The sequence below is a fragment of the Orbicella faveolata genome, unplaced genomic scaffold, assembly GCF_042242905.1.
Source record: "Orbicella faveolata isolate gen_17 unplaced genomic scaffold, um_ofav_v1 contig_2, whole genome shotgun sequence".
NCBI lineage: Eukaryota > Metazoa > Cnidaria > Anthozoa > Scleractinia > Merulinidae > Orbicella > Orbicella faveolata.
In genome coordinates, this window is record NW_028301547.1 from 20,989,155 (window position 1) to 21,128,884 (window position 139,730).

The window sequence follows — 139,730 nt, forward strand, 5'->3', positions numbered from 1 at the left end:
ACTCCAACTTTCACTGCAGCAGGCTTTGCCCTGAGATACAAAGCAAACTTACATAACTGTTATGAACTTCGCCACTTGCTTTCGAGAGCAAATGCAATTTGCTTCAAACAAGAAACTGGAACATTGAGGGTTACAACAATGTGCACAGTCCCAATCACAGGGTCATCCAGGCTGTTTGGTTGTACATATAACTGTACAACTGTATATGAGTTCAGCTTCCAGAAGAAAATCAGAGTTTGTCAGGATAAATACTGATGTTCTTGCTTACTCAATGAATGAATGTGCAGTTCCAGAAGATATTCACACCCAACACCCATTCACGGCCAGTCTTTAGAAATTCCAAATTAAAGTATCAGGAATCAAGAGCTCTAATAGAGAAAAAACCTCCATGTGGGGTATGAATCTTTTCTTGAAGAAAACAATGTCTGAGAAATCATTAATTACAAAATAATGCTTAAGAAACATCAGAATTTTGTAATCTACACTGTCTGGCCAGTTCATATACATGTATTTGACAAGTTGACACTGGGCATGTTTGTAAATTTGTTCACTTCAACATCACATTACCATGTAGTAGCACTGGCCAACTAAAAACAAACAGCATAATTTGGTTAATTAATATACACTGTACATTATTAGCTTGAAATATTGGTGTAGATTGTTGCACATCAACAGATACAGAAACTATTTGCACCTGAATCATAACGAGTGAAAAATTGTGCATGAGACATTTACATGTACATGTAACAGCCCTCCACCTCAGAACCATCACAGATATGATATGCTATTTTTAAACTCTCTGAAATTTCAGATTATTCAAGATTAACATATGCACATACATCATCTGGGGCAACCCTAAAACACTGAATTTGGAAACCGAAATCCGGAATCCAGAATCTGGAATCCAGAATCCGGAACCAAAAACTGGAATCTGGAATCCAGATATTATGAATGATGATAGAAATAATTCACTTCAGCAATGTCTAATAAATAAATATGAGCAAAAATCATTTTGTTGTTATTTATTTTCTTGGCTTTACTTCAGCCACAGACTGTAATTGCTAAAAAATTATTGACTAGTTCTGAACAACCCTTAGCTATATATCTGGCCTCGTTGTTCAAAAGCTGCATAAAGCTATTCATTGGGTACATCACTATCCAGTCAGGATTACTGATTTTTTGGGTGGATAGAGTTACTCATAGCCTGCGAGCAGGCTCTAGTATCTGTCTCTATTGTCTGAGCAGGCTAAATAGGTGTCTAGTGTTTTCCTGCACTGGCATGTCACCAAGAGCCTTCATGCGGCTTTGCCACTCACACCCCCAGCCCAAACACGAGAGCCTGCTCATAGGCTAAGTTACCCATCTTTTGTTCAAGCTGGCCCTGGTGAGAGGCCGGTTCTTGTCTAGATCAAATTGCTCTGAGAAGACTGGTGAGCAGCACATTAACAACCAGCTATTATAGGCTATTGCAGTGAGTTTCTGGCAGTCTTTTAGCATCTTTGAACAGCATGTGGTCTGATCTGTCAGCAAGTGAGAAGCAGACGGAAGTAAGTGTGCAATATTTCTACAAATTGTTTTAATATGATGGCTGCCAAGAATATGAAATGCTGATTTGTCACAGTATCAGTGTGGAAATTGTGTTAATCTGGAATTGGTCTCGTATCTGTTGGAAAAATCAAATTTCATATTTAGACCAGACGGGTTAGCCCTTGGACTTCGAAATTGGGGGGCGTGACCGTCAATGTACAGGGGGCTGCCACTGATGGATATCCTGTTCTCTATGACATTTTCTATCTTGTTCAGTAAGTACTGGACATGAAGGATAAATTTATACTTCTGGTAAATTGAAGATCACTTATTAAACAAAATGGCAATTACCAGCAAGCTTATTTTAGACACTCTCGAGGTGCTTGGAATAAAATTAAGATGCACTTTACTGAGATTCTCATAATCATAGCCCTCACTAAAAATAACGGTTACACAATTTCAACAGACGGGGAATTTTTGTTTCAAAAAAGGTTAAGTTTGAGGTCCTTTTTACTTGGCAGCTTACTTTTTACAGTCGAAAAGCTAAGCAAAACAATTTTCGCGTATTTGAAGAACTTATTTTCTTTGATTTGCGGATTCCGGTTTCCAGTTTCTGGATTCCGGTTTCTGGGTTTTAGGGTTGCCCCATATTTAACATATTGTTTGCTTCACATTCAGTTTACACATGGCTGTTATCCAGCATAGGCAGACTTATAAGTTTTCCTTCAAAAATATATTGCAACAACTATTGCATCTTTCGTTACCTATTCTTGTGATGAAATGACACAAAATTCAAGAACAAGAAGTCATAAGCATAAAACTAACTTACATGGTAGTACTTACAGTTCCTCTTACTGTCTGCATATGCCGTCCATAAACTGATGCTGCCTGGACAATGTACTCATTATTTTTCTGATCACACCTTTTAAAATTCACTGTTATATAATTTGTCCTGAAAAAGCAATACATGAAATGTTATGCCTTTGGCACTCACCAAATACCTTTACATGATGTATAATGTACACCATATCAACATTCACAATTCTCTTTACTTTCATTGTAACTCTTTTGTCATTTTCCCTCACTTGAAGACAGGACTTCCACATTAGGTTATAATTTGCCTCTGGAATCTCTATGAATTCACAGGGAGTGATAACAATTAAATCATGATTAATTTTAGCAAAGGAGGCGTTCAAATGTCAGATTTTAATGCTAAGTTTATACAGTAACTTTACATTACTCTTCGTACATATATATAACCTCTCAATTATTGCACCTATAGACAGAAGGTGTGCTGGGGGAAGAAATGTTCTAAACTCTCTGAACTTTTCCTCCTTACCTGTAATAGGATGACTATTATGAACTACGGTTTGTAACCAACACCAACATCGGGTTATGTATACACATGTACATTTTGTTGTCGTCTGTAATCACAAAAAAATAAAAATTTAAAATCCTCCATAAAGTTCATACTCAATAACACTGCTACATGTAGCACTGTGACTGGAAATCAATTTAAGTGAAACTGTTGAAACAGCTCTGCCAAAATTTTTCCTAGCAGTTAAGGCAGGATAACAGAATTTACATGTAGCACACAGCAAAGCTGGCTAGAGATACACACATGTTAGTTATCAGTTAGGATTTGCTGAGCTTCTGTGCTGTAGGTATGGTGGAAAATAATAGATTATCAGAAATGAAGGTTCCTGAGACATTTTGACAGCACTGAGAGGAATTAATATATAAATTCACAAAAGAAGGAGAAGTTCTTGCCCTGTCCAGTTCTCCGTAATAAAAATATCATTTACATATGAGTCATTTATAATATGTGGTTTGTGTTTAAAGCCGATATAATGCACACTCTGATTGGCCAATTCCAGTGCATTATTTACATTTACATGGTATACCTCAGTAAAATCATAAAACATTGTGTGCGACTAAAGTAAAAAATATATATAAAAAAAAAAAAAAAATGCCTAATTCATAACAATTTAAAATACTCAACACTAAAATGAATGTAATTCTTTACTTGAAAATTATTCTCCCGTAATGCCCATGGGCCAATTACAGGCATGCTAAAAAGTCCTAACACAAAGTAAAAGGAAATTAAGAAAACTATTGCTTTTTTCCGGAAAATTGTAGCGACTGAAGACAATGATGGAACACTCTGAGAATGCATTCTATCAACCTGATGAGATAAAATTTAAGGAGAATAGAGAATTCACGAGGTTATATCACAAACAAATTTGTACAGGACAGGAGAAAGGAAACTGCACAGCCAGGAAGAAACTGAAACTTTCTTCGACCACCAAAAAAGTATGCATGCACAACAAAGAAAACAGTCAGTGACATTCATTTAATAAGTTAGTAAATAAAAAATTAGTGTGAAGAAGAGAGCAAAGAGAGAGAGAGTGGAGATAGGAGAGCACTCTCTCCAACTAAATTGTGTATATATGTATGTAAAAGTTATTCTTATTACTGAGAAATGGTCAGGGCAAGAACTTCTATTACACTGTTCAATTTACCGAGTTAATTAGTACTATCTCACTTTTTTGGAACATTTCCATATTAAGTGTAAATACTGCATTGGGGAATAACCTCTTATTAACAAAATACGGTCCATGTACCTCCAACCAAAAGCAATGGCACAAATAACATGAAATAGCCAATCAAAATCAAAGCAGAGCTTTATTTGCAGACAGGATTGCCATGCATAATCGTCTACTCGACATTTTGGACTATATAAGCATTTCACCAAACCGAACTAATTGGACAGACAACAAAATAAAACGAGGAAATCTACGTTATAAACACAAGATGCATATCACTACATCTGAGCTCGAGTATAAACAGCAAATTCCTTTTCAATGAACGGTGACCGAATAAAAGAGAGGATAAAGAAAATTCGTTTAAGCTTGCGGTGTTAAAGTTTAAAAATTATTCACGCTTAAATTTGAACATTACTGAGAGTCTGTATTTTTGCCGACGGCTTAATTTAGCTATGCAATCATTTTATTGGCAGTAGCTTCACCGGTCTTCAACCAATTTAACCACGGAATTCACAAAAGCATTTCGCCAAACCGAATAAATTGAACTAACAAAATGAGGAAATCTCCATACTTTGTAATCACAATATGCAAATATTCACATAGGAACAAAAGTAAATTTAGCAAATCCTGTTCGCTTCGGCTTAAAATGGTTTGTAGACCTTTCTTGGTTCAGTTTTCAACAACAGAAGAACAAATTCTAGCAGTCTACGAAGCGGCAGTGCTAACTAAATCAGAGAAAACTTCAAAACTCGCCCGGCCGTGTTTACAAGTACGATTTTGGTTAAGCTTATTTTTAGATGTGAGGTTATAAGCTTAAATTGACGACGAAAATCGATAGAAAATATAATTTGTTTACAACTTACAGCAACCTCCAAAGCGACCCACGTGTTATTGTTTAGAGACGAGCGAAATTAAAACGATGCAATTTTTAAAATCTCTTACAGCATGGCTTCAAATAAGGAAGACTTTTAATGGATTCCAATTGAAAATAAGCTTATATCGCCGAGGAAACTTGTTAATTTTCATACCAAACGCAACAACAAAAGTCACTTACCGCAAGTTGGCAATTCCGTTCGGCCAGTGCAAATCTTCCAGGCAGAAACTTGCAGCAAAAGTTGTGAAGACTAAACTGAAGTTGTATTTTCGATAGATCAACGAATCAACCACTTCTTTCCGCTACGTTTACTGTTTTGCAATTTCTCTAAAACACTCGGGTACGTTTGATTTCTCTTGTTCATCACCTGACCAAATCAGGTGACTTTTGAATTTTCTTGCACGGCTGCACAGCATCACGTTCGCGCGAATTTTGAACTTGGCCATGGGGAGTTCGGCAGTCTTCTGAATCAATTTCTCGGGTACTTTCGCCTCCTTTCTATAGCCCTCGTTAGCTTTGGTTCACGGCATTGTTCGGTATTATTTCACCTCCTTTCTCCAGCCCTTGACTAGCTATAATTCACGGCATTGTTCAGTACTGTTTCGCCTCCTTCCCCAGCGCTGGCCCGCTCAGTCTTTTTCGCGATCTTCTTCGCTACTTCTTTGCCTGTTAATTCTTGCTTTCTGTCTTTTGCTTCAGCGCAACCCTGTCTTAAAAATATTAAATCAACCTCCGCTATCGTTTTTCTTTAAAAATCCCGCCAAGAAAAATGGCATTCACCCGCTACCAACTGAGGGTGCATGTCTCTGTCAACCTATTAGCTGGAGTATGGCCGCCATCTTGCGCGACTCCGTCGTCGTCGTCGTCGTCGCCGTCGTCGTCGCCGTCGTCGTCGCCGTCGTCGTCGTCGTCGTCGTCGTCGTCGCCGTCGTCGTCGCTGTCGTGCGTACGCGCCCACGAGCAATACCGCTAGCCATGATAACCATAATTCATGGGTTTCCTTTTCTTCCCTATATGGGTATGGGGCTCCGCCGGAGCTCCGCTAATAAATAATTAATAAAACAAAAGCGAACAAGAAGATCTGTTAGATCTTATAACCGCGCTTTTAAAATTTAAGTGTTTTCTTAGTACTACAGTCGCAACGCAGTGCATATTCCAAAGCAATCTTTGATGATTCATTGATTACTGTAGACATCACAGCACTTGATCAACACAAACCCTATTATCGCACCATCAGTCGTAGCCGTTGTGACATCTCCGATGACGTAATAGTCTTAATCTGGAACTTTCTTCGGGATATGTATGGGCATGAAGATACGAACACTATTACAAACCGCTTTCTTTCTTTAAAGTCACGATTAAATTTAATTGTTTTTTTCCCTTGAGTTAAGGGTTAGCAAAGAAGTCACACGAGTCACATAATTCAAGAATTGCGTTATCTACGGCTATCTTTAGTACGGTGGTTATTTCCCTATCAATGACGTAATCTTTGCACGTTCTGACACGTTCTTTGCTTGGCTTGCAAATACTTAATTTTCTTTCCGATCTATGAACTCGCTGCGATGAAACAGTCAAAGGATTTACTTCATTTGGCTAAAACCGCAAGAAATACTCGCAAAATTACAAATAAATTAATGACCGTCGCTTCTGCCGAAATAAACTTGCAAAGTAAACACGATCTTATTTGTCACGTAGTGAAAGTGAAAGCTGCAACGTCAGCGCATTCCATGGCTGACGTAATACCTTTTTTCAGCGTATTTATTATTCCCTTTAAATCCAACGCTTTGATAAAGCGAAAAGAAAATATATTTTACCCACAAAAAAGAAAACAATATCCGTAAAATTGTCCGTGTATTTATGTTTTAACAGCTTCTGGCGGAAAAACATCACACGTTGCGTGACTCAAAGTTTGGCCGAGCGGAGGTCTGCGTCTGGTCACCGACAAAAAAAAAATAAATAAATAAACCACGGGTAAACCTAGAACCGCGCTCGGCCCATGGCCGCGCGGTTAATAAATTTATGCTTTAAGTAGGTGAGTAATTCAACACTTAGCCACAACAATTTTTGAGCAGAATAACAGCTAGATTAAACAAATTAGATTTAGGAAGAAGAAGAAGTTTGCCACTGGAACGACGGTTAATTACTATAGAAAATCGTATGATTGCCAATGCAAGTAAGGATTTGCACGACTCGTGATATTTGAAAATTCTCTCAAAATTGTACGATCATAAAGGTGAGTGCAATTTGAAAGAATTTTCAGACATCACTAGTAGTGCAAATGTGTAATTACCCGAGCTTTCATATGATTACATAATTGTATGAAGTGCAACTAGGATTACGAATGATATTACACAAGTGACATATGAAACTTTTCTCCAAATTACACCAGCCTTTAGTCGAGTGTTTTTGGTTTCCAATTGCAAATATTACGGGTAGTGTTAATGCTCCCAACCCATGAAATCAAAGAAGAAAACAACAACTTTTGATGGGAGAAAAGGGGTAGGGCATGGAGTACTGGAGTTGCCAGTAGGAATCTTACAGGATGACACGGTTCGGGTGGTTGGCAACGAGAGGACCTAAAGAATAAGAACATTATTAAGCAACAACAACCAGTTTGCAGAGAGGTCCTAATCCTCTCTTTGGGGTCCTAATCCCCAGGCCCTGAGAGGTCATAATCCTCTCCCTCCTTTCTAGGGGTCCCTGTAGTCTCCAGTCCCTAATTCCTAGCGCCCCCCCCCCCCCCCCCTTGGGAAGAATGAAAGGAACAAACAGCAGCACAGGGCTATCTGGGGGACCCTTTCTGCCACGATAGCTGGCCATGTGAGGTCTATGGAGCAGGGGGGCGACCTATATGGAGCACTTCATCCCCTCCCATAGTTTATTTATTCTAAGAAATCAAACAATCAGAAAGTTCTAAGCCTGTTAAGCTAAAAAATCAGTGGTGATAATCTGCTGTGACCAGAAGCAAAGAACAAAATACGTGAGGCAGCTGATGTCAGCTTCAAATTAATGTTATAACATTCGTAATAAAGCTCAATGAGCAAGCATGGTCCATATGTCCAAAACAGCACTTGGCGTGACACTAACAGTAACAGTTATAACATTGTCTCAACGAGCAAGTATGCTGCTCAAGTGCATAGCAGTATAATTATGTGTGGCAAAACAGTTGATAAAACTATACTTAATTGTTAACACTATGCTCAAAGAGAGCCAAATGGGTTCGGGTGGGCGGGAATTGTTCGCAACACTCTGAGAGGTCAGAGAACTTGAAGAACTACAGATGTGAAGATAAGACCGCATGGTCTTGATTGACATAATGGAAAAGCATAAATATGACTGGCCCGGGAACAACGCGCCATAATGACGCGAAAGGTGAATTTGACCATTCGACACAATGAGAAAGTGTTTGTTTTACCGGGATATTGCGTCACAGAAATGTATATTATGGTAGTATACATGGGTCATATAACTTCTTTGACCTCCCTTTCATGGTTGTTCCCATTAACTTAAATTTATATTACTTATAAATTGGCTTTAATTTGAGACCAATATTGTCAAAATCTATTCTCTTTTCAGACCAAAAGAGCTCAGAATGCCATCCCTTTGGGACTGCACATACCTATATAGTCCGAACATATCTATAGTTAGGGATTACCCTTCTTGGCATGTCTGCATACGAGTGCGTGGCTGATCAGGCCGGAGCTTATCCCGGTTTCAGTAGCATAAAGCGACCAGGAGTATCTCCATTCCCCACTAGATGAGATGCTAGTCCATCGCAGGGTTAGTCCCAGCATTAAATTCGCCGGTACCCATTTATACACCAGCTGGCTGAAGAGAGACCCTATGAGAGTAAAGTGTCTTGGCCAAGAACACAACACAATCTCCTCGACCAGGGCTCGAACCCGGACCGATCTCTCCGGAGTCGAGCGAACTAATCACGGGGCCACCGCGCCACCCACCCTCCTTGGCATAGCCCTAGTAATTTTATTTAGAAAGGCTACCTGGTTATCGAAAAATTGCTGAGAAGAGCGATGTTAAAAAGAAGCGGCTCGCGATTTCGTTCTTCATGTTCTTACAACGACTGTGGCAACAGCTCAACTGAAAATAGTTTTAATTGTTTTTAACAGATTCTGCACCTGACATGGCGGGCAACTCGATCAAGCTTTTAGCTAAATAAACTATTTCAAGGATAATGCAAATATCTGATACAGTGTAATGTGCTAATGATCATAGTTTGCATAAAAAAGCAACGTTAAAATGATCCAGCGTATTTGATCAAAATCATCCCGATAATGCGTTAATTGAATGGCCACAGAGTAATCAATACTGTAAACTGAATCAGCTTAGTAATCTGCACATAATAAATATTAGTTGTTAAAATACGAAATATAATTCTGATTCAAAAGATATATTTGTTATGGCAAAGTGTACATTATCGAAGTTTGACTGTTTGGTTTTTGACATGCTTTTCTTTAAGGAATCGAGCCCTGTGTTAAATATACAGAAACACTCAATTCGTGCCAAACTTTTTACGTGACTCTTTGCGTGCAAATATTTTTATCATATATATCTTAGTACTTTTTAGAATTTCTCATCAATTTTTTTACGATCATTGTTTTCTTTACATTCGTCTCTCTTAGGAATTATTAGTATATATTTAAATTTGGACCCGTTTTATTGACTCAGTTGATCGAAGTTTGACTGTTTGGTTTTTGAAATGCTTTTCATCGAGGAGTTGACCCCTGTGTTAAAAACACAGAAGGACTCAATTCGTGCCAAACTTTTTACGTGACTCTTTGCGTGCAAATATTTTTTTATCATATATATTTTAGCACATTTTAGAAGTTTTCATCAATTTTTTATCATTATTTTCTTTGCATTCGTGTCTCTTAGGAAATCTTAGTTTATATTTAAATTTGTACCCATTTTATTCACTCAGTTGATCGAAGTTTGACTGTTTGGGTTTTGAAATGTTTTTCATCAAGGAATTGAGCCCCGTATTAAAAACACAGCAAGACTCAATTCGTGCCAAACTTTTTACGTGACTCTTTGCGTGCAAATAATTGTTATCATATATATATTTTAGCGCTTTTTAGATTTTTTTCTCAATTTTTCATCATTGTTTTCTTTGTATTCGTGTCTCTTAGGAATTCTTAGTTTATATTTAAATTTGTACCCACTTTATTCACTCAGTTGACTTGATAATGACGTTAAGCGAACGTCGAAACGTTGTCGTTGTTTTTAAACCAAAATGGTTCTAACTTTTTCCGTATTATCGCAATGTTGTATAGTTAAACTAAATTGTACATTAGTTAATGAAAATATGATAGAACTGTCGCACTCGTGTACTCTGTTGGTACACTCACTACTCAAAAAATTTTCTACTTTGACATTTTGCTGTAATATGCATTAGCAAGTGCCTCTAGGGACCTGTTCCCACGGTGCTTTAGTCTATTTAGTATTCTGTTATAGCTTGAAGTTCAGTTGTAATCGTGCCGAGTTCAAGTAAAGTGTATTTCGTTTTATTCCGTGTGTGTCCTTCATAATATTAGACATTTACCATAATTAAGCTTTCTTTTTCACAATAAATCGGCGTCTTCTTTGGTGGTTGATTAAAATTGTGTATCATTTTCATTCATTAATTATGCCGCTCATTGTCTGGCGTGGTTAAGTTGTGGGAAGAGTTTGTGGCCGAAGGCAATGAGCGGCTGGATGCCAAAGCACTGGATCTGTATCACGACGTCGCCGAAGGGGAAGGGGAGTGGGTAAAAAATCCCTCCAGACTTACCGGCTTGCGTATCTCTTTCGAATGCCCCGAATCTAAGAAGACGGATCTTTAAATAAGGAGATATTGCACGTGGTAATTCATCACTTTATTACGTAATTAACATTCAACAAACAGGGTTACATAACCCAGACATTCTGGAATTCCGCGGCATAAATATGAATGAGAATCGTTCCAAAACCCACACGTTGCGCAGCTGAATCAGTGCTATTCTCTAATATAAGCTCAGAGATAAACAAAGGCTGTTTAGACCACCAGCCGGAGAATCAAGCCACTCTCAAACGTGTTTGTGTTCCAAATAGTTTTAAGTATTAAAATTGAAAAAGGTTCTTTTAAAAGTACCGATTCTTGACAGTTACAAATAACTGTCTGCTAAAATATATCGTGCAGTTTTCTGCCATTACAACGCAACTCATGGTCTGATAAGTTCTTTACAGATGCCCCCTTCAAATAAGTAAAGTTTGTCAATTCAAAGGTGTGTTTATTTATTGCGGCCAATTATACTGCACACTTTCTTCCTACAACGGACAGTTTTCAGTGACGGGAAAAATATATTGATGGTTTAATGGTTGATTAAAACGGTTCCAAAGCCACACGTTGCGCAACTGAATAAATACCGTACTCTATGCCCAGTGGCAAACAAAGTTTGTTTAGACCAACAACCGGAGAATCAAACGTGTTTTGAGTTGTTTTAAGAATTAAAATTGAAAAAGGTTCTTCCAAAAGTGCCGATTCTTGAAAATTACAAATAAGTGTCTGCTAAAATATATCGTGCACTTTTCTGCCATTACAACGCAACTCATGTCCTTGATAAGTCCTTTACAGATGCCCCCTTCGAATAAGGACAGTTTTCAGTGTCGGGAAAAAATATATTGATGGTTTAATGGTTGATTAAAACGGTTCCAAAGCGACACGTTGCGCAACTGAATAAATACCGTACTCTATGTTCACTAGCAAACAAAGGCTGTTCAGACCACCAACCGGAGAATTACGTGTTTTGAATTCCGAATGGTTTTCAGTTGAAATTGAAGAAGTTTCTTAAGTGATTCTTGGAAGTAGCAAAAAAGTGTCGCCTGCGCAACCTCCTACCATTACAACGCAACTCGACGTGGTAACAACTTCTTTACAGATGCCCACTCCAAATACTGAAGTAAAGTCTTCAATTCAGAAGGTGAGTTGAATTTGCTCTCATTTTTTTTTTCATTTTCTTTAGACATCTTAATCACAGGACACAACAAAAAGTCTAATTTCCCCTACTGGTCGTTTTTTGCGTTCACAACGCGCAATGACTCTCAAATGCAAGACATTTATTATGGACAACTATACCGTTTACTTTTCGCCAAAAACTGTCAGTTTTCAGTGTCGGGAGAATTATACCCAAAAGGAGAAAAGATATCCAAAACAGGTGAAACTTTTAATTAATTTACCCCGGTCAATAACGACAGACCGGAGTAAAGTTTTGGGTAAAAGCTTTTGAAAGCTCTAGACTCATATTCAAATGGCTTTCATTTTACCTTCAATATTTTACCTAGTTGCAGAGAACAACGCGGTTATATGGAGGAATTACATTTTATTCAAAAGGTTTTCTTCAATCGTATCCATAATTCTAGTCAGGATTAGCAATAGTAATTTTTCCTGCATCTATTTAAGTGATATATACTTTTTTGCCTGGGAATTTCCGTGTAAGGTACAGCCGATCCGAATCACTAACTTCGATTATTCTAAGAAAAAATGCTATCTTTACTGACAGGTGAAAGTTAGAGCTTGATGGTTTTTAAGTTACCACGGTTACACAGGTGAAACCGTCGAACAACAATTTTGTCGAAAACTGGGAGGAAAAATCAGAGCCAGGCATGTCTCCTAAACCAACTAAATGGAAAGAGTTTGCCTCCAACACTACCCTTCACGGACTTAGATACGCCGCCGATAAGAGTCATTCCATTTTAAGACGAGGTATTTGGTTCATATTTCTTGGGGCGGCTGCTACGACCTATTTGTATCTTGTATCCCTAAGTTTAAATAAGTTCTTCTCAAGGCCAATAAAAACAGTAATCTCACAAGAAACTCCCTCGGAAGGCTTAAAGTTCCCTGCGGTGACAATCTGTAACTTAAACAGGTTCATGAGATCTAAGATAGATACGGCGGACGAGGACGAAAACTATGTAAAAATGGGATTGAACATCAGTGGATGCAGTGAAATACGTAAAGTTCGTGGAAATCTCACTTGTGGCCAAGCATTCTTATGTGCTTATTCGCCGTATGGAACAGCCCTGGTTAAAGGCTGTAATGGAACAATGCGGCAAAAAATAATTAATGTTATAAACCGTTCTTCACATCGTCTGTTTAACGAGGAAGAATTTCTCACAAAATATGGCTCTGATAGAGATTTCGTTCCAAAACTTACAGAATATGGCATTTGTTTCACCTTTAACTCTGGTCAGAATGGTTTCTCTCGCAGTGCAAAATATGAAGGTCCTGACTTTGGGCTCAGCATTTTTTTCGATGTTCAAACGAACGAGAGTACACTTAGCCGACACAAAATATCTACCTAAGTATTTTCCTATCAATTTCCAGTATAAAATCGGGGAAAAGAAGCACTTGAGACATTTCTTTCATATATCTTCAGAGCTACATTTTGTGGCACGATATCCATAAAACGCGGCAGAGGAAGATTCAACGCATAAGTTCCCTGAACTTTTGTTTTCAGGCGTAAAATAGAATGGAAACAAGAAATAACTGGTACATACATGTCACTTAGACGCAATTTTTCGCTCTCGTTGATTCTTGGATTGCGAAATGTCTAGTTTTGTGTCATAGCGCGTTTTATCGATAGCGTGCCACAAAATGTAGCTCTGAAAATATATGAAAGAAATATCTCAAGTGCTTCTTTTCACCGATTTTATACTGGAAATTGATAGGAAAGTACTTAGGTAGGTAGTTTGTGTTGATTTCGAGTTAGATTAAGACAGAAAAGTGGCTTTTGTGTTTTAGTGGATGTTCATGAAATGGCCAAAAATCCTAATGTCCTATGTAAACAGTGTGCCAGCACAGAAAAAATGTTGAAGTCCCCAAACATTTTATGGCTGTTTTGAGAACTTTAGTGATTGCTCTCACTATTCATGTTAGAATAATATGTATTTGCTGTTGCCCAGTGCAGATATTTGCCATCAATTAAAGGCTATTCACAACACTACGTAATATGCACGTTACTTAAGATGGAGCCCCGGAGAGAAATCAAATTGTCTAGTTCAAATGAATAGCTTTGCTTTGAGACTGATAATAGTAGAACATGATCCAGTGGATTTCATTTTCACATGGCCTTTCTTGTTGTAGAAATACTAAATCAAAGACAGCTAATTAAATATGCATAAATTAGTGACAAGCGGCCATTTTTGGAGGGGGTCCCTCTAACTTGAAGGGAATAAAATATTTTGACCTAATTTTTGGCCATGTTCATTTACTCACAAAAGTTTAAGCGAAGTCGGTGATTTGAGTTGTATCACTTCCTGCCTGGTTCTGCCTGGTTTTCTCATGGGCACACTCTTAAGGCAGTAAAATATACCTCTGCCGGGCAAGTCAGTTTTTATTATTGCGTTAAGTACGTAAACATTTCAATCACACAAGCACGCGCGTCATTTTTTATCTTGATTTCAATACAGGACAATCTAATAATCCACTTACTATTGTTTATAGTACTTCACTTTATTTATTTATTTATTTATTTATTTATTTAGGTAGTTAGTTAGTTAGTTAGTTAGTTAGTTATTTGAACATTTTGGCCTTATTTTCTTTGCTCTCTTCTGCTTTTTTGATTCTCTTTGCACGTGATGCGGACCTGGTGTACGAGAGCGAATTTATAGTGGTTCACCGTGGCGATCTTGGCTCAAGCCCTAGCCGGGGACATCGTGCTGTGTTCTTGAGCAAGACACGTTACTCTTACAGTGCCTCTCCCCACCCAATTTTATAAATGGGTACCGGCGAAGTTGCTGGGGGGTAACCAGCATCCCATCCGGGAGGGAGTAGAACTACTCCTAGTCGCTTCATGCTCCTCAAACCGCGTTAAGCACCGGTCTGATGGGTCACTTAATTCGTATACAGACTTTGCCTCCATCATCACATTCATTTCTCCATGTGGAGTTTGGGGCCAGACTTTGCCTTGCCTGCCTGGAAACAATTACATCATATTATTCCTCTCAACTCATTTCTAGCGCAATAGACTTCCGGCACCTTTCAAAACGAACTGCCGACAGGATACACTAACGGGAATTGGTTCCTACACCAAAGACGGCTGCATTTATCAATGCATCACAAATGTGACCCTAAGTCAATGTGGCTGCCGTACTACTGCATCACCAGGTTAGTTCTGATTAAGCAATTGAGCATTTCCGCGTTCGATATAGCCTTCTCTAAACACGAAGGGGATTCGGAGAGTTCGAGACATAGAATTCTCCCAGTCCCCAAGTGCTTTGGATGAAGCTGTATAAACACGGAAAAGTACTCTATTGCTTTTATAAAATATTTCTCAAGAATTCGGGGGAATCTAAAACATCACAACCGTATTTACATAATCTCATCTAAACAGACCTATCGACCAATGAGAGCACGCCTAGTATCTCAGCTATTTTATACAATAATGAATACCGACAGGTCCAAACAAGATGATGTTCGAGTGTCATATATGTAAAAACTTGAGGTATAATAATGCTTAGACCGTTAGTGATTGACCGCTCTTCAGCCCTGGTGTAATGTTATTGGCGACTAAAGGTGTAAATTTTTCACCAAAAAGAAAACTCATTGTTACTAGTGGGCTTTCTTTTACCCTAACCTAATGCAAATATTGTTTCTAGAGCGGTTTTCAATTGAATGTCCCAAAACCAAAGCCAAAGTAATCACTTTAGGCAATCATAAAGGACATAGACAATACAATGAACCAACCAAAACTCGAAGTATTGACATGTAGCTGACGCGAAGCACGGGAAAACGAGTGCGAGTGAGTCACGAGTGGTTCTGGTTTTATTTAATTCTCATTGGATGAAAAAGTGGCGCCAGTTTTTTAAGCCAATCGTCCAGTAAATGTAGCAAATGCCAAACCAATTACTTTTCGCCTCAATTAAAAACCGCTCTATTATCGAATTGCCACCCGTTAAACAGTATAAACTTTAAACGCCTGCAGTCGGTAGTAGGCAAAAGACTTCCTAGGGACCTGTTCTGGTCACCAGGCCATCGTTGGCCTCAAACTAGGCCTCCTAAATCGTTAACGGAGAGCTTTCGAGTGCATTGAGCACCGCAGTAATAGCCCAGTTCCGAGTTACCCTGGGCCTCTGTTTCATAACGAGGCTTCGTTCAAAACCTTTCATATGAAAATGAGTTTGATTTGCATGAAAATGAACCTGTAGGCTGAACTCATTTTCATATGAATAGTTTCGCAAAAAGACTCGTTTTGACAGAGGCAAAAGACAACTCGGAAATGGCCTATTGATTACATTGACCTCGTTCCAGTCTTTTGTAAGTGAAAGGCTATGATTTTGCATTTCCTATCATTTAAAATTAATATCGTTAACGGGAAAGGGGGATTTAGAAATCAAATTTTATCACAATATGTTAAAAATCAAACCTACTCTTTATTATTATTTTTTTTTTTCAGGTCCAGAGAGGGTCCCTGTGTGTTCTATGCGAGACAACGAATGTGTTCAGAATTCCCGAAGTACGTAAGATAAATTAAAATTAGTAGTGATACTGGCAACGCAAAGTCACATGTACATCCACAGTCGGACAAGTTAAAAACTGTCAAAAAAAATCACTCCTTATCTGTTCTCGTTTAATCTTGTCAGTTTTATTTGGGCTCTGACTTAGGGGCAAAATGAAGTGGCATTATGTTCCAAAACAGACAGACTTAAAAAAAGTTTTAAAAAAGCTGCTACAGAGGAAACAAAGGTTAGAATTTAGTCCGAGAACATGTTCATGTATGCTACATGTTAACATTCTTAATCTGCACCGACATCAGCACGACGTCAAAACATATTGCCTAAATACGGTACCCAAAGAGGTACCCAAAGGGTCACGTGTGGGATACGTGGATCCAGAATGCAACGTAATCTTTGCAACTCATTTCTATTAACGGACGCGAGCCGATGACAATAGTGTGGGATACCACAAGTATCCCACACAAAAATAATTGAAAATTAAAAGAGCTCAGCCATGTACAAAATTACATTTAAACATGAAGGAATTGGCTTGTAAATAGTAGTTTACTAAGAAAGGAAATCATTAACGGGATAATTAATAATAAACCGTAAAGAAACAAGGATAGGCAAGGATGGACAAGATTAACACGGATTACAAACAACGAACTTAAAAAATCCTAGTTAATCTTTCAAAATGCGCAATACAAATCGTGACGTGGCTCATTTAAAGAAGTAAACTCTTTCAGTCCAAACATACCTTTCCTTTATTTCATTACGAGTGGTTATTTATTTTCAAATGTGCTTTAATGGAGACGATTCTTTTATTTTTAACTTTTTAGGTCAAGTCAACCTAACAGAGTGTTCCTGCAGCAACGCGTGCTCAGAACTGGAATATGAGTCACGTGTTTCCTATTCCAAATTCCCGGATGACTCAATAATTAAGATTGTGCATCATTTGTTTAAGAATAAACATAGTTCTGATTACATGAGGTACATTATTTCCAGGAAAAGAAAAAACCTTTAAGGGCTCTCTTAATGTTAATACAAACAATATCGTACATGTAAATACTCTTTTTCTTTGGCCATTGTCGCTCAACAAGAAATAACACACAAACTGCGGCGATAAACATGACAATAAAACGCATTGTTGGAAAAGATAAATAGATTTGTATCATTTAACTTGACGTTTCGTATGTTTTGACATAAACCCTCAGACGTGACCGTTTAGAATAGAAGTAACAACTAAATTTTAAATTTAAGACAGTAGCGGATCCAGACCTTTAGCTAAGGGGGGGGGGGGGGGGAGAGGGGGAGTTGTTTTGCTTGCACTGCCGGCTTTTCTTCCTTATGCGATTTTTTTTTTAATCCAGAATAATGGGGCGCAGGCGCCAGGGGCCCCGGACCCTTGCCCTAGATTCGCCACTGTAAGATAAGTAACTAATTAACGGCAACAATGACCGAAGCTGAGAAAAATTGCGTATTAAAAGATACAAACTGATAAAGATAAAGCTTTTCCCTGCTAACATTATCATTTAGGGTAGGTTTCAATTCCCTAATTAGTAGAGTCGCCTTTATCTTGCAATGTGTTTCTGATTGACCTCTTGCTAATATCTCAAAATGGTCCCACTTTAAGTTGTGACCAGTTGACGTGACGTGATCTGCGATAGTAGATGCATGACAGCTACTCGTTATCGCTTTAAAATTTTCAGTTTTTCTGTCATGCAGTCTACATAGATTAGATAAACAAGGATGCAAACACGTTAGCCGAATCCGTCTATTCATTGTTCACTCGTTCATTCGCTCGTTCCTTCAAGTTCGTTCGTTCAAGCTGGAACAGCTGCGAAGCCCGACCACGAGCAAAACAGACGCAAACAGAGAGGAAGTTAGGGGAGAAGTTTCTCCTTCATAAAGCATTTGTTTCCCGCGTTATCGCGCTTTCGTGCTTTGTCAACGCATGACCTATTGGTTGAGTGACTAACTGTTTCTTGTTTATATATTTTTGCTATACTCCTCACAGAGCGAACTACGTCTTTCTCCAATTGGGGTTTCAACACTTAGCCTATGAAAGGCGTGAGGATGTTCCTAGTTATGGTTTAGAGAGCCTCTTTGGTAAGTCAGAAAGAGACTTAAATAACAGATAGCCACGAGAACAGTTAAACACGGTTTAGGCCCGTCCATACTAATGCGTTTCCAGATCGACGCGTTATCGATGGTAGCTGATGGTTTTTTTTTCAAACCGAAAGCGCTAAAACGGTCGAAAACGTTAAGACGCTTTGGGAATTAAAACACTGCAAATGTCCTTTGCACGTGCAGCATGACGCCAGTTTTATCGAAATCCTCCAGTTTTGCCGACAAAACTAACACGACAGGACTTCAATGATGTACACGTTTTGGATGAAAACGATGAGCGAGTTTTATGGTATTAACGTGGACGGTAGGTGAATCCGCCTCAAGAAGTATAGTAAGAGAACTGAATGACACGTACATAGCTATGTCAGTATTTGGGGTAAAATAACTACGCAGCAATCACGATTTAAGAAATTCATTCAACAGGTGAGTTCGGTGGCAACATGGGCTTGTTTCTTGGATGCAGTATACTGACGCTCTGCGAGTTCATGGACTTTCTGTGGGAAGTTCTGATTTCCCAGATCAGGAAAAACTCCGTAGAAGTAAACGCGAGCCCTGAAAGTAACTCTTAAACAAAAAAACAACAACAACAACAACAACAAAAAACATTTGAACATCTTAAACATTTCAAACCAAGGGGCCACACTCCTCAAGAAGTAGAAGCCTGTGACATTATGTTCTGCTACAGCTACAAGCAAAGAAAACGTCAAGAAATGAGACTTGTTTGTGAGCTGGGTACTAGTCAGCCATGCGGACTGAATTTCGATTACAGACATCTTTACTAGGTCGTCGCACGTTCTTTGCGGGCGCACCTTTTTCCAACGTAAATCCACTTGACTTTTCTATAGAAGAAGGGCTAAGCTCGAAGCGTTTGGAACTATTTAAAAATTATGACACTTAGTACCCGGACGTGAGAGCTTTAGATTTCTTTTCTTGCTTGTAAGTACAACTGCCACGCAGTACACGGCAGTTTTTTCTGTTAATCAAATACTGTTAAACATTAATCAGTCGTGTTGGCAACAAAAAACTCAGTATTGGCGATTGTTTGCATCATCCCACTTAAAAGTTCCAGTGGGGAGAATTTTTCTAGTGTTCAAGAAAGTTCCGTTTGATGATTTAGTGGGTTCCTTAGAACGTGAGCTGCGCGTTCCGGGCTTGGTTCTTCTTCAAATACTGAAGACAGGCTAAGCCTCAAATCGTGTAGTTTACCCTAACTATTCGACACTTTCAAGAGCTTTTTCAGACTTATATTTAGTTCATCGCCATTGTGCCAGACATTATATAACTATTTAACTCATTTCTACTGTTTCTTGGCATGCTCCTGTTAATTTTTTGTGTGTATCCTTACTGTGCAAACGATGTCACGCGTCGAGCGTACACACTAACTAAATAATATTTAGGACCTTACGCAGGTACGACGGCTACGGCAAGGACCACGCCTACTAGAAAATCTATTTATATTTAAGTTCAGAATTTTGCAGTTATCTAGATCTATTCAGTGTGTTTGTCAATGTAAAAACTTGCCATTGTTGAATATGCTAAGAATGCATTCAGTTCTAATTAGAAATACAAACAGTATTTTGGACCCCGTCTTTGGAACAAATTAGACAAAACTGATAGAGAGAAGCCTAATGTTAAGAGTTTTAAAAACAATATTACGAGTAAAGACCTATCACACTTAATAGATAATTGTAAGGACTGTGATAGATGCTGCTAGGCCGTTTTAAATTTTACATTTTATATATAAGTTCATATATTTCATTTATTTATTTATTTACTTTATATATTATTCATTAAATTGTAAATAATATTAACTTAAGCTAAGGTATATGTTATAGTGTAAATAGTGTGCCCAATTAGTTTTTTTTTTCTGTTTAAAGCTAAATACTTATGACACTTAAATAAAGTCTTTCATTCACTCATTCATACAAAAAAAAAAAAAAAAGATAGCCGTAGTGGTTTACATTACGTTCTCCAGAAAACACTGAAGTTGGTCATTTCACGTTGTTGATTTGCAAAAGATGGCTACGAAATCTACAAAGGTGCATACTGATCTGCTCATTACGCCTTTCTTTTGGCGACGTTCCCGTCACCTTTGTCATCGTGTTTCGCGTAAGATCCCCAATATAATTGGATCACAACTTTTGGAATTATAAACACAACAAACATAATTTTACAAAATCTGACAAGATAGTCTGTCTCCGTTGGCTTATCTTAATGTTTTTACTAAAATTCCTGAAGAACATGCTAGGTTTCTTGTGGCCTTTTTCTCAGAACCAGGCTCAGCCCTCAATCGCCTTTTAGCCAGGCTAGCGTGAGTGTAATATAATGTTTAATAAATAAGTAGTATAAATAAACCGAGTAAGTTTATGCTTTAAGTAGGTGAGTAATTCAACACTTAGCCAAACAAGTTTTAAGCAGAATAACAGCTAGATTAAACGAGTTAGATTTGGGAAAATGTTTGCTACGCGAACGCCGCCTAATTATTATAGAAAATCGTACTGATTGCAAGTGCTACTAAGGATTTACACTACTCGTGATATTTGAAAATTCTTTCAAAATTGTACGATCATGTAGGCGAGCGCAATTTGAAAGAATTTTCAAATATGCAAATGTTTAATTAGCCGACCTTTCATATGATTACATAATTGTATGAAGTGCAACTAGCGATTTCGTTCTTCGATTTCGTTCTTCATCATCATACAACGACTGTGGCAACAGCTCAACTGAAAACAGTTTTAATTGTTTTGAACAGATTCTGCACCTGACATGGCGGGCAACTCGATCAAGCTTTTAGCTAAATAAACTATTTCAAGGATAATGCAAATACCTGATACAGTGTAATTTGCTAATGATCATAGTTTCCAGAAAAAAGCAACGTTAAAATGATCCAGCGTATTTGATCAAAATCATCCCGATAATGCGTTAATTGAATGGCCACAGAGTAATCAATACTGTAAATTGGATCAGCTTAGTAATCTGCACATAATAAATAACATTTGCTAAAATACGAAATATAATTCTTATTCAAAAATTGCATTTGTTACGGCAAAGTGAACTTTATCGAAGTTTGACTGTTTGGTTTTTGAAATGCTTTTCATTAAGGAATTGAGTCCTGTGTTAAATACGCAGAAAGACTCAATTCGTGCCAAACCTTTTACGTGACTCTGCGTGTAAATATTTTTATATATTTTAGTACTTTTTAGAATTTTTATCAATTTTTCATCATTGTTTTCTTTTCATTCGTGTCTCTTAGGAATTCTTAGTTCATATTTAAATTTGTACCCGTTTTATTGACTCAGTTGATCGAAGTTTGACTGCTTGGTTTTTAAAATACTTTTCATCAAGGAATTGAGTCCCTTAAAAAACACAGCAAGACTCAATTCGTGCCAAACTTTTTACGTGACTCTTTGCGGGCAAATATTTTTTATCATATATATTTTAGCACTTTTTAGATTTTTTTATCAATTTTTATCATTGTTTTCTTTGTATTCGTGTCTCTTAGGAATTCTCAGTTTATATTTAAATTTGTTCCCACTTTATTCACTCAGTTGACTTTATAATGATGTTAAGCGAATGTCGAAACATCGTCGTTTTTTTAACCAAAATGCTTCTAAGTTTTTCCTTATTATCGCAATGTTTTATAGTTAAACTAAATTGTACTTTAGTTAATGAAAATATTATAGAACTGTCGCACTCGTGTACTCGGTTGGTACATTCACTACTCGAAAATTTTCTACTTTGAAATTTTCCATGATTGAGCTTTCTTTTTCATAATTGATCGGTGTCTTGTTTGGTGGTTGATTGAAATTATGTACTATTCTCATTCATGTTTATGCCACGGAATTCCAGAATGTCTGGGTTATGTAATCCTGTTTGTTGAATGTTTCTTACGTAATAAAGTGATGAAGTACCACGCTCAATATCTCCTTATTTTTTGATCCGTCTTCTAAGATTCGAAACATTTCGAAAGAGATGCGCAAGCTGGTAAGTATGGAGGGATTTTCTATCCATCCCCCTCCCCTTCGGTGACGTCGTGATACACATTCAGTGCTGTCGCATCCAGCTGCTCACTGCCTTAGGCCACAATCTTTTCCCATAACTTAACCACGCCAGACAATGAGCGGCACAATTAATGAATGAAAATAGTTCCAAAAGCCACACGTTGCGCAGCCGGAGAATCAAACCACTCTCAAACGTGTTTGTGTTCCAAATGGTTTTAAGTATTAAAATTGAAAAAGTTTCTTTTAAAAGTACCGCTTCTTGACAGTTACAACTCAATGCCTGCTAAAATATATCGTGCAGTTTTCTGCCATTACAACGCAACTCATGGTCTTGATAAGTTCTTTACAGATGCCCCCTTCAAATAAGTAAAGTTTGTCAATTCAAAGGTGTGTTTATTTATTGCGGACAATGATACCGCACACTTTCTTCCTACAACGGACAGTTCTCAGTAAAACGGTTCCAAAGCCACACGTTGCGCAACTGAATAAATAGCGTATTCTATACTCAGTGGCAAGCAAAGGTTGTTTAGACCACCAACCGTAGAATCAAATGTGTTTTGATTTGTTTTAAGAATGAAAATTGAAAAAGGTTCTTCCAAAAGTGCCGATTCTTGAAAATTACAAATAAGTGTCTGCTAAAATATATCGTGCACTTTTCTGCCATTACAATGCAACTCATGGTCTTGATAAGTCCTTTACAGATGCCCCCTTCAAATAAGGACAGTTTTCAGTGGCGGGAAAAAATATATTGATGATTTGATGGTTGAATAAAACGGTTCCAAAGCCACACGTTGCGCAACTGAATAAATACCGTACTCTATGCTCAGTGGCAAACAAAGGTTATTTAGACCACCAACCGGAGAATCAAACGTGTTTTGAGTTGTTTTAAGAATTAAAATTGAAAAAGGTTCTTCCAGAAGTGCCGATTCTCAAATTACAAATAAGTGTCTGCTAAAATATATCGTGCACTTTTCTGCCATTTCAACGCAACTCATGGTCTTGATAAGTCCTTTACAGATGCCCCCTTCAAATAAGGACAATTCCCAGTGACGGGAAAAAATATATTGATGGTTTAATGGTTGATTAAAACGGTTCCAAAGCGACACGTTACGCAACTGAATTAATACCCTACTCTATGCTCAGTGGTAAACAAAGGCTGCTTGGACCACCAACCGGAGAATTAAACGTGTTTTGAATTCCGAATGGTTTTCAGTTGAAATTGAAGAAGTTTCTTAAGTGATTTTTGGAAGTAGCAAAAAAGTGTCGCCTGCGCAACCTTCTACCATTACAACGCAACTCGACGTGGTAACAACTTCTTTACAGATGCCCACTCCAAATACTGAAGTAAAGTTGTCAATTCAGAAGGTGAGTTGAATTTGTTCTCATTTTTTTTTTCATCATCTTTAGACATCTTAATCACAGGACACAACAAAAAGTCTAATCTGCCCTACTGGTGCTTTTTTGCGTTCACAACGCGCAATGACTCTCAAATGGAAGGCATTTATTATGGACATCTATACCGTTAACTTTACTTTTCGCCAAAAACTGTCAGTTTTCAGTGTCGGGAGAATTATACCCCAAAAAAGAAAAGATACCCAAAACAGGTGAAACTTTTTATTTATTTACCCCGTTCAATAACGACGGACCGGAATAAAATTTTGGGCAAAAGCTTTTGAAAGCTCTAGACTCATATTCGAATGGATTTCATTTTACCTTCAATATTTTACCTAGTTGCAGAGAACAACGCGGTTATATGGAGGAATTACATTTTATTCAAAAGCCGGTTTTCTTCAATCGTATCCATAATTCTAGTCAGGATTAGCAATAGTAATTTTTCCTGCATGTATTTAAGTGAGATATACTTTTTTGCCTGGGAATTTCCGTGTAAGGTACAGCCGATCCCGAATCACCAACTTCGATTATTCTAAGAAAAAATGCTATCTTTACTGACAGGTGAAAGTTAGAGCTTGATGGTTTTTAAGTTACCATGGTTACACAGGTGAAACCGTTCAACAACAATTTTGTCGAAAACTGGGAGGAAAAATCAGAGCCAGGCATGTCTCCTAAACCAACTAAATGGAAAGAGTTTGCCTCCAACACTACCCTTCACGGACTTAGATACGCCGCCGATAAGAGTCATTCCATTTTAAGACGAGGTATTTGGTTCATATTTCTTGGGGCGGCTGCTACGACCTATGTGTATCTTGTGTCCCTAAGCTTAAATAAGTTCTTCTCAAGGCCAATAAAAACAGTAATCTCACAAGAAACTCCCTCGGAAGGCTTAAAGTTCCCTGCGGTGACAATCTGTAACTTAAACAGGTTCATGAGATCTAAGATAGATACGGCGGACGAGGACGAAAACTTTGTAAAAATGGGATTGAACATCAGTGGATGCAGTGAAATACGTAAAGTTCGTGGAAATCTCACTTGCGGCCAAGCGTTCTTATGTGTTTATACGCCATATGGAACAGCCCTTGTTAAAGGCTGTAATAGAACAATGCGGCAAAACGTAATAAATGTTTTAAGCCGTTCTTCACATCGTCTGTTTAACAAAGAAGAATTTCATACAAAATATGGCCATGACATAACGAGCCTGACCTCTTCTTTTCTTTATTGTCGTTTCGCGCAAAACGCACGGTGCTCTAAAGGAGACTTCGTTCCAAAACTTACAGAATATGGCATTTGTTTCACCTTTAATTCTGGTAAGGATAGTGTCCTTCGACGTGCAGTACATGAAGGCTCTGACAATGGGCTCAGCATTTTTCTGGATGTTCAAACGCATGAGAGTACTTTCAGCCAGTTTTCGAGTGGATTGAAAGTGATTGTGCACGATCAGAACACCTTTGTCAACCGACATAATGGGTTCAACATCGTTCCTGGCACTCACGCTTCGGTTGGAGTCAAATTAACGAAGGTAAGTTGTTGCCAGCGTAATTGTCTTCAAGGCAATAAACCACCCATTGCTGCCGAATTTTATTTTTAATATTGTGTTTTAAACATTTCAATCACATATACGTGCGCGTCATGATATTTTGAGATCTATACAGGACAGTCTGTTACTCCACTTCCTATTATTTATAGCCCTATTTATCACTACCTCTTTGCTTCTTTTATTCCTTTTCACGTGACGCGGACCTTGTGTACGAGAGCGCCGCGTTCTTGAGCAAGACACTTTACTACTCTAGAAATGCTTCTCTCCACCCAGGTGTATAAACCTAACGCTGGACTACCATCCCATCCAGGGGGGAGTAGAAATTTTCCTGGTCGCTTCATGCTACGGAAACTGGGAAAAGGCACCGGCCTGATGGGCCACTTGGCTCGTATACAGACTTTGCTTTGCTTGACGGAAAATAATTACATCATATCATTGCTGTTTAATCTTCTCTAGCATACTAGACTTCCAGCACCCTTCAGAACAAACTGCCGACAGGACAAGCTGCCGGGAATTGGTTCCTACAACAAAGACGGCTGCATTCATCAATGCACCGCAAATTTGACCCTAAGACAATGTGGCTGCCGTGGTATCGGATTGCAAGGTTATATGACACCATAAGTTCTGATTATGCAATAGAACACCGTTTCCGTGTTTATCCCATCTTAACACGAGGGGGGAGGGGAGGGGCTCGGAGAATTCTAGACTGTAATGGCAAGGGTTTGAATGTCTTTCGAGAATTCTCTCAACTGCCAGCCCCCTCAGGTGTTTGGATGAGGCTATGTAAACACGGAAAAAGTATCCTGTTGCTTTTACAAAATATTTCTCAACAATATACGCGAATCTGAAACGTCACAACCGTGTTTACATACTCTCATCTTAACACACCTATCGACCAATGAGAGCGCATGTAGTATCTCGGTTATTTTATAACAATGAATACAAGCAGGTCTAAACAAGATGATGTTTTGGTGCCATAAATGTAAACACATCTGGCATTAAAAAGGCGATGACCGATTGTGATTCTCTCTCTTCAGCCCCGGCCAGTTGTATTATTAGGGACTAAAAGTGTGATTTTCCCACCGACGAGAAAATTCATTGTTGTAGTCAGCTTCGTTTTACCCTAATCTAATGCAAAGATTGTTTTAACAATCCAATTAAATCGCCTGCAGCCACAACTCGGCAAAAAATTTGGCCACTTGACAGTCTTCTGTAACTTAAAGGCATTAATTTTGCATTTCTTAACATTTATGCTTAAGATTGGTAATGGGAAACGGGGATTTAGAGGTCAAGTTTTATCACAATATTTTAAAAATCGAACCTTGTACTATTTTATTATTATTCTTTTAGACGCAGAGGGGACACCTGTGTGTTCTATGCAAGACAAAGAATGTGTTGAGAATTCCCAAAGTACGTAAGATAAAATTATTAGTGACACTGGCCACGCAACGTCACAACCACAGTCGGGCAAGTTAAAAATTAATTGATAATCACATCCTATCTCTTCTCATTTAAACTCGTCAGCCTTTTTTGGGCTCTGATTTACGGGCAAAATGAGCTGACATCAGGTTCCAACGGACTTTTTTTTTAGTAAAAATAGATGTTACGAAGGAAAGAAAGGTTAGAATGTAGTCCGAGAACATGTACATGTATGTTACGTGTTTACATTTTTAATCAGCGTGGACGTTAGCACGACGTCAAAGAATATTGCCTGGATACGCTAAAAAAATAATAAAAAATTAAAGGAGCTCAGTCAGGGTATGCAGGCCATGAACACAATAACCTTTGAGCTGAAGAAAACCTGTAAATAGTAGTTTACTAAGGAAAAAAAATCACTAAAGAGATAGTGAAAAACCATAAAGGAACAAGGATGGTCAAGGATGGTCAAGGACGGAGAAGATTAACACGGATTACAAACAACGAACTTGAAAAATTTTAGCTAATCTTTCAAGGTGCGCAAGCCGCGACGTAGCACCTTTGCAGAAGTAGACTTTTTCAAACCAAATAAACCTCTCCTGTAATTCATTAGGTATAATTATTTGGTTTCAAATGTACTTTAATTGAGACAACTGATTTATTTTTAACTTTTTAGGTCAAGTCAACTTAACAGAATGTGCCTGCAACAATGCGTGCTCAGAACTGGTGTATGAGTCACGTGTTTCTTATTCCAAATTTCCGGATGACTCATTAATTGAGATTGTGCATAATCTCCTTAACTTTAACCATAGTCCAGATTACATGAGGTAAGTTATTTCCAGAAAAAAAAAACCGTTAAGGGCTCTCTTAATGTTAATAGAAACAATATCGTAAATATCATTTTCCTTTAGCCATCGTTGCTGAACAAGAAATAACACACAAGCTTGGGTGATGATCAAGACAATTCAATAAAACGCATTGTTGCATTTAACTCGACGTTTCATATGTTTCGACATACACCTTTAGAAGTGACCGTTTAGAATAGAAATAGGAAGTAAATTTTAAACATAAGTTAAGATAGATAAGATAGATAAGATAAGATAAGATGAGATGAGATGAGATGAGATTAGAAGAGAAGAGATGAGTTGAGATGAGATGAGAGAAGATAAGATAAGATAGATAACATAGATGAGATGAGATGAGAAGAGATGAGAAGATTAACGAAAAGATAAGATAAGATAGATAAAATGAGATGAGATGAGAAAAGAAAAGTAAAAAAGAAAAGAAAAGAAAAGATAAGATGAGATGAGATGAGATAGATGAGATGAGATGACAAGAGAAGAGAAGTGATAAGATAAAATAAGATAAAATGAGATAAGATAAGATAAGATAAAGTAAGGTAAGATAAGATAAGATAAGACAAGACAAGACAAGACAAGACAAGACAAGACAAGACAAGACAAGACAAGACGAGACAAGACGAGATGAGATGAGATGAGATGAGATGAGATGAGATGAGATAAGATAAAGCCTTTATTTATCGAGGGTTATAATAGTGGACATTCACTGACAAACGTGTGGCCTTCACTTAGATAAACAAGGATGCAAACACATTAGCCGAATCCGTTTTTCGTTGATGACTTGTTCGTTCTTTCGCTCGTTCAAGTTCATTCGTTCAAGCTGAAACAGCGGCGAAGTCCGACCACGAACAAAAAAGATAAAAATAGAGAGGAAGCAAGTGGAGAGGTTTCTCCTTCATGCAGCTTGTTTTCTTTTTTTTCGCGCGTCACTACGCCCGCGTGCTTTGTTAAAATGACTTGTTGGTTAAGTGACTAACTGTTTCTTATTTATATATTTTGTTACGCCCTCACAGAACGAACTACGTCTTTCTCCAATTGGGGTTTCAACACTTAGCCTATGAAAAGCGTGAAGATGTTCCTAGTTATGGTTTGGAGAGCCTCTTAGGTAAGTCAAAAAGAGACATAAATAACGGAAAGCAACGACGACAACACGATTTAGGTCCGTCCACACTAATGCGTTTCCAGATCGACACGTTATCGATGGTAGCTGATGGTGTTTTTTCAAACCGAAAACGCTAAAACGGTCGAAAACGTTGATACGCTTTGAGGATTAAAACACCATAAAACGATGAACGTTTTCCGTAGTGTTAGTGAGGACGGTAGGCGAATTCGCATCAAGAAGTATAGTATTAAGTGTAAATTCTGGGAGAAACTTATACTCGGAAAAAAATCCTAGTCCCAGGTGAGATTTGAACCCACGACACTCCGTGATCTAGTCGGATGCTCTAACCACTGAGCTACTGGAGACTCCATGGTGAGCAAGGCTGAAATGTGGGTCTTTGACTGGAACCGCATCGCGCGGCTACACAGCCACGTACTGACCCATATGAACTCACTAACAGCATCGCGCTGTCACATTAAGGCATCTAGCACGTATAAACCCACTAACAGTATCACGCTGTCACAAAAAGGCATATCGAGATGCGTCCAACCAGCCTCATAAGTGAGTATATGTATACTTACGGACACACAACAACAACAGAATTTACACTCAATATCATGCTGTTGTTATTTCCTCGTTAGAAGTATAGTAGGGGAACTAAATGACAAGTGAAAGGCAAGTATGCTGGGGGTAAAATAACTACGTAGCAATCATGATTTAAGAAATTCATTCAACAGGTGAGTTCGGTGGCAACATGGGCTTGTTCCTTGGGTGCAGTATACTAACGCTCTGCGAGTTCATGGACTTTCTGTTGGAAGCTGTGATTTCCCGGATGAGGAAAAACTCCGTGGAAGTAAACGCGAACCCGGGCAGCAACTCTTAAACAACAACAACAACAACAACAAAAATCAGGAGGAAGAGAAAACAAACCGCGGTTACGAACATAACAAATAGGTCCTCGCATGGCATATTAAACTTGACGTTTTGTATCCTACAAAATATATCTTCAGAAGTGAAGGTTACAAAATACGACAAGATGTAAAAAGACTAAAACAAAGCGAGGTATTGGTAACTAGCTAGACAACAACGAACAAAAGAAACTACATCCGGTGTGAATTAATAAAGAAAGAGTTTTTCACTACCGACGTTTTCATTTAGGGCGGGTTTTAAGTTCCGTATTAAGGATGTTTCCTTGATTTTACACCGTAAATCACATTGCCCACTTGCTAGGATTTCGAAATGGTTCCGGAAATGTTGTGTCCGGTAGAAGTTGAATGATCAGCAACAGCGGAGGCGTGACCAACGTGAGTGAGAGCTTTGAAGAGCTCCGTCTCCGTCTCCGTGAAACATTAATCTTGTCACATTTTGTAACCGTCACTTCTGAAGATGAATGTCGTAGCATACGAAACGTCAAGTTTAATATACCATGCGAAACCTATTTGTTATGTTTGTAACCGCCGTTTGTTTTCTCTTTCTCTTCAGTGAAATTGAAATGGCCGAAAAACAAGAATTTTTTAAAAAACATCATTTGAACATCTTAAACATTTCAAACCAAATGGACACACTCTGCAAGAAGCAGAATTCCGTGGCATCATGTTCTGCTACAGTTACAAACAAAGAAAACGTCAGATAATGAGACTTGGTTGTAAACTGGATACTAGTCAGCCATGCGGACTAAATTTCGATTACAAAGACGATTACAGACATCTTTAGGTCGCCGCGCGTTCAACGTAAATCAACTAGAATTTTCCACAGAAGAAGGGCTAAGCTCGAAGCGTTTGGAACTATTTAAACATTATGACACTTAGTACCCGGATGCGAGAAGTTTATTTTATATTTCCTTTTTTGTTTATACGTACAACCGCCACGCAGCACATAGCCCCTCGCAGGCGTTCAGTTAACGCCTGGAAGAGGCTATGCAGTACACGGTAGTTTTTCTGTTAATCGATTACTGTTAAACATTAATCAGTCGTGATGTCAACAAAAAACTCAGTATTGGCGATTGTTTGCATCATCCTACTTAAAAGTTCCAGAGAGGAGAATATCCCAATGCTCAAGAAAGTTTCCCTTTGATAATTTAGTGGGTTCTTTAGAACGTGAGCTCGGCGTTTCGGGCTTAGCTCTTCTTCAAATACTGAAGACAGACTAACATGGGAGAAGTGAAGGCAGCATGGCCGAGTGGTTTAGGGCGCTGGTGTTGTAATTCGGAGGTCCCAGGTTCAAGTCCTCCACCCTACGACTAGCGGGACTTGTTTCTCGGTAGTCCCGAGCTCAAATCCTCGATCACGCTTTGTAAATAGCCAACTGGTCTGCCTCCTGCCAGTTGACATTTTTAACTATGCTACGTTTATTTGAAATATTTGTTTCCTTTGGCATGCCTGTAAACTAGCTACGCTCAGTTAGTGCTTGAGCACTAAGATTTACATTTTTACAAGCCCCAAAACGTCTAGTTTACCCTAACTATGCGACATTTTCAATAGCTTTTTCAGCCTTATATTTAGGCCGCGTTCACACTTATCCGGATATTTTTAAATCCGCGATTTTTTCTTTCCGGATTTGAAAATCTCCCCGTCCACACGTGGCGTATTCAAATCTAGTTCGTCTGTCCACAAGCATCCGATAGTATCCGGATTCACTCTAGTACCCAGGGCTCCTCTGCAATAAAATGTCTTCAGAACATGCGCCATAAAAACTAGGCCTGCACATTGTGCCGCCATGTTGGTTTCTTGTTCGGTAAGAGACTGGACACAATTTTGCTGTGTCATCGGATTCGAAAATATCCGGATTCACCCGTCCACACGTTATCGGATTCGTTGCGGATTTATTTTTTTCCACTCTGGCGAGCGGATTCAAAAATATCCGGATACGTGTGGATTGAGCCTTAGTTTATCGCCATTGAGTCAGATGTTATATAACTATTAAACTCATTTCTACTGATTTTTAGCATGGAGAGAGCGCGCTTAGTAATATTAGAGACTAAGTAATGTCAGAGGGGACCTTACCCAGATACGACGGCGGGGACCACGCCTATTAGACAACAAATTTATATAGTACTTCAGAATTTCGAAGTTAGGGAGTTTAAGAAAACCAAGACGGCAACGGCAACGGCAACGCAACTGAACAAAAGATTTAATGAGCAAAACAATAGCTGTGCACGTGCGTTACAATTCTTGGTACATTTTTTTGCCGTCCTCTGCAAAACAACGACGTGAAATGGCCAAATTCTGCGTTCTCCGGAGAACGTGAACCAGAACGACTAATTTTTTAAATTTCTATTTCAAAGTTATCGCTGTATTCCAGATTTAGTTTCGTGATAGTTTTGACAGTAATAAACAAAGTGAATGAGTATTGCGAGATTCGTAGGTAAAATATGAATTCATTTTTAAATTGACATTGTCCTCGGCCTGGCCGTTGTGGTTTCTTAAACTCTCTATTATCTAGATCCACTCCGTATAAAACCTTGCTGAATACAAAACAAATGCGTTCAGTTTCAATAATTATTAACAATACAAAAAAAAAAAAAAAAAAATAGCCTTAATGGTTCGCATCCTACAAAAAAAACTGAAATTGATCATTTCACGTTGTTGATTTGCAAAAGATGGCTACGAAGTCCTACGATGCACAATGTTCTGCTCATTAAGCCTTTTGTTTTGGCGACGATCCAGTTGCCTCTGGCGTCGTGTTTCGCGTAAGGTCCCCAGTATAATTGGATGACAGCTTTTGGAATTATAACTGGAGATTTATTCACCCCACCCGGGGAATAAATGATTTTATGCTGCTTATTAGTGCCAGTCTCCCAGCAATTGGCTGGGGGGTCATCCGGGTCTTGGAGAATCCAACGTTTAGCAGACGTGGCCAGGTTACTGCCCTCTTTTCCAAAACTCTAGCTCCCCACTCAGTTCGCAGTTTCCCATCTACCCACCCACCCACCCTTTCGATAGACAAGGGGGGATTTCAAATATTTGGTGATTGCGCCGGGCACTCCCTCACCTTTGCTGGGAATGATTTTGGTTGCTTAATGTTTTTCGGAGTAAAAAGTTAATTGTTATAAAAATAAACGGCCACCTCAGTGACAAAAAATGGCATACTATGCTTTGTTATTTCTTCCCAGCAAACATCGCGTAGCCACTGCACTGTGTAGTGAATGAATCTCAAGTTTGAGCAATAACATAGAGCATAAACGCACTAAGCACTCTTAAAAAATCCGACAAGATAGTTTGTCTCCGTTGGCTCATCTTTAATGTTTTTACCAAAAACCCCCGAAGAGCATGCTGAGTTTCTTGGGGCGTTTTTCTCAAATTCAGGCTCTGTCTTCAATCGTCTTTTAGCCAGGCTAGCGTGAGTGCAATATAGTGTTTAATAAATAATTAATAAAAACAAAACCGAGTAAATTTACCCTTTAAGTAGGTGATTAATTCAACACAGCCAAAACAATTCTAAAAATAATAACAGCTAGATTAAACAAATTAGATTTGGAAAGAAGAAGAAGTTTGCCACTGGAACGGCGGCTAATTACTATAGAAAATCGTATGAATGCCAATGCAGGTAAGGATTTCCACGACTCGTGATATTTGAAAATTCTCTCAAAATTGTACGATCATAAAGGCGAGTGCAATTTGAAAGAATTTTCAAATATGACGAGTAGTGTAAATGTTTAATTACGCGAGCTTTCATATGATTACGTAATCGAATGAATGAGAGTGCAACTAGGATTACGGGTGATGTTACACTACGAGTGACATTTGTAAATTTTCTCAAAATTACACCAGCCTTTATTCAAGTGTTTTTTGTTTTCAAATTGCAAATATTGCGAGTAGTGTAAATCCTAAATTGCTCGAGCTTTCATGCTACTACTTATTTATTACATGAAAATTACGAACGCTGCGCGTTAATACTGCAGAGCAAATTACAAAAGAACGTTAAATCCGCCGGCCGTCAGCCAATCACAACGAAGTTATTTCCTCAGTAATATAATAAAAAGTTATATTTGTTGACAAGGATATGAATCTGGGTAAATGGAACCAGAAAACCACTTAGAGGTTGGTTGTCAACTTGAAATTAAAGTAGAAAATTTTATTTATATTTGGACGCCGTAATGTTTTATTTTGTTTGTGAGGAGGTTCTTAATAACGGCATTGCAAGGCCATTTTTGTTATGATAGTCGTTTTTCATAGGGAAATTAACAAACAAAGGCCGCCTATAGGTTGTCGGTTTGGAGCACTTGCTGGAACACTTGCTGGCTTTAGTTCTTGCGCCCAGCTGCTCTCTACGGAACCGTTCCATCTTTATGCTCGGTAACAAAAGAATAGCAACGTGTGGTGTTCTAAATAAATTATCGCGTGCTTGGAGCGCAGGGCACATAACTCCCTTTTGCCGACGCCAAGTGGAAATATACGTTGTGTGTATCATCATTTCCAGTGAATTTGCAGAAATACCTTACTTCACTTTCGATATAAAGCCAAAGGTTATCTTCTGTGATTTGACTTGCAAGTTGTGTAGGGCCATCAAAGACTGTCTAATTGTAAGGTAGGTACACATAAAGTTAAAAATAACAAAAATAATAATAAAAAAACACCTAATGTACATCGGCCAGTTTAGAATTGTGTTGTAAGACAACACTTAGCTTGCAAATGTATATTGAAAAGAAAAAGTCGAGGAAACGATGAATAGAACAATTATTGAAATAGCGATGTGATAACAGTACAGTTAGCAGAACCCTGAAATCATTTTCATTACAAGATACAATCCCACCCAAAAATCAGTGCCACAGGACCTTTGAGTCATACGTACCAAACTGGCATTGTGCAGATTCGTTTTCACACACATATGAAATTTTTCCCTCAGCAAAGTCCCATCTAGTGTACTTCAATTTAGCGTGATTCACGGGAGACGTAAAATCAAGAGTCTAACTTAGGAAACGTAATAATGGTAGTTTGAAGAGGAATACTCGACAAATGAAAAAGAGTAATGATCTATACATTATATGAAGTGATGTGAACTTATGGCATATGGTGAGAAAAGAAACTGAGAATGCGGGATACTGCAATTGACCAAATTGAAAACCGAGGCTTGCCTTTGCTGTTTTGGATCGAATTATCTCGAATTCCCTGAAAAAATATTATTGATTGAGGCATAAAATAATTCTAAGGAATTTCCTCCTTTTAGGTATCAATTTTTATTTCCATACATCAAGGGAACCATCTTCTACTTTAGTTTTAACCAAAACGTTGTTGATTTGCAAAAGATGGCTACGAAATCTACAGACTAAAGGTGCATAATGACCCGCTCATTAAGCCTTTGTTTTGGCGACGTTCCCGTTGACTTTGTCACTGTGTTTCGCGTAAGGTCCCAAATATAATTGGATCACAACTTTTGGAATTATAAACACAACAAACATACTCTTACAAAATCTGACAAGATAGTCTGTCTCCGTACGCGTTGGCTGATCTTTAGTGCTTTCACTAAAAACCCTGAAGAACATGCTAGGTTTCTTGTGGCCTTTTCCTCAGAACCAGGCTCAGTCTTCAATCGCCTTTTAGCCAGGCTAGCGTGAGTGTAATATAATGTTTAATAAATAATTAATAAAAACAAAAGCGAATAAATTTATGCTTTAAGTAGGTGAGTAATTCAACACTTAGCCACAACAATTTTTGAGCAGAATAACAGCTAGATTAAACAAATTAGATTTAGGAAGAAGAAGAAGTTTGCCACTGGAACGACGGTTAATTACTATAGAAAATCGTATGAATGCCAATGGAAGTAAGGATTTCCACGACTCGTGATATTTGAAAATTCTATCAAAATTGTACGATCATAAAGGCGAGTGCAATTTGAAAGAATTTTCAGACATCACTAGTAGTGCAAATGTGTAATTACCCGAGCTTTCATATGATTACATAATCGTATGAAGTGCAACTAAGATTACGAGTGATATTACACAAGTGACATATGAAAATTTTCTCAAAATTACACCAGCCTTTAGTCGAGTGTTTTTTGTTTCCAAATGCAAATATTACGGGTAGTGTTAATGCTCCCAACCCATGAAATCAAAGAAGAAAACAACAACTTTTGATGGGAGAAAAGGGGTAGGGGATGAAGTACTGGAGTTGCCAGTAGGAATCTTACAGGATGACACGGTTCGGGTGGTTGGCAACGAGAGGACCTAAACAATAAGAACATTATTAAGCAACAACAACCAGGTTGCAGAGAGGTCCTAATCCTCTCTTTGGGGTCCTAATCCCCAGGCCCTGAGAGGTCATAATCCTCTCCCTCCTTTCTAGGGGTCCCTGTAGTCTCCAGTCCCTAATTCCTAGCGCCCCCCCCCCCCCCGCCCCCTTGGGAAGATTGAAAACAACAAACAGCAGAGGTTTGGTTCCTTGGTAACAAGGCTATCTGGGGGACCCTTTCTGCCACGATAGCTGGCCATGTGAGGTCTATGGGGCAGAGGGGCGACCTATATGGAGCACTTCATCCCCTCCCATAGTTTATTTATTCTAACAAATCAAACGATCAGAAAGTTCTAAGCCTGTTAAGCTAACAAATCAGTGGTGATAATCTGCTGTGACCAGAAGCAAAGAACAAAATACGTGAGGCAGCTGATGTCAGCTTCAAATTAATGTTATAACATTTTTAATAAAGCTCAATGAACAAGCATGGTCCATATGTCCAAAACAGCACTTGGCGTGACACTAACAGTAACAATTATAACATTGTCTCAACGAGCAAGTATGCTGCTCAAGTGCATAGCAGTATAATTATGTGTGGCAAAACAGTTGATAAAACTATACTTAATTGTTAACACTATGCTCAAAGAGAGCCAAATGGGTTCGGGTGGGCGGGAATTGTTCACAACACTCTGAGAGGTCAGAGAACTTGAAGAACTACAGATGTGAAGATAAGACCGCATGGTCTTGATTGACATGGAAAAGCATAAATATGACTGGCCCGGGAACAACGCGCCATAATGACGCGAAAGGTGAATTTGACCATTCGACACAATGAGAAAGTGTTTGTTTTACCGGGATATTGCGTCACAGAAATGTATATTATGGTAGTATACATGGGTCATATAACTTCTTTGACCTCCCTTTCATGGTTGTTCCCATTAACTTAAATTTATATTACTTATAAATTGACTTTAATTTGAGACCAATATTGTCAAAATCTATTCTCTTTTCAGACCAAAAGAGCTCAGAATGCCATCCCTTTGGGACTGCACATACCTATATAGTCCGAACATATCTATAGTTAGGGATTACCCTTCTTGGCATGTCTGCATACGAGTGCGTGGCTGATGAGGCCGGAGCTTATCCCGGTTTCAGTAGCATAAAGCGACCAGGAATATCTCCACTCCCCACTAAATGAGATGCTAGTCCATCGCAGGGTTAGCCCAGCATTAAATTCGCCGGTACCCATTTATACACCAGCTGGCTGAAGAGAGACCCTATGAGAGTAAAGTGTCTTGGCCAAGAACACAACACAATCTCCTCGACCAGGGCTCGAACCCGGACCGATCTCTCCGGAGTCGAGCGAACTAATCACGGGGCCACCGCGCCACCCACCCTCCTTGGCATAGCCCTAGTAATTTTATTTAGAAAGGCTACCTGGTTATCGAAAAATTGCTGAGAAGAGCGATGTTAAAAAGAAGCGGCTCGCGATTTCGTTCTTCATGTTCTTACAACGACTGTGGCAACAGCTCAACTGAAAATAGTTTTAATTGTTTCGAACAGATTCTGCACCTGACATGGCGGGCAACTCGATCAAGCTTTTAGCTAAATAAACTGTTTCAAGGATAATGCAAATATCTGATACAGCATATCTGATAAAGCAACGTTAAAATGATCCAGCGTATTTGATCAAAATCATCCCGATAATGCGTTAATTGAATGGCCACAGAGTAATCAATACTGTAAACTGAATCAGCTTAGTAATCTGCACATAATAAATATCAGTTGTTAAAATACGAAATATAATTCTGATTCAAAAGATATATTTGTTATGGCAAAGTGTACATTATCGAAGTTTGACTGTTTGGTTTTTGACATGCTTTTCTTTAAGGAATTGAGCCCTGTGTTAAATATACAGAAACACTCAATTCGTGCCAAACTTTTTACGTGACTCTTTGCGTGCAAATATTTTTATCATATATATCTTAGTACTTTTTAGAATTTCTCATCAATTTTTTTACGATCATTGTTTTCTTTACATTCGTCTCTCTTAGGAATTATTAGTATATATTTAAATTTGGACCCGTTTTATTGACTCAGTTGATCGAAGTTTGACTGTTTGGTTTTTGAAATGCTTTTCATCGAGGAGTTGACCCCTGTGTTAAAAACACAGAAGGACTCAATTCGTGCCAAACTTTTTACGTGACTCTTTGCGTGCAAATATTTTTTTATCATATATATTTTAGCACATTTTAGAAGTTTTCATCAATTTTTTATCATTATTTTCTTTGCATTCGTGTCTCTTAGGAAATCTTAGTTTATATTTAAATTTGTACCCATTTTATTCACTCAGTTGATCGAAGTTTGACTGTTTGGGTTTTGAAATGTTTTTCATCAAGGAATTGAGCCCCGTATTAAAAACACAGCAAGACTCAATTCGTGCCAAACTTTTTACGTGACTCTTTGCGTGCAAATAATTGTTATCATATATATATTTTAGCGCTTTTTAGATTTTTTTCTCAATTTTTCATCATTGTTTTCTTTGTATTCGTGTCTCTTAGAAATTCTTAGTTTATATTTAAATTTGTACCCACTTTATTCACTCAGTTGACTTGATAATGACGTTAAGCGAACGTCGAAACGTTGTCGTTGTTTTTAAACCAAAATGGTTCTAACTTTTTCCGTATTATCGCAATGTTTTATAGTTAAACTAAATTGTACATTAGTTAATGAAAACATGATAGAACTGTCGCACTCGTGTACTCTGTTGGTACACTCATTACTCGAAAATTTTCTACTTTGACATTTTGCTGTAATATGCATTAGCAAAAGCCTCTAGGGACCTGTTCCCACGGTGCTTTAGTCTATTTAGTATTCTGTTATAGCTTGAAGTTCAGTTGTAATCGTGCCGAGTTCAAGTAAAGTGTATTTCGTTTTACTCCGTGTGTGTCCTTCATAATATTAGACATTTACCATAATTAAGCTTTCTTTTTCATAATAAATCGGTGTCTTCTTTGGTGGTTGATTAAAATTGTGTATCATTTTCATTCATTAATTATGCCGCTCATTGTCTGGCGTGGTTAAGTTATGGGAAGAGTTTGTGGCCGAAGGCAATGAGCGGCTGGATGCCAAAGCACTGGATCTGTATCACGACGTCGCCGAAGGGGAAGGGGGGTGGGTAGAAAATCCCCCCAGACTTACCGGTTTGCGTATCTCTTTCGAATGCCCCGAATCTAAGAAGACGGATCTTTAAATAAGGAGATATTGCACGTGGTAATTCATCACTTTATTACGTAATTAACATTCAACAAACAGGGTTACATAACCCAGACATTCTGGAATTCCGCGGCATAAATATGAATGAGAATCATTCCAAAACCCACACGTTGCGCAGCTGAATCAGTGCTATTCTCTAATATAAGCTCAGAGATAAACAAAGGCTGTTTAGACCACCAGCCGGAGAATCAAGCCACTCTCAAACGTGTTTGTGTTCCAAATAGTTTTAAGTATTAAAATTGAAAAAGGTTCTTTTAAAAGTACCGATTCTTGACAGTTACAAATAACTGTCTGCTAAAATATATCGTGCAGTTTTCTGCCATTACAACGCAACTCATGGTCTGATAAGTTCTTTACAGATGCCCCCTTCAAATAAGTAAAGTTTGTCAATTCAAAGGTGTGTTTATTTATTGCGGCCAATTATACTGCACACTTTCTTCCTACAACGGACAGTTTTCAGTGACGGGAAAAATATATTGATGGTTTAATGGTTGATTAAAACGGTTCCAAAGCCACACGTTGCGCAACTGAATAAATACCGTACTCTATGCCCAGTGGCAAACAAAGTTTGTTTAGACCAACAACCGGAGAATCAAACGTGTTTTGAGTTGTTTTAAGAATTAAAATTGAAAAAGGTTCTTCCAAAAGTGCCGATTCTTGAAAATTACAAATAAGTGTCTGCTAAAATATTTCATGCACTTTTCTGCCATTACAACGCAACTCATGTCCTTGATAAGTCCTTTACAGATGTCCCCTTCGAATAAGGACAGTTTTCAGTGTCGGGAAAAAATATATTGATGGTTTAATGGTTGATTAAAACGGTTCCAAAGCGACACGTTGCGCAACTGAATAAATACCGTACTCTATGCTCAATAGCAAACAAAGGCTGTTCAGACCACCAACCGGAGAATTACATGTTTTGAATTCCGAATGGTTTACAGTTGAAATTGAAAAAGTTTCTTAAGTGATTCTTGGAAGTAGCAAAAAAGTGTCGCCTGCGCAACCTCCTATCATTACAACGCAACTCGACGTCTTAACAAGTTCTTTACAGATGCCCACTCCAAATACTGAAGTAAAGTCTTCAATTCAGAAGGTGAGTTGAATTTGCTCTCATTTTTTTTTTTCATTTTCTTTAGACATCTTAATCACAGGACACAACAAAAAGTCTAATTTCCCATACTGGTCGTTTTTTGCGTTCACAACGCGCAATGACTCTCAAATGCAAGGCATTTATTATGGACATCTATACCGTTTACTTTTCGCCAAAAACTGTCAGTTTTCAGTGTCGGGAGAATTATACCCAAAAGGAGAAAAGATATCCAAAACAGGTGAAACTTTTAATTAATTTACCCCGGTCAATAACGACGAACCGGAATAAAGTTTTGGGTAAAAGCTTTTGAAAGCTCTAGACTCATATTCAAATGGCTTTCATTTTACCTTCAATATTTTACCTAGTTGCAGAGAACAACGCGGTTATATGGAGGAATTACATTTTATTCAAAAGCCGGTTTTCTTCAATCGTATCCATAATTCTAGTCAGGATTAGCAATAGTAATTTTTCCTGCATGTATTTAAGTGAGATATACTTTTTTGCCTGGGAATTTCCGTGTAAGGTACAGCCGATCCCGAATCACTAACTTCGATTATTCTAAGAAAAAATGTTATCTTTACTGACAGGTGAAAGTTAGAGCTTGATGGTTTTTAAGTTACCATGGTTACACCGGTGAAACCGTCGAACAACAATTTTGTCGAAAACTGGGAGGAAAAATCAGAGCCAGGCATGTCTCCTAAACCAAATAAATGGAAAGAGTTTGCCTCCAACACTACCCTTCACGGACTTAGATACGCCGCCGATAAGAGTCATTCCATTTTAAGACGAGGTATTTGGTTCATATTTCTTGGGGCGGCTGCTACGACCTATTTGTATCTTGTATCCCTAAGTTTAAATAAGTTCTTCTCAAGGCCAATAAAAACAGTAATCTCACAAGAAACTCCCTCGGAAGGCTTAAAGTTCCCTGCGGTGACAATCTGTAACTTAAACAGGTTCATGAGATCCAAGATAGATACGGCGGACGAGGACGAAAACTTTGTAAAAATGGGATTGAACATCAGTGGATGCAGTGAAATACGTAAAGTTCGTGGAAATCTCACTTGTGGCCAAGCATTCTTATGTGCTTATTCGCCGTATGGAACAGCCCTGGTTAAAGGCTGTAATGGAACAATGCGGCAAAAAATAATTAATGTTATAAACTGTTCTTCACATCGTCTGTTTAACGAGGAAGAATTTCTCACAAAATATGGCCATGACATAGCAAGCATGAGCTCGTCTTTTCTTTTTTGCTTTTTCATGCAAACCAAAAGATGCTCTGATAGAGATTTCGTTCCAAAACTTACAGAATATGGCATTTGTTTCACCTTTAACTCTGGTCAGAATGGTTTCTCTCGCAGTGCAAAATATGAAGGTCCTGACTTTGGGCTCAGCATTTTTTTCGATGTTCAAACGAACGAGAGTACACTTAGCCAGTTTTCGAGTGGACTGAAAGTGATTGTGCACGATCAAGACACCTTTGTCAACCAATATAATGGATTTAACATCGTTCCTGGTACTCACGCGTCGGTCGGAGTCAAATTAAGAAAGGTAAGTTGTTTTAAGAGTGTGTCCATGAGAAAACCAGGCAGGAGGTGATACATTTCAAATCACCGATTTCGCTCAAACTTGACGCAAAGTTTGGGTTTGGTGAGTAAATGAACATGGCAAAAAATTAGGTCAAAATATTTTATTCCCTTCAAGTTAGAGGGACCCCCTCCAAAAATGGCCACTTGTCACTAATTTATGCATATTTAATCAGCTGTCTTTGATTTAGTAATTCTACAACAAGAAAGGCCATGTGAAAATGAAATCCACTGGATCATGTTCTACTATTATCAGTCTCAAAGCAAAGCTATTCATTTGAACTAGACAATTTGATTTCTCTCCGGGACTCCATCTTAAGTAACGTGCATATTACGTAGTGTTGTGAATAGCCTTTAATTGATGGCAAATATCTGCACTGGGCAACAGCAAATACATATTATTCTAACATGAATAGTGAGAGCAATCACTAAAGTTCTCAAAACAGCCATAAAATGTTTGGGGACTTCAACATTTTTTCTGTGCTGGCACACTGTTTACAAAGGACATTAGGATTTTTGGCCATTTCATGAACATTCACTACAACACAAAAGCCACTTTTCTGTCTTAACCTAACCCGAAATCAACCCAAAATATCTACCTAAGTATTTTCCTATCAATTTCCAGTATAAAATCGGTGAAAAGAAGCACTTGAGACATTTCTTTCATATATTTTCAGAGCTACATTTTGTGGCACGATATCGATAAAACGTGGCAGAGGAAGATTCAACGCATAAGTTCCCTGAACTTATGTTTTCAGGCGTAAAATAGAATGGAAACAAGAAATAACTAGTACATACATGTCACTTAGACGCAATTTTTCGCTCTCGTTGATTCTTGGATTGCGAAATGTCCAGTTTTGTGTCATAGCGCGTTTTATCGATAGCGTGCCACAAAATGTAGCTCTGAAAATATATGAAAGAAATGTCTCAAGTGCTTCTTTTCACCGATTTTATACTGGAAATTGATAGGAAAGTACTTAGGTAGGTAGTTTGTGTTGATTTCGAATTAGGTTAAGACAGAAAAGTGGCTTTTGTGTTTTAGTGGATGTTCATGAAATGGCCAAAAATCCTAATGTCCTTTGTAAACAGTGTGTAGCTGTTTTGAGAACTTTAGTGATTGCTCTCACTATCCATGTTAGAATAATATGTATTTGCTGTTGCCCAGTGCAGATATTTGCCATCAATTAAAGGCTTTTCACAACACTACGTAATATGCACGTTACTTAAGATGGAGTCCCGGAGAGAAATCAAATTGTCTAGTTCAAATGAATAGCTTTGCTTTGAGACTGATAATAGTAGAACATGATCCAGTGGATTTCATTTTCACATGGCCTTTCTTGTTGTAGAAATACTAAATCAAAGACAGCTAATTAAATATGCATAAATTAGTGACAAGCGGCCATTTTTGGAGGGGGTCCCTCTAACTTGAAGGGAATAAAATATTTTGACCTAATTTTTTGCCATGATCATTTACTCACAAAATTTTGAGCGAAATCGGTGGTTTGAGTTGTATCACCTCCTGCCTGGTTGTGCCTGGTTTTCTCATGGATACACTCTCTTAAGGCAGTAAAATATACCTCTGCCGGGAAAGTCAGTTTTTATTATTGCGTTCAGTACGTAAACATTTCAATCACACAAGCACGCGCGTCATTTTTTATCTTGATTTCAATACAGAACAATCTAATAATCCACTTACTATTGTTTATAGTACTTCTCTTTATTTATTCATTTGTTTATTTATTTATTTATTTAGTTAGTTATTTAGTTATTTATTTATTTAGTTATTTAGTTAGTTAGTTAGTTAGTTAGTTAGTTAGTTATTTGAACATTTTAGCCATATTTTGTTTGCTCTCTTCTGCTTTTTTGATTCTCTTTCCACGTGATGCGGACCTGGTGTACGAAAGCGAATTTATAGTGGGTCACAGTGGCGATCTTGGCTCAAGCCCTAGCCAGGGACATTGTGCTGTGTTCTTGAGCAAGACACGTTACTCTTACAGTGCCTCTCTCCACCCAATTTTATAAATGGGTACCGGCGAAGTTGCTGGGGGGTAACCAGCATCCCATCCGGGAAGGAGTAGAAATACTCCTAGTCGCTTCATGCTTCTGAAACCGGGGTAAGCACCGGTCTGATGGGTCACTTGATTCGTATACAGACTTTGCCTCCATCATCACATTCATTTCTCCATGTGGAGTTTGGGGCCAGACTTTGCCTTGCCTGCCTGGAAACAATTACATCATATTATTCCTCTCAACTCATTTCTAGCACAATAGACTCCCAGCACCTTTCAAAACGAACTGCCGACAGGATACACTAACGGGAATTGGTTCCTACACCAAAGACGGCTGCATTTATCAATGCATCACAAATGTGACCCTAAGTCAATGTGGCTGCCGTACTACTGCATCACCAGGTTAGTTCTGATTAAGCAGTAGAGCATTTTTCCGTGTTCGATATAGCCTTTTCTAAACACGAAGGGGATTCGGAGAGTTCGAGACAGAGAATTCTCCCAGTCCCCAAGTGCTTTGGATGAAGCTGTATAAACACGGAAAAGTACTCTATTGCTTTTATAAAACATTTCTCAAGAATTCGGGGGAATCTAAAACGTCACAACCGTATTTACATAATCTCATCTAAACACACCTATCGACCAATGAGAGCACCCCTAGTATCTCAGCTATTTTATACAGGTCCAAACAAGATGATGTTGGAGTGTCATATATGTAAAAACATGAGGTATAATAATGCTTAGACCGTTAGTGATTGACCGCTCTTCAGCCCTGCTGTAATGTTATCGGCGACTAAAGGTGTAAATTTTTCACCAAAAAGAAAAGTCATTATTAGTAGTGGGCTTTCTTTTACCCTAACCTAATGCAAATATTGTTTCTAGAGCGGTTTTCAATTGAGTGTCGCAAAACCAAAGCCAAAGTAATCACTCTAGCCAATCATAAAGGACATAGACAATACAATGAACCAATCAAAACTCGAAGTAATGACATGTAGCTGACGCGAAGCGTGGGAAAACGAGTGCGAGTGAGTCACGAGTGGTTCTGGTTTTATTTAATTCTGATTGGATGAAAAAGTGGCGCCAGTTTTTTAAGCCAATCGTCCAGTAAATGTAGCAAATGCCAAACCAATTACTTTTCGCCTCAATTAAAAACCGCTCTATTATCGAATTGCGACCCGTTAAACAGTATAAACTTTAAACGCCTGCAGTCGGTAGTAGGCAAAAAACTTCCTGGGGACCTCTTCTGGTCACCAAGCCATCATTGGCCTCAAACTAGGCCTCCTGAATCGTTAACGGAGAGCTTTCGAGTGCATTGAGCACCGCAGTAATAGACCAGTTCCGAGTTACCTTGGGCCTCTGTTTCAAAACCAGGCTTCGTCCAAAACCTTTCATATGAAAATGAGTTTGATTTGCATGAAAATGAACCTGTAGGCTGAACTCATTTTCATATGAATAGTTTCGCACGAAGACTCGTTTTGACAGAGGCAAAAGACAACTCGGAAATGGCCTATTGATTACATTGACCTCGTTCCAGTCTTTTGTAAGTGATAGGCTATGATTTTGCATTTCCTATCATTTAAAACTAATATCGTTAACGGGAAAGGGGGATTTAGATATCAAATTTTATCACAATATGTTTAAAATCAAACCTACTCTTTATTGTTTTTTTTTTCAGGTCCAGAGGGGGTACCTGTGTGTTCTATGCGAGACAACGAATGTGTTCAGAATTCCCGAAGTACGTAAGATAAATTAAAATTAGTAGTGATACTGGCAACGCAAAGTCACATGTACATCCACAGTCGGACAAGTTAAAAACTGTCAAAAAAAATCACTCCTTATCTGTTCTCGTTTAATCTTGTCAGTTTTATTTGGGCTCTGATTTAGGGGCAAAATGAGCTGACATTATGTTCCAAAACAGACAGACTTACAAAAAGTTTTAAAAAAGCTGCTACAGAGGAAACAAAGGTTAGAATTTAGTCCGAGAACATGTTCATGTATGCTACATGTTAACATTCTTAATCTGCACCGACATCAGCACGACGTCAAAACATATTGCCTAAATACGGTACCCAAAGAGGTACCCAAAGGGTCATGTGTGGGATACGTGGATCCAGAATGCAACGCAATCTTTGCAACTCATCTGCATTAACGGACACGAGCCGATGACAATAGTGTGGGATACCACAGGTATCCCGCACAAAAATAATTGAAAATTAAAAGAGCTCAGCCATGTACAAAAGTACATTTAAACATCAAGGAATTGGCTTGTAAATAGTAGTTTACTAAGAAAGAAAATCATTAATGAGATAATTAATAGTAAACCGTAAAGAAACAAGGATAGGCAAGGATGGACAAGATTAACACGGATTACAAACAACGAACTTAAAAAATCCTAGCTAATCTTTCAAAATGCTCAATGCAAATCGTGACGTCACTCATTTAACGAAGTAAACTCTTTCAGTCCAAACATACCTTTCCTTTATTTCATTACGAATGGTTATTTATTTTCAAATGTGCTTTAATGGAGACGATTCTTTTATTTTTAACTTTTTAGGTCAAGTCAACTTAACAGAGTGTTCCTGCAGCAACGCGTGCTCAGAACTGGAATATGAGTCACGTGTTTCCTATTCCAAATTCCCGGATGACTCAATAATTAACATTGTGCATCATTTGTTTAAGAATAAACATAGTTCTGATTACATGAGGTACGTTATTTCCAGGAAAAAAAAACCTTTAAGGGCTCTCTTAATGTTAATACAAACAATATCGTACATGTAAATACTCTTTTTCTTTGGCCATCGTCGCTCAACAAGAAATAACACACAAACTGCGGCGATAAACATGACAATAAAACGCATTGTTGGAAAAGATAAATAGATTTGTATCATTTAACTTGACGTTTCGTATGTTTTGACATAAATCCTCAGACGCGACCGTTTAGAATAGAAGTAACAACTAAATTTTAAATTTAAGACAGTGGCGGATCCAGACCAGGCGGGTTGTTTTGCTTGCACTGCCGGCTTTTCTTCCTTCTGCGATTTTTTTTTTTTTTTTAATCCAAAATAATGGGGCGGAGGCGCCAGGGGTCCCGGACCCCTGCCCTAGATCCGCCACTGTAATATAAGTAGCTAATTAACAGCAACAATGACCGAAGCTGAGAAAAATTGCATATTAAAAGATACAAACTGATAAAGATAAAGCTTTTCTCTGCTAACATTATCATTTAGGGTAGGTTTCAATTCCCTAATTAGTAGAGTCGCCTTTATCTTGCAATGTGTTTCTGATCGACCTCTTGCTAATATCTCAAAATGGTCCCACTTTAAGTTGTGAGGCCCTGTTGGGGGGCGGGGGGGGGGGGGGGGGGGGGGGTACCCATGTCCCCTGTCTGAAATTCGCCACCAGCCATGTCGGCATTTCGCAAGATTCTTATGTCGCCTGTCGGAATTTCGTCTCAGAGGAATTGTGTCAGGAAATTTGACCTTTTTTCGATTAAAACGAAGCTACATGTATAACACATCGTAATACCTTTGTTTGTTAAAAAAAAAAAACCGACACAGTGCTCTCAAGTCTCACGCATGAGGCTCACGCAAACGAATTCAATCTTGCGCTCTCACGCTGAAACGATTATTTCTCACGCATTGAAGGTTCCTTGCTGTTTTAGTCAAGTACATATATAATTAAGTATCTCTTTGGATATAATTTACTCCTTGCATGCTTTGCACTTGCTTCGACCACTTTTCAGCAGTAGGAATTCTTATGCAGAGCCAGCATTTCTCCAGTCAGTGGGTTTAATGGTTACTTAATGGTTACTTTTAAAGCATCATATTTCGACTCAGAATGAAGGAAAAGACTTCTTAGCTACTTCAATTTTTCAAAATCTTCTAAGGGGCTGGGGGCATGCTTTCTAAGGGCTTGGGCATGCTTTCGAGCGCTGAGGTTGCTAACCTCCTAGGGGATGTGGGGACATGCTCCCCCAGGAACTTTTAAAATTAGACGCTTGGAATTGCTATTTTCAGCCATTTTCAAGTCAATACTTGGACCTAATGTACAATCGAACCTATGACTATTTTTACCATGTTTATGTTTAACAACCGTTCTTTAACTCAAAATCTCAACGGCCTCAATCAGATAATCTCTCCTATCTATATTCTTCCTTTGAATTTGGCGTAACCCTCATCATCTACTGAAGACGAGAAGACCTTGGCAACTTTCCCCTGTCTCTCTTTTCCTTCCATAATGCCATTTGTTGATAATACAGCTTCATATTCTTTCACTGGTGACCCACTAATAAAAATATGAAGCAGACGGTCGATGATCTCTTTCCTTTTTCCTTAAGCGTGTTTTTAGGCGTTTTAGGGCACTGCTCTCTCAGCTGAGAGTGAGAAAAAATGCTCAGCAATGACGGACTCGATTTATTGGACGTGGACGTTTTAGCATATATAAGAAACCCTGGGTTTCACGACCCGTTGACATTGCACGTGAGAGAGGAAAACACATTTCAAACTCTGGAAATGCGTCTTCACTTCGACTCAAACGTTTAAAACAATCAATGCATTCTCAGTTCCGAAATTCGTTGTCGGTCTTTCTTGCCATTGGTGTCTCTTTCTCTATTTCGCTGGAGTAGTCTGTCGTTCGTCGCCAATTCATAGCTCTCATGTCGCCTTTTCAAGACCATGTCGCTTGTCGGAATTTACCCCTAACAGGGTCTCAGTTGTGACCAGTTGACGTGACGTGATCTGCGATAGTAGATGCATGACAGCTACTCGTGATCGCTTTAAAATGTTCAGTTTTTCTGTCATGCAGTCTACATGGATTAGATAAACAAGGATGCAAACACGTTAGCCCAATCCGTCTATTCATTGTTCACTCGTTCATTCGCTCGTTCCTTCAAGTTCGTTCGTTCAAACATTCTTTTTTCATTAGAATAGTAAAGTTATGGAATAATTTAGCATGAGACTTAGTGGAAGCTGATAGCTTCCAGCTATTCCGATCCAAGCTCAAATTGTATCTGAATGTTTAATTAAGGATCCTTGTTTTTATATATTTTCTGTTTTTCTCGTATTATTTTAGGGAGTTTTTACATAGGGTTTACCTCATAACTTCCTTTTCGAGACGCCTTTTCTTTTTTATCTTGTTTTTTTATATGTATACTTTTGTAACTTTGCGTCTTGAATAAAGAATGTATGTATGTCGAGCTGGAACAACTGCGAAGCCCGATCACGAGCAAAACAGACGCAAAAAGAGAGGAAGTTAGGGGAGAATTTTCTCCTTCATAAAGCATTTTTTTCCCGCGTTATCGCGCTTTCGTGCTTTGCCAATGCATGACCTATTGGTTGAGTGACTAACTGTTTCTTGTTTATATATTTTTGCTATACTCCTCACAGAGCGAACTACGTCTTTCTCCAATTGGGGTTTCAACACTTAGCCTATGAAAGGCGTGAGGATGTTCCCAGTTATGGTTTAGAGAGCCTCTTTGGTAAGTCAGAAAGAGACTTAAATAACAGATAGCCACGACAACATTTAAACACGGTTTAGGCCCGTCCACACTAATGCGTTTCCAGATCGACGCGTTATCAATGGTAGCTGATGTTTTTTTTTTTTTTCAAACCGAAAGCGCTAAAACGGTCGAAAACGTTAAGACGCTTTGGGAATTAAAACACTGCAAATGTCCTTTGCACGTGCAGCATGACGCCAGTTTTATCGAAATCCTCCAGTTTTGCCGACAAAACTAACACGACAGGACTTCAATGATGTACACGTTTTGGATGAAAACGATGAGCAAGTTTTATCGTATTAATGTGGACGGTAGGTGAATCCGCCTCAAGAAGTATAGTAAGAGAACTGAATGACACGTACATAGCTATGTCAGTATTTGGGGTAAAATAACTACGCAGCAATCACGATTTAAGAAATTCATTCAACAGGTGAGTTCGGTGGCAATATGGGCTTGTTTCTTGGATGCAGTATACTGACGCTCTGCGAGTTCATGGACTTTCTGTGGGAAGTTCTGATTTCCCGGATCAGGAAAAACTCCGTAGAATTAAACGCGAGCCCCGAAAGTAACTCTTAAACAAAAAAACAACAACAATAACAAAAAACATTTGAACATCTTAAACATTTCAAACCAAGGGGCCACACTCCTCAAGAAGCAGAAGCCTGTGACATTATGTTCTGTTACAGCTACAAACAAAGAAAACGTCAAGAAATGAGACTTGTTTGTGAGCTGGGCACTAGTCAGCCATGCGGACTGAATTTCGATTACAGACATCTTTACTAGGTCGTCGCACGTTCTTTGCGGGCGCACCTCTTTCCAACGTAAATGAACTTGACTTTTCCACAGAAGAAGGGCTAAGCTCGAAGCGTTTGGAACTATTTAAACATTATGACACTTAGTACTCGGATGTGAGAAGTTTAGATTTCTTTTCTTGCTTATAAGTACAACTGCCACGCAGTACACGGCAGTTTTTTCTGTTAATCAATTACTGTTAAACATTAATCAGTCGTGTTGACAACAAAAAACTCAGTATTGGCGAGTTTGCATCATCCCACTTAAAAGTTCCAGTGGGGAGAATTTTTCTAGTGTTCAAGAAAGTTTCCGTTCGATGATTTAGTGGGTTCCTTAGAACGTGAGCTGGGCGTTTCGGGCTTGGCTCTTTTTCAAATACTGAAGACAGGCTAAGCCTCAAATCGTGTAGTTTACCCTAACTATTCGACACTTTCAAGAGCTTTTTCAGACTTAAATTTAGTTCATCGCCATTGTGCCAGACATTATATAACTATTTAACTCATTTTTACTGTTTCTTGGCATGCTCCTGTTAATTTTTTGTGCGTATCCTTACTGCGAAAACGATGTCACGCGTCGAGCGCACACACTAACTAAATAATATTTAGGACCTTACGCAGATACGACGGCGACGGCAAGGACCACGCCTACTAGAAAATCTATTTATATTTAAGTTCAGAATTTTGCAGTTATTTAGATCTATTCAGTGTGCTTGTCAGTGTAAAAACTTGCCCTTGTTGAATATGCTAAGAATGCATTCAGTTCTAATTAGAAATACAAACAATATTTTGGACCTCTTCTTTGGAACAAATTAGACAAAACTGATAGAGGGAAGCCTAATGTTAAGAGTTTTAAAAACAGTATTAAGAGTAAAGTCGACCTATCACTCTTAATAGATAATTGTAAGGACTGTGATATATGCTGCTAGGCCGTTTTAAATTTTACATTTTAAATATATAAGTTCATATATTTCATTTATTTATTTATTTACTTTATATATTATTCATTAAATTGCAAATAATATTAACTTAAGCTAAGGTATACGTTATAGTGTAAATAGTGTGCCCAATTAGTTTTTTTTTTTTTTGTTTAAAGCTAAATACTTATGACACTTAAATAAAGTCTTTCATTCACTCATTCATACAAAAAAAAAAAAAAAACGATAGCCGTAATGGTTTACATTACGTTCTCCAGAAAACACTGAAGTTGGTCATTTCACGTTGTTGATTTGCAAAAGATGGCTACGAAATCTACAAAGGTGCATACTGATCTGCTCATTACGCCTTTCTTTTGGCGACGTTCCCGTCAACTTTGTCATCGTGTTTCGCGTAAGGTCCCCAATATAATTGGATCACAACTTTTGGAATTATAAACACAACAAACATAATTTTATAAAATCTGACAAGATAGTCTGTCTCCGTTGGCTTATCTTAATGTTTTTACTAAAATTCCTGAAGAACATGCTAGGTTTCTTGTGGCCTTTTTCTCAGAACCAGGCTCAGCCTTCAATCGCCTTTAAGCCAGGCTAGCGTGAGTGTAATATAATGTTTAATAAATATTTAGTATAAACAAACCGAGTAAGTTTATGCTTTAAGTAGGTGAGTAATTCAACACTTAGCCAAAACAAGTTTTAAGCAGAATAACAGCTAGATTAAACGAATTAGATTTGGGAAAATGTTTGCTACGCGAACGCCGCCTAATTATCATAGAAAATCGTACTGACTGCAAGTGCTACTAAGGATTTACACTACTCGTGATATTTGAAAATTCTTTCAAAATTGTACGATCATGTAGGCGAGCGCAATTTGAAAGAATTTTCAAATATGCAAATGTTTAATTAGCCGACCTTTCATATGATTACATAATTGTATGAAGTGCAACTAGCGATTTCGTTCTTCGATTTCGTTCTTCATGTTCTTACAACGACTGTGGCAACAGCTCAACTGAAAACAGTTTTAATTGTTTTGAACAGATTCTGCACCTGACATGGCGGGCCACTCGATCAAGCTTTTAGCTAAATAAGCTATTTCAAGGATAATGCAAATATCTGATACAGTGTAATTTGCTAATGATCATAGTTTGCATAAAAAAGCAACGTTAAAATGATGCAGCGTATTTGATCAAAATCATCCCGATAATGCGTTAATTGAATGGCCACGGAGTAATCAATACTGTAAATTGAATCAGCTTAGTAATCTGCACATAATAAATAACATTTGCTAAAATACGAAATATAATTCTGATTCAAAAGTTGCATTTGTTACGGCAAAGTGTACATTATCGAAGTTTGACTGTTTGGTTTTTGACATGCTTTTTGACATGCTTTTCATTAAGGAATTGAGCCCTGTGTTAAATACGCAGAAAGACTCAATTCGTGCCAAACTTTTTACGTGACTCTTTGCGTGCAAATATTTTTATCATATATATTTTAGTACTTTTTAGAATTTTTTATCAATATTTTTATCATTGTTTTCTTTGCATTCCTGTCTCTTATGAATTCTTAGTTTATATTTAAATTTGTACCCGTTTTATTGACTCAGTTGATCGAAGTTTGACTGCTTGGTTTTTAAAATACTTTTCATCAAGGAATTGAGCCCTTTAAAAAACACAGAAAGACTCAATTCGTGCCAAACTTTTTACGTGACTCTTTGCGGGCAAATATTTTTTATCATATATATTTTAGCACTTTTTAGATTTTTTTATCAATTTTTTATCATTGTTTTCTTTGTATTCGTGTCTCTTAGGAATTCTCAGTTTATATTTAAATTTGTTCCCACTTTATTCACTCAGTTGACTTTATAATGATGTTAAGCGAATGTCGAAACGTCGTCGTTTTTTTAACCAAAATGGTTCTAAGTTTTTCCTTATTATCGCAATGTTTTATAGTTAAACTAAATTGTACTTTAGTTAATGAAAATATGATAGAACTGTCGCACTCGTGTACCCGGTTGGTACATTCATTACTCGAAAATTTTCTACTTTGAAATTTTCCATAATTGAGCTTTCGTTTTTATAATTGATCGGTGTCTTGTTTGGTGGTTGATTGAAATTGTGTACTATTATCATTCATGTCTATGCCGCGGAATTCCAGAATGTCTGGGTTATGTAATCCTGTTTGTTAAATGTTTGTTACGTAATAAAGTGATGAATTACCACGTGCAATATCTCCTCTTTTTTTTGATCCGTCTTCTAAGATTCAAAACATTTGGAAAGAGATGCGCAAGCTGGTAAGTATGGAGGGATGTTCTATCCACCCTCCTCCCCTTCGGTGACGTCGTGATACACATTCAGTGCTTTCGCATCCAGCCGCTCACTGCCTTAGGCCACAATCTTTTCCCATAACTTAACCACGCCAGACAATGAGCGGCACAATTAATGAATGAAAATAGTTCCAAAAGCCACACGTTGCGCAGCTGAATCAGTGCTATTCTCTAATATAAGCTCAGTGGCAAACAAAGGCTGTTTAGACCACCAACTGGAGAATCAAACCACTCTCAAACGTGTTTGTGTTCCAAATGGTTTTAAGTATTAAAAATTGAAAAAGTTTCTTTTAAAAGTACCGATTCTTGACAGTCACAATTAAATGTCTGCTAAAATATATCGTGCAGTTTTCTGCCATTACAACGCAACTCATGGTCTTGATAAGTTCTTTACAGATGCCCCCTTCAAATAAGTCAAGTTTGTCAATTCAAAGGTGTGTTTATTTATTGCGGACAACGATACCGTACACTTTCTTCCTACAACGGACAGTTCTCAGTGACGGGAAAAATATATTAATGGTTTAATGGTTGATTAAAACGGTTCCAAAGCCACACGTTGCGCAACTGAATAAATACCGTACTCTATACTCAGTGGCAAGCAATTAACAAATAAAGAAGCCTCGACTGTGCTCTGTTCTGTTGTAAAGCCCGCAGGAAGCGGTAGAGCACGAAAGCAGTGTAGGGGAAAACACGAGACGTAGTCGAGTGTTTTTCCCTACTTCTTGAGTGCTCTACAGCTTCCTAAGTGCTTTAAAACAGAACAGACCACAGTCGAGGCTTCTTTATTTGTTTTATGATAAAGAATCCGATAATTTTCCCACGCATTTGGCTGAATTTTCAAACCAAACAAGCCGAGAAGCGAGAACAAGCCGGCCAATGTTCGAAAAAATAAAAAATCCTTCATTGTCGTTTTTATATACAGCATATCAATCTCGCGGAGCTCGCTATTTATTGGTTAACGATAAACCCAAAACCGCCGCCCAAGTATTCACTCATCCATTTCGTCACACAAAATATTGCGTAAAAGTGTTTTCATGTTTCTCCCCAGTTCCGACATTTACATTCAATATTTCTGAGTGAAATACTGCTTGCAAAACGCCACAAAACTGGCAATAAAAGCCAAATGACGACATAGGAGATGCACACGATGTCGAAAATGGCGTTTTCACCGTGTAACGTGCTAAAATTTTATAACGAAACAGTTCAGCCGTTTGGAGAGTAATCGCAAATTCTTTCCAAACTGGTTAATTAAACATTTAACTGTTTTCCATCTCCTCTACTCGCCAAAGCGCGGCAATAATTAGGCATTACAATAGTTTGCGATCGTGCGAGCAATTAAGAGAAACGTTGCGCATTTTCCCTCAGGAACAGAAAATTCCTTAACAATTGATTAAATGATAGAGTAACAGTGCGCTTGCTGACTATGTTTTCCTATTAACAATAAAGCACTCATAAATAGGCGGAAACCGTGTATATTCCCCTTTGTTTTCAGTTGTCAGTACTTGAACCCAACCTTGCGAGTAGGAGAGTGAAGAGTCAAATGAGTCCGAGTCAATGTTTCCATCACCTTATTCAGAACAAGCGTAACATGCTTTATTCAGGCTAACCTGAGCGATATTTGAGCTAACTGGAGTCGAGTTGCCCCAAGCAAGAAACTCGTGGGACCGTGAAAACCACGCAGGATACAAGATGTGGCTTTCAGGATTAATCGAACGCCTGAATTCAACTTTCCATCCGCGTTTACCAGGTAAAATTAAAAACCACGAATAATATCATTACCATCGCTGCAGTTTAAGCTAGGTTTCAAGCCAGGCATTGTATTCATAGCAATATACGTGAACAATTCGAGTTGCGAGCACGTGCACCAACAGTAGGGCCACCAAATTCATTAATCCAAGACTCCAAAAGTTTTAGGTTATGATTATCACAACCTTTCTCAAGTCCTATGTACCCGTAACATGCGTTTTTAGTGAACTCAGAGAGAAAACACAACTGCTAAGGTTGTAAAACGTCTTGCGTGACAAGAGTGACAGTTGCGGTGTGTGCTGTTCGAATTATTTATAATTTAGGGGCCCATTTACCTTTTGAGGAGAGGGGGGGGGGGGGGGGGGGAGTGGGTGATTTCTGGGCAGCAAGAAATTTTTTCCTAGAATTCTGGTGGGCAGGATATTTCTTCCCCTTCTCAATGCTCAGTGCTCCACGACATCATGGCATTATTGAACAGACCTGTAAACTAAAAAAGAGAACTCTTGATGAGAATGGTAAATAAACGTGTTTTGTTTCGTGTTGTTGTTGTTGAAGGTGATTTAACAATGCCATGGCATCTTATCCACAGAATCACGGGCGTGCCACCTAGTGTTTCTGTTGCATTGTTAAAAAGCACTTAGAAGTTCTAGACACCATGGCATTATCAAAGACCCACAAGTTCAGACTGAAAAAATAAGCCCTTTTATTAGAATGAAGGTGATTTCATAATGCCATGGCGTCTAACTCACAGAGTCACGGGCGTGCCACCTAGTGCTTCTGTTGCATTATCAAAAAGCACTTAAGAGTTCTAGACACCATGGCATTATCAAAGACCCACAAGTTCAGACTGAAAAAATCAACCCTTTATTAGAATCAAGGTGATTTCATAATGCCATGGCGTCTAACTCACAGAGTCACGGGCGTGCCACCTAGTGTTTCTGTTGCATTATCAAAAAGCACTTAGGAGTTCTAGACACCGTGGCATTATCAAAGACCCACAAGTTCAGACTGAAAAAATCAACCCTTTTTTAGAATGAAGGTGATTTCATAATGCCATGGCGTCTAACTCACAGAGTCACGGGCGTGCCACCTAGTGTTTCTGTTGCATTATCTAAAAGCACTTAGGAGTTCTAGACACCATGGCATTAAAAAATCCTCCTCACTCAAACCAAATAAATTTCTCCCAGCCCATCGTTGATCATAAGTTTGTCTGTTACCCGCAGTGTGCAATGTCGAATGCTTGACCTACAGGATTTTTATTTTATTTTTTAATCTTTTTTTCTGCGGGGGCTCCTAAAAAAACCTTCTCTGTCTTGTCTTCTTGTCACTGAACCTTCTCTGTTTTGTCTTCTTGTCACTTAACCTTTTCTGTTTTGTCTTCCTTGAACTGACGTTCAGTACCAGAACTTCCTGGAAAAAAAATGAAAAAATAATATATTATAATTTTTTTGGCCTTACAGTGATTTAAACTTTCAATGCATGTTGAGAAGTGGTAAAAATTACTGTGACTACAAAACAGGTAAATTTCATGATGGCAATTTGAATTGAAGTGACAGATCTGATTGTCTTACAAACATTTTTTAAACTAGTTTACAAAAATCAGGAAAGGTATGTTTTTTTTTTTCTCCATGAGCTCCCACTCCCATAGCAAAATTAAGTAACACCCCAAAACAAGCCATTTTTAAAATTGCCTTTAGTCTCTAAGGCAAGGCTCTCTCAAGATGAAAATACACTTTCGATAAATGGTTAATAATATGTAATACTGTGTAACTGACCTGAACAAGAGGCAAAAGAAATGTTGTTTCTACCAGGAGCTGTTTGCTGTCCAGGTCTCAATTTTACCAAGATCTGGTCTGCTTTGAAGTTCTCTGGGCCATACTTTGATAGTTCATCATTACACTCTTGCAGAGAACCAATTTTGTAGGCCAGAAGACCAACGCTTTTCAAAATCTGCTCAGTATTGTGCATCTCACAATGCAAAGTACAAACACACAGAGAAGACAAATCCTCATCAAGTAGGCATGTCAGGTCATCTCTCAATCTTTAAAGCTAAAAACAGGTAAAAGGATCACTGCCATACATGTAGATCAATCAAAAGCAATTAATCTACGCCCCCCCCCCCCCCCCCCCAAAAAAAAAAAAAAACAGGAAAGAGGGAAAGCAAAAGTAAAACCTACTGGTCTTTTAATCGTATCGTGAAACGAAGCAGACAAAGAAAATATAACACTTGCAGGGCCAGGTTCTCATAATTCTGTGGGTTGAATTTATTGATGGTTCTCATCCTAATTGCCACAAGGGTTACTCTGGTTTAAATCCCTCTCTCCACAAAAATGTGCATTACTAAAACCACAAATAAATCTTTACAGTGAATAAGAGAACTAATCTGTGGATTTCCACCACAAATCATATTGTATCTTTTTATTTTAATAGTTACCTGCCGATGTTTGCTTTCACTTGAAGGAAATGCTCAAGACAAACCTCATGCCTTCCTAAATCACAATCACAAGCCTAGGAAATAACGTAAACATTGTTAATAGCATTAACCAGAATTGCACAGAGCTGTCATTACCTTTGATGCAGTAAGGCTACACAAAAAAAGGAAGTGGCCAAATACTCAAGATAGCATTCATTGGCTGTTGCCTGCTAGTCATTTTCATACTTTGAAAAGCCAGCAATCTTCATTGCAGTAGTCAGTCATAATAGCTGGTTGTCAGCTACCTATCATGGTAGCTGCATGGAAATGCTAATGTATCTAGTCACAGTAGTGACTACTCAGGGTCTGGGTTTTAGTCAGAATTAAAAGGTGGACATATTGAATGCATGCTTAACTCAACCATACAGTTTTAAGAGATTAGGTGCATTGTCTAGAAATTTCCTCACAAATTGGGATGCACAGACATCCCTGAGGCTAAAAGCATGATCTACATGTAGTCATCACCTGAGTTGTTGCGTAATAAATGCCAAAAGCATGCTCAAAAGATTTATTGCTTTGGGATTTCCACTTGCCAACGATCAGTTTTGCATATTTATTAAACAATAATATTATATTGCCTGTTTTATAAATGGTAAATTAACCTTACCCTTAATGCCATACAAAAAATGCAAAACTCAACAGCTAGCCCTTGCCCTCCAAGGATGAAGTCTTCATCCTCCAGTCTTGCTAGTATTGGCAGCAAACCCTTGCAGTCTAGAGTTACTATAAAATAAATTAAACATTATCCTTATTTTTAAAATTTTTAAAGCTCTTTTTCCTCATAAGAATTGAAATTACAGTGTTTCCCTTAGACAGTTTGCAAAGAAACCAAAGGCTTCAAAAGTCAGAATTTAATTAGGAGACAAGGTACAAATCAGTTCCTCAAGTGCCCTGGGCTACTTACTGTTCTTCTTTTGCACTGTCTCATTAATTTCACACTATTTTTTTGTTTTTACTGTTTATATGTCCCACAAGATGGCTATAATCAACTTTTACCTTTACTGAATAGCATTGACAGAAGCAATAATATTTTCTTACGTTCACATCTATTTCACATAATCATGGACATGCCACATGCCTAACATCAATTTTGTTGTCAGTTGACCTTACACCTGTAATTGTCTTTGAATTAGCAATTGGGAGAAATTTCATTAAGACGGTCATGTTATCAACTTAAAATTATTGACATCCGACATGGTTGCAAACTACAAAATAACTAAACAATACATACCTTTGAATCACACACGATAGTGCTTGCCATCAACCCAAATCCCATTTCTTTTAGTTTCTTCAATGCGTTTGTTGAGAGTAACAAAAAGGTTTCTCAGGTCTTTCCTTGAAAATAGATATCAAAAAGGCATCAAGTTTAATTTACAATAAAAAGGGTATGCATAAGGCTTTGTAATCATTTACTGGGGATAAGTTTCGACTCACACTTATTGGTTATCAATACAAAAACTAAAACTGTCTAAAACTCATGCTGAGATTGGACATCTAAGCTTTTCAGTTCACTAGAATGGCCTTGCAGCAGCAATTCAGATTGTTTTTGCTCTTTCAGGAAGGAATAGAATGTTTTTTCTAACTTTGTGTTTTATGTCACAATTTACCGAGATAACTCCACCAGTAGTTTATTCTAAGCTGTTTAGTCACAACAATGTTATCTGGATCGGAAACACTGTGGTAGATGTCAAAGTTTTCAACTATTATTTAGTTTACTACCGGTAATTACTGTAATGTACATTCAGGCAGAAGTCCAGAAGTTAGTATCTCTTTTGGTCATGGGTCTGTACTCTGATAGTGACAGAAATGTCACAAAATGCGATAAGAATGAAGATATATGCTGCTTGGTAGGTATTCCTTTGTTCAAATAATGTTTTTGCATCATCTGTGCATTATTAGAGTATGGTTGCGTAGCCAAATGAAATCTATTTGTTAAATAGATAAGATATCAACAAATCAATGATTACCGACAAACCTCTTTTCTTCACAATTGGCTATAGCCAGAGGATAGACAGATTTGGCGCTTTGAGAAGATCGATGTTTTGTTTCAAGGGGAACAACACCAACTGTCACTTGATCCTTACCTAAAATATAAAAAAGTATTTCACATAAATAAATTCTTGAAAGAACACTGGATGCTGGCATAATAAAAGTAGTATGGCATCAACATCAACTATATATAGAGGAGGAACAATTTAATGGACATAGCATTTTTGTATTATTTTTTGTGAAACACACGGGAAATTGTAGGGGGAATAATGACATGAAAAATCATGCATGGGAAAAATGGAGAATAAATTCTGCACATTAATCAAAGGGGTAGAAAGAAAAACTATATGACACCAAAATTTTTGCTGAGAGTGGATCCCCTCCCCCTCCCCCCCATCAAAAAAAGGCCATCCCTACAATTTCGACAAAGAAAAGCAAAGGACAAAGAACAGTAAAGGCAATAAATAAGCTTACAAGGCTGAGTACAACTTACCCCTGTCCGTCCTAATTTTGTCAGGTTTGTCAAGTCTTGCCTGGCACAGTCCGAAATCCTCGACTTCAGTTTGAAGAACAAATATATGCAATCTGGGACTTTCATACATTTCACTCTCTCGTCCCAAGCCTCTTCCGAGATAAGTTTCGAGAAAGCTACTCGAAAGGAATCGAAAACACTCCTAAAGACTTCCCGCTCGTCGTGGCCAGCTTTTCCTGAAAGAGAACAGCACTCTCCGAGTACAGTGCTTAACGATTCCCCATTCTTTTCACACACTCTTGTCGTCTCGTTCATCACATTCACCGCTGTCTCCCGTATTTTTTTTTTTTTTTTTTTTTTTTTTTTGAAGGCAGGAGAAAGGTCTTCATTGGCTTTGAGTTCATTCAGGGTCCTCGGCCTCTTCACGGATTTCGGCGAGACGTCTCGTTGGAATTGGTTTTCGGGAAATGGTGCGCTTTTTGGTTTTGGCGACACGTCTTGTTGGAATTGGTTTTCAGGAAATGGCGCGCTTTTTGGTTTTGGCGGGCTCGGTGTACTCGGTGGAGCTGGCGGAAAACATGCAGACATATTACCGGTAAACGCTTTGATCGACGACACGATCATTTGGAAGTCTTCGGAATGGATAAACGACAGTTCGTCCAGCGACTTTTGGCGGAGGATTCCAAGCACCAGGCCAAAGGCTGAGGCAACGTACACCTTTTTTGTTCGTCGACCGTCGGCCGAGAACCAACTCGCGGAGGCGGGAACTCCATTGTCTCCGAGAAGATCATCAAACGCTATTTGACGGTATTCGTCAGGAAATACCCGAGCATGACCAAATGAACAAAACCTGGAAGGTTTTCCACTGCACAAAGCCGAATTTAGCGCAAACCACGACTTCTTTGGATCCAACGAAGCAGACAATACTCGCTGTAACTCCAGGCTCTCCAGAAGCCACTGACAACGTTTCTGTCGATAAATCCCGCTGTATATATCCAAACGTGGTGCCAGTTTACGATAACAGTACCATATAAAGTTAAATCCAGTTATGTCCATTGTGGAGCTGGTTGTACTTCTACATATACGAACCATATTAACGATAACAAGGTTAATATTTTTTCACCTTTACGCCAGGAGGGAGAGGTGAACACGTCAGATTTGCCTGACCCTATGATCATGGCCATTATGACGTCACCGCGAACGGAGCGCGCGCACACCCGCGCAAATGCACAAAATTTTCGAAAATGGCGTCGTCTCCTCTCGCTGATACAACTTTTTGAGGCGGATTTCTCCAATCATTCCAGCTTCAAATGGTGTTGTTGTTGGATCTTAAGGAGTAATTATCATTTTTCTTTCTTGAGAGGTAAGTAGATTTTAATTTTAACCGAAAAATCTTGCATAAAGTGTATTTAAAGTGTTACAGCTATCGCTCTCCGATGGAAATACGTGGGGTAAAATTTTCACTATTCGCCCTGTAAAATTGCCTTGTTTACGTGACCGGTACCCTGAGGAAACATGTAACTTGGTCACAGAATAGCGTATATGTATAGGAAAACATGGTAATTGAAGGTGACTTTGAAGAATCGGCAGTAAAAATGATCAGTTCATTTGAGTATGAAATATCTGCGATCTCGTTCTCGACACATATTCTGCAACAGTCCTAGCAAACAGAAATACTATCCACAATGATGGAAATGAGAACTGTCACAAGCATGAACTTGAGCTTAATTATTTGAATAAGACTTAAAGCCTGCCTACTGCACAACGGTGGTTAAAATGCAGACAGAGGATAAAATGCAGACTGTAGACTTTTTAAGAAATGGATTGCATTCCCATTTCCTTTATAGAGAGCTAAGTGCTCCGGTTAGCCTGAAATATACAGCTCAGGTTAGCCTGTGTATGGTTAGCTCGATCTCTCTATAATTGAAAATGGGAATATGATATTCTTAAAAATTCTGCAGTCTACATTTTACCCATGGTTTGCAGTCTAGTCTTGTAAGACTTTTCTTTAACCATATTACCATACAAGGTCTTCTCTCCTCTGCATAGGCCTCTTTCGTGCTGCTTTGACCATAGGCTGGTAGTGTGGAGTATATTAAATTTTCCCCTAGGGAGCTTCTGCAGAGGAGAGAGTATAAGGCCCCATTTATATGGTCTTGGGTACTAGGGACAACCCTATCAGACCCTTCTGAGGCACCTTTATCAAGTGTTTATATGAAACAAAGTTGTCTCTCCAGGATTACTTAAGTCTTTTTTCATATTCCAGTGCTCAGTTATCCTTCTTCCTTTGGCTTCCTCTCAGTCATTTGATCACTGTGGGGTTTTGTGAGTTAATTTTGATTTCTTCATACTATGAGTTGCCCCTGGTGGGCCAGTCATAGTATTTTGATGAAAAAAGGTTATCAGGCCTACCAGGGTTACCCTAGTTATGTTGCTAAGGGTGACTTGTGTTTTACTTTCTCAACAAAATGGTGAAAGTTAGCCTGTCCAGGGTCACTGGGGCAAGGGCTTTGTTGGTTACCTAAGACCAAATAAGGGGCCTTACTGTCGGCTGGAATCATGTATGCTTATGTTTCAAACTCTGGTCACCTTGAGTTCCTATTGCTAGATCTTATTACAAAATTGGCACAGTTGATCAACAATTTAGGAATTTGAAGTTTGATTTATTTTCATTCCAAAACAATATTGGGGCGATGTAAAAACCAACAACTGGTGAATATTAAAGTGCCACTGAAACGAAATTTTCGTATGTGAGATTTTTGCTTAGTAATAAAGTTTCAACCTTACTTGGAAACACTGCAGACTTTTTTTTCGCATACAGTAAGCGAAAACTGCTTTTTCAGCCGTTCGAAATTGGCTGGTTAAGCCCAAGATTGGCGGCCATCTTGGCGCGGCCAAAACAGCCTAGTGACGTCACTGGTTGTATTGCTCTCATGCCGCGCTGAAAATTTAGAGTGATTATGGGAGAAGAGAATACTGTTCGAAGCCCCCCAAAAACATCTTAAGGACATCTCAGGGCTGTAAAGCAGATAATAACAGTAGCCTTAGACATGAAGAGGTGGAGAGTCGATCCTGGGGCTTTTCAGTCTATTTAATTGGATATTTTATGTAAGCAAGCAAACGAGTGGGAGTTCTTAGATCGCGAAATGATCGGGACTCTTAGTGAAATGGCCAGCACTCAATTAAACAATATCTACACTCATAAAATTAAAAGACATGAAAACAAGAGAAAGCGGCTTTTGAAAATATTATCCGGAGTGCTGCTGCACGAATCGTAGCAACAACGTTTCGAGTTTTCGAGTCGCTTCGCTTCGAGGAAACCGGACGCTTTGAGGGTTTCACCGCGGACGATATTGTGCCACAGTGACCTTTAGTCTAGTTGTATCTGCTACATCCTACAAGTTATCACAACAGCAACAATTTAAGAAACCCTCTTCTTTTATATGAGGGAGCGAATTTAAACTATAAAGGTAAACTTAGCTGCCATAACCCTACAATTATATGTTTTCAGGAAACGAGAGAAAGCGTGACAATGTCGGCGGCGAAAGGTCATATATGCAAATTAGTTCAAATTCTGTTTAATAAACCTTCGACTAAATAATAAACTAGTGACGTTTAACGAATTGCTTTGAACTTGAATACTATTAAATGAAGATCATAGACATAAGTATGTGCTAAAGAACTCCAAGTTATCCATCGGCCGTGAAATATTACAATTGGGAGATACGTGTAAAAGAGAAGCGAAATTCCCGCTTTGTTTACACTGATACGTATGCGGCGATAAAGCAAACCCTGCTGCGGATCACAATTTTCAAAGATACATTTTGTCTACCACAAGAACTCTCACTTATTAGTATCATAAAAAGATGCTCTCTGTGTGCAAAGAAGTACTCGACTCAAAGCTTGTGGACCGTTAATAACTTCATGATTGTGCGGATGGCTGATGCGCTTACGGCTTTTAATGCAGCAAAGTTGCCGAGGATATATTCGAACCTTGTTAATAGACCTTAGATAAACGTGAGAATCCAAATTTCAGAACCAGGCTGAAAACAGACGACGAAATATCGTGTTTAGGCTTCAGGACGTGATACAAAAGTTGCCACACTCGTCTTCGAAATCTCCAATCGAGTACTCAAGATGTTCGAAAAGTATACTGAGCTGTTCTAATCTGTAGCATTCATTTTGGTGAATCTACATTCTTTGGCGCCCTCCAACGTTTATGATGTGTATTTCCTGTCAAGGCTGGACTGAAATTACAAGGTAGGAAACTAGTAGGTATCGACAATATGAAGAATAAACTTAAATGAATCAAGTGAAAACAAGAGAGAATCTTAAGCGCTTCTTACGTGAATACAACCAGTGACGTCACAAGGTCCTTAAACTCGGTTCCAGAGCCCGGACACAGTTTTGCTCCAAAAAGTCGATTTCAGCAGCTAAAAAGAGCACTTTCCGTTAGGATTTGACAGAAATAAAGTTCACCATTATTTTAAGCACGTTTGAAACTATAAATTGGGCTAAAAAAAGAGAGTACGAAAATTTCGTTTCAGTGGCACTTTAAGAGAAGTCTTATTTGATCTTTTTAAACCTTAGGTTACCATCCTCCACTACCTTTGCAAGACCATTCAAGCAGGCCCCATTTCTGGCAATACATGCAACCACCATAGAAAGCTATTTATTTATTCATTTGTCAATGTTGTACTGTCAATTAAACATTTAAAACCCAATCTTGTGTGCTTTTTTGTTATTTGCTGAAAATGTACGCTTATCATTCTCTTGAAGCCAATAATAAACTCATCAATGCGAAAAGTAACAGGGAACCTGGGATGGATGGAGCTGGGGAGAAATCAGGCTCGGGGTTCATGTTTACAAGTACAACCTCTGTGACACTCTTCTCTAGAATATTTCTTTCTAGGTCAGTTTAAACTTAATGTAAAATCATTGTTTAAGCTATCTTTATTTTCATAAGATTTATGATGAAAACTAAAAGCACAAAGTACCGGTATAAAGAAAATAACTGATTAGCATTTCAAACTTAGAGGCAGTAAAGCTATTACAGTTTCTCAAGACAGATACTATTAGAAAACAAGGGGTTTGGTTATAATAAGAGATCACCTGATATTGATCTTTCCAGCTTTGTCATAACCTTCCTTACTGAACTCTTTGTTTTGGCAATAAGTCATTTTGGCTTAGTTTCTCCTGGATGGGTTAACTCTTATATTGCCAGTGGCTAAGCATAGGAAATGTCCCAGTTCATATTTTCTTTCCTTACTGCTTGGAACCAGATTCTGTATTTTTTAGTTCTTTCCTTATAACATCCTACATAGTTTTCTTTTACAGTCTATACAAGTTTGAGTGAACACAGTGAGATATATATAAAAAAGTTAGAACAAAGCAGCGAGACAGGAAAATTAAATAGCTTTGCATTGCATGCGGACGCCCAAGGAAACAGATCCTGCTCCGATCTCATATTTGACGAACACTGACATGAAATAAAGTACCTTTCTGCAGAGGGGCCTCGTTCATGTTCTTCTGAATATCATCCGTTTCATCTAGGTCTCCCGTACAGTGATTCTATATCATTTTACCATCTAAAATATCCACACGTCTGCTCGGCTTGTGTCAGTTGGTTGGCCTCGAAGAAGAAAATTAAATGTTGTCGTTGACAGTTTAGCGGATAATTTAGCACAAGAAAATAATTCCTTGGTACATTATTTACTTTCCGACCCAGCATATGACTTGATAGTTCAAATGTCTTTGTAAGGGAGCATTTTCCATCATATACTTTCTCACATTTCGAGGGTTTCGAATAGAGTATTGATCAGCAGGTCCTTCACGCTATCGTCTACAAAATAATGGGTTTAAACCCACTGATCATTTTTATGCATATGTTAAATGATTCGTTCTCATCACCACTCAAACGTTTTAAACCATATGAAGATCATATTTTTGTGTTCGCGTTGTTCATTGTTGGGTTCTCCAGATATCGCCCAAGAAACGGACGCAAAGCTTCACTTTTCAGTCGCGTTTTCAATTGAGCGATCTCGAAATTTTGCGTGTTTTTGTGTCTCCTGACATCTAGTTTTTGGAAACCAAAGTATTTTTGGGCACAATATTAACAGGTTGTCTTATTCCTGTGGTCTGTTGATCGCTTTCTTTCAAATTCTTCGAGCAATCATCAGATGAAAAGCTTTTCTGGTATCATTTTTTAGCGGCCATTGAAACTTAACGGGCCGGCTCACGAGTGACGTCATAATGGCCAAGATCATCGGGCGCGCAATCGCATGGCTACGCAAGGAAAGTTGACCTCTCCCTCCTGCTTTACGCTCGCTCGTGTGTTAAAGGAGTAAACCGCATGCCAGAAAATGTGGGCTCCCGAGAAACCAAACGCTCCAGCAAGCCAATAAATATACGCTAACTTACGTTGTTCCACCAGCCGGTCGGACAGCGGGAAAATATGGTAAATGTTTCTTTATTCATGGGTCGGTCAACACACGGACGAATATACGACCGCGAATCAGCTGCGGTCATATCGCTCAGAATAATATTTTGCTTTTTGAGGTGTGAGGAAAACTATCCTGCGATTAAACGCTTTTTTGCTAGCGAAAGCGAGACTTTCATTCGGAAAAAAGCCTGATCACAAATTAAAACCAGAGGACGATAACAAACTTTGTTGGCTCCCTTTAATTTATTCAAATAGTACCTTCTATTCACGTAAGTTAAAAACACAAGCGCTAATTCCCTATTAATTTTTCATTACGCTCTTCTTTCGCTCCCTGCGGTCTGAATGCCTGTCAATATATCTTTATTTAGTACAGACCAAAGTAGGTAACTGGTACAGTGTCCAGCAGTGAAGAGTTATCTGCCATGAAAGTTGAGAATCGAATTTCTTATTGATTCGACAAAATCTGTCAAGCGGTGACGTGTGAATGATACGTTACATTCGTTTGCCAAGGTCTCCGAAGCATCGTATTGCGCGATCCATCAACGCTTGTATTGTATTATATTGCGTAATCGGGTAACTTTTGTGTAGCCATGGCCGCCGGAAAGAACCAGTTGCTAAGGCTTGCGCGTTCTCATGGGCAAACAAAGGTTGTTTAGACCACCAACCGGAGAATCAAATGTGTTTTGAGTTGCTTTAAGAATTAAAATTGAAAAAGGTTCTTCCAAAAGTGCCGATTCTTGAAAATTACAAATAAGTGTCTGCTAAAATACATCGTGCACTTTTCTGCCATTTCAACGCAACTCATGGTCTTGATAACTCCTTTACAGATGCCCCCTTCAAATAAGGACAGTTTTCAGTGACGGGAAAAAATTTATTGATGGTTTAATGGTTGATTAAAGCCACACGTTGCGCAACTGAATTAATACCCTACTCTATGCTCAGTGGTAAAAAAAGGCTGCTTGGACCACCAACCGGAGAATTAAACGTGTTTTGAATTCCGAGTGGTTTTCAGTTGAAATTGAAAAGGTTTCTTAAGTGATTCTTTGGAAGTTGCAAAAAGTGTCGCCTGCGCAACCTTCTACCATTACAACCCAACTCGACGTGTTAACAAGTTCTTTACAGATGCCCACTCCAAATACTGAAGTAAAGTTGTCAATTCAGAAGGTGAGTTGAATTTTTGTCATTTCTTTTTCATTTTTTTTAGACATCTTAATCACAGGACACAAAAAAAGTCCAATTTCCCCTACTGGTCGTTTTTTGCGTTCACAACGCGCAATGACTCTCAAATGCAAGGCATTTATTATGGACAACTATACCGTTTACTTTTCGCCAAAAACTGTCAGTTTTCAGTGTAGGGAGAATTATACCCAAAAGGAGAAAAGATATCCAAAACAGGTGAAACCTTTAATTAATTTACCCCGGTCAATAACGACGGACCGGAATAAAATTTTGGGTAAAAGCTTTTGAAAGCTCTAGACTCATATTCAAATGGCTTTCATTTTACCTTCAATATTTTACCTAGTTGCAGAGAACAACGCGGTTATTTGGAGGAATTACATTTTATTCAAAAGGTTTTCTTCAATCGTATCCATAATTCTAGTCAGGATTAGCAATAGTAATTTTTCCTGCATTTATCTAAGTGAGATATACTTTTTTGCCTGGGAATTTCCGTGTAAGGTACAGCCGATCCCGAATCACCAACTTCCATTATTCTAAGAAAAAATGGTATCTTTACTGACAGGTGAAAGTTAGAGCTTGATGGTTTTTAAGTTACCATGGTTACACAGGTGAAACCGTTGAACAACAATTTTGCTGAAAACTGGGAGGAAAAATCAGAGCCAGGCATGTCTCCTAAACCAAATAAATGGAAAGAGTTTGCCTCCAACACTACCCTTCACGGACTTAGATACGTCGCCGATAAGAGTCACTCCATTATAAGACGAGGCATTTGGTTCATATTTCTTGGGGCAGCTGCTACGACCTATGTGTATCTTGTATCCCTAAGCTTAAATAAGTTCTTCTCAAGGCCAATAAAAACAGTAATCTCACAAGAAACTCCCTCGGAAGGCTTAAAGTTCCCTGCGGTGACAATCTGTAACTTAAACAGGTTCATGAGATCTAAGATAGATACGGCGGACGAGGACGAAAACTATGTAAAAATGGGATTGAACATCAGTGGATGCAGTGAAATACGTAAAGTTCGTGGAAATCTCACTTGCGGCCAAGCGTTCTTATGTGTTTATACGCCATATGGAACAGCCCTTGTTAAAGGCTGTAATGGAACGATGCGGCAAAACATAATAAATGTTTTAAGCCGTTCTTCACATCGTCTGTTTAACAAAGAAGAATTTCATACACAATATGGCCATGACATAATGAGCCTGACCTCTTCTTTTCTTTATTGTCGTTTCATGCGAAACGCAGCGTGCTCTAAGGGAGACTTCGTTCCAAAACTTACAGAATATGGCATTTGTTTCACCTTTAATTCTGGTAAGAATGGTGTCCTTCGACGTGCAGTACATGAAGGCCCTGACAATGGGCTCAGCATTTTTCTGGATGTTCAAACGCATGAGAGTACTTTCAGCCAGTTTTCGAGTGGATTGAAAGTGATTGTGCACGATCAGAACACCTTTGTCAACCGACATAATGGGTTCAACATCGTTCCTGGCACTCACGCTTCGGTTGGAGTCAAATTAACGAAGGTAAGTTGTTGCCAGCGTAATTGTACTCAAGGCAATAAACCACGCATGTGCTGTCGAATTTTATTTTTAAGATTGTGTTTTAAACATTTCAATCACATATACGTGCTCGTCATGATATTTTGAGATCTATACAGGACAGTCTGTTACTCCACTTCCTATTATTTATAGCCGTATTTATCGCTACCTCTTTGCTTCTTTTATTCCTTTTCACGTGACGCGGACCTTGTGTACGAGAGCGCTGCGTTCTTGAGCAAGACACTTTACTACTCTAGAAATGTTTCTCTCCACCCAGGTGTATAAACCTAATGCTAGACTAGCATCCCATCCAGGGGGAGTAGAAATTCTCCTGGTCGCTTCATGCTACGGAAACCGGGAAAAGGCACCGGCCTGATGGGCCGCTTGGCTCGTATACAGACTTTGCTTTGCTTGACGGAAAATAATTACATCATATCATTGCTGTTTAATCTTCTCTAGCATACTAGACTTCCAGCACCCTTCAGAACAAACTGCCGACAGGACAAGCTGCCGGGAATTGGTTCCTACAACAAAGACGGCTGCATTCATCAATGCATCGCAAATTTGACCCTAAGACAATGTGGCTGCCGTGGTATCGGATTGCAAGGTTAGATGACACCATAAGTTCTGATTATGCAATAGAGCACTGTTTCCGTGTTTATCCCATCTTAACGCGAGGAGGGAGGGGAGGGGCTCGGAGAATTCTAGACTGTAATGCCAAGGGTTTGAATATCTTTCGAGAATTCTCTCAACTCCCAGCCCCCTCAGGTGTTTGGATGAGGCTTTGTAAACACGGAAAAAGTATCCTATTGCTTTTACAAAATATTTCTCAACACTACACGCGAATCTGAAATGTCACAACCGCGTTTATATACTCTCATCTTAACACACCTATCGACCAATGAGAGCGCAAGTAGTATCTCAGTTATTTTATAACAATGAATACAAGCAGGTCTAAACAAGATGATGTTTTGGTGCCATAAATGTAAACACATCTGGCATTAGAAAGGCGATGACCGATTGTGATTCTCTCTCTTCAGCCCCGGCCAGTTATATTATTAGCGACTAAAAGTGTGATTTTCCCACCGACGAGAAAATTCATTGTTGTGGTCAGCTTCGTTTTACCCTAATCTAATGCAAAGATTGTTTTAACAATCTAATTAAATCGCCTGCAGCCACAACTCGGCAAAAAGCTTGGCCACTTGACAGTCTTCTGTAACTTAAAGGCATTAATTTTGCATTTCTTATCATTCATGATACTTAAGATTGGTAATGGGAAACGGGGATTTAGAGGTCAAGTTTTATCACAATATTTTAAAAATCGAACCTTGTACTATTTTATTATTATTCTTTTAGACGCAGAGGGGACACCTGTGTGTTCTATGCAAGACAAAGAATGTGTTGAGAATTCCCGACGTACGTAAGATAAAATTATTAGTGATACTGGCCACGCAACGTCACAACCACAGCGGGGCAAGTTAAAAATTAATTGATAATCACATCCTATTTGTTCTCATTTAAACTGTCAGCCTTTTTTGGGCTCTGATTTAGGGGCAAAATGAGCTTACACCAGGTTCCAACGGACTTTTTTTTTTAGTAAAAATAGACGTTACGAAGGAAAGAAAGGTTAGAATGTAGTCCGAGAACATGTACATGTATGTTACGTGTTTACATTTTTAATCAGCGTGGACGTTAGCACGACGTCAAAGAATATTGCCTGGATACGCTAAAAAAAATTATAAAAAATTAAAGGAGCTCAGTCAGGGGATGCAGGCCATGAACACAATAACCTTTGAGCTGAAGAAAACCTGTAAATAGTAGTTTACTAAGAAAAAAAAATCACTGAAAAGATAATGAAAAACCATAAAGGAACAAGGATGGTCAAGGATGGTCAAGGATGGTCAAGGACGGAGAAGATTAACACGGATTACAAACAACGAACTTGAAAAATTTTAGCTAATCTTTCAAGGTGCGCAAGCCGCGACGTAGCCCCTTTGCAGAAGTAGACTTTTTCAAACCAAATAAACCTCTCCTGTAATTCATTAGGTATAATTATTTGGTTTCAAATGTATTTTAATTGAGACAACTGATTTATTTTTAACTTTTAGGTCAAGTCAACTTAACAGAATGTGCCTGCAACAATGCGTGCTCAGAACTGGTGTATGAGTCACGTGTTTCTTATTCCAAATTTCCGGATGACTCATTAATTGAGATTGTGCATAATCTCCTTAACTTTAACCATAGTCCAGATTACATGAGGTAAGTTATTTCCAGAAAAAAAAAAAAAAAAATCCTTTAGGGGCTCTCTTAATGTTAATAGAAACAATATCGCAAATATTATCTTTCTTTAGCCATCGTAGCTGAACAAGAAATAACACACAAGCTTGGGTGATAAACAAGACAATTCAATAAAACTTTGCATCATTAAACTTGACGTTTCATATGTTTCGACATACATCTTTAGAAGTGACCGTTTAGAATGGAAGTAAGAAGTAAATTTTAAACATAAGTTAAGACAGATAAGATAAATAAGATAAGATAAGATAAGATGAGATGAGATGAGAAGAGATGAGATGAGTTGAGATGAGATGAGAGAAGATAAGATAAGATAAGATAAGATAAGATAAGATAAGATAAGATAGATGAGATGGATGAGATGAGATGAGAAGAGATGAGAAGATTAACGAAAAGATAAGATAAGATAAGATAGATAAAATGAGATGAGATGAGAAAAGAAAAGTAAAAAAGAAAAGTAAAGATAAGATAAGATGAGATGAGATAGATGAGATGAGATGACAAGAGAAGAGAAGTGATAGATAAAATAAGATAAAATGAGATAAGATAAGATAAAGTAAGGTAAGATAAGATAAGACAAGACAAGACAAGACAAGACGAGACAAGACGAGATGAGATGAGATGAGATGAGATGAGATAAGATAAAGCCTTTATTTATCGAGGGTTATAATTAGTGGACATTCACTGACAAACGTGTGGCCTTCACTTATATAAACAAGGATGCAAACACCATTAGCCGAATCCGTCTTTTCGTTGATGACTTGTTCATTCTTTCGCTCGTTCAAGTTCATCCGTTCAAGCTGAAACAGCGGCGAAATCCGACCACGAACAAAAAAGATAAAAATAGAGAGGGAGCAAGTGGAGAGGTTTCTCCTTCATACAGCTTGTTTCCTTTTTTTCGTGCGTCACCACGCCCGCGTGCTTTGTTAAAATGACTTGTTGGTTAAGTGACTAACTATTTCTTATTTATATATTTTGCTACGCCCTCACAGAACGAACTACGTCTTTCTCCAATTGGGGTTTCAACACTTAGCCTATGAAAAGCGTGAAGATGTTCCTAGTTATGGTTTGGAGAGCCTCTTAGGTAAGTCAAAAACAGACATAAATAACGGAAAGCAACGACGACAACACGATTTAGGTCCGTCCACACTAATGCGTTTCCAGATCGACACGTTATCGATGGTAGCTGATGGTGTTTTTTCAAACCGAAAACGCTAAAACGGTCGAAAACGTTGATACGCTTTGAGGATTGAAACACCATAAAACGATGAACGTTTTCCATAGTGTTAGTGAGGACGGTAGGCGAATTCGCATCAAGAAGTATAGTATTAAGTGTAAATTCTGGGAGAAACGTATACTCGGAAAAAAATCCTAGTCCCAGATGGGATTTGAACCTACGACACTCCGTGATCTAGTCGGATGCTCTAACCACTGAGCTACTGGAGACTCCATGGTGAGCAAGGGTGAAATGTAGGTCTTTGACTGGAACCGCATCGCGCGGCTACACAGCCACGTACTGACCCATATGAACTCACTAACAGCATCGCGCTGTCACATTAAGGCATCTAGCACGTATAAACTCACTAACAGTATCACGCTGTCACAATAAGGCATATCAAGATGCGTCCAACCAGCCTCCTAACTGAGTATATGTATACTAACGGAGAAACAACAACGACAGAATTTACACTCAATATCATGCTGTAGTTATTTCCTCGTTAGAAGTATAGTAGGAGAACTAAATGACAATTGAAAGGCAAGTATGCTTGGGGTAAAATAACTACGCAGCAATCATGATTTAAGAAATTCATTCAACAGGTGAGTTCGGTGGCAACATGGGCTTGTTCCTTGGGTGCAGTATACTAACGCTCTGCGAGTTCATGGACTTTCTGTTGGAAGCTGTGATTTCCCGGATGAGGAAAAACTCCGTGGAAGTAAACGCGAACCCGGGCAGCAACTCTTAAACAACAACAACAACAAAACTCAGGAGGAAGAGAAAACAAACCGCGGTTACGAACATAACAAATAGGTCCTCGCATGGCATATTAAACTTGACGTTTTGTATCCTACAACATATATCTTCAGAAGTGAAGGTTACAAAATACGACAAGATGTAAAAAGACTAAAACAAAGCGAGGTATTGGTAACTAGCTAGACAACAACGAACAAAAGAAACTACATCCGGTGTGAATTAATAAAGAAAGAGTTTTTCACTACCGACATTTTCATTTAGGGCGGGTTTTAAGTTCCGTATTAACGATGTTTCCTTGATTTTACACCGTAAATCACATTGCCCACTTACTAGGATCTCGAAATGGTTCCTTTTGATGTTGTGTCCGGTAGAAGTTGAATGATCAGCAACAGCAGAGGCGTGAGCAACGTGAGTGAGAGCTTTGAAGAGCTCCGTCTCCGTCTCAGTGAAACATTAATCTTGTCATATTTTGTAACCGTCACTTCTGAAGATGAATATCGTAGCATACGAAATGTCAAGTTTAATATACCATGCGAAACCTATTTGTTATGTTTGTAACCGCCGTTTGTTTTCTCTTTCTCTTCAGTGAAATTGAAATGGCCACACTCTGCAAGAAGCAGAATTCCGTGGTATCATGTTCTGCTACAGTTACAAACAAAGAAAACGTCAGATAATGAGACTTGTTTGTAAACTGGATACTTGTCAGCCATGCGGACTGAATTTCGATTACAAAGACGATTACAGGCATCTTTAGGTCGCCGCGCGTTCATCGCGGGCGCACTGGTTTTTTCAACGTAAATCAACTAGAATTTTCCACGGAAGAAGGGCTAAGCTCGAAGCGTTTGGAACTATTTAAACATTATGACACTTAGTACCCGGATGCGAGAAGTTTATTTTATATTTCCTTTTTTGTTTATACGTACAACCGCCACGCAGTACATAGCCTCTTGCAGACGTTCAGTTAACGCCTGGAAGGGGCTACGCAGTACACGGCAGTTTTTCTGTTAATCAATTACTGTTAAACATTAATCAGTCGTGATGTCAACAAAAAACTCAGTCTTGGCGATTGTTTGCATCATCCTACTTAAAAGTTCCAGAGAGGAGAATTTCCTAATGCTCAAGAAAGTTTCCCTTTGATGATTTAGTGGGTTCTTTAGAACGTGAGCTCTGCGTTTCGGGCTTGGCTCTTCTTCAAATACTGAAGACAGACTAATCTGGCGTGGCCGAGTGGTTTAGGGCCCTGGTGTTGTAATCCGGAGGTCCTAGGTTCAAGGCCTCCACCCTACCACCAGCGGGACTTGTTTCTCGGTAGTGAAATCCTCGATCACGCGTTGTAAATAGCCAACTGGTCTGCCTCCTGCCAGTTGACATTTTTAACTATGCTACGTTTATTTGAAATATTTGTTTCCTTTGGCATGCCTGTAAACTAGCTACGCTCAGTTAGTGCTTGAGCACTAAGATTTACATTTCTACAAGCCCCAAAACGTCTAGTTTACCCTAACTATGCGACATTTTCAATAGCTTTTTCAGCCTTATATTTAGGCCGCGTTCACACTTATGGGGATATTTTTGAATCCGCAACTTTTTCTTTCCGGATTTGAAAATCTCCCCGTCCACACGTGACGTATTAAAATCTAGTTCGTCTGTCCACAACCATCCGATAGTATCCGGATTCACTCTAGTACCCAGGGCTCCTCTGCAGTAAAATGTCTTCAGAACATGCGTCATGAAAACTAGGCCTGCACATTGTGCCGCCATGTTGGTTTCTTGTTCGGTAAGAGACTGGACACAATTTTGCTGTGTCATCGGATTCGAAAATATCCGCATTCACCCGTCCACACGTTATCGGATTCGTTGCGGATTTATTTTTTTCCACTCTGGCGAGCGGATTCAAAAATATCCGGATACGTGTGGATTGAGCCTTAGTTTATCGCCATTGGGTCAGACGTTATATAACTATTAAACTCATTTCTACTGATTTTTAGCATGGAGAGAGCGCGCTTAGTAATATCAGAGACTAAGTAATGTCAGAGCGGACCTTACCCACATACGACGGCGGGGACCACGCCTATTAGACAGCAAATTTATATAGTACTTCAGAATTTCGAAGTTACGAAGTTTAAGAAAACCAAGACGGCAACGGCAACGGGAACATCACTGAACAAAAGATTTAATGAGCAAAACAATAGTTGTGCACGTGCGTTATAATTCTTGGTACATTTTTTTGCCGTCCTCTGCAAAACAACGACGTAAAATGGCCAAATTCTGCGTTCTCCGAAGAATGTGAACCAGAACGACTAATTTTTTAAATTTCTATTTCAAAGTTATCGCTGTATTCCAGATTTAGTTTCGTGATAGTTTTGACAGTAATAAACAAAGTGAAAGAGTATTGCGAGATTCGTAGGTAAAATATGAATTCATTTTTAAATTGACATTGTCCTCGGCCTGGCCGTTGTGGTTTCATAAACTCTCTATTATCTAGATCCACTCCGTATAAAACCTTGCTGAATATAATACAAATGCGTTCAGTTTCAATAATTATTCACAATACAAAAAAAAAATAGTCTTAATGGTTCGCGTTCTACAAAAAAAACTGAAATTGATCATTTCACGTTGTTGATTTGCAAAAGACGGCTACGAAGTCCTACGATGCACAATGTTCTGCTCATTAACCCTTTTGTTTTGGCAACGATCCAGTTGCCTCTAGCGTCCTGTTTCGCGTAAGGTCCCCAGTATAATTGGATGAAAGCTTTTGGAATTATAACTGGAGATTTATTCACCCTACCCGGGGAATAAATGATTTTATGCTGCTTATTAGTGCCAGTCTCTCAGCAATTGGTTGGGGGGGTCATCCGGGTCTTGGAGAATCCAACGTTTAGCAGACGTGGCCATGTTACTGTCCTCTTTTCCAAAACTCTAGCTCCCCACTCAGTTCGCAGTTTCCCATCCACCCACCCACCGACCCCTTCGATAGACAAGGGGGGATTTCAAATATCTGGTGATTGCGCCGGGCACTCCCCCACCTTTGCTGGGAATGATTTTGGTTGCTTAATGTTTTTCGGAGTAAAAAGTTAATTGTTATAAAAATAAACGGCCACCTCAGTGACCAAAAAATGGCATATTATGCTTTGTTATTTCTTCCCAGCAAACATCGCGCAGCTACTGCACTGTGTAGTGAATGAATCTCAAGTTTGAGCAATAACATAGAGCATAAACGCACCAAACACTCTTAAAAAATCCGACAAGATAGTCTGTCTCCGTTAGCTCATCTTTAATGTTTTTACCAAAAACCCCGAAGAGCATGCTGAGTTTCTTGGGGCGTTTTTCTCAAATTCAGGCTCTGTCTTCAATCGCCTTTTAGCCAGGCTAGCGTGAGTGCAATATAATGTTTAATAAATAATTAATAAAAACAAAACCGAGTAAATTTATGCTTTAAGTAGGTGAGTAATTCAACACAGCCAAAGCAATTTTAAAAATAATAACAGCTAGATTAAACAAATTAGATTTGGGAGGAAGAACAAGTTTGCCACTGGAACGGCGGCTAATTACTATAGAAAGTCGCATGAATGCCAACGCAAGTAAGGATTTCCACGTCTCGTGATATTTGAAAATTCTCGCAAAATTGTACGATCATAAAGGTGAGTGCAATTTGAAAGAATTTTAAAATATCACGAGTAGTGTAAATGTTTAATTACCCGAGCTTTCATATGATTACGTAATCGAATGAATGAGAGTGCAACTAGGATTACGGGTGATGTTACACTACGAGTGACATTTGTAAATTTTCTCAAAATTACACCAGCCTTTATTCGAGTGTTTTTTGTTTTCAAATTGCAAATATTGCGAGTAGTGTAAATCCTAAATTGCTCGAGCTTTCATGCTACTACTTATTTATTACATGAAAATTACGAACGCGTGCGCGTTAATTTGTACTGCAGAGCAAATTACAAAAGAACGTTAAATCCGCCGGCCTTCAACCAATCACAAGGAAGTTATTTCCTCAGTAATATAATAAAAAGTTATATTTTTTGACGAGGATATGAATCTGGGTAAATGGAACCAGAAAACCACTTAGAGGTTGGTTGTCAACTTGAAATTAAAGTAGAAAATTGTATTTATATTTGGACGCCGTAATGTTTTATTTTGTTTGTGAGGAGGTTCTTAATAACAGCATTGTAAGGCCATTTTTGTTATGATAGTCGTTTTTCATAGGGAAATTAACAAACAAAGGCCGCCTATAGGTTGTCGGTTTGGAACACTTGCTGGAACACTTGCTGGCTTTAGTTCTTGCGCCCAGCTGCTCTCTACGGAACCGTTCCATCTTTATGTTCGGTAACAAAAGAATAGCAACGTGTGGTGGTGTAAATAAATTATCGCGTGCTCGGAGCGCAGGGCGCATAACTCCCTTTTGCCGACGCCAATTGGAAATATACATTGCGTGTATCATCATTTCCAGTGAATTTGCAGAAATACCTTACTCTGATATCTTCACTTTCGATATGAAGCCAAAGGTAATCTTCTGTGATTTGACTTGCAAGTTGTGTAGGGCCATCAAAGACTGTCTAATTGTAAGGTAGGTACACATAAAGTTAAAAATAACAAAAATAATAATAAAAAAAACACCTAATGTACATCGGCCAGTTTAGAATTGCGTTGTAAGACAACACTGAGCTTGCAAATGTATATTGAAAAGAAAAAATCGAGGAAACGATGAATAGAACAATTATTGAAATAGCGAGGTGATAACAGTACAGTTAGCAGAACCCTGAAATCATTTTCATTACAAGATACAATCCCACCCAAAAATCAGTGCCACAGGACCTTTGAGTCATACGTACCGAACTGGAATTGTGCAGATTCGTTTTCACACGCACATGAAATTTTTCCCACAGGAAAGTCCCATCTAGTGTACTTCAATTTAGCGTGATTCACGGGAGACGTAAAAACAAGAGTCTAACTTAGGAAACGTAATAATGGTAGTTTGAAGAGGAATACTCGACAAATGAAAAAGAGTAATGATCTATACATTATATGAAGTGATGTGAACTTATGGCATATGGTGAGAAAAGAAACTGAGAATGCGGGATACTGCAATTGACCAACTTGAAAACCGAGGCTTGCCTTTGCTGTTTTGGATCGAATTATCTCGAATTCCCTGAAAAAATATTATTGATTGAGGCATAAAATAATTCTAAGGAATTTCCTCCTTTTAGGTATCAATTTTTATTTCCATACGTCAAGGGAATCATCTTCTACTTTAGTTTTAACCAAAACGTTGTTGATTTGCAAAAGATGGCTACGAAATCTACAGACTAAAGGTGCATAATGACCCGCTCATTAAGCCTTTGTTTCGCGACGTTCCCGTTGCCTTTGTCATCGTGTTTCGCGTAAGGTCCCAAATATAATTGGATCACATCTTTTGGAATTATAAACACAACAAACATACTTTTACAAAATCTGACAAGATAGTCTGTCTCCGTACGCTTTGGCTGATCTTTAGTGCTTTCACTAAAAACCCTGAAGAACATGCTAGGTTTCTTGTGGCCTTTTCATCAGAACCAGGCTCAGCCTTCAATCGCCTTTTAGCTAGGCTAGCGTGAGTGTAATATAATGTTTAATATATAGATTTAGGCCAGCCTAAAAGCGGAGCTCCTTAGTTATTTTTCGGAATGTTGTTACTAATGAAAATAATCCAACATGTATGAGGTAAATTGCGAATGATTTAATAGTTTCAGCCGGAACTAGTATTACATCAGCAGATCGAGGTGTAAGATGGTGTGATTATGAAATATGGAGCCACGATTTCAAGGATTTCTGGGAAGCTACCAAAAATCTTGATCACATAACAGAACTGTCTTCTGTGCTTTTTGGTGGCATTTCTTGTTCTTTCCTACCTTATTCAGAAAGACAAGGCATTGTTATTAATCATTATATTCTTCCTTAGTTAACATGGGGACTCCCACACAAAAGAAGTTTACACATTTTTTTGTTGTGGGGACTGATTGAAATGCAGTGGTCACAATATACTCAGTTCCTGAATCAGTCTACCAAATGAAATCTCACAAAAATACCAGAACAGTATACATATGTGAAAAGTTGGAAAGTTTTGTTTTCTAACTTGTCCCCAAAGATACATTTAGCCATCTTCACTATTGTATGGAGTCTCCTCCTGCTGGAAGGGTTTGCAATAAGCAAAATCACCCTCGTATGAATGGTAATTACGATATTTTTTTTTGCTGATCATGAATACTTGCATAGGCTTCTAATAATAATTTTATTATTCAATTTCAATGTGATTTGTTCTTTTTCTCGACTGGCATTGTGGACTACAAGAGCTGCGATTGGGTTCCATTGATTAATTTTGCTATGATTAAATTATACCAAGAATTATCAATGAGCTAAGAGGAAGTTATATTATGTACATGTATTTTGTCTGCACTACACAACCAAATGCACTCAAAGGTTATGAGGCATAGGTACATTTGTCAGAAGAGACCAGCATATCCAAGATATGTTTTGATTGACACATCAATTAAGATAATTTACAGCAAAATGGATAAAAAATACATCAATATCCTACATGCACCAAAGCCAGACATGGGGTTATAAGGCAATCGTTTAAACAACAGATTGAAATAATTTATAAATTAGAGAACACTATTTGTACAACAGAATGGAACAAATTAACCTTATCGGACATTGCGAATGGCAAGGCTGTCTGTAGAATGTCACAAATTTCTCAACCCTTTCTTTCTACAAAAATGCTAATCCTGCAACTTTGCTTAAGACCCAGTTCTCCATTTCGTGTTGGCAAAATATCAATTTATGCCATGTCCAATGCAGATTATCACAAAATTGATTTAAAAGCTCAATAAATATCATTTTAAAGCCAAAAAGCCAATTATTTAAATAAACCATGAGTAAATTATCTCTAAGAAAAACTGACTAAATTAACAGGCACTTAAAAATAATTAGTTAATATGTGTTTCTTAATAATGTAATGCAGTGTATCTGTCACAATGTTGCAGCTATGATATTACTACAAACAGGATGGGTTGCAGAACTGAACCTCCAAGTCAGTTTATTCAATGAACTTGGTGCAGAATTTATAATCCCATCAAGTTGTCTGTAAATACAGAGAAACCAAACAAAGCATTACAATCATAAGTAATGAATTACTGAACTCTTTTACATGTACTGTATGAACAGTGTATGTTCCATTAATATTGGGGATCTCTCAGAAGCTGCATCCGTGATAAATAAATTTGTTCCCAGATGCATTTGTTTATAGAACTTTTCACAAATTAATATCTCTGTCATAACAGTGACCTCTGTGTTCTTCAACAATTAGCACACAAGAAAAATACACTCAGTAAGATATTGTTTACAATAAAAATCAATGTCTATAAGCAATCATAAGGACCTTAAATTTATATTACCTCAGAAATATCTCACCAGGTCATGGTTGCTTTGAAAATCTTTGATGTTTTAATACAGGCTCCCCATCTGTAACCTGTTCATATATTGACTGACAGGAACAGGCATGTAATTCCTTTCTTTGATATACAGTGTACTTCATTGTAAGCTGTTTACTGAGTGTTAGTTAATATAGTGAATCAAATGCTAGGGGTTGGTACTCCAACTTTCACTGCAGCAGGCTTTGCCCTGAGATACAAAGCAAACTTACATAACTGTTATGAACTTCGCCACTTGCTTTCGAGAGCAAATGCAATTTGCTTCAAACAAGAAACTGGAACATTGAGGGTTACGACAATGTGCACAGTCCCAATCACAGGGTCATCCAGGCTGTTTGGTTGTACATATAACTGTACAACTGTATATGAGTTCAGCTTCCAGAAGAAAATCAGAGTTTGTCAGGATAAATACTGATGTTCTTGCTTACTCAATGAATGAATGTGCAGTTCCAGAAGATATTCACACCCAACACCCATTCACGGCCAGTCTTAAGAAATTCCAAATTAAAGTATCAGGAATCAAGAGCTCTAATAGAGAAAAAACCTCCATGTGGGGTATGAATCTTTTCTTGAAGAAAACAATGTCTGAGAAATCATTAATTACAAAATAATGTTTAAGAAACATCAGAATTTTGTAATCTACACTGTCTGGCCAGTTCATATACATGTATTTGACAAGTTGACACTGGGCATGTTTGTAAATTTGTACACTTCAACATCACATTACCATGTAGTAGCACTGGCCAACTAAAAACAAACAGCATAATTTGGTTAATTAATATACACTGTACATTATTAGCTTGAAATATTGGTGTAGATTTTGCACATCAACAGATACAGAAACTATTTGCACCTGAATCATAACGAGTGAAAAATCGTGCATGAGACATTTACATGTACATGTAACAGCCCTCCACCTCAGAACCATCACAGATATGATATGATATTTTTAAACTCTCTGAAATTTCAGATTATTCAAGATTAACATATGCACATACATCATCTGGGTCAACCCTAAAACACTGAATTTGGAAACCGAAATCCGGAATCCAGAATCTGGAATTCAGAATCCGGAACCAAAAACTGGAATCTGGAATCCAGATATTATGAATGATGATAGAAATAATTCACTTCAGCAATGTCTAATAAATAAATATGAGCAAAAATCATTTTGTTGTTATTTATTTTCTTGGCTTTACTTCAGCCACAGACTGTAATTGCTAAAAAATTATTGACTAGTTCTGAACAACCCTTAGCTATATATCTGGCCCCGTTGTTCAAAAGCTGCATAAAGCTATTCATTGGGTACATCACTATCCAGTCAGGATTACTGATTTTTTGGGTGGATAGAGTTACTCATAGCCTGCGAGCAGGCTCTAGTATCTGTCTCTATTGTCTGAGTAGGCTAAATAGGTGTCTAGTGTTTTCCTGCACTGGCATGTCACCAAGAGCCTTCATGCGGCTTTGCCACTCACACCCCCAGCCCAAACACGAGAGCCTGCTCATAGGCTAAGTTACGCATCTTTTGTTCAAGCTGGCCCTGGTGAGAGGCCGGTTCTTGTCTAGATCAAATTGCTCTGAGAAGACTGGTGAGCAGCACATTAACAACCAGCTATTATAGGCTATTGCAGTGAGTTTCTGGCAGTCTTTTAGCATCTTTGAACAGCATGTGGTCTGATCTGTCAGCAAGTGAGAAGCAGACGGAAGTAAGTGTGCAATATTTCTACAAATTGTTTTAATATGATGGCCGCCAAGAATATGAAATGCTGATTTGTCACAGTATCAGTGTGGAAATTGTGTTAATCTGGAATTGGTCTCGTATCTGTTGGAAAAATGAAATTTCATATTTAGACCAGACGGGTTAGCCTTTGGACTTTGAAATTGGGGGGCGTGACCGTCAATGTACAGGGGGCTGCCACTGATGGATATCCTGTTCTCTATGACATTTTCTATCTTGTTCAGTATGTACTGGACATAAAGGATAAATTTATACTTCTGGTAAATTGAAGATCACTTATTAAACAAAATGGCAATTACCAGCAAGCTTATTTTAGACACTCTCAAGGTGCTTGGAATAAAATTAAGATGCACTTTACTGAGATTCTCATAATCATAGCCCTCACTAAAAATAACGGTTACACAATTTCAACAGACGGGGAATTTTTGTTTCAAAAAAGGTTAAGTTTGAGGTCCTTTTTACTTGGCAGCTTACTTTTTACAGTCGAAAAGCTAAGCAAAACAATTTTCGCGTATTTGAAGAACTTATTTTCTTTGATTTGCGGATTCCGGTTTCCAGTTTCTGGATTCCGGTTTCTGGGTTTTAGGGTTGCCCCATATTTAACATATTGTTTGCTTCACATTCAGTTTACACATGGCTGTTATCCAGCATAGGCAGACTTATAAGTTTTCCTTCAAAAATATATTGCAACAACTATTGCATCTTTCGTTACCTATTCTTGTGATGAAATGACACAAAATTCAAGAACAAGAAGTCATAAGCATAAAACTAACTTACATGGTAGTGCTTACAGTTCCTCTTACTGTCTGCATATGCCGTCCATAAACTGATGCTGCCTGGACAATGTACTCATTATTTTTCTGATCACACCTTTTAAAATGTCACTGTTATATAATTTGTCCTGAAAAAGCAATACATGAAATGTTATGCCTTTGGCACTCACCAAATAACTTTACATGATGTATAATGTACACCATATCAACATTCACAATTCTCTTTACTTTCATTGTAACTCTTTTGTGTCATTTTCCCTCACTTGAAGACAGGACTTCCACATTAGGTTATAATTTGCCTCTGGAATCTCTATGAATTCACAGGGAGTGATAACAATTAAATCATGATTAATTTTAGCAAAGGAGGCGTTCAAATGTCAGATTTTAATGCTAAGTTTATACAGTAACTTTACATTACTCTTCGTACATATATATAACCTCTCAATTATTGCACCTATAGACAGAAGGTGTGCTGGGGGAAGAAATGTTCTAAACTCTCTGAACTTTTCCTCCTTACCTGTAATAGGATGACTATTATGAACTACGGTTTGTAACCAACACCAACATCGGGTTATGTATACACATGTACATTTTGTTGTCGTCTGTAATCATAAAAAAATAAAAATTTAAAATCCTCCATAAAGTTCATACTCAATAACACTGCTACATGTAGCACTGTGACTGGAAATCAATTTAAGTGAAACTGTTGAAACAGCTCTGCCAAAATTTTTCCTAGCAGTTAAGGCAGGATAACAGAATTTACATGTAGCACACAGCAAAGCTGGCTAGAGATACACACATGTTAGTTATCAGTTAGGATTTGCTGAGCTTCTGTGCTGTAGGTATGGTGGAAAATAATAGATTATCAGAAATGAAGGTTCCTGAGACATTTTGACAGCACTGAGAGGAATTAATATATAAATTCACAAAAGAAGGAGAAGTTCTTGCCCTGTCCAGTTCTCCGTAATAAAAATATCATTTACATATGAGTCATTTATAATATGTGGTTTGTGTTTAAAGCCGATATAATGCACACTCTGATTGGCCAATTCCAGTGCATTATTTACATTTACATGGTATACCTCAGTAAAATCATAAAACATTGTGTGCGACTAAAATAAAAAATATATATATATATAAAAAAAAAAATGCCTAATTCATAACAATTTAAAATACTCAACACTAAAATGAATGTAATTGTTTACTTGAAAATTATTCTTCTGTAATGCCCATGGGCCAATTACAGGCATGCTAAAAAGTCCTAACACAAAGTAAAAGGAAATTAAGAAAACTATTGCTTTTTTCCGGAAAATTGTAGCGACTGAAGACAATGATGGAACACTCTGAGAATGCATTCTATCAACCTGATGAGATAAAATTTAAGGAGAATAGAGAATTCACGAGGTTATATCACAAACAAATTTGTACAGGACAGGAGAAAGGAAACTGCACAGCCAGGAAGAAACTGAAACTTTCTTCGACCACCAAAAAAGTATGCATGCACAACAAAGAAAACAGTCAGTGACATTCATTTAATAAGTTAGTAAATAAAAAATTAGTGTGAAGAAGAGAGCAAAGAGAGAGAGAGTGGAGATAGGAGAGCACTCTCTCCAACTAAATTGTGTATATATGTATGTAAAAGTTATTCTTATTACTGAGAAATGGTCAGGGCAAGAACTTCTATTACACTGTTCAATTTACCGAGTTAATTAGTACTATCTCACTTTTTTGGAACATTTCCATATTAAGTGTAAATACTGCATTGGGGAATAACCTCTTATTAACAAAATACGGTCCATGTACCTCCAACCAAAAGCAATGGCACAAATAACATGAAATAGCCAATCAAAATCAAAGCAGAGCTTTATTTGCAGACAGGATTGCCATGCATAATCGTCTACTCGACATTTTGGACTATATAAGCATTTCACCAAACCGAACTAATTGGACAGACAACAAAATAAAACGAGGAAATCTACGTTATAAACACAAGATGCATATCACTACATCTGAGCTCGAGTATCAACAGCAAATTCCTTTTCAATGAACGGTGACCGAATAAAAGAGAGGATAAAGAAAATTCGTTTAAGCTTGCGGTGTTAAAGTTTAAAAATTATTCACGCTTAAATTTGAACATTACTGAGAGTCTGTATTTTTGCCGACGGCTTAATTTAGCTATGCAATCATTTTATTGGCAGTAGCTTCACCGGTCTTCAACCAATTTAACCTCGGAATTCACAAAAGCATTTCGCCAAACCGAATAAATTGAACTAACAAAATGAGGAAATCTCCATACTTTGTAATCACAATATGCAAACATTCACATAGGAACAAAAGTAAATTTAGCAAATCCTGTTCGCTTCGGCTTAAAATGGTTTGTAGACCTTTCTTGGTTCAGTTTTCAACAACAGAAGAACAAATTTTAGCAGTCTACGAAGCGGCAGTGCTAACTAAATCAGAGAAAACTTCAAAATTCGCCCGGCCGTGTTTACAAGTACGATTTTGGTTAAGCTTATTTTTAGATGTGAGGTTATAAGCTTAAATTGACGACGAAAATCGATAGAAAATATAATTTGTTTACCACTTACAGCAACCTCCAAAGCGACCCACGTGTTATTGTTTAGAGACGAGCGAAATTAAAACGATGCAATTTTTAAAATCTCTTACAGCATGGCTTCAAATAAGGAAGACTTTTAATGGATTCCAATTGAAAATAAGCTTATATCGCCGAGGAAACTTGTTAATTTTCATACCAAACGCAACAACAAAAGTCACTTACCGCAAGTTGGCAATTCCGTTCGGCCAGTGCAAATCTTCCAGGCAGAAACTTGCAGCAAAAGTTGTGAAGACTAAACTGAAGTTGTATTTTCGATAGATCAACGAATCAACCACTTCTTTCCGCTACGTTTACTGTTTTGCAATTTCTCTAAAACACTCGGGTACGTTTGATTTCTCTTGTTCATCACCTGACCAAATCAGGTGACTTTTGAATTTTCTTGCACGGCTGCACAGCATCACGTTCGCGCGAATTTTGAACTTGGCCATGGGGAGTTCGGCAGTCTTCTGAATCAATTTCTCGGGTACTTTCGCCTCCTTTCTATAGCCCTCGTTAGCTTTGGTTCACGGCATTGTTCGGTATTATTTCACCTCCTTTCTCTAGCCCTTGACTAGCTATAATTCACGGCATTGTTCAGTACTGTTTCGCCTCCTTCCCCAGCGCTGGCCCGCTCAGTCTTTTTCGCGATCTTCTTCGCTACTTCTTTGCCTGTTAATTCTTGCTTTCTGTCTTTTGCTTCAGCGCAACCCTGTCTTAAAAATATTAAATCAACCTCCGCTATCGTTTTTCTTTAAAAATCCCGCCAAGAAAAATGGCATTCACCCGCTACCAACTGAGGGTGCATGTCTCTGTCAACCTAATAGCTGGAGTATGGGCGCCATCTTGCGCGACTCCGTCGTCGTCGTCGTCGTCGTCGTCATCGTCGTCGTCGTCGTCATCGTCGTCGTCGTCGTCGTCGTCGTCGTCGTCGTCGCCGTCGTCGTCGCTGTCGTGCGTACGCGCCCACGAGCAATACCGCTAGTCATGATAACCATGAGAAAATCAATTCATGGGTTTCCTTTTCTTCCCTATATGGGTATGGGGCTCCGCCGGAGCTCCGCTAATAAATAATTAATAAAACAAAAGCGAACAAGAAGATCTGTTAGATCTTATAACCGCGCTTTTAAAATTTAAGTGTTTTCTTAGTACTACAGTCGCAACGCAGTGCATATTCCAAAGCAATCTTTGATGATTCATTGATTACTGTAGACATCACAGCACTTGATCAACACAAACCCTATTATCGCACCATCAGTCGTAGCCGTTGTGACATCTCCGATGACGTAATAGTCTTAATCTGGAACTTTCTTCGGGATATGTATGGGCATGAAGATACGAACACTATTACAAACCGCTTTCTTTCTTTAAAGTCACGATTAAATTTAATTGTTTTTTTCCCTTGAGTTAAGGGTTAGCAAAGAAGTCACACGAGTCACATAATTCAAGAATTGCGTTATCTACGGCTATCTTTAGTACGGTGGTTATTTCCCTATCAATGACGTAATCTTTGCACGTTCTGACACGTTCTTTGCTTGGCTTGCAAATACTTAATTTTCTTTCCGATCTGTGAACTCGCTGCGATGAAACAGTCAAAGGATTTACTTCATTTGCCTAAAACCGCAAGAAATACTCGCAAAATTACAAATAAATTAATGACCGTCGCTTCTGCCGAAATAAACTTGCAAAGTAAACACGATCTTATTTGTCACGTAGTGAAAGTGAAAGCTGCAACGTCAGCGCATTCCATGGCTGACGTAATACCTTTTTTCAGCGTATTTATTATTCCCTTTAAATCCAACGCTTTGATAAAGCGAAAAGAAAATATATTTTACCCACAAAAAAGAAAACAATATCCGTAAAATTGTCCGTGTATTTATGTTTTAACAGCTTCTGGCGGAAAAACATCACACGTTGCGTGACTCAAAGTTTGGCCGAGCGGAGGTCTGCGTCTGGTCACCGACAAAAAAAAATAAATAAATAAACCACGGGTAAACCTAGAACCGCGCTCGGCCCATGGCCGCGCGGTTAATAAATTTATGCTTTAAGTAGGTGAGTAATTCAACACTTAGCCACAACAATTTTTGAGCAGAATAACAGCTAGATTAAACAAATTAGATTTAGGAAGAAGAAGAAGTTTGCCACTGGAACGACGGTTAATTACTATAGAAAATCGTATGATTGCCAATGCAAGTAAGGATTTGCACGACTCGTGATATTTGAAAATTCTCTCAAAATTGTACGATCATAAAGGTGAGTGCAATTTGAAAGAATTTTCAGACATCACTAGTAGTGCAAATGTGTAATTACCCGAGCTTTCATATGATTACATAATTGTATGAAGTGCAACTAGGATTACGAGTGATATTACACAAGTGACATATGAAAATTTTCTCAAAATTACACCAGCCTTTAGTCGAGTGCTTTTTGTTTCCAATTGCAAATATTACGGGTAGTGTTAATGCTCCCAACCCATGAAATCAAAGAAGAAAACAACAACTTTTGATGGGAGAAAAGGGGTAGGGGATGAAGTACTGGAGTTGCCAGTAGGAATCTTACAGGATGACACGGTTCGGGTGGTTGGCAACCAGAGGACCTAAACAATAAGAACATTATTAAGCAACAACAACCAGGTTGCAGAGAGGTCCTCATCCTCTCTTTGGGGTCCTAATCCCCAGGCCCTGAGAGGTCATAATCCTCTCCCTCCTTTCTAGGGGTCCCTGTAGTCTCCAGTCCCTACTTCCTAGCGCCCCCCCCCCCCTCCCCCTCTTTGGGAAGAATCAAAACAACAAACAACAGAGGTTTGGTTCCTTGGTAACAAGGCTATCTGGGGGACCCTTTCTGCCACGATAGCTGGCCATGTGAGGTCTATGGGGCAGGGGGGCGACCTATATGGAGCACTTCATCCCCTCCCATAGTTTATTTATTCTAAGAAATCAAACAATCAGAAAGTTCTAAGCCTATTAAGCTAACAAATCAGTGGTGATAATCTGATGTGACCAGAAGCAAAGAACAAAATACGTGAGGAAGCTGATGTCAGCTTCAAATTAATGTTATAACATTTGTAATACAGCTCAATGAGCAAGCATGGTCCATATGTCCAAAACAGCACTTGGCGTGGCACTAACAGTAACAATTATAACATTGTCTCAACGAGCAAGTATGCTGCTCAAGTGCATGGCAGTATAATTATGTGTGGCAAAACAGTTGATAAAACTATACTTAATTGTTAACACTATGCTCAAAGAGAGCCAAATGGGTTCGGGTGGGCGGGAATTGTTCACAACACTCTGAGAGGTCAGAGAACTTGAAGAACTACAGATATGAAGATAAGACCGCATGGTCTTGATTGACATAATGGAAAAGCATAAATATGACTGGCCCGGGAACAACGCGCCATAATGACGCGAAAGGTGAATTTGACCATTCGACACAATGAGAAAGTGTTTGTCTTACCGGGATATTGCGTCACAGAAATGTATATTATGGTAGTATACATGGGTCATATAACTTCTTTGACCTCCCTTTCATGGTTGTTTCCATTAACTTAAATTTATATTACTTATAAATTGGCTTTAATTTGCGACCAATATTGTCAAAATCTATTCTCTTTTCAGACCAAAAGAGCTCAGAATGCCTTCCCTTTGGGACTGCACATACCTATATAGTCCGAACATATCTATAGTTAGGGATTACCCTTCTTGGCATGTCTACATACGAGTGCGTGGCTGATCAGGCCGGAGCTTATCCCGGTTTCAGTAGCATAAAGCGACCAGGAGTATCTCCATTCCCCACTAGATGAGATGCTAGTCCATCGCAGGGTTACCCCTAGCATTAAATTCGCCGGTACCCATTTATACACCAGCTGGCTGAAGAGAGACACTGTGAGTGTAAAGTGTCTTGGCCAAGAACACAACACAATCTTCCCGACCAGGGCTCGAACCCGGACCGATCTCTCCGGAGTCGAGCGAACTAATCACGGGGCCACCGCGCCACCCACCCTCCTTGGCATAGCCCTAGTAATTTTATCTAGAAAGGCTACCCGGTTATCGAAAAATTGCCGAGAAGAGCGATGTTAAAAAGAAGCGGCTCGCGATTTCGTTCTTCATGTTCTTACAACGACTGTGGCAACAGCTCAACTGAAAATAGTTTTAATTGTTTTGAACAGATTCTGCACCTGACATGGCGGGCCACTCGATCAAGCTTTTAGCTAAATAAACTATTTCAAGGATAATGCAAATATCTGATACAGTGTAATGTGCTAATGATCATAGTTTGCATAAAAAAGCAACGTTAAAATGATCCAGCGTATTTTGATCAAAATCATCCCGCTAATGCGTTAATTAAATGGCCACAGAGTAATCAATACTGTAAATTGAATCAGCTTAGTAATCTGCACATAATAAATAACAGTTGTTAAAATACGAAATATAATTCTGATTCAAAAGTTGCATTTGTTATGGCAAAGTGTACATTATCGAAGTTTGACTGTTTGGTTTTTCAAATGTTTTTCATTAAGGAATTGAGCCCTGTGTTAAATATACAGAAAGACTCAATTCGTGCCAAACTTTTTACGTGACTCTTTGCGTGCAAATATTTTTATCATATATATTTTAGTACTTTTTAGAATTTCTCATCAATTTTTTTACGATCATTGTTTTCTTTGCATTCGTCTCTCTTAGGAATTATTAGTATATATTTAAATTTGTACCCGTTTTATTGACTCAGTTGATCGAAGTTTGACTGTTTGGTTTTTGAAATGCTTTTCATCAAGGAGTTGACCCCTGTGTTAAAAAAACACAAAGACTCAATTCGTGCCAAACGTTTTACGTGACTCTTTGCGTGCAAATATTTTTTATCATATATATTTTAGCACATTTTAGAAGTTTTCATCAATTTTTTATCATTATTTTCTTTGCATTCGTGTCTCTTAGGAAATCTTAGTTTATATTTAAATTTGTACCCATTTTATTCACTCAGTTGATCGAAGTTTGACTGTTTGGGTTTTGAAATGTTTTTCATCAAGGAATTGAGCCCCGTGTTAAAAACACAGAAAGACTCAATTCGTGCCAAACTTTTTACGTGACTCTTTGCGTGCAAATAATCGTTATCATATATATATTTTAGCTCTTTTTAGATTTTTTTCTCAATTTTTCATCATTGTTTTCTTTGTATTCGTGTCTCTTAGGAATTCTTAGTTTATATTTAAATTTGCACCCACTTTATTCACTCAGTTCACTTGATAATGACGTTAAGCGAACGTCGAAACGTCGTCGTTGTTTTTAAACCAAAATGGTTCTAACTTTTTCCGTATTATCGCAATGTTTTATAGTTAAACTAAATTGTACATTAGTTAATAAAAATATGATAGAAGTGTCGCACTCGTGTACTATGTTGGTACACTCATTACTCGAAAATTTTCTACTTTGACATTTTGTTATAATATGCATTAGCAAGTGCCTCTAGGGACCTGTTCCCACGGTGCTTTAGTCTATTTAGTATTCTGTTATAGCTTGAAGTTCAGTTGTAATCGTGCCGAGTTCGAGTAAAGTGTATTTCGTTTTACACCGTGTGTGTCCTTCATAATATTAGACATTTACCATAATTAAGCTTTCTTTTTCATAATAAGTCGGTGTCTTCTTTGGTGGTTGATTAAAATTGTGTACCATTTTCATTCATTAATTATGCCGCTCATTGTCTGACGTGGTTAAGTTATGGGAAGAGATTGTGGCCGAAGGCAATGAGCGGCTGGATGCCAAAGCACTGGATCTGTATCAAGACGTCGCCGAAGGGGAAGAGGGGTGGGTAGAAAATCCCTCCAGACTTACCGGCTTGCGTATCTCTTTCGAATGCCCCGAATCTAAGAAGACGGATCTCTAAATAAGGAGATATTGCACGTGGTAATTCATCACTTTATTACGTAATTAACATTCAACAAACAGGGTTACACAACCCAGACATTCTGGAATTCCGCGGCATAAATATGAATGAGAATCGTTCCAAAAGCCACACGTTGCGCAGCTGAATCAGTGCTATTCTCTAATATGAGCTCAGAGGTAAACAAAGGCTGTTTAGACCACCAGCCGGAGAATCAAACCACTCTCAAACGTGTTTGCGTTCCAAATAGTTTTAAGTATTAAAATTCAAAAGGTTCTTTTAAAAGTACCGATTCTTGACAGCTACAAATAAGTGTCTAAATATATCGTGCAGTTTTCTGCCATTACAACGCAACTCATGGTCTTGATAAGTTCTTTACAGATGCCCCCTTCAAATAAGTAAAGTTTGTCAATTCAAAAGTGTGTTTATTTATTGCGCCCAATTATACTGCACACTTTCTTCCTACAACGAACAGCTTTCAGTGACGGGAAAAATATATTGATGGTTTAATGGTTGATTAAAACGGTTCCAAAGCCACACGTTGCGCAACTGAATAAATACCGTACTCTATGCCCAGTGGCAAACAAAGTTTGTTTAGACCTACAACCGGAGAATAAAACGTGTTTTGAGTTGTTTTAAGAATTAAAATTGAAAAAGGTTCTTCCAAAAGTGCCGATTCTTGAAAATTACAAATAAGTATCTGCTAAAATATATCGTGCACTTTTCTGCCATTACAACGCAACTCATGTCCTTGATAAGTCCTTTACAGATGCCCCCTTCGAATAGGGATAGTTTTCAGTGACCGGAAAAAATATATTGATGGTTTAATGGTTGATTAAAACGGTTACAAAGCGACACGTTGCGCAACTGAATAAATACCGTACTCTATGCTCAGTAGCAAACAAAGGCTGTTTAGACCACCAACCGGAGAATTACGTGTTTTGAATTCCGAATGGTTTTCAGTTGAAATTGAAAAAGTATCTTAAGTGATTCTTGGAAGTAGCAAAAAAGTGTCGCCAGCGCAACCTCCTACCGTTACAACGCAACTCGACGTCTTCACAAGTTCCTTCCAGATGCCCATTCCAAATACTGAAGTAAAGTCTTCAATTCAGAAGGTGAGTTGAATTTGCTCTCATTTTTTTTTCATTTTCTTTAGACATCTTAATCACAGGACACAACAAAAAGTCTAATTTTCGCTACTGATCGTTTTTTGCGTTCACAACGCGCAATGACTCTCAAATGCAAGGCATTTATTATGGACAACTATACCGTTTACTTTTCGCCAAAAACTGTCAGTTTTCAGTGTCGGAAGAATTATACCCAAAAGGAGAAAAGATATCCAAAACAGGTGAAACTTTTAATTAATTAACCCCGGTCAATAACGACAGACCGGAATAAACTTTTGGGTAAAAGCTTTTGAAAGCTCTAGACTCATATTCAAATGGCTTTCATTTTACCTTCTCAAACTCATTAATTATTCATGAGCTGATGACCCAATCAGCTCGCATCAATTGGGTCAGGTGCATGTATGTTGATACCCAATGAACATACCGATCAACACACGGTAGATTAGTTCAAAAACTGATCAAGACACTGATCAAGAAACTTGAATTTTAATCAGTCTTAATTATAATTCTAAATACAGCATTTTTCCCGCTTAAATCATTGCTTACAACAACAATACAGCAACATATTATTCCTTCTTAGACATCGTTACATTAATTGTACAGTTTTTGAATTTTCCTTTCTGGAAAACAACATCCGTTAAAGATTGATCCTGTTTCTCTGTGGTAAAACATGTAGTTGTACTAACAACACTTGGACCTAGGATCTTTGAAACTTTAGACACATTTTCTTCTGTAGGCTTTTCGTACTGCAACAATGCATTAGAACGATGCCCCGACCTTTCGCGAATCAATTTTTCTTCAACCCCAGAATTGAACAGGGAGGAAACACAAGTAACGCGCAAACTGTGAGCGGTTTTGCGTTTAAAGCCTGCCGCGTCGCACATGTCAGGCAAAATCTTGTTCAAGCTGTTGATGCCTACGGGCGCTTTATCGAATGCGAACCTAGTTTTTGATGGCTTAAAGTAAAATGCAGTAACTTCCTTTGCATGAGTCTCAACTAACCCTACATACAATCTGAATATCTCAACAAGGCACGGCTCGTGCTTTTCCTCAATAGAATGACAAACGTGCTTGACCACTCGCGGCACATACTTTAGATCACAAAGACCTCCATGATAAGTTTTAGAGGCATTTTCTTCAAACTTAATAAAATTTGGACCAATTTCAAAGTTGTTTACAACAATATTTCTGTGATCTCCCCCCCGCAACCCAAAAACTTTTCCGTTGTAGAAATAGATCGTGTTCAATAACGACTTAGCTGATGTAGTTCCCAGCAATTTCTTTTGCCAGAATACTGCTTCTTCTTGCTCGCTCACAAACTCCTTTTCCTCTTTCTTACACTTAATGTGAAGCCCTTCTCGGACGCCATTCTTCATCTCGGCATCTAAGCAACGTCGGAAAAGGACAAACCTTCAAAAAATAACACACAAAATTAAAGTCCTGAAACAGTTCATTTTAAATTACTAACCAATTCGGTCTAAAAGTTGTCAAGTAACTTTTGTCACTAGCGTCCAGAGGATTCAAAGCTTCTGATCCATTTTTCTCCTCCAAATAACGCTTGAGGGCACAAATGATACCATAAACAGACTTCGGAGGGTATCTTTCACCGGACTTTTTAGCTACCTCCATCACAAATTTTGACAACCAATAGTTCAGCGACAGAGCGTCCATTCCAGCAATATCTACACTCACAGCGGTAACATTGTGTAAATCGTAGTCCTTGAAGAGACCGCCACAATCTAATACCGGAACTTTAACCTCTCTCAACCTCTGCCATTCGGCAAAAATGTTCACAGCCCACTTGTTTTTATACTTAGTTGAAACTGGAACAGCATCATTCACCAAAACATTTTCTTGAGAAGAGGTTTTTGGAACTCGAAAACGTTCTGATCTCCACTCGATCTCCATCACGCGGCATAATGTTAATTTATTAAAAATTCAACCTTTAAAACTTGCCCACATGGCCGCATATAAAAGATTCATTTCATTTACCATATGAATAAAAAACAGACAATAGCCTATTGAGCACGCCTACTAATTACCTATTCTTCGAAAAAAATTCTCATGCTACTTTGAGAAGCCAGCTCAAAAACTCGTGCTTCGTTTTTCATCAGGGGTTCCAAACACCTCGAAACAATAAAAGCACTCCGCCTTCGGCGTCGTGCTTTCATCTGTTTCTCGGTGTTTGGAACCCCTGATGAAAAACTCGCACTCGTTTTTGATCTATTACTTCAATATTTTACCTAGTTGCAGAGAACAACGCGGTTATATGGAGGAATTACATTTTATTCAAAAGGTTTTCTTCAATCGTATCCATAATTCTAGTCAGGATTAGCAATAGTAATTTTTCCTGCATCTATTTAAGTGAGATATACTTTTTTGCCTGGGAATTTCCGTGTAAGGTACGAATCACTAACTTCGATTATTCTAAGAAAAAATGCTATCTTTACTGACAGGTGAAAGTTAGAGCTTGATGGTTTTTAAGTTACCATGGTTACACAGGTGAAACCGTCGAACAACAATTTTGCTGAACACTGGGAGGAAAAATCAGAGCCAGGCATGTCTCCTAAACCAACTAAATGGAAAGAGTTTGCCTCCAACACTACCCTTCACGGACTTAGATACGCCGCCGATAAGAGTCATTCCATTTTAAGACGAGGTATTTGGTTCATATTTCTTGGGGCGGCTGCTACGACCTATTTGTATCTTGTATCCCTAAGCTTAAATAAGTTCTTCTCAAGGCCAATAAAAACAGTAATCTCACAAGAAACTCCCTCAGAAGGCTTAAAGTTCCCTGCGGTGACAATCTGTAACTTAAACAGGTTCATGAGATCAAAGATAGATACGGCGGACGAGGACGAAAACTTTGTAAAAATGGGATTGAACATCAGTGGATGCAGTGAAATACGTAAAGTTCGTGGAAATCTCACTTGTGGCCAAGCATTCTTATGTGCTTATTCGCCGTATGGAACAGCCCTTGTTAAAGGCTGTAATGGAACAATGCGGCAAAAAATAATTAATGTTATAAACCGTTCTTCACATCGTCTGTTTAACGAGGAAGAATTTCTCACAAAATATGGCCATGACATAGCAAGCATGAGCTCGTCTTTTCTTTTTTGCTTTTTCATGCAAACCAAAAGATGCTCTGATAGAGATTTCGTTCCAACACTTACAGAATATGGCATTTGTTTCACCTTTAACGCTGGTCAGAATGGCTTCTCTCGCAGTGCAAAATATGAAGGTCCTGACTTTGGGCTCAGCATTTTTCTCGATGTTCAAACGGAGGAGAGTACACTTAGCCAGTTTTCGAGTGGACTGAAAGTGATTGTGCACGATCAAGACACCTTTGTCAACCAATATAATGGATTTAACATCGTTCCGGGTACTCACGCTTCGGTCGGAGTCAAATTAAGAAAGGTAAGTTGTTTTAAGAGTGTGTCCATGAGAAAACCAGGCAGGAGGTGATACATTTCAAATCACCGATTTCGCTCAAACTTGACGCAAAGTTTGGGTTTGGTGAGTAAATGATCATGGCAAAAAATTAGGTCAAAATATTTTATTCCCTTCAAGTTAGAGGGACCCCCTCCAAAAATGGCCGCTTGTCACTAATTTATGCATATTTAATTGGCTGTCTTTGATTTAGTATTTCTACAACAAGAAAGGCCATGTGAAAATGAAATCCACTGGATCATGTTCTACTATTATCAGTTCTACTACGTAATATGCTCTCACTATTCATGTTAGAATAATATGTATTTGCTGTTGCCCAGTGAAGATATTTGCCATCAATTAAAGGCTTTTCACAACACTACGTAATATGCACGTTACTTAAGATGGAGTCCCGGAGAGAAATCAAATTGTCTAGTTCAAATGAATAGCTTTGCTTTGAGACTGATAATAGTAGAACATGATCCAGTGGATTTCATTTTCACATGGCCTTTCTTGTTGTAGAAATACTAAATCAAAGACAGCTAATTAAATATGCATTAATTTATGACAAGCGGCCATTTTTGGAGGGGGTCCCTCTATAAAATATTTTGACCTAAATTTTTGCCATGTTCATTTACTCACAAAAGTTTGAGCGAAATCGTTGATTTGAGTTGTATCACCTCCTGCCTGGTTCTGCTGGTTTTCTCATGGACACACTCTTAAGGCAGTAAAATATACCCCTGCCGGGAAAGTCAGTTTTTATCATTGAGTTCAGTACGTAAACATTTCAATCACACAAGCACGCGCCTCATTTTTTTTATCTTGATTTCATTACAATTTTTGGCCATATTTTGTTTGCTCTCTTCTGCTTTTTTGATTCTCTTTGCACGTGATGCGGACCTGGTGTACGAGAGCGAATTTATAGTGGGTCACAGTGGCGATCTTGGCTCAAGCCCTAGCCAGGGACATTGTGCTGTGTTCTTGAGCAAGACACGTTACTCTTACAGTGCCTCTCTCCACCCAATTTTATAAATGGGTACCGGCGAAGTTGCTGGGGGATAACCAGCATCCCATCCGGGAGGGAGTAGAAATACTCCTAGTCGCTTCATGCTCCTGAAGCCGGGTTAAGCACCGGTCTGATGGGTCACTTGATTCGTATACAGACTTTGCCTCCATCATCACATTCATTTCTCCATGTGGAGTTTGGGGCCAGACTTTGTCTTGCCTGCCTGGAAACAATTACATCATATTATTCCTCTCAACTCATTTCTAGCACAATAGACTCCCGGCACCTTTCAAAACGAACTGCCGACAGGATACTCTAACGGGAATTGGTTCTTACACCAAAGACGGCTGCATTTATCAATGCATCACAAATGTGACCCTAAGTCAATGTGGCTGCCGCACTACTGCATCACCAGGTTAGTTCTGATTAAGCAATATAACCGTTCGATATAACCTTCTCTAAACACGAAGGGGATTCGGAGAGTTCGAGACAGAGAATTCTCCCAGTTCCCAAGTGCTTTGGATGAAGCTGTATAAACACGGAAAAGTACTCTATTGCTTTTATAAAACATTTCTCAAGTAATTCGGGGGAATCTAAAACGTCACAACCGTATTTACATAATCTCATCTAGACACACCTATCGACCAATGAGAACACGCCTAGTATCTCAGCTATTTTATACAATAATGAATACCGACAGGTCCAAACAAGATGATGTTCGAGTGTCATATATGTGAAAACATGAGGTATAATAATGCTTAGACCGTTAGTGATTGACCGCTCTTCAAACCTGGTGTAATTTTATTGGCGACTAAAGGCGTAAATTTTTCACCAAAAAGAAAAGTCATTGTTACTAGTGGGCTTTCTTTTCCCCTAACCTAATGCAAATATCGTTTCTAGAGCGGTTTTCAATTGAGTGTCGCAAAACCAAAGCCAAAGTAATCACTCTAGCCAATCATAAAGGACATAGACAATACAATGAACCAATCAAAACTCGAAGTAATGACATTTAGCTGACGCGAAGCCCGGGAAAACGAGTGCGAGTGAGTCAGGAGTGGTTCTGGTTTTATTTAATTCTGATTGGATGAAAAAGTGGCGCCAGTTTTTTAAGCTAATCGTCCAATAAATGTAGCAAATGCCAAACCAATTACTTTTCGTCTCAATTAAAAACCGCTCTATTATCGAATTGCGACCCCTTAAACAGTATAAAGTTTAAACGCCTGCAGTCCGTAGTAGGCAAAAAACTCCCTAGGGACCTCTTCTGGTCACCAGGCCATCGTTGGCCTCGAACTAGCCCTCCTGAATCGTTAACGGAGAGCTTTCGAGTGCATTGAGCACCGCAGTAATAGACCAGTTCCGAGTTACCTTGGGCCTCTGTTTCAAAACGAGGCTTTGTCCAAAACCTTTCATATGAAAATGAGTTTGATTTGCATGAAAATGAACCTGTAGGCTGAACTCATTTTCATATGAATAGTTTCGCACGAAGACTCGTTTTGACAGAGGCAAAAGGCAACTCGGAAATGGCCTATTGATTACATTGACCTCGTTCCAGTCTTTTGTAAGTGATAGGCTATGATTTTGCATTTCCTATCATTTAAAATTAATATCGTTAACGGGAAAGGGGGATTTAGATATCAAATTTTATCACAATATGTTAAAAATCAAACCTACTCTTTATTTATTTTTTTTTTTTCAGGTCCAGAGGGGGTACCTGTGTGTTCTATGCGAGACAACGAATGTGTTCAGAATTCCCGAAGTACGTAAGATAAATTAAAATTAGTAGTGATACTGGCAACGCAGTCACATGTACATCCACAGTCGGACAAGTTAAAAACTGTTAAAAAAAAATCACTCCTTATCTGTTCTCGTTTAATCTTGTCAGTTTTATTTGGGCTCTGATTTAGGGGCAAAATGAGCTGACATTATGTTCCAAAACAGACAGACTTAAAAAAAAGTTTAAAAAAGCTGCTACAAAGGAAACAAAGGTTAGAATTTAGTCCGAGAACATTTTCATGTATGCTACATGTTAACATTCTTAATCTGCACCGACATCAGCACGACGTCAAAACATATTGCCTAAATACGGTACCCAAAGAGATACCCAAAGGGTCATGTGTGAGATACGTGGATCCAGAATGTAACGCAATCTTTGCAACTCATTTGCGTTAACGGACACGAGCCGATGACAATAGTGTGGGATACCACAGGTATCCCATACAAAAATAATTTAAAATTAAAGGAGCTCAGCTACGTACAAAATTACATTTAAACATGAAGGAATTGGCTTGTAAATAGTAGTTTACTAAGAAAGAAAATCATTAACGAGATAATTAATAATAAACCGTAAAGAAAGAAGGATAGGCAAGGGTGGACAAGATTAACACGGATTACAAACAACGAACTTAAAAAATCCTAGCTAATCTTTCAAAATGCGCAATGCAAATCGTGACGTCGCTCATTTAAAGAAGTAAACTCTTTCAGTCCAAACATACCCTTCCTTTATTTCATTACGAATGGTTATTTATTTTCAAATGTGCTTTAATGGAGACGATTCTTTTATTTTTAACTTTTTAGGTCAAGTCAACTTAACAGAGTGTTCCTGCAGCAACGCGTGCTCAGAACTGGAATATGAGTCACGTGTTTCCTATTCCAAATTCCCGGATGACTCAATAATTAATATTGTGCATCATTTGTTTAAGAATAAACATAGTTCTGATTACATGAGGTACGTTATTTCCAGGAAAAAAAAACCTTTAAGGGCTCTCTTAATGTTAATACAAACAATATCGTACATGTAAATACTCTTTTTCTTTGGCCATCGTCGCTCAACAAGAAATGACACACAAACTGCGGCGATAAACATGACAATAAAACGCATTGTTGGAAAAGATAAATAGATTTGTATCATTTAACTTGACGTTTCGTATGTTTTGACATAAATACTCAGACGTGACCGTTTTGATTAGAAGTAAGAACTAAATTTTAAATTTAAGACAGTGGCGGATCCAGACCAGGCCGGTTGTTTTGCTTGCACTGCCGGCTTTTCTTCGATCGGCGGTTTTTTTTTTTTTTTTAATCCAGAATAACGGGGCGGAGGCGCCAGGCGCCCCGGACCCCTGCCTTAGATCCGCCACTGTAAGATAAGTAACTAATTAACAGCAACAATGACCGAAGCTGAGAAAAATTGCATATTAAAAGATACACACTGATAAAGATAAAGCTTTTCCCTGCTAACATTATCATTTAGGGTAGGTTTCAATTCCCTAATTAGTAGAGTCGCCTTTATCTTGCAATGTGTTTCTGATCGACCTCGTGCTAATATCTCAAAATGGTCCCACTTTAAGTTGTGACCAGTTGACGTGACGTGATCTGCGATAGTAGATGCATGACAGCTACTCGTGATCGCTTTAAAATGTTCAGTTTTTCTGTCATGCAGTCTACATAGATTAGATAAACTAGGATGCAAACACGTTAGCCCAATCCGTCTATTCATTGTTCACTCGTTCATTCGCTCGTTCCTTCAAGTTCGTTCGTTCAAACATTGTTTTTTCATTAGAATAGTAAAGCTATGGAATAATTTACCAAGAGACTTAGTGGAAGCTGATAGCTTCCAGCTATTCCGATCCAAGCTCAAATTCTATCTGAATGCTTAATTAAGGATCCTTGTTTTTATATTTTTTCTGTTTTTCTCGTATTATTTTAGGGAGTTTTTACATAGGGTTTAACTCATAACTTCCTTTTCGAGACGCCTTTTCTTTTTTATCTTTTGTTTTTATATGTGTACTTTTGTAACTTTGCGTCTTGAATAAAGAATGTATGGAACAGCTGCAGAGCCCGATTATGAGCAAAACAAACGCAAATAGAGAGGAAGTTAGGGGAGAATTTTCTCCTTCATAAAGCATTTTTTCCCGCGTTATCTCGCTTTCGTGCTTTGTCAATGCATGACCTATTGGTTGAGTGACTAACTGTTTCTTGTTTATATATTTTTGCTATACTCCTCACAGAGCGAACTACGTCTTTGTCCAATTGGGGTTTCAACACTTAGTCTATGAAAGGCGCGAGGATGTTCCTAGTTATGGTTTAGAGAGCCTCTTTGGTAAGTCAGAAAGAGACTTAAATAACAGATAGCCACGACAACATTTAAACACGGTTTAGGCCCGTCCACACTAATGCGTTTCCAGATCGACGCGTTATCGATGGTAGCTGATGGTTTTTTTTTTTTTTTCAAACCGAAAGCGCTAAAACGGTCGAAAACGTTAAGACGCTTTGGGAATTAAAATGCTGCAAATGTCCTTTGCACGTGCAGCATGACGTCAGTTTTATCGAAATCCTCCAGTTTTGCCGACAAAACTAACACGACAGGACTTCAATGATGTACACGTTTTGGATGAAAACGATGAGCGAGTTTTATCGTATTAATGTGGACGGTAGGTGAATCCGCCTCAAGAAGTATAGTAAGAGAACTGAATGACACGTACATAGCTATGTCACTATTTCGGGTAAAATAACTACCCAGCAATCACGATTTAAGAAATTCATTCAACAGGTGAGTTCGGTGGCAACATGGGCTTGTTTCTTGGATGCAGTATACTGACGCTCTGCGAGTTCATGGACTTTCTGTGGGAAGTTCTGATTTCCCAGATCAGGAAAAACTCCGTAGAAGTAAACTTGAGCCCCGAAAGTACCTCTTAAACAAAAAAACAACAATAATAACAAAAAACATTTGAACATCTTAAACATTTCAAACCAAGGGGCCACACTCCTCAAGAAGCAGAAGCCTGTGACATTATGTTCTGCTACAGCTACAGACAAAGAAAACGTCAAGAAATGAGACTTGTTTGTGAGCTGGGCACTAGTCAGCCATGCGGACTGAATTTCGATTACAGACATCTTTACTAGGTCGTCGCACGTTCTTTGGGGGCGCACCTTTTTCCAATGTAAATCAACTTGACTTTTCCACAGAAGAAGGGCTAGGCTCGAAGCGTTTGGAACTATTTAAACATTATGACACTTAGTGCTCGGATGTGAGAAGTTAAGATTTCTTTTCTTGCTTATAAGTACAACTGCCACGCAGTACACGGCAGTTTTTTCTGTTAATCAATTACTGTTAAACAGTAATCAGTCGTGTTGGCAACAAAAAACTCAGTATTGGTGATTGTTTGCATCATCCCACTTAAAAGTTCCAGTGGGGAGGATTTTTCTAGTGTTCAAGAAAGTTTCCGTTTGATGATTTAGTGGGTTCCTTAGAACGTGAGCTGGGCGTTTCGGGCTTCAAATACTGAAGACAGGCTAAGCCTGAAATCGTGTAGTTTACCCTAACTATTCGACACTTTCAAGAGCTTTTTCAGACTTATATTTAGTTCATCGCCATTGTGCCAGACATTATATCACTATTTAACTCATTTCTACTGTTTCTTGGCATGCTCCTGTTAATTTTTTGTGCGTATCCTTACTGGGCAAACGATGTCACGCGTCGAGCGCACAAACTAACTAAATAATATTTAGGACCTTACGCAGATACGACGGCGACGGCGAGGACCACGCCTACTAGAAAATCTATTTCTATTTAAGTTCAGAATTTTGCGGTTATCTAGATCCATTCAGTGTGTTTGTCAGTGTAAAAACTTGCCCTTGTTGAATATGCTAAGAATGCATGCAGTTCTAATTAGAAATACAAACAATATTTTGGAACAAATTAGACAAAACTGATAGAGAGAAGCCTAATGTTAAGAGTTTTAAAAACAGTGTTAAGAGTAAAGACCTATCACACTTAATAGATAATTGTAAGGACTGTGATATATGCTGCTAGGCCGTTTTAAATTTTACATTTTATATATATAAGTTCATATATTTCATTTATTTATTTATTTACTTTATATATTATTCATTAAATTGTAAATAATATTAACGTAAGCTAAGGTATATGTTATAGTGTAAATAGTGTGCCCAATTAGTTTTTTTTTTTTCGTTTAAAGCTAAATACCTATGACACTTAAATAAAGTCTTTCATTCACTCATTAATACAAAAAAAAAAAAAAAAACAGATAGCCGTAGTGGTTTACACTACGTTCTCCAGAAAACACTGAAGTTGGTCATTTCACGTTGTTGATTTGCAAAAGATGGCTACGAAATCTACAAAGGTGCATACCGATCTGCTCATTACGCCTTTCTTTTGGCGACGTTCCCGTCAACTTTGTCATCGTGTTTCGCGTAAGGTCCCCAATATAATTGGATCACAACTTTTGGAATTATAAACACAACAAACATAATTTTATAAAATCTGACAAGATAGTCTGTCTCCGTTGGCTTATCTTAATGTTTTTACTAAAATTCCTGAAGAACATGCTAGGTTTCTTGTGGCCTTTTTCTCAGAACCAGGCTCAGCCTTCAATCGCCTTTTAGCCAGGCTAGCGTGAGTGTAATATAATGTTTAATAAATAATTAGTATAAACAAACCGAGTAAGTTTATGCTTTAAGTAGGTGAGTTATTCAACACTTAGCCAAAACAAGTTTTAAGCAGAATAACAGCTAGATTAAACGAGTTAGATTTGGGAAAATGTTTGCTACGCGAACGCCGCCTAATTATTATAGAAATCGTACTGATTGCAAGTGCTACTAAGGATTTACACTACTCGTGATATTTGAAAATTCTTTCAAAATTGTACGATCATGTAGGCGAGCGCAATTTGAAAGAATTTTCAAATATGCAAATGTTTAATTAGCCGACCTTTCATATGATTACATAATTGTATGAAGTGCAACTAGCGATTTCGTTCTTCGATTTCGTTCTTCATGTTCTTACAACGACTGTGGCAACAGCTCAACTGAAAACAGTTTTAAGAGTCACTAACTGGAAATATCGAGAATGGCTGGCCAGGTTAGAAAAATTGAAAATCCCGAAACTTTGCCTAAAGAACGCTTTTGGAGAGCCACTTTCGAAAATATTATTCTGACTTCCGTAGAATTTAAATTCTTCGAGAAATTCGCAAAAAACGGAAATAGAGCTTTTTGCCTCATTAAATATGCAAAAAATATCTGGAAAATTGACAAAGTTCTCGGTATTCGCATTGAAACAATTTACAAAACTAGAACTCGGGGTAAACTTAGCTTAAGAGCTTTACTTTTCTTCTATCTAACAATAGGAAGTTTGAAATTTTTCAAGCATTTTGAAGGATTCCGTCGACCGTTGAAGAATTGCCTTTTCAAGCCCCTATGAAAACGGCAAAAATTGCGTAGTTTTACGGGCTTAAAACGCATCTTGGTATGTCCGATATAGAACTAAAACAAGTACTGTGCAAAAGAGTGTCGCTTTTACTATAAGAACATGGAAAAAAATTTCTGGGCAATCGAGGTTCACACAGGTAAAATTCAAAAGTTCGCTACAGTCTCTTCTCAAATTTGCATAATGCGGTATGTTCAAAGAACTCTATTGTCGAGCACCCTAGTCTGTTTTCCATTTGTGGGCCTTGCTTTTTGGGAAATATACAAAAAGATAGTTGATCTATGTCGTTATTACAACATTGTTTCATTATTTCACGCAAGATACAAAAAATCTATAGAAAAAGCCCAAAATATAAGTTCAAAGTTACATAGATTAAACATGCTACATGTATTACGTGACTGGCGTCACGTAAGAGATATTTTCAGTTAACTCCAAATGGAATTCCTCAATTATTGAGGTTTAGACACTTGATTATAATAGAAGCAAATAGGGGTTTGTCTTTCCCGTCTATACACACTCGATTAGTCTGCAAATATTTGAAAGGAGACTGGTCTTTTAAAGTATTTTTTAACCATTGTGTGTCGACTTTGATCTTGATGGAAAACGGATTAATTAGATGCACTAAATGAAACGAAGAGGTTTTATTAACGTGACCAGCTAGACCAAGGAAGCAGGTTTTCTTGAAAAATAGGGTAAGACTGTTTGATGTCTATCCCGCGATCTGACCTCGGTTGGAATTCGGCCTAGTCCAAACGTCGTGCTTCTGCCGTGCCGAACTCAAATAAATTTGTCCCAGCAGTGGCATGACAAAAAGCTATGAAAGATTCAAACGTCGAATTTAATTCAGTCGCGCAGAAGATCGGAAAAATTTTGCTTTGCTGAAGACCTTTTTAAATGCTAGAAAGCAACTGCAGCTGATGCAGCAGGATATGAATTCACAGGGACGGCGGAGTCTTTTTTCAACTGAAGGAAGCGGGGGTGGGAGGAGGTGGGGGGCTTGAAAACGAGCGGTGCCGGCGCAAGTTTTGTAGAGGGGTCTAGGGGCATCCTCCACCCCAAAAAACATTTTAAATCTAGGGGCTCGGACATGGTATTTTTGACATTCTCCATGGTGTAGTTCTTAAGAAAACCAACCTAATGGATGAACTATAAAATAACAGGTACTTTTAGTGCATTTGCAGCAATATATTTTGAAGGTATTGTGAGCTTGATACATCTTTCTCAGCCCTCCATGATATATCACGGCCTTAGCACTGACTGACCTGCGCTTTTACACAAGCCACCCCGTGTGTGGGAAGGAAGTGCACGCTGCGGAAAGGTTAAAACTATGTAAAGATGAAAAAGCTTCCTACAGATTTGGTACGAGGTAGTAGCTTTGTAAATTCTTGGTAAATCTGTAGTCAACCAGACTTTTTCCGTTTTCTTTTTGGTCTTCTTTAGTTCTTCATTTGTACCTTATACTAAAACAAAATAAACTGTCGTCGTGGTAAAAAGTGGAGGGGAGGGTGCGGGGTAGGGGGGGGCGGGGTGGGCTTGAACCCCCACCCCGGCTCTGCCGTCCCTGGTTAGGGGTGGCGAATGGTCCTTCAAAAACGTTGAATTTCACGGGTCTCGCAGTCTTGTTTTTTAGCGGTTATGTGCGTCTCGCAGTCTCGATTTTTATACGAAGCTCTCTCGGAGTTTCGAATTTTTTCAGTTGCAAGGTTAACTGTTTCGAAGTTCCGATTCGTTTGTTTGTTTTAATAAATGACGTCTTCTCGTCACTTGATATTGAATTTCAATAAAGCAACTTTCAAATTTCCGAGAAAATGTTAATGCTAACTTCTGCCAAATTGTCTGAATTCCACAAAAGGCTGCAAAACTTACCGCAACGTCATTTTGGCGCCAAAAAAACAGTTATTTTGTTCTAGGATATCCTAACGTAGTGTGCTATAGTCGAATTTCTAGTTCCAGCTTGTTTGCAAAGGCTGGCTAAAAGGCTAAAAGAAGATTTATTTTACCCGGTAAAATAAATGGTTTTTATGGTGCTTGTTATGACTCCGTTCTCACTTCCGCCTAAGAGGCTTCCGGGACTACGCACGGTTATGACGCCACATGCCTCAATGCCCTTTCTCTCCCTTCACGTCGATTGAAGAAAGCATTGTCCTAGAATTTCCTCCCCTCCTCCACCCCGTCTCCTCCCGTACATAAGGGAGCTTAAGCAAACCACGACGACGACGGCAACGAGAACGTCACCAAACAAAAGGCTTAATGAGCAAAACAGTAGCTTCGCACGTGCGTTATAAATCTTTGTACATTTCTTCACCGTCCTCTGCAAAACAACAACGTGAAATGACCAAGTTCTGAGTCGCATTGAAACAATTTACAAGACTAGAACACCGGATAAAATAAGCATATTGAAAGCTTTATATTAAATTAAATTTTGAGAGGTTCCGTTGACTGTCGAAGAATTCAAGCCCCTATGGAAATAGAAAAAATTGCGTAATTTTACGAGCTTAAAAGGCGTTTTAGTTTACCCAATATCGGGTCGAAATAAATACTTCGATTAACTATTGGTCGTCTTCAATCAGTATTTGGAACAAAAAATCTGGGCAGTAAGAACGCGCGCCAGCAAACACAAACGTTTTTAAGGCTAGGTGAACTTTTTTGCATAATTGAAAAGTCTCTTCATAGAGTGACTACACGATATATTTCTAACAGTGTTTTTTTTTTGGTCGTTGTTGGTGTCTTCAATTACTTAGCCTTAATAGTTTCCAAATAAAAAAGAAAGAGGGAAAATTGATGGTTCACCTGACAACCGTTTACATAACACATTATCCCCTGTCATATTTTTCGGCTCAATCCCCGTAAAAGGTACCGCAAAAGCTCTCGGGGTGGACCTTTTGAAGATTAACCCCTAAAATGTACAACGAGCACCCCCGTTATTTTTATACGAGTCTCCTCAATAATCTAGAAAATTCAATTGGAGCTAACTGAAAATATATATTACGTGACGCCAGTCACGTAATACATGTAGCGTGTTTAGTCTGGGTGACTTTGAACTTATATTTTGGGCTTTTTCTGTAGTTTTATGTACCTTGCGTGAAATAATGAAACAATCTTGTAACAACGACATGGATCTGTACGGGTCCGCAAATGATCCCAGGACCGCAAATGATCCCCAAATTGAACCGCAAATGATCCCAGGACCGGAAATAATCCCCATATTGGACCGCAAATGATCCCGATCAAAAAATAAGGAATGGCTTGGATTTATATCAGAGGAAGGTGAGAACATATACAAAAATTATGAACTAAAAAACATGTTTATCATTTTACAAAAAAAATATTCCACGATTGCTGTTTTGTTCTTCGAACGGTTCAGATCGTTTTCACTGTCACGCAATAACAAAAAAATAATAATAAATCGAAAAACAAACCAATGGAAAAAGCTAAGAAATTGCGATGTACGCTATACCGAGATAACTAAATAAGACACTTCTCCAAGTTTTAGGCCTGTGCGTTTCCCCAAACTTCTGAAATTCGTCTTAAATGTTTTCCAGAAATTTACAGAGCCCAGTAAGGAAACGCCATGTTGGTATACATCCGTGGTACACCAATATGGCGGCCGGAATATTGTGTAAACATCTGGAACTTACTTTGGCCTTCCAGGCGACTGATTATCAGTACTAAACAAACAAGCATTTACACAAACACTTTTCCTAATGCTCTAACTTCTAAAAAGGCTCAAAATCATGAGATAAGTATATATTTTTCAACAAACTCGATCGTAGCCTTGTGTCACGCAACCTACATAACTCTGAAATTCAAAATACTCTGGTTTCCAAAGGAAGCACGCTTATTGTAAACAGAAATAAATGTACCGCCTCTTATGCCTGATGAGGATAAAAACACGTCACGTGAAGACGATCTATTGAATTAGAAGTCTTGGAAAAACACATACTTGGCGAAAAAAAACACATACGGTTGCGATAGTATCAAACATCTATCAAACAGCTAACTTGTCAAAACGAAGTGCAAGCCTTGGCCTTGCTTGGTCATGAAGCTGAACTTCATAACTATAGCTTGGAATTTTGGCTTCTTAAAATAATTAAGTAGTCATTTCCGAGGAATTAAAGCCAAAATACGACCAAAGAAAAATTACAAAATAAATTTGTTCAAATTTCCAGTGCTGCACACTAGGTGTTTTACAGAGTGATGAAGCGTTGTAGGCTTGTGGGTCTACTGAGGTGACAGCGTCTTCCTTAATAGTTGCTTCATGGTTAGATTTTAGTTTAAAACTTTAGACGAGTGGCGTTAATGGCTGATAAAATGTGATTTAACTATAACACTGAAATATCAATGTTTAGCAAAGGAGAATATGTAGCGTATGTTGCACTGATCATAATTTTACTGAGAATTGCAAAGAAATGCAAGCCAAGTCGTGTTTTCATGATTGAGTGGTGACATTCACAACATCGTAGTTAGCAACAAAATTTAGTCGAAAGTATGAAAAAAAAAAGCAAGTTGTAAGCCATTACAATTATAAAATGGCTTTAATAAAAACGTCGGTATTCATGTACGCCAATTCCCTATCCACACCATCCCACCATCCATGCTATTCGTTACTTTTTTAGTCGGGATCATTTGCGGTCCCCATCGGGGATCATTTCCGGTCCACGATCATTTGCGGTCCAATTTGGGGATCATTTGCGGTCCGGGATCATTTGCGGTCCTCGGATCATTTACGGACCCGTACAGATCAACTATCTTTTTGTATATTTCCCACAATGCATGGCCCACAAATGGAACAAAAACAGACTAGAGTGCTCAACAATAGAGTTCTCTGAACATACCGCATTATGCAAATTTGAGAAGAGACTGTCGCGAACTTTTGAATTTTACCTGTGTGTACCTCGATTGCCCAGAAATTTTTTTCCATATTATTATAGTAGATACGACACTCTCTTGCACAGTACTTGCTCTAGTTCCATATCGGACATATCAAGGTGCGTTTTAAGCCCGTAAAACTACGCAATTTTTGCCGTTTTCATAGGGGCTTGAAAAGGCAGTTCTTCAACGGTCGACGGAATCCTTCAAAATGCTTGAAAAATTTCAAACTTCCTATTGTTAGATAGAAGAAAAGTAAAGCTCTTAAGCTAAGTTTACCCCGAGTTCTAGTTTTGAAAATTGTTTCAATGCGAATACCCAGAACTTTGTCAATTTCTCAGATACTTTTTGCATATTTAATGAAGCAAAAAGCTATATTTTCGTTTTTTGCCGATTTCTCGAAGACTCTAAATTCTAATAAAATCGGAATAACATTTTCGAAAGTAGTTCCCTAAAAGCGCTCTTTAGGCAAAGTTTCGGGATTTTCGATTTTTCTAACCTGGCCAGCCATTCTCGATATTTTCAGTCAGTGACTCTTAATTATTTTGAACAGATTCTGCGCCTGACATGGCGGGCCACTCGATCAAGCTTTTAGCTAAATAAACTATTTCAAGGATAATGCAAATATCTGATACAGTGTAATGTGCTAATGATCATAGTTTACATAAAAAAGCAACGTTAAAATGATCCAGCGTATTTGATCAAAATCATCCCGATAATGCGTTAATTGAATGGCCACAGAGTAATCAATACTGTAAATTGAATCAGCTTAGTAATCTGCACATAATAAATAACATTTGCTAAAACACGAAACATAATTCTGATTCAAAAGTTGCATTTGTTACGGCAAAGTGTACTTTATCGAAGTTTGACTGTTTGGTTTTTGAAATGCTTTTCATTAAGGAATTGAGCCCTGTGTTAAATACGCAGAAAGACTCAATTCGTGCCAAACTTTTTACGTGACTCTTTGCGTGCAAATATTTTTATGATATATATTTTAGTATTTTTTAGAATTTTTTATCAATATTTTTATCATTGTTTTCTTTGCATTCGTGTCTCTTATGAATTCTTAGTTTATATTTAAATTTATACCCGTTTTATTGACTCAGTTGATCGAAGTTTGACTGCTTGGTTTTTAAAATACTTTTCATCAAGGAATTGAGCCCTTTAAAAAACACAGAAAGACTCAATTCGTGCCAAACTTTTTACGTGACTCTTTGCGGGCAAATATTTTTTATCCTATATATTTTAGTACTTTTTAGATTTTTTATCAATTTTTTATCATTGTTTTCTTTGTATTCGTGTCTCTTAGGAATTCTCAGTTTATATTTAAATTTGTTCCCACTTTATTCACTCAGTTGACTTTATAATGATGTTAAGCGAATGTCGAAACGTCGTCGTTGTTTTTTTAACCAAAATGGTTCTAACTTTTTCCGTATTATCGCAATGTTTTATAGTTAAACTAAATTGTGCTTTAGTTAATGAAAATATGATAGAACTGTCGCACTCGTGTACCCGGTTGGTACATTCATTATTCGAAAATTTTCTACTTTGAAATTGTCCATGATTGAGCTTTCTTTTTCATAATTGATCGGTGTCTTGTTTGGTGGTTGATTGAAATTGTGTACTATTCTCACTCGTGTTTATGCTGCGGAATTCCAGAATGTCTGGGTTATGTAATCCTGTTTGTTGAATGTTTGTTTCGTAATAAAGTGATGAATTACCACGTGCAATATCTCCTTTTTTTTTTTTTTTTTTGATCCGTCTTGTAAGATTCAAAACATTTCGAAAGAGATGCGCAAGCTGGTAAGTATGGAGGGATTTTCTATCCACCCCCCTCCCCTTCGGTGACGTCGTGATACACATTCAGTGCTTTCGCATCCAGCCGCTCACTGCCTTAGGCCACATTTTTTCCCCATAACTTAACCACGCCAGAAAATGAGCGGCACAAGTAATGAATGAAAATAGTTCCAAAAGCCACACGTTGCGCAGCTGAATCAGTGCTATTCCCTAATATAAGCGCTCAGGGGCAAACAAAGGCTGTTTAGGAAAAGGTTGTTGTTATTCATCGTGGTAGATGCAATAATAAAGTGTATTATCGTTTGTCATACGATGTAGTCACTTTAGATGTAGATCGCGACGTTTCGACTGCTTACTGCTAGTCTTCTTCAGGCGATAAGGTCGACTGGTTGCACGGTATCATTTATATCACAAAGGTCGGCTGTGATTGGTGTATTTCGATCCTCCTATTGTTCCATTGTTCCGACGAGTAGCTGTTCCCTCAGTGGTCCGCTGTTGTACCGTTCTCCTGTTGTTGTGTTTTTTGATCGTGGGCATCCATGTTTCAGGAATTTCAATTCCACTATCCCTGTTCATGTTATTAGGGTGAAGTCTTATGTGCATAGCTTCCTTGACCCTACGTGTGTACCAGTGAGGATCTCGATCAATAAACTTGACCTCATTCCAGATAGGATAGTGGCCGGTCTCGTGGGTGTGTTCAGAAACGGCGGAGGTCTGGGTACGGGCGAGTCGTTTATCCCTGTCGTGTTCTTTGATCCTCTCCTGCATAGATCTCCCTGTTTCTCCGATGTAGACTTTGCTGCACTCACAGGGAATCCTGTAGACAACACCATCCTGTTTAGCCGGGTTGACGGTGTCCTTTGGTCTCACTAAGTGTGACCGAAGTGTCCGACACGACACTTCGGTCAAACTTAGTACGACTCGCCCGACTCTTTACAGATGCCTTCTTCAAATAAGTAAAGTTTGTTAGTTCAAAGGTGTGTTTATTTATTGCGGACAATGATACCGCATACTTTCTTCCTACAACGGACAGTTCTCAGTGACGGGAAAAAATATATTGATGGTTTAATGGTTGATTAAAACGGTTCCAAAGCCACACGTTGCGCAACTGAATAAATAGCGTACTCTATGCCCAGTGGCAAACAAAGGTTGTTTAGATCACCAACCGGAAAATCAAATGTGTTTTGAATTGTTTTAAGAATTAAAATTGAAAAAGGTTCTTCCAAAAGTGCCGATTCTTGAAAATTACCCATAAGTGTCTCCTAAAATATATCGTACACTTTTCTGCCATTACAACGCAACTCATAGTCTTGATAAGTCCTTTACAGATGCCCCCTTCAAATAAGGACAGTTTTCAGTGACGGGAAAAAATATATTGATGGTTTAATGGTTGATTAAAACGGTTCCAAAGCCACACGTTGCACAACTGAATAAATAGCGTACTCTTTGCCCAGTGGCAAACAAAGGTTATTTAGATCACCAACCGGAAAATCAAATGTGTTTTGAATTGTTTTAAGAATTAAAATTGAAAAAGGTTCTTCCAAAAGTGCCCATTCTTGAAAATTACCAAAAAGTGTCTGCTAAAATATATCGTGCACTTTTCTGCCATTACAACGCAACTCATAGTCTTGATAAGTCCTTTACAGACGCCCCCTTCAAATAAGGACAGTTTTCAGTGACGGGAAAAAATATATTGATGGTTTAATGGTTGATTATAACGGTTCCAAAGCCACACGTTGCGCAACTGAATTAATACCCTAATCTATGCACAGTGGCAAACAAAGGCTGCTTAGACCACCAACCGGAGAATTAAACGTGTTTTGAATTCCGAATGGTTTTCAGTTGAAATTGAAAAAGTTTCTTAATTGATTCTTGGAAGTAGCAAAAACAGTGTCGCCTGCGCAACCTTCTACCATTACAACGCAACTCGACGTGTTAACAAGTTCTTTACAGATGCCCACTCCAAATACTGAAGTAAAGTCGTCAATTCAGAAGGTGAGTTGAATTTGTTCTCAGTTTTTTTTTTTTTTTTTTTTTTTTCTTTAGACATCTTAATCACAGGACACAACAAAAAGTTTAATTTCCCCTACTGGTCGTTTTTTGCGTTCACAACGCGCAATGACTCTCAAATGCAAGGCATTTATTATGGACAACTATAACGTTTACTTTTCGCCAAAAACTGTCAGTTTTCAGTGTCGGGAGAGTTATACCCAAAAGGAGAAAAGATATCCAAAACAGGTAAAACTTTTAATTAATTGATCCCGATCAATAACGACGGACCGGAACAAAATTTTGGCTAAAAGCTTTTGAAAGCTCTAGACTCATATTCAAATGGATTTCATTTTACCTTCAATTTTTTACCTACTTGCAGAGAACAACGCGGTTATATGGAGGAATTACATTTTATTCAAAAGGTTTTCTTCAATCGTATCCATAATTCTAGTCAGGATTAGCAATAGTAATTTTTCCTGCATGTATTTAAGTGAGATATAGTTTTTTGCCTGGGAATTTCCGTGTAAGGTACAGCCGATCCCGAATCACCAACTTCGATTATTCTAAGAAAAAATGGTATCTTTACTGACAGGTGAAAGTTAGAGCTTGATGGTTTTTAAGTTACCATGGTTACACAGGTGAAACCGTCGAACAACAATTTTGCTGAACACTGGGAGGAAAAATCAGAGCCAGGCATGTCTCCTAAACCAACTAAATGGAAAGAGTTTGCCTCCAACACTACCCTTCACGGACTTAGATACGCCGCCGATAAGAGTCATTCCATTTTAAGACGAGGTATTTGGTTCATATTTCTTGGGGCGGCTGCTACGACCTATTTGTATCTTGTATCCCTAAGCTTGAATAAGTTCTTGTCAAGGCCAATAAAAACAGTAATCTCACAAGAAACTCCCTCGGAAGGCTTAAAGTTCCCTGCGGTGACAATCTGTAACTTAAACAGGTTCATGAGATCTAAGATAGATACGGCGGACGAGGACGAAAACTTTGTAAAAATGGGATTGAACATCAGTGGATGCAGTGAAATACGTAAAGTTCGTGGAAATCTCACTTGCGGCCAAGCGTTCTTATGTGTTTATACGCCATATGGAACAGCCCTTGTTAAAGGCTGTAATAGAACAATGCGGCAAAACATAATAAATGTTTTAAGCCGTTCTTCACATCGTCTGTTTGACAAAGAAGAATTTCATACAAAATATGGCCATGACATAACGAGCCTGACCTCTTCTTTTCTTTATTGTCGTTTCACGCGAAACGCAGCGTGCTCTAAGGGAGACTTCGTTCCAAAACTTACAGAATATGGCATTTGTTTCACCTTTAATTCTGGTAAGGATGGTGTCCTTCGACGTGCTGTACATGAAGGCCCTGACAATGGGCTCAGCATTTTTCTGGATGTTCAAACGCATGAGAGTACTTTCAGCCAGTTTTCAAGTGGATTGAAAGTGGTTGTGCACGATCAGAACACCTTTGTCAACCGACATAATGGGTTCAACATCGTTCCTGGCACTCACGCTTCGGTTGGAGTCAAATTAACGAAGGTAAGTTGTTGTCAGAGTAATTGTCCTCAAGGCAATAAACCACACATGAGCTGCCGAATTTTATTTTTAATATTGTGTTTTAACATTTCAATCACATATACGTGCGCGTCATGATATTTTGAGATCTATACAGGACAGTCTGTTACTCCACTTCCTATTATTTATAGCCCTATTTATCGCTACCTCTTTGCTTCTTTTATTCCTTTTCACGTGACGCGGACCTTGTGTACGAGAGCGCTGCGTTCTTGAGCAAGACACTTTACTACTCTAGAAATGCTTCTCTTCACCCAGGTGTATAAACCTAATGCTGGACTAGCATCCCATCCAGGGGGAGTAGAAATTCTCCTGGTCGCTTCATGCTACGGAAACCGGGAAAAGGCACCGGCCTGATGGGCCACTTGGCTCGTATACAGACTTTGCTTTGCTTGACGGAAAATAATTACATCATATCATTGCTGTTTAATCTTCTCTAGCATACTAGACTTCCAGCACCCTTCAGAACAAACTGTCGACAGGACAAGCTGCCGGGAATTGGTTCCTACAACAAAGACGGCTGCATTCATCAATGCACCGCAAATTTGACCCTAAGACAATGTGGCTGCCGTGGTATCGGATTCCAAGGTTAGATGACACCATAAGTTCTGATTATACAGTAGAGCACTGTTTCCGTGTTTATCCCATCTTAACACGAGGGGGGAGGGGAGGGGCTCGGAGAATTCTAGACTGTAATGCCAAGGGTTTGAATATCTTTCGAGAATTCTCTCAACTGCCAGCCCCCTCAGGTGTTTGGATGAGGCTATGTAAACACGGAAAAAGTATCCTATTGCTTTTACAAAATATTTCTCAACAATATACGCGAATCTGAAACGTCACAACCGTGTTTACACACTCTCATCTTAACACACCTATCGACCAATGAGAGCGCATGTAGTATCTCAGTTATTTTATAACAATGAATACAAGCAGGTCTAAACAAGATGATGTTTTGGTGCCATAAATGTTAACACATCTGGCTTTTAAAAGGTGATGACCGATTGTGATTCTCTCTCTTCAGCCCCGGCCAGTTATATTATTAGCGACTAAAAGTGGGAATTTTCCCACCGACGAGAAAATTCATTGTTCTTGTCAGCTTCGTTTTACCCTAATCTAATGCAAAGATTGTTTTAACAATCCAATTTAATCGCCTGCAGCCACAACTCGGCAAAAAGCTTGGCCACTTGACAGTCTTCTGTAACTTAAAGGCATTAATTTTGCATTTCTTATCATTTATACTTAAGATCCTGAATGGGAAACGGGGATTTAGAGGTCAAGTTTTATCACAATATTTTACAAATCGAACCTTGTACTATTTTATTATTATTCTTTTAGACGCAGAGGGGACACCTGTGTGTTCTATGCAAGACAAAGAATGTGTTGAGAATTCCCGACGTACGTAAGATAAAATTATTAGTGATACTGGCCACGCAACGTCACAACCACAGTGGGGCAAGTTAAAAATTAATTGATAATCACATCCTATCTGTCCTCATTTAAACTCGTCAGCCTTTTTTGGGCTCTGATTTAGGGGCAAACTGAGCTCACACCTTTTTCCAACGGACTTTTTTTTTTAGCAAAAATAGATGTTACGAAGGAAAGAAAGGTTAGAATGTAGTCCGAGAACATGTACATGTATGTTACGTGTTTACATTTTTAATCAGCGAGGACGTTAGCACGGCGTCAAAGAATATTGCCTGGATACGCTAAAAAAATAATAAAAAATTAAAGGAGCTCAGTCAGGGTATGCAGGCCATGAACACAATAACCTTTGAGCTGAAGAAAACGTGTAAATAGTAGTTTACTAAGAGAAAAAAAAAATCACTGAAGAGATAATGAAAACCATAAAGGAACAAGGATGATCAAGGATGGTCAAGGATGGAGAAGATTAACACGGATTACAAACAACGAACTTGAAAAATTTTAGTTAATCTTTCAAGGTGCGCAAGCAGCGACGTAGCCCCTTTGCAGAAGTAGACTTTTTCAAACCAAATAAACCTCTCCTGTAATTCATTAGGTATAATTATTTGGTTTCAACTGTACTTTAATTGAGACAACTGATTTATTTTTAACTTTTTAGGTCAAGTCAACTTAACAGAATGTGCCTGCAGCAATGCGTGCTCAGAACTGGTGTATGAGTCACGTGTTTCTTATTCCAAATTTCCGGATGACTCATTGATTGAGATTGTGCATAATCTCCTTAACTTTAACCATAGTCCAGATTACATGAGGTAAGTTATTTCCAGAAAAAAAAAAAAAAAACCGTTAAGGGCTCTCTTAATGTTAATAGAAACAATACCGTAAATATCATTTTTCTTTAGCCATCGTAGCTGAACAAGAAATAACACACAAGCTTGGGTGATAAACAAGACAATTCAATAAAACGCACTGTTGCATTCAACTTGACGTTTCATATGTTTCGACATACACCTTTAGAAGTGACCGTTTAGAATGGAAATAGAAAGTAAATTTTAAACATAAGTTAAGACAGATAAGATAGATAAGATAAGATAAGATGAGATGAGATGAGATGAGATGAGATTAGAAGAGAAGAGATGAGTTGAGATGAGATGAGAGAAGATAAGATAAGATAGATAAGATAGATGAGATGAGATGAAAAGAGAAGAGATGAGAAGATTAACGAAAAGATAAGATAAGATAGATAAAATGAGATGAGATGAGAAAAGAAAAGTAAAACAGAAAAGAAAAGATAAGATGAGATAAGATGAGATGTGATGAGATGAGATAGATGAGATGAGATGAGAAGACAAGAGAAGAGAAGAGAAGAGAAGAGAAGTGATAAGATAAGCTTAGATAAAATAAGATAAGATAAGATAAGATAAAGTAACGTAAGATAAGATAAGATAAGATAAGGTAAGGTAAGGTAAGATAAGACAAGATAAGGTAAGATAAGATAAGATAAAATAAGATAAGGTAAGATAAGGTAAGGTAAGATAAGATAAGATAAAGTAAGGTAAGATAAGATAAGGTAAGGTAAAGTAAGGTAAGATAAGATAAGATAAGATAAGATAAGGTAAGGTAAGATAAGATAAGGTAAGATGAGATAAGATAAGGTAAGGTAAGGTAAGATAAGGTAAGATAAGATAAGATAAGATAAGATAAGGTAAGGTAAGGTAAGGTAAGATAAGACAAGATAAGGTAAGATAAGATAAGATAAAATTAGACAAGATAAGATAAGATAAGATAAGATTAGATAAGATAAGGCAAGATAAGATAAGATAAGGTAAGATAACATAAGGTAAGGTAAGATAAGATAAGATAAGATAAGGTAAGGTAAGATAAGATAAGATAAGGTAAGGTAAGGTAAGGTAAGGTAAGGTAAGATAAGATAAGACAAGACAAGACAAGACAAGACAAGAGAAGAGAAGAGAAGAGAAAAGAAGAGATGAGATGAGATGAGATGAGATAAGATAAGGCTTTTATTTATCGAGGGTTATAATAGTGGACATTCACTGACAAACGTGTGGCCTTCACTTATATAAACAAGGATGCAAACACATTACCCAAATCCGTCTTTTCGTTGATGACTTGTTCATTCTTTCGCTCATTCAAGTTCATTCGTTCAAGCTGGAACAGCGACGAAATCCGACCACGAACAAAAAAGATAAAAATAGAGAGGGAGCAAGTGGAGAGGTTTCTCCTTCATACAGCTTGTTTCCTTTTTTTCGTGCGTCACCACGCCCGCGTGCTTAGTTGAAATGACTTGTTGGTTAAGTGACTAACTATTTCTTATTTATATATTTTGCTACGCCCTCACAGAACGAACTACGTCTTTCTCCAATTGGGGTTTCAACACTTAGCCTATGAAAAGCGTGAAGATGTTCCTAGTTATGGTTTGGAGAGCCTCTTAGGTAAGTCAAAAACAGACATAAATAACGGAAAGCAACGACGACAACACGATTTAGGTCCGTCCACACTAATGCGTTTCCAGATCGACACGTTATCGATGGTAGCTGATGGTGTTTTTTCAAACCGAAAACGCTAAAACGGTCGAAAACGCTGATACGCTTTGAGGATTAAAACACCATAAAACGATGAACGTTTTCTATAGTGTTAGTGAGGACGGTAGGCGAATTCGCATCAAGAAGTATAGTATTAAGTGTAAATTCTGGGAGAAACGTATACTCGGAAAAAAATCCTAGTTCCAGATGGGATTTGAACCCATCACACTCCGTGATCTAGCCGGATGCTCTAACCACTGAGCTACTGGAGACTCCATGGTGAGTTAAGGTGAAATGTGGGTGTTTGACTGGAACCGCATCGCGCGGCTACACAGCCACGTACTGACCCATATGAACTCACTAACAGCATCGCGCTGTCACATTAAGGCATCTAGCACGTATAAACCCACTAACAGTATCACGCTATCACAATAAGGCATATCGAGATGCGTCCAACCAGCCTCCTAACTGAGTATATGTATACTAACGGAGAAACAACAACGACAGAACTAAATGATTTACACTCAATATCATGCTGTTGTTATTTCCTCGTTAGAAGTATAGTAGGGGAACTAAATGACAAGTGAAAGGCAAGTATGCTTGGGGTAAAATAACTACGCAGCAATCATGATTTAAGAAATTCATTCAACAGGTGAGTTCGGTGGCAACATGGGCTTGTTCCTTGGGTGCAGTATACTAACGCTCTGCGAGTTCATGGACTTTCTGTTGGAAGCTGTGATTTCCCGGATGAGGAAGAACTCCGTGAAAGTAAACGCGAGCCCGGGCAGCAACTCTTAAACAACAACAACAACAACAACAACAACAACAACAACAACAAAAATCAGGAGGAAGAGAAAACAAACCGCGGTTACGAACATAACAAATAGGTCCTCGCATGGCATATTAAACTTGACGTTTTGTATCCTACAAAATATATCTTCAGAAGTGAAGGTTACAAAATACGACAAGATGTAAAAAGACTAAAACAAAGCGAGGTATTGGTAACTAGCTAGACAACAACGAACAAAAGAAACTACATCCGGTGTGAATTAATAAAGAAAGAGTTTTTCACTACCGACATTTTCATTTAGGGCGGGTTTTAAGTTCCGTATTAACGATGTTTCCTTGATTTTACACCGTAAATTACATTGCCCACTTACTAGGATCTCGAAATGGTTCCTTTTGATGTTGTGTCCGGTAGAAGTTGAATGATCAGCAACAGCGGAGGCGTGAGCAACGTGAGTGAGAGCTTTGAAGAGCTCCGTCTCCGTCTCAGTGAAACATTAATCTTGTCATATTTTGTAACCGTCACTTCTGAAGATGAATATCGTAGCATACGAAACGTCAAGTTTAATATACCATGCGAAACCTATTTGTTATGTTTGTAACCGCCGTTTGTTTTCTCTTTCTCTTCAGTGAAATTGAAATGGCCACACTCTGCAAGAAGCAGAATTCCGTGGTATCATGTTCTGCTACAGTTACAAACAAAGAAAACGTCAGATAATGAGACTTGTTTGTAAACTGGATACTTGTCAGCCATGCGGACTGAATTTCGATTACAAAGACGATTACAGGCATCTTTAGGTCGCCGCGCGTTCATCGCGGGCGCACTGGTTTTTTCAACGTAAATCAACTAGAATTTTCCACGGAAGAAGGGCTAAGCTCGAAGCGTTTGGAACTATTTAAACATTATGACACTTAGTACCCGGATGCGAGAAGTTTATTTTATATTTCCTTTTTTGTTTATACGTACAACCGCCACGCAGTACATAGCCTCTTGCAGACGTTCAGTTAACGCCGGGAAGAGGCTACGCAGTACACGGCAGTTTTTCTGTTAATCAATTACTGTTAAACATTAATCAGTCGTGATGTCAACAAAAAACTCAGTCTTGGCGATTGTTTGCATCATCCTACTTAAAAGTTCCAGAGAGGAGAATTTCCTAATGCTCAAGAAAGTTTCCCTTTGATGATTTAGTGGGTTCTTTAGAACGTGAGCTCTGCGTTTCGGGCTTGGCTCTTCTTCAAATACTGAGGACAGACTAACCTGGGAGAAGCGAAGGCAGCGTGGCCGAGTGGTTTAGGGCGCTGGTGTTGTAATCCGGAGGTCCTAGGTTCAAGGCCTCCACCCTACCACCAGCGGGACTTGTTTCTCGGTAGTGAAATCCTTGATCACGCGTTGTAAATAGCCAACTGGTCTGCCTCCTGCCAGTTGACATTTTTAACTATGCTACGTTTATTTGAAATATTTGTTTCCTTTGGCATGCCTGTAAACTAGCTACGCTCAGTTAGTGCTTGAGCACTAAGATTTACATTTCTACAAGCCCCAAAACGTCTAGTTTACCCTAACTATGCGACATTTTCAATAGCTTTTTCAGCCTTATATTTAGGCCGCGTTCACACTTATCGGGATATTTTTGAATCCGCAACTTTTTCTTTCCGGACTTGAAAATCTCCCCGTCCACACGTGACGTATTCAAATCTAGTTCGTCTGTCCACAAGCATCCGATAGTATCCAGATTCACTCTAGTACCCAGGGCTCCTCTGCAGTAAAATGTCTTCAGAACATGCGCCATGAAAACTAGGCCTGCACATTGTGCCGCCATGTTGGTTTCTTGTTCGGTAAGAGACTGGACACAATTTTGCTGTGTCATCGGATTCGAAAATATCCGCATTCACCCGTCCACACGTTATCGGATTCGTTGCGGATTTATTTTTTTCCACTCTGGCGAGCGGATTCAAAAATATCCGGATACGTGTGGATTGAGCCTTAGTTTATCGCCATTGAGTCAGACGTTATATAACTATTAAACTCATTTCTACTGATTTTTAGCATGGAGAGAGCGCGCTTAGTAATATCAGAGACTAAGTAATGTCAGAGCGGACCTTACCCACATACGACGGCGGGGACCACGCCTATTAGACAGCAAATTTATATAGTACTTCAGAATTTCGAAGTTACGAAGTTTAAGAAAACCAAGAGGGCAACGGCAACGGGAACATCACTGAACAAAAGATTTAATGAGCAAAACAATAGTTGTGCACGTGCGTTATAATTCTTGGTACATTTTTTTGCCGTCCTCTGCAAAACAACGACGTAAAATGGCCAAATTCTGCGTTCTCCGGAGAACGTGAACCAGAACGACTAATTTTTTAAATTTCTATTTCAAAGTTATCGCTTTATTCCAGATTTAGTTTCGTGATAGTTTTGACAGTAATAAACAAAGTGAAAGAGTATTGCGAGATTCGTAGGTAAAATATGAATTCATTTTTAAATTGACATTGTCCTCGGCCTGGCCGTTGTGGTTTCATAAACTTTCTATTATCTAGATCCACTCCGTATAAAACCTTGCTGAATATAATACAAATGCGTTCAGTTTCAATAATTATTAACAATACAAAAAAAAAAAATAGTCTTAATGGTTCGCGTTCTACAAAAAAAACTGAAATTGATCATTTCACGTTGTTGATTTGCAAAAGACGGCTACGAAGTCCTACGATGCACAATGTTCTGCTCATTAAGCCTTTTTTTTGGCAACGATCCAGTTGCCTCTGGCGTCGTGTTTCGCGTAAGGTCCCCAGTATAATTGGATGACAGCTTTTGGAATTATAACTGGAGATTTATTCACCCTACCCGGGGAATAAAGGATTTTATGCTGCTTATTAGTGCCAGTCTCTCAGCAATTGGTTGGGGGGGGGGGAGGGGGGGGGGTCATCCGGGTCTTGGAGAATCCAACGTTTAGCAGACGTGGCCAGGTTACTGTCCTCTTTTCCAAAACTCTAGCTCCCCACTCAGTTCGCAGTTTCCCATCCACCCACCCACCGACCCCTTCGATAGACAAGGGGGGATTTCAAATATTTGGTGATTGCGCCGGGCACTCCCCCACCTTTGCTGGGAATGATTTTGGTTGCTTAATGGTTTTCGGAGTAAAAAGTTAATTGTTATAAAAATAAACGGCCACCTCAGTGACCAAAAAATGGCATATTATGCTTTGTTATTTCTTCCCAGCAAACATCGCGCAGCTACTGCACTGTGTAGTGAATGAATCTCAAGTTTGAGCAATAACATAGAGCATAAACGTACCAAACACTATTAAAAAATCCGACAAGATAGTCTGTCTCCGTTGGCTCATCTTAATGTTTTTACCAAAAACCCCGAAGAGCATGCTGAGTTTCTTGGGGCGTTTTTCTCAAATTCAGGCTCTGTCTTCAATCGCCTTTTAGCCAGGCTAGCGTGAGTGCAATATAATGTTTAATAAATAATTAATAAAAACAAAACCGAGTAAATTTATGCTTTAAGTAGGTGAGTAATTCAACACAGCCAAAGCAATTTTAAAAATAATAACAGCTAGATTAAACAAATTAGATTTGGGAAGAAGAAGAAGTTTCCCACTGGAACGGCGGCTAATTACTATAGAAAATCATATGAATGCCAACGCAAGTAAGGATTTCCACGTCTCGTGATATTTGAAAATTCTCGCAAAATTGTACGATCATAAAGGTGAGTGCAATTTGAAAGAATTTTAAAATATCACGAGTAGTGTAAATGTTTAATTACCCGAGCTTTCATATGATTACGTAATCGAATGAATGAGAGTGCAACTAGGATTACGGGTGATGTTACACTACGAGTGACATTTGTAAATTTTCTCAAAATTACACCAGCCTTTATTCGAGTGTTTTTTGTTTTCAAATTGCAAATATTGCGAGTAGTGTAAATCCTAAATTGCTCGAGCTTTCATGCTACTTATTTATTACATGAAAATTACGAACGCGTGCGCGTTAATTTGTACTGCAGAGCAAATTACAAACGAACGTTAAATCCGCCGGCCTTCAACCAATCACAAGGAAGTTATTTCCTCAGTAATATAATAAAAAGTTATATTTTTTGACAAGGATATGAATCTGGGTAAATGGAACCAGAAAACCACTTAGAGGTTGGTTGTCAACTTGAAATTAAAGTAGAAAATTTTATTTATATTTGGACGCCGTAATGTTTTATTTTGTTTGTGAGGAGGTTCTTAATAACAGCATTGCAAGGCCATTTTTGTTATGATAGTCGTTTTTCATAGGGAAATTAACAAACAAAGGCCGCCTATAGGTTGTCGGTTTGGAACACTTGCTGGAACACTTGCTGGCTTTAGTTCTTGCGCCCAGCTGCTCTCTACGGAACCGTTCCGTCTTTATGTTCGGTAACAAAAGAATAGCAACGTGTGGTGTTGTAAATAAATTATCGCGTGCTTGGAGCGCAGGGCGCTTAACTCCCTTTTGCCGACGCCAATTGGAAATATACATTGCGTGTATCATCATTTCCAGTGAATTTGCAGAAATACCTTACTCTGATATCTTCACTTTCGATATAAAGCCAAAGGTAATCTTCTGTGATTTGACTTGCAAGTTGTGTAGGGCCATCAAAGACTGTCTAATTGTAAGGTAGGTACACATAAAGTTAAAAATAACAAAAATAATAATAAAAAAAACACCTAATGTACATCGGCCAGTTTAGAATTGCGTTGTAAGACAACACTGAGCTTGCAAATGTATATTGAAAAGAAAAAATCGAGGAAACGATGAATAGAACAATTATTGAAATAGCGAGGTGATAACAGTACAGTTAGCAGAACCCTGAAATCATTTTCATTACAAGATACAATCCCACCCAAAAATCAGTGCCACAGGACCTTTGAGTCATACGTACCGAACTGGCATTGTGCAGATTCGTTTTCACACGCACATGAAATTTTTCCCACAGGAAAGTCCCATCTAGTGTACTTCAATTTAGCGTGATTCACGGGAGACGTAAAAACAAGAGTCTAACTTAGGAAACGTAATAATGGTAGTTTGAAGAGGAATACTCGACAAATGAAAAAGAGTAATGATATATACATTATATGAAGTGATGTGAACTTATGGCATATGGTGAGAAAAGAAACTGAGAATGCGGAATACTGCAATTGACCAACTTGAAAACCGAGGCTTCCCTTTGCTGTTTTGGATCGAATTATCTCGAATTCCCTGAAAAAATATTATTGATTGAGGCATCAAATAATTCTAAGGAATTTCCTCCTTTTAGGTATCAATTTTTATTTCCATACATCAAGGGAATCATCTTCTACTTTAGTTTTAACCAAAACGTTGTTGATTTGCAAAAGATGGCTACGAAATCTACAGACTAAAGGTGCATAATGACCCGCTCATTAAGCCTTTGTTTCGCGACGTTCCCGTTGCCTTTGTCATCGTGTTTCGCGTAAGGTCCCAAATATAATTGGATCACATCTTTTGGAATTATAAACACAACAAACATACTTTTACAAAATCTGACAAGATAGTCTGTCTCCGTACGCTTTGGCTGATCTTTAGTGCTTTCACTAAAAACCCTGAAGAACATGCTAGGTTTCTTGTGGCCTTTTCATCAGAACCAGGCTCAGCCTTCAATCGCCTTTTAGCTAGGCTAGCGTGAGTGTAATATAATGTTTAATATATAGATTTAGGCCAGCCTAAAAGCGGAGCTCCTTAGTTATTTTTCGGAATGTTGTTACTAATGAAAATAATCCAACATGTATGAGGTAAATTGCGAATGATTTAATAGTTTCAGCCGGAACTAGTATTACATCAGCAGATCGAGGTGTAAGATGGTGTGATTATGAAATATGGAGCCATGATTTCAAGGATTTCTGGGAAGCTACCAAAAATCTTGATCACGTAACAGAACTGTCTTCTGTGCTTTTTGGTGGCATTTCTTGTTCTTTCCTATCTTATTCAGAAAGACAAGGCATTGTTATTAATCATTATATTCTTCCTTAGTTAACATGGGGACTCCCACACAAAAGAAGTTTACACATTTTTTTGTTGTGGGGACTGATTGAAATGCAGTGGTCACAATATACTCAGTTCCTGAATCAGTCTACCAAATGAAATCTCACAAAAATACCAGAACAGTATACATATGTGAAAAGTTGGAAAGTTTTGTTTTCTAACTTGTCCCCAAAGATACATTTAGCCATCTTCACTATTGTATGGAGTCTCCTCCTGCTGGAAGGGTTTGCAATAAGCAAAATCACCCTCGCATGAATGGTAATTACGATATTTTTTTTTGCTGATCATGAATACTTGCATAGGCTTCCAATAATAATTTTATTATTCAATTTCAATGTGATTTGTTCTTTTTCTCGACTGGCATTGTGGACTACAAGAGCTGCGATTGGGTTCCATTGATTAATTTTGCTATGATTAAATTATACCAAGAATTATCAGTGAGCTAAGAGGAAGTTATATTATGTACATGTATTTTGTCTGCACTACACAACCAAATGCACTCAAAGGTTATGAGGCATAGGTACATTTGTCAGAAGAGACCAGCATATCCAAGATATGTTTTGATTGACACATCAATTAAGATAATTTACAGCAAAATGGATAAAAAATACATCAATATCCTACATGCACCAAAGCCAGACATGGGGTTATAAGGCAATCGTTTAAACAACAGATTGAAATAATTTGTAAATTAGAGAACACTATTTGTACAACAGAATGGAACAAATTGACCTTATCGGACATTGCGAATGGCAAGGCTGTCTGTAGAATGTCACAAATTTCTCAACCCTTTCTTTCTACAAAAATGCTAATCCTGCAACTTTGCTTAAGACCCAGTTCTCCATTTCGTGTTGGCAAAATATCAATTTATGCCATGTCCAATGCAGATTATCACAAAATTGATTTAAAAGCTCAATAAATATCATTTTAAAGCCAAAAAGCCAATTATTTAAATAAACCATGAGTAAATTATCTCTAAGAAAAACTGACTAAATTAACAGGCACTTAAAAATAATTAGTTAATATGTGTTTCTTAATAATGTAATGCAGTGTATCTGTCACAATGTTGCAGCTATGATATTACTACAAACAGGATGGGTTGCAGAACTGAACCTCCAAGTCAGTTTATTCAATGAACTTGGTGCAGAATTTATAATCCCATCAAGTTGTCTGTAAATACAGAGAAACCAAACAAAGCATTACAATCATAGGTAATGAATTACTGAACTCTTTTACATGTACTGTATGAACAGTGTATGTTCCATTAATATTGGGGATCTCTCAGAAGCTGCATCCGTGATAAATAAATTTGTTCCCAGATGCATTTGTTTATAGAACTTTTCACAAATTAATATCTCTGTCATAACAGTGACCTCTGTGTTCTTCAACAATTAGCACACAAGAAAAATACACTCAGTAAGATATTGTTTACAATAAAAATCAATGTCTATAAGCAATCATAAGGACCTTAAATTTATATTACCTCAGAAATATCTCACCAGGTCATGGTTGCTTTGAAAATCTTTGATGTTTTAATACAGGCTCCCCATCTGTAACCTGTTCATATATTGACTGACAGGAACAGGCATGTAATTCCTTTCTTTGATATACAGTGTACTTCATTGTAAGCTGTTTACTGAGTGTTAGTTAATATAGTGAATCAAATGCTAGGGGTTGGTACTCCAACTTTCACTGCAGCAGGCTTTGCCCTGAGATACAAAGCAAACTTACATAACTGTTATGAACTTCGCCACTTGCTTTCGAGAGCAAATGCAATTTGCTTCAAACAAGAAACTGGAACATTGAGGGTTACAACAATGTGCACAGTCCCAATCACAGGGTCATCCAGGCTGTTTGGTTGTACATATAACTGTACAACTGTATATGAGTTCAGCTTCCAGAAGAAAATCAGAGTTTGTCAGGATAAATACTGATGTTCTTGCTTACTCAATGAATGAATGTGCAGTTCCAGAAGATATTCACACCCAACACCCATTCACGGCCAGTCTTTAGAAATTCCAAATTAAAGTATCAGGAATCAAGAGCTCTAATAGAGAAAAAACCTCCATGTGGGGTATGAATCTTTTCTTGAAGAAAACAATGTCTGAGAAATCATTAATTACAAAATAATGTTTAAGAAACATCAGAATTTTGTAATCTACACTGTCTGGCCAGTTCATATACATGTATTTGACAAGTTGACACTGGGCATGTTTGTAAATTTGTTCACTTCAACATCACATTACCATGTAGTAGCACTGGCCAACTAAAAACAAACAGCATAATTTGGTTAATTAATATACACTGTACATTATTAGCTTGAAATATTGGTGTAGATTGTTGCACATCAACAGATACAGAAACTATTTGCACCTGAATCATAACGAGTGAAAAATCGTGCATGAGACATTTACATGTACATGTAACAGCCCTCCACCTCAGAACCATCACAGATATGATATGATATTTTTAAACTCTCTGAAATTTCAGATTATTCAAGATTAACATATGCACATACATCATCTGGGGCAACCCTAAAACACTGAATTTGGAAACCGAAATCCGGAATCCAGAATCTGGAATCCAGAATCCGGAACCAAAAACTGGAATCTGGAATCCAGATATTATGAATGATGATAGAAATAATTCACTTCAGCAATGTCTAATAAATAACTATGAGCAAAAATCATTTTGTTGTTATTTATTTTCTTGGCTTTACTTCAGCCACAGACTGTAATTGCTAAAAAATTATTGACTAGTTCTGAACAACCCTTAGCTATATATCTGGCCCCGTTGTTCAAAAGCTGCATAAAGCTATTCATTGGGTACATCACTATCCAGTCAGGATTACTGATTTTTTGGGTGGATAGAGTTACTCATAGCCTGCGAGCAGGCTCTAGTATCTGTCTCTATTGTCTGAGCAGGCTAAATAGGTGTCTAGTGTTTTCCTGCACTGGCATGTCACCAAGAGCCTTCATGCGGCTTTGCCACTCACACCCCCAGCCCAAACACGAGAGCCTGCTCATAGGCTAAGTTACCCATCTTTTGTTCAAGCTGGCCCTGGTGAGAGGCCAGTTCTTGTCTAGATCAAATTGCTCTGAGAAGACTGGTGAGCAGCACATTAACAACCAGCTATTATAGGCTATTGCAGTGAGTTTCTGGCAGTCTTTTAGCATCTTTGAACAGCATGTGGTCTGATCTGTCAGCAAGTGAGAAGCAGACGGAAGTAAGTGTGCAATATTTCTACAAATTGTTTTAATATGATGGCCGCCAAGAATATGAAATGCTGATTTGTCACAGTATCAGTGTGGAAATTGTGTTAATCTGGAATTGGTCTCGTATCTGTTGGAAAAATCAAATTTCATATTTAGACCAGACGGGTTAGCCCTTGGACTTCGAAATTGGGGGGCGTGACCGTCAATGTACAGGGGGCTGCCACTGATGGATATCCTGTTCTCTATGACATTTTCTATCTTGTTCAGTAAGTACTGGACATGAAGGATAAATTTATACTTCTGGTAAATTGAAGATCACTTATTAAACAAAATGGCAATTACCAGCAAGCTTATTTTAGACACTCTCGAGGTGCTTGGAATAAAATTAAGATGCACTTTACTGAGATTCTCATAATCATAGCCCTCACTAAAAATAACGGTTACACAATTTCAACAGACGGGGAATTTTTGTTTCAAAAAAGGTTAAGTTTGAGGTCCTTTTTACTTGGCAGCTTACTTTTTACAGTCGAAAAGCTAAGCAAAACAATTTTCGCGTATTTGAAGAACTTATTTTCTTTGATTTGCGGATTCCGGTTTCCAGTTTCTGGATTCCGGTTTCTGGGTTTTAGGGTTGCCCCATATTTAACATATTGTTTGCTTCACATTCAGTTTACACATGGCTGTTATCCAGCGTAGGCAGACTTATAAGTTTTCCTTCAAAAATATATTGCAACAACTATTGCATCTTTCGTTACCTATTCTTGTGATGAAATGACACAAAATTCAAGAACAAGAAGTCATAAGCATAAAACTAACTTACATGGTAGTGCTTACAGTTCCTCTTACTGTCTGCATATGCCGTCCATAAACTGATGCTGCCTGGACAATGTACTCATTATTTTTCTGATCACACCTTTTAAAATTCACTGTTATATAATTTGTCCTGAAAAAGCAATACATGAAATGTTATGCCTTTGGCACTCACCAAATACCTTTACATGATGTATAATGTACACCATATCAACATTCACAATTCTCTTTACTTTCATTGTAACTCTTTTGTGTCATTTTCCCTCACTTGAAGACAGGACTTCCACATTAGGTTATAATTTGCCTCTGGAATCTCTATGAATTCACAGGGAGTGATAACAATTAAATCATGATTAATTTTAGCAAAGGAGGCGTTCAAATGTCAGATTTTAATGCTAAGTTTATACAGTAACTTTACATTACTCTTCGTACATATATATAACCTCTCAATTATTGCACCTATAGACAGAAGGTGTGCTGGGGGAAGAAATGTTCTAAACTCTCTGAACTTTTCCTCCTTACCTGTAATAGGATGACTATTATGAACTACGGTTTGTAACCAACACCAACATCGGGTTATGTATACACATGTACATTTTGTTGTCGTCTGTAATCATAAAAAAATAAAAATTTAAAATCCTCCATAAAGGTCATACTCAATAACACTGCTACATGTAGCACTGTGACTGGAAATCAATTTAAGTGAAACTGTTGAAACAGCTCTGCCAAAATTTTTCCTAGCAGTTAAGGCAGGATAACAGAATTTACATGTAGCACACAGCAAAGCTGGCTAGAGATACACACATGTTAGTTATCAGTTAGGATTTGGTGAGCTTCTGTGCTGTAGGTATGGTGGAAAATAATAGATTATCAGAAATGAAGGTTCCTGAGACATTTTGACAGCACTGAGAGGAATTAATATATAAATTCACAAAAGAAGGAGAAGTTCTTGCCCTGTCCAGTTCTCCGTAATAAAAATATCATTTACATATGAGTCATTTATAATATGTGGTTTGTGTTTAAAGCCGATATAATGCACACTCTGATTGGCCAATTCCAGTGCATTATTTACATTTACATGGTATACCTCAGTAAAATCATAAAACATTGTGTGCGACTAAAATAAAAAATATATATATATAAAAAAAAAAAATGCCTAATTCATAACAATTTAAAATACTCAACACTAAAATGAATGTAATTCTTTACTTGAAAATTATTCTCCCGTAATGCCCACGGGCCAATTACAGGCATGCTAAAAAGTCCTAACACAAAGTAAAAGGAAATTAAGAAAACTATTGCTTTTTTCCGGAAAATTGTAGCGACTGAAGACAATGATGGAACACTCTGAGAATGCATTCTATCAACCTGATGAGATAAAATTTAAGGAGAATAGAGAATTCACGAGGTTATATCACAAACAAATTTGTACAGGACAGGAGAAAGGAAACTGCACAGCCAGGAAGAAACTGAAACTTTCTTCGACCACCAAAAAAGTATGCATGCACAACAAAGAAAACAGTCAGTGACATTCATTTAATAAGTTAGTAAATAAAAAATTAGTGTGAAGAAGAGAGCAAAGAGAGAGAGAGTGGAGATAGGAGAGCACTCTCTCCAACTAAATTGTGTATATATGTATGTAAAAGTTATTCTTATTACTGAGAAATGGTCAGGGCAAGAACTTCTATTACACTGTTCAATTTACCGAGTTAATTAGTACTATCTCACTTTTTTGGAACATTTCCATATTAAGTGTAAATACTGCATTGGGGAATAACCTCTTATTAACAAAATACGGTCCATGTACCTCCAACCAAAAGCAATGGCACAAATAACATGAAATAGCCAATCAAAATCAAAGCAGAGCTTTATTTGCAGACAGGATTGCCATGCATAATCGTCTACTCGACATTTTGGACTATATAAGCATTTCACCAAACCGAACTAATTGGACAGACAACAAAATAAAACGAGGAAATCTACGTTATAAACACAAGATGCATATCACTACATCTGAGCTCGAGTATCAACAGCAAATTCCTTTTCAATGAACGGTGACCGAATAAAAGACAGGATAAAGAAAATTCGTTTAAGCTTGCGGTGTTAAAGTTTAAAAATTATTCACGCTTAAATTTGAACATTACTGAGAGTCTGTATTTTTGCCGACGGCTTAATTTAGCTATGCAATCATTTTATTGGCAGTAGCTTCACCGGTCTTCAACCAATTTAACCTCGGAATTCACAAAAGCATTTCGCCAAACCGAATAAATTGAACTAACAAAATGAGGAAATCTCCATACTTTGTAATCACAATATGCAAATATTCACATAGGAACAAAAGTAAATTTAGCAAATCCTGTTCGCTTCGGCTTAAAATGGTTTGTAGACCTTTCTTGGTTCAGTTTTCAACAACAGAAGAACAAATTCTAGCAGTCTACGAAGCGGCAGTGCTAACTAAATCAGAGAAAACTTCAAAACTCGCCCGGCCGTGTTTACAAGTACGATTTTGCTTAAGCTTATTTTTAGATGTGAGGTTATAAGCTTAAATTGACGACGAAAATCGATAGAAAATATAATTTGTTTACAACTTACAGCAACCTCCAAAGCGACCCACGTGTTATTGTTTAGAGACGAGCGAAATTAAAACGATGCAATTTTTAAAATCTCTTACAGCATGGCTTCAAATAAGGAAGACTTTTAATGGATTCCAATTGAAAATAAGCTTATATCGCCGAGGAAACTTGTTAATTTTCATACCAAACGCAACAACAAAAGTCACTTACCGCAAGTTGGCAATTCCGTTCGGCCAGTGTAAATCTTCCAGGCAGAAACTTGCAGCAAAAGTTGTGAAGACTAAACTGAAGTTGTATTTTCGATAGATCAACGAATCAACCACTTCTTTCCGCTACGTTTACTGTTTTGCAATTTCTCTAAAACACTCGGGTACGTTTGATTTCTCTTGTTCATCACCTGACCAAATCAGGTGACTTTTGAATTTTCTTGCACGGCTGCACAGCATCACGTTCGCGCGAATTTTGAACTTAGCCATGGGGAGTTCGGCAGTCTTCTGAATCAATTTGTCGGGTACTTTCGCCTCCTTTCTATAGCCCTCGTTAGCTTTGGTTCACGGCATTGTTCGGTATTATTTCACCTCCTTTCTCTAGCCCTTGACTAGCTATAATTCACGGCATTGTTCAGTACTGTTTCGCCTCCTTCCCCAGCGCTGGCCCGCTCAGTCTTTTTCGCGATCTTCTTCGCTACTTCTTTGCCTGTTAATTCTTGCTTTCTGTCTTTTGCTTCAGCGCAACCCTGTCTTAAAAATATTAAATCAACCTCCGCTATCGTTTTTCTTTAAAAATCCCGCCAAGAAAAATGGCATTCACCCGCTACCAACTGAGGGTGCATGTCTCTGTCAACCTATTAGCTGGAGTATGGCCGCCATCTTGCGCGACTCCGTCGTCGTCGTCGTCGTCGTCGTCGTCGTCGTCGTCGTCGTCGTCGTCGTCGTCGTCGTCGTCGTCGTCGCCGTCGTCGTCGTCGTCGCTGTCGTGCGTACGCGTCCACGAGCAATACCGCTAGCCATGATAACCATAATTCATGGGTTTTCTTTTCTTCCCTATATGGGTATGGGGCTCCGCCGGAGCTCCGCTAATAAATAATTAATAAAACAAAAGCGAACAAGAAGATCTGTTAGATCTTATAACCGCGCTTTTAAAATTTAAGTGTTTTCTTAGTACTACAGTCGCAACGCAGTGCATATTCCAAGGCAATCTTTGATGATTCATTGATTACTGTAGACATCACAGCACTTGATCAACACAAACCCTATTATCGCACCATCAGTCGTAGCCGTTGTGACATCTCCGATGACGTAATAGTCTTAATCTGGAACTTTCTTCGGGATATGTATGGGCATGAAGATACGAACACTATTACAAACCGCTTTCTTTCTTTAAAGTCACGATTAAATTTAATTGTTTTTTTCCCTTGAGTTAAGGGTTAGCAAAGAAGTCACACGAGTCACATAATTCAAGAATTGCGTTATCTACGGCTATCTTTAGTACGGTGGTTATTTCCCTATCAATGACGTAATCTTTGCACGTTCTGACACGTTCTTTGCTTGGCTTGCAAATACTTAATTTTCTTTCCGATCTATGAACTCGCTGCGATGAAACAGTCAAAGGATTTACTTCATTTGCCTAAAACCGCGAGAAATACTCGCAAAATTACAAATAAATTAATGACCGTCGCTTCTGCCGAAATAAACTTGCAAAGTAAACACGATCTTATTTGTCACGTAGTGAAAGTGAAAGCTGCAACGTCAGCGCATTCCATGGCTGACGTAATACCTTTTTTCAGCGTATTTATTATTCCCTTTAAATCCAACGCTTTGATAAAGCGAAAAGAAAATATATTTTACCCACAAAAAAGAAAACAATATCCGTAAAATTGTCCGTGTATTTATGTTTTAACAGCTTCTGGCGGAAAAACATCACACGTTGCGTGACTCAAAGTTTGGCCGAGCGGAGGTCTGCGTCTGGTCACCGACAAAAAAAAAATAAATAAATAAACCACGGGTAAACCTAGAACCGCGCTCGGCCCATGGCCGCGCGGTTAATAAATTTATGCTTTAAGTAGGTGAGTAATTCAACACTTAGCCACAACAATTTTTGAGCAGAATAACAGCTAGATTAAACAAATTAGATTTAGGAAGAAGAAGAAGTTTGCCACTGGAACGACGGTTAATTACTATAGAAAATCGTATGATTGCCAATGCAAGTAAGGATTTGCACGACTCGTGATATTTGAAAATTCTCTCAAAATTGTACGATCATAAAGGTGAGTGCAATTTGAAAGAATTTTCAGACATCACTAGTAGTGCAAATGTGTAATTACCCGAGCTTTCATATGATTACATAATTGTATGAAGTGCAACTAGGATTACGAGTGATATTACACAAGTGACATATGAAACTTTTCTCCAAATTACACCAGCCTTTAGTCGAGTGTTTTTGGCTTCCAATTGCAAATATTACGGGTAGTGTTAATGCTCCCAACCCATGAAATCAAAGAAGAAAACAACAACTTTTGATGGGAGAAAAGGGGTAGGGCATGGAGTACTGGAGTTGCCAGTAGGAATCTTACAGGATGACACGGTTCGGGTGGTTGGCAACGAGAGGACCTAAAGAATAAGAACATTATTAAGCAACAACAACCAGGTTGCAGAGAGGTCCTAATCCTCTCTTTGGGGTCCTAATCCCCAGGCCCTGAGAGGTCATAATCCTCTCCCTCCTTTCTAGGGGTCCCTGTAGTCCCCAGTCCCTAATTCCTAGCGCCCCCCCCCCCCCCTTGGGAAGAATGAAAAGAACAAACAGCAGCACAGGGCTATCTGGGGGACCCTTTCTGCCACGATAGCTGGCCATGTGAGGTCTATGGGGCAGGGGGGCGACCTATATGGAGCACTTCATCCCCTCCCATAGTTTATTTATTCTAAGAAATCAAACAATCAGAAAGTTCTAAGCCTGTTAAGCTAAAAAATCAGTGGTGATAATCTGCTGTGACCAGAAGCAAAGAACAAAATACGTGAGGCAGCTGATGTCAGCTTCAAATTAATGTTATAACATTCGTAATAAAGCTCAATGAGCAAGCATGGTCCATATGTCCAAAACAGCACTTGGCGTGACACTAACAGTAACAGTTATAACATTGTCTCAACGAGCAAGTATGCTGCTCAAGTGCATAGCAGTATAATTATGTGTGGCAAAACAGTTGATAAAACTATACTTAATTGTTAACACTATGCTCAAAGAGAGCCAAATGGGTTCGGGTGGGCGGGAATTGTTCGCAACACTCTGAGAGGTCAGAGAACTTGAAGAACTACAGATGTGAAGATAAGGCCGCATGGTCTTGATTGACATAATGGAAAAGCATAAATATGACTGGCCCGGGAACAACGCGCCATAATGACGCGAAAGGTGAATTTGACCATTCGACACAATGAGAAAGTGTTTGTTTTACCGGGATATTGCGTCACAGAAATGTATATTATGGTAGTATACATGGGTCATATAACTTCTTTGACCTCCCTTTCATGGTTGTTCCCATTAACTTAAATTTATATTACTTATAAATTGGCTTTAATTTGAGACCAATATTGTCAAAATCTATTCTCTTTTCAGACCAAAAGAGCTCAGAATGCCATCCCTTTGGGACTGCACATACCTATATAGTCCGAACATATCTATAGTTAGGGATTACCCTTCTTGGCATGTCTGCATACGAGTGCGTGGCTGATCAGGCCGGAGCTTATCCCGGTTTCAGTAGCATAAAGCGACCAGGAGTATCTCCACTCCCCACTAAATGAGATGCTAGTCCATCGCAGGGTTAGTCCCAGCATTAAATTCGCCGGTACCCATTTATACACCAGCTGGCTGAAGAGAGACCCTATGAGAGTAAAGTGTCTTGGCCAAGAACACAACACAATCTCCTCGACCAGGGCTCGAACCCGGACCGATCTCTCCGGAGTCGAGCGAACTAATCACGGGGCCACCGCGCCACCCACCCTCCTTGGCATAGCCCTAGTAATTTTATCTAGAAAGGCTACCCGGTTATCGAAAAATTGCTGAGAAGAGCGATGTTAAAAAGAAGCGGCTCGCGATTTCGTTCTTCATGTTCTTACAACGACTGTGGCAACAGCTCAACTGAAAATAGTTTTAATTGTTTTGAACAGATTCTGCACCTGACATGGCGGGCCACTCGATCAAGCTTTTAGCTAAATAAACTATTTCAAGGATAATGCAAATATCTGATACAGTGTAATGTGCTAATGATCATAGTTTGCATAAAAAAGCAACGTTAAAATGATCCAGCGTATTTTGATCAAAATCATCCCGCTAATGCGTTAATTAAATGGCCACAGAGTAATCAATACTGTAAATTGAATCAGCTTAGTAATCTGCACATAATAAATAACAGTTGTTAAAATACGAAATATAATTCTGATTCAAAAGTTGCATTTGTTATGGCAAAGTGTACATTATCGAAGTTTGACTGTTTGGTTTTTCAAATGTTTTTCATTAAGGAATTGAGCCCTGTGTTAAATATACAGAAAGACTCAATTCGTGCCAAACTTTTTACGTGACTCTTTGCGTGCAAATATTTTTATCATATATATTTTAGTACTTTTTAGAATTTCTCATCAATTTTTTTACGATCATTGTTTTCTTTGCATTCGTGTCTCTTAGGAATTATTAGTATATATTTAAATTTGTACCCGTTTTATTCACTCAGTTGATCGAAATTTGACTGTTTGGTTTTTGAAATGCTTTTCATCAAGGAGTTGACCCCTGTGTTAAAAAAACACAGACTCAATTCGTGCCAAACGTTTTACGTGACTCTTTGCGTGCAAATATTTTTTATCATATATATTTTAGCACATTTTAGAAGTTTTCATCAATTTTTTATCATTATTTTCTTTGCATTCGTGTCTCTTAGGAAAACTTAGTTTATATTTAAATTTGTACCCATTTTATTCACTCAGTTGATCGAAGTTTGACTGTTTGGGTTTTGAAATGTTTTTCATCAAGGAATTGAGCCCCGTGTTAAAAACACAGAAAGACTCAATTCGTGCCAAACTTTTTACGTGACTCTTTGCGTGCAAATAATCGTTATCATATATATATTTTAGCTCTTTTTAGATTTTTTTCTCAATTTTTCATCATTGTTTTCTTTGTATTCGTGTCTCTTAGGAATTCTTAGTTTATATTTAAATTTGCACGCACTTTATTCACTCAGTTCACTTGATAATGACGTTAAGCGAACGTCGAAACGTCGTCGTTGTTTTTAAACCAAAATGGTTCTAACTTTTTCCGTATTATCGCAATGTTTTATAGTTAAACTGAATTGTACATTAGTTAATAAAAATATGATAGAAGTGTCGCACTCGTGTACTATGTTGGTACACTCATTACTCGAAAATTTTCTACTTTGACATTTTGTTATAATATGCATTAGCAAGTGCCTCTAGGGACCTGTTCCCACGGTGCTTTAGTCTATTTAGTATTCTGTTATAGCTTGAAGTTCAGTTGTAATCGTGCCGAGTTCGAGTAAAGTGTATTTCGTTTTACACCGTGTGTGTCCTTCATAATATTAGACATTTACCATAATTAAGCTTTCTTTTTCATAATAAGTCGGTGTCTTCTTTGGTGGTTGATTAAAATTGTGTACCATTTTCATTCATTAATTATGCCGCTCATTGTCTGACGTGGTTAAGTTATGGGAAGAGATTGTGGCCGAAGGCAATGAGCGGCTTGATGCCAAAGCACTGGATCTGTATCAAGACGTCGCCGAAGGGGAAGAGGGGTGGGTAGAAAATCCCTCCAGACTTACCGGCTTGCGTATCTCGTTCGAATGCCCCGAATCTAAGAAGACGGATCTCTAAATAAGGAGATATTGCACGTGGTAATTCATCACTTTATTACGTAATTAACATTCAACAAACAGGGTTACACAACCCAGACATTCTGGAATTCCGCGGCATAAATATGAATGAGAATCGTTCCAAAAGCCACACGTTGCGCAGCTGAATCAGTGCTATTCTCTAATATGAGCTCAGAGGTAAACAAAGGCTGTTTAGACCACCAGCCGGAGAATCAAACCACTCTCAAACGTGTTTGCGTTCCAAATAGTTTTAAGTATTAAAATTCAAAAGGTTCTTTTAAAAGTACCGATTCTTGACAGTTACAAATAAGTGTCTAAATATATCGTGCAGTTTTCTGCCATTACAACGCAACTCATGGTCTTGATAAGTTCTTTACAGATGCCCCCTTCAAATAAGTAAAGTTTGTCAATTCAAAAGTGTGTTTATTTATTGCGCCCAATTATACTGCACACTTTCTTCCTACAACGAACAGCTTTCAGTGACGGGAAAAATATATTGATGGTTTAATGGTTGATTAAAACGGTTCCAAAGCCACACGTTGCGCAACTGAATAAATACCGTACTCTATGCCCAGTGGCAAACAAAGTTTGTTTAGACCTACAACCGGAGAATAAAACGTGTTTTGAGTTGTTTTAAGAATTAAAATTGAAAAAGGTTCTTCCAAAAGTGCCGATTCTTGAAAATTACAAATAAGTATCTGCTAAAATATATCGTGCACTTTTCTGCCATTACAACGCAACTCATGTCCTTGATAAGTCCTTTACAGATGCCCCCTTCGAATAGGGATAGTTTTCAGTGACCGGAAAAAATATATTGATGGTTTAATGGTTGATTAAAACGGTTACAAAGCGACACGTTGCGCAACTGAATAAATACCGTACTCTATGCTCAGTAGCAAACAAAGGCTGTTTAGACCACCAACCGGAGAATTACGTGTTTTGAATTCCGAATGGTTTTCAGTTGAAATTGAAAAAGTTTCTTAAGTGATTCTTGGAAGTAGCAAAAAAGTGTCGCCAGCGCAACCTCCTACCGTTACAACGCAACTCGACGTCTTCACAAGTTCCTTCCAGATGCCCATTCCAAATACTGAAGTAAAGTCTTCAATTCAGAAGGTGAGTTGAATTTGCTCTCATTTTTTTTTTCATTTTCTTTAGACATCTTAATCACAGGACACAACAAAAAGTCTAATTTTCGCTACTGATCGTTTTTTGCGTTCACAACGCGCAATGACTCTCAAATGCAAGGCATTTATTATGGACAACTATACCGTTTACTTTTCGCCAAAAACTGTCAGTTTTCAGTGTCGGAAGAATTATACCCAAAAGGAGAAAAGATATCCAAAACAGGTGAAACTTTTAATTAATTAACCCCGGTCA

At 38.2% G+C, this 139,730-nt stretch overlaps 8 protein-coding genes and 6 long non-coding RNA genes across 16 annotated transcripts in view; 7 read left to right on the forward strand and 7 right to left on the reverse strand.

Moving 5' to 3' along the window:
• LOC149112367 (uncharacterized) overlaps positions 1 to 2,358 on the reverse strand; it is a 3,738-nt gene extending 1,380 nt beyond the window's left edge. The window contains exon 1 of the long non-coding RNA XR_016207405.1: positions 1 to 2,358. This exon is cut by the window's left edge and continues 196 nt beyond it. This is a non-coding gene — a long non-coding RNA (uncharacterized LOC149112367).
• Positions 2,359 to 2,701: 343 nt separating this feature from the next.
• LOC149112368 (uncharacterized) lies at positions 2,702 to 5,819 on the reverse strand. Its single transcript, XR_016207406.1, has 2 exons — positions 5,128 to 5,819; positions 2,702 to 2,951 (listed from the first exon to the last, which is right to left on the reverse strand). It is a non-coding gene; the product is annotated as an uncharacterized LOC149112368 (long non-coding RNA).
• Positions 5,820 to 12,541: 6,722 nt separating this feature from the next.
• Positions 12,542 to 19,151, forward strand: LOC149112369 (acid-sensing ion channel 4-like). Its single transcript, XM_089289321.1, has 7 exons — positions 12,542 to 13,261; positions 13,771 to 13,853; positions 14,941 to 15,088; positions 16,377 to 16,436; positions 17,256 to 17,406; positions 18,434 to 18,525; positions 18,970 to 19,151. The coding sequence occupies exons 1-7, from the start codon at positions 12,586 to 12,588 to the stop codon at positions 19,113 to 19,115; spliced, it is 1,356 nt and encodes a 451-aa protein (XP_089145447.1). The 5' UTR covers positions 12,542 to 12,585; the 3' UTR covers positions 19,116 to 19,151.
• Positions 19,152 to 23,798: 4,647 nt separating this feature from the next.
• LOC149112370 (acid-sensing ion channel 4-B-like) lies at positions 23,799 to 29,957 on the forward strand. Of its 2 annotated transcripts, XM_089290379.1 has the most exons (7): positions 23,799 to 23,912; positions 24,501 to 25,461; positions 25,936 to 26,083; positions 26,830 to 26,889; positions 27,572 to 27,722; positions 28,769 to 28,860; positions 29,595 to 29,957. In XM_089290379.1, the coding sequence occupies exons 2-7, from the start codon at positions 24,535 to 24,537 to the stop codon at positions 29,738 to 29,740; spliced, it is 1,524 nt and encodes a 507-aa protein (XP_089146505.1). In that variant the 5' UTR covers positions 23,799 to 23,912; positions 24,501 to 24,534; the 3' UTR covers positions 29,741 to 29,957. The 2 variants fall into 2 exon arrangements, with proteins under 2 accessions (XP_089146505.1, XP_089146506.1); XM_089290380.1 differs by lacking the exon at positions 23,799 to 23,912 and having other exon boundaries at positions 24,446 to 25,461.
• An 11,046-nt stretch (positions 29,958 to 41,003) lies between these two features.
• On the forward strand, positions 41,004 to 41,985 carry LOC149112371 (acid-sensing ion channel 1-like). Its single transcript, XM_089290220.1, has one exon. The coding sequence runs from the start codon at positions 41,011 to 41,013 to the stop codon at positions 41,983 to 41,985; it is 975 nt and encodes a 324-aa protein (XP_089146346.1). The 5' UTR covers positions 41,004 to 41,010.
• Positions 41,986 to 55,089: 13,104 nt separating this feature from the next.
• Positions 55,090 to 61,308, reverse strand: LOC149112372 (uncharacterized). 2 transcript variants are annotated; one of them, XM_089290222.1, is made up of 8 exons: positions 60,223 to 61,308; positions 59,716 to 59,824; positions 58,972 to 59,075; positions 58,348 to 58,463; positions 57,702 to 57,775; positions 57,043 to 57,316; positions 56,571 to 56,677; positions 55,090 to 55,754 (listed from the first exon to the last, which is right to left on the reverse strand). In XM_089290222.1, exons 1-2 carry the CDS (start codon positions 61,291 to 61,293, stop codon positions 59,810 to 59,812), a joined length of 1,086 nt encoding a protein of 361 aa, XP_089146348.1. In that variant the 5' UTR covers positions 61,294 to 61,308; the 3' UTR covers positions 55,090 to 55,754; positions 56,571 to 56,677; positions 57,043 to 57,316; positions 57,702 to 57,775; positions 58,348 to 58,463; positions 58,972 to 59,075; positions 59,716 to 59,809. The 2 variants fall into 2 exon arrangements, with proteins under 2 accessions (XP_089146348.1, XP_089146347.1); XM_089290221.1 differs by having other exon boundaries at positions 59,708 to 61,308.
• Positions 61,309 to 61,310: 2 nt separating this feature from the next.
• Positions 61,311 to 64,925, forward strand: LOC149112373 (uncharacterized). Its single transcript, XR_016207408.1, has 2 exons — positions 61,311 to 61,564; positions 64,792 to 64,925. It is a non-coding gene; the product is annotated as an uncharacterized LOC149112373 (long non-coding RNA).
• Positions 64,926 to 67,551: 2,626 nt separating this feature from the next.
• Positions 67,552 to 73,624, forward strand: LOC149112374 (acid-sensing ion channel 1A-like). Its single transcript, XM_089290233.1, has 7 exons — positions 67,552 to 67,807; positions 68,385 to 69,345; positions 69,820 to 69,967; positions 70,717 to 70,776; positions 71,469 to 71,619; positions 72,648 to 72,739; positions 73,474 to 73,624. Exons 2-7 carry the CDS (start codon positions 68,419 to 68,421, stop codon positions 73,617 to 73,619), a joined length of 1,524 nt encoding a protein of 507 aa, XP_089146359.1. The 5' UTR covers positions 67,552 to 67,807; positions 68,385 to 68,418; the 3' UTR covers positions 73,620 to 73,624.
• A 6,258-nt stretch (positions 73,625 to 79,882) lies between these two features.
• LOC149112375 (uncharacterized) lies at positions 79,883 to 81,921 on the reverse strand. Its single transcript, XR_016207409.1, has 2 exons — positions 81,067 to 81,921; positions 79,883 to 80,753 (listed from the first exon to the last, which is right to left on the reverse strand). It is a non-coding gene; the product is annotated as an uncharacterized LOC149112375 (long non-coding RNA).
• Positions 81,922 to 82,983: 1,062 nt separating this feature from the next.
• On the reverse strand, positions 82,984 to 84,286 carry LOC149112376 (uncharacterized). Its single transcript, XR_016207410.1, has 2 exons — positions 84,131 to 84,286; positions 82,984 to 83,741 (listed from the first exon to the last, which is right to left on the reverse strand). It is a non-coding gene; the product is annotated as an uncharacterized LOC149112376 (long non-coding RNA).
• A 9,391-nt stretch (positions 84,287 to 93,677) lies between these two features.
• Positions 93,678 to 95,452, reverse strand: LOC149112377 (zinc finger MYM-type protein 2-like). Its single transcript, XM_089290224.1, has 2 exons — positions 94,709 to 95,452; positions 93,678 to 94,623 (listed from the first exon to the last, which is right to left on the reverse strand). Exons 1-2 carry the CDS (start codon positions 95,116 to 95,118, stop codon positions 93,777 to 93,779), a joined length of 1,257 nt encoding a protein of 418 aa, XP_089146350.1. The 5' UTR covers positions 95,119 to 95,452; the 3' UTR covers positions 93,678 to 93,776.
• A 211-nt stretch (positions 95,453 to 95,663) lies between these two features.
• Positions 95,664 to 102,887, forward strand: LOC149112378 (acid-sensing ion channel 4-like). Its single transcript, XM_089290490.1, has 6 exons — positions 95,664 to 96,627; positions 97,913 to 98,060; positions 99,342 to 99,401; positions 100,220 to 100,370; positions 101,650 to 101,741; positions 102,192 to 102,887. Exons 1-6 carry the CDS (start codon positions 95,701 to 95,703, stop codon positions 102,335 to 102,337), a joined length of 1,524 nt encoding a protein of 507 aa, XP_089146616.1. The 5' UTR covers positions 95,664 to 95,700; the 3' UTR covers positions 102,338 to 102,887.
• An 11,227-nt stretch (positions 102,888 to 114,114) lies between these two features.
• On the forward strand, positions 114,115 to 120,109 carry LOC149112379 (acid-sensing ion channel 4-B-like). Its single transcript, XM_089290225.1, has 6 exons — positions 114,115 to 115,081; positions 115,555 to 115,702; positions 116,450 to 116,509; positions 117,195 to 117,345; positions 118,895 to 118,986; positions 119,729 to 120,109. The coding sequence occupies exons 1-6, from the start codon at positions 114,155 to 114,157 to the stop codon at positions 119,872 to 119,874; spliced, it is 1,524 nt and encodes a 507-aa protein (XP_089146351.1). The 5' UTR covers positions 114,115 to 114,154; the 3' UTR covers positions 119,875 to 120,109.
• A 5,481-nt stretch (positions 120,110 to 125,590) lies between these two features.
• On the reverse strand, positions 125,591 to 130,258 carry LOC149112380 (uncharacterized). The gene is made up of 2 exons (XR_016207411.1): positions 127,373 to 130,258; positions 125,591 to 127,059 (listed from the first exon to the last, which is right to left on the reverse strand). It is a non-coding gene; the product is annotated as an uncharacterized LOC149112380 (long non-coding RNA).
• Between the last annotated feature and the right edge of the window lie 9,472 nt (positions 130,259 to 139,730).

Bases quoted from the DNA above. Each gene is read 5' to 3' on its own strand.
- LOC149112369 (XM_089289321.1), top strand. From the start codon at position 12,586: ATGTCTCCTAAACCAACTAAATGGAAAGAGTTTGCCTCCAACACTACC. The intron at 13,262-13,770 runs GCCGACACAAAA...CTATGTAAACAG, and splicing joins AACGAACGAGAGTACACTTA to TGTGCCAGCACAGAAAAAAT. The intron at 15,089-16,376 runs GTTAGTTCTGAT...TTTTTTTTTCAG, and splicing joins CCGTACTACTGCATCACCAG to GTCCAGAGAGGGTCCCTGTG.
- LOC149112370 (XM_089290379.1), top strand. From the start codon at position 24,535: ATGGTTACACAGGTGAAACCGTTCAACAACAATTTTGTCGAAAACTGG. The intron at 25,462-25,935 runs GTAAGTTGTTGC...AATCTTCTCTAG, and splicing joins TTGGAGTCAAATTAACGAAG to CATACTAGACTTCCAGCACC. The intron at 27,723-28,768 runs GTAAGTTATTTC...ACGCCCTCACAG, and splicing joins CATAGTCCAGATTACATGAG to AACGAACTACGTCTTTCTCC.
- LOC149112371 (XM_089290220.1), top strand. From the start codon at position 41,011: ATGGTTACACCGGTGAAACCGTCGAACAACAATTTTGTCGAAAACTGG.
- LOC149112372 (XM_089290221.1), bottom strand. From the start codon at position 61,293: ATGGTTCGTATATGTAGAAGTACAACCAGCTCCACAATGGACATAACT.
- LOC149112374 (XM_089290233.1), top strand. From the start codon at position 68,419: ATGGTTACACAGGTGAAACCGTTGAACAACAATTTTGCTGAAAACTGG. The intron at 69,968-70,716 runs GTTAGATGACAC...TTATTCTTTTAG, and splicing joins CCGTGGTATCGGATTGCAAG to ACGCAGAGGGGACACCTGTG. The intron at 72,740-73,473 runs GTAAGTCAAAAA...TTCATTCAACAG, and splicing joins TGGTTTGGAGAGCCTCTTAG to GTGAGTTCGGTGGCAACATG.
- LOC149112377 (XM_089290224.1), bottom strand. From the start codon at position 95,118: ATGGAGATCGAGTGGAGATCAGAACGTTTTCGAGTTCCAAAAACCTCT. The intron at 94,624-94,708 runs AAGTTACTTGAC...TGTTATTTTTTG, and splicing joins CCTCTGGACGCTAGTGACAA to AAGGTTTGTCCTTTTCCGAC.
- LOC149112378 (XM_089290490.1), top strand. From the start codon at position 95,701: ATGGTTACACAGGTGAAACCGTCGAACAACAATTTTGCTGAACACTGG. The intron at 100,371-101,649 runs GTACGTTATTTC...TACTCCTCACAG, and splicing joins CATAGTTCTGATTACATGAG to AGCGAACTACGTCTTTGTCC. The intron at 101,742-102,191 runs GTAAGTCAGAAA...TTCATTCAACAG, and splicing joins TGGTTTAGAGAGCCTCTTTG to GTGAGTTCGGTGGCAACATG.
- LOC149112379 (XM_089290225.1), top strand. From the start codon at position 114,155: ATGGTTACACAGGTGAAACCGTCGAACAACAATTTTGCTGAACACTGG. The intron at 115,703-116,449 runs GTTAGATGACAC...TTATTCTTTTAG, and splicing joins CCGTGGTATCGGATTCCAAG to ACGCAGAGGGGACACCTGTG. The intron at 116,510-117,194 runs GTACGTAAGATA...TTAACTTTTTAG, and splicing joins ATGTGTTGAGAATTCCCGAC to GTCAAGTCAACTTAACAGAA.